Below are 144179 nucleotides of genomic sequence, written 5' to 3'. Positions count from 1 at the left end.
TAATGATTGGATAAAGGGTACTTAAGTGTAAGAAAGCATTGGAATTATATGTTGTAGATTAGGGAGTAAACTGAAATTGAAGAAGAAGCATCATTTTCGCTGGTGTAAATGGGGGTAAATATGTATAAGGAAACATATAAAAGACAGAAAAGTATATTTTAGACTTAACATCTTAAAAAAATCTATGGCCATGTTCATGTAATTGGGTTTAATGCCTTGCTTGTTTGTTGACTATTTGTCTTTATTGTCTTGCTTGTTCCTTGACTATTTGCATCTATTATATTGCTAGACCCTCAACCTAGAACTGATCTTAATACATGCATGTAATTAAAATGGTATAAAAGCAAAAAGGAGGGGGGATGGGATGGGGGTTCTGGGGAGGGGAAATGGGGAAGGAGGATTACATCTGTATTGTAAATAAATAAAATATCCAATAAAAATTAAAAATTAAAAACGAATCAATGGACAAGTGTTTCTGCTTCTTTCTTCTTGAGACTTATAGCACTCTTTATTTTATGTTTATTTTTTTCTTCTGCAATTTTCTTTATATTCTGCTTTTTTTATTTGGTTGATTTATTTCTTCATCTTTTTGTGTCCTCTCTTAACAAGCTATATATAAATAAACCATATAGATTTATTTTGATTTATCACATGTCTTACAGATTTTGTGATGTCCACTCATGGCTCAAAATTTGTCTTATGATATTTCCATTAAAATAATTTCTAATGGCTTTCTGTTTAACTCATGCCAGACTGAAATCTTAAAGCTATTTTTATGAGAATAAAATATTTGAAATATTAAAACATTTAATTCTTTTGTTCTTGATGGAGAAGTCATTGAAGTATACATAAATTTACATTACAGGTTTCTAGTAACTACAAAATAATATAGATGCTGGACTTCAGGTAATGTTCTGTCTTCATAGTATAAGGAGCTACAGTTAGGCTAACTTCATATTGGACACAGGCAAAAGCATATGAAGCAATCATAATGATACAAGAAGCTAATTTTGTGCAGCAAAGAATCTCTAAAAATAGTAAAAGACAAAAGAAATGCCTTGATGCTTTATATTTTCAGTGATGCATATATATTTGTATTTTTATGTCTTGTAAAAATGCTCTCTGTGGAGAAAAAAAAACCCTTGGTCATCTTATTGTCAAGTTGATCTATAGGCTGTCCACTGTTGACTTAACATACAATGTGATATTCAAAGGTAGAACAATCAAGTAATTAATTACTTAGAAAACCACCAATATCTAGGTTTCGAGCCCTATGTACAAAACCCACTTATATTCAATTTTTATTTAAATGCCTTACTCAAATATTGGATTCCTGTGGCTCCTGCAATTGTCTTTTAATCTTCTGTGTCTCAGAACCTAATTCTATTAACAAGCAATTTTCATTTCACTTTTCATGAAGAAGCACTACACATATTTCCCCCTTACTTTCCCCTGGTCACCTTGACATTAAGTCACAACTAATTATGTTCCAGGACTTGCAAAGTTGTTGACATATGTTGGCTCAGGTCATTCCACTCATTCTGTAAAGTATTCATGAGAGAAATGAGTATACTGTAGTACTTTGAATGAGCAATGCTTCCATAGTCTCAGGCTTTTGAATACATGGTCCCTGGTAGATGGCACTCTGAAGAGGTTTAGATGGTACAACCATTCTGGAGGAACTGTATCACTGAGGGTTGACTTTGAGATTAAAAGCTTTAGACAGTAGCATTTGAGGTTGTGAGTTCTCTTTCTGCTCTGGGCACCAGGCCTGCTGCTTGCTACCAGGATGAACTCTAGAACTCTAGGCCCAAATAAACTCTTTCTTCTATAAGTTGTTTTGGTCATAGCATTTTAGCACAGAAATAGAAAAGTCACCAGCACATAGGGCAATGGTATCTATGAACACACAGGGTTCTGCAGCTCAGGGTCCACAGCCTTCTTCTCACCAGCCTAACCCACGTTTCTGCACACCTGAGCTCCAGGACCTGAGCAGATACTTTCTGTCTGGAACTGCCCTAGCCTTAAACCAACAGATTCCCTATCTTAGATGCTACTTTTAGTCAACCTATTATAACACTTAATATTATTATAATTAGTTAATAATATTATAATTATAATATATTATTATTATTATAATATTATAATTAGTTAATAATATTATAATATTATTATAATTAGTTAATAATATTATAACTATTATAACTCGACTCTCCTCTTTGTAACCATTTTCAATGACTCTTCAGATACACATAGAGTTCCAAGAGATACTTGACTTGGAAGAATAAAAGGAGAGAAAACATTTTATAGTGTATTTTTCTGAATTAGGTTGCCTAAGCCCTCATTTCAATCTATGCAGGTATGCTTTGTTATCTAGGATGTGACCAACATGTGCAAATATTTTATAAATATTGTACTTTAATAATGTGCACATGAACATATATGACTGTGTTTCACATATCTAATATAATAAAATAAGCCTATAAAACAGAAGGTTTCAGCTATGCGGTCTCAGTCTACTAGATTAATTTTCTGGTTGTTCTCCTCCTCCTAAAGAAGTCTTGACTTTATTTACTACTATTATATATCCAAATTAATACTGCCCATTCTCATCCTTTAAACCCTGTCTTTATGGATGCAGACTATAATGTCAGGTTAAGCCTGTCTTTTAGAGAGACTAAGAAGTCTACAAGTCATGTATCCACTTAGCTGTTGACTTGTCTTCGTTCTTCTTCATCTAGGCTAGTACAGTTTTTATGGCTATACACAGGCAAGTTGGTAGCAATTTACTTTAGCCTTTAATGAATGTGAGATGAATAATAGATTATCTGACCTCCAGAGGTCTTGGTAGTCTTTGGACTATTCCTGAAAACCTGCAAGCTCCTGAAGAGTGATCAGGTCTATATCAGGCCTCTAGTCTCTTCTAAACAAGAAAAAGTAGTGTGCTCACTGAATTTTCTCAGAAAATTGTCCTTTATTTTTATTTCTGGTGTATGAAGATGTAGGGCAGTAGGCTGGGAGAAGCAGCTGGGTGCTTGGTCAAGAACGAGCTTGGAACCCCGGACCATTATTGGACGGCAGGAGTTCCCTCTGCTCCCAAGCCCTGGTTCTTTGCACTTAGCGTCAGCTGTGCAACAACCCCTCCCACAGAGAGGTTGCTGACCATCAGTCATGAGGACGAGTGCCTCAGGCTCTCCCACATGCAGATGAGGTATCTCCAAGCTCTCAGGTCAAGCCAATAGACATCTGCTGCCAGAGCCTAACCCACCCCCAAACTGTATATAAGGGCTCTATTTAGGGGAAGTAAAGCACACGCTCAAGAATCATCCTGGTTTCCCAGAGTTTTTGTCACAAGAGCTGTAACACTTGGGGAGAGGGAACCTGGCTGGGACACCAAGCTGCCTCCTTGCCAGCTGGCCGGCTTCTTATCGTCCCAGCCCGGGCCTGGACAGGCTCAACATGGAGAGACAGGTGCAGCACCTGGGAGAGACACTGGTCAGCGACAGCGGCTTGACGGGCAGAGGCAGCAGCAGGGGCAGGCAATCTCCCCTCCTACTCGCATTCTGTCCTTTGGTCTCGACCTCCCGCATCAGACAGTGGAGACGCAGGCCTGAGGCAGCGCGGAGACAGTAGCGAGCCTTCCCTGCTCTCATCCTGTCCCCAGCTGGGAGACCATCATGGGACACCGTTCAGAACAAGGAACCCACATGAAGACATTACTACTTTTGTAATCTTGACTATAATGCTTTAATTTCTTATTGTACCCCATCCTTAGTGCTGGTTTTGAGCAAATGGATTGCATAAAAATGTACCTCCTATCCTCACTAGACATTGTATATCCTGTTTATGGTGCTATTCTATATTCACTGAGGTTTCATTTGACCACTAAGTGCAATTATCCATATGAGCACATCAGGAAAGGAGTCCCATTTCCTGTTGACTGAAATAGAAGCTGACTTCTAACACAAGTAAGACATATAGGTGAAGGTCAGGGCGTTTAGACATTAGCAGCAAAATCCAACTGGCTTTTTCTTCCATGCATCCTATTTGTGGTTTCTGAGATGGTTTCCTCCCTAGATGTGCACAGTCACTTAGAACACAGCCCTTCTAGTCCCAGAATGGGACAGTAGAAGTGCTAGGCATGAATCTAGGTGACCTTCATAGAACTCTGGATCCTTTGAGCTTCTCCCAGGTCTACAATATTACATACTTAACATTAAGGAACAAAACATAGATGGACAACATGGGATATCCATTTCTCTGAAACTACATTCAACCACTCAGAGGCAAGAATGTGCTCCAGGGAGATGTACATCTGAAAGGCTGCCATGGACAAGAACAACAAGTAAAGATCACAATCAGCTGCGTGGAACCCGGAGCATCTGCCAGGGGCTCAGTGCTCGGGCCAAGTTGCTTAAACCTTTAAAAATAAATACAGCAAATCAATACAGCGAGGAGCAGATGGTTTCCTTAAAGCCCTAAGTCTCTGTTTCAATCTCCTGATGTCTCAGCTTCTCAGATTAACCCGTTTTCTAAAGGGAGATCAAGTTTGATAATATCTAGAATCCTGAAATCCGTTTTCCTAAAATATAACTTCAGTGTAAGCACAGGCAAAAGTGTGAGGAAGAATTTTGTAAATAAGCTGTATTTTACCACTACTTGATAGGCATCTAGTAGATAAAGGCTTCAGCAGTAAAAGTAAAAGATATTCTGTACTAGTAACATCTGAGTGAGGAGTAAAAATGATCTTATAAAAGCAATTTTGGAAAGTAACTGAGGGAAGTGTCTGTAAGGAAAAAAAGCCAAAGGAAATAAAGTTACTATGAAAATTTTATAAGTGCATATAACTTTATATATCCTGGCATGACAAAATGCTCATAAAAATAGCCTCTCTTATTCCTAACATGCCTATTAGAAAAAGTCTGTACTGATACAATCATCCACAGGCAAACTCACCACTGACCTTTTAAATTATTTTAGACCTAATTGTTATTAAAATAAATAAGATGCATTTATTTTTAACACATTCTAGCTAATTGTGTACAAAATATACTTAGGAACTCAGCATCTGGATGCCCATATTACATGCCTGGTTTATACTTCATCAGAAGGACAGCCAGCTATCCTGGTTTCTGAAGTATAATTTTGTTTAATTTATATAACACCAACATTTGTCCTAAGTATCTAGTGTATAAGGCTTTCTTTCTTGACCTGAATATTCTTTTAACCTGAGACTTTCAGTGTATTTTCTTTTCCTCTTGTTTAAATATTTTTGATTGTGTGTGTGTTTGTGTATGTGTGTGTTCGCATATGTTTGGCACACAGGTGTGTTTGCATGTATATGGGTATGTATGTGTGTGTGATTGTGTCTGTGTTTGCCTATGTGTCAGTGTGTGGTGGGTGCTCATGTACGCAGATGTATACACCAGTGTGTTAAATCCTGAGGTTGACATGGTCTTCTTTGATTGTTGCCCACCTTACATAGTGAGATAGGAACACTCACTTTACTCATAGCTCGTGGATTTGTCTTACTTACTTGATCCATAGTTTGCTCCAAGGGTCCACCTGTCTCTTCCTACTATGGGATTGCAGGTGGGACACAATACATTATGTATTACAATGATGCATTATGCATGTTATATAATGAATATTATGATAATGCTAGAGGTTTTACTGAGCAAGAGCTGTGAATTTCTAGTCAGGTTCTTATGTTGCACAGCAAGTGTTTTATCCACTGATACTTCTCCTTGGCTCTAAATCTTCACTTATTTTAGGCACAGGTGACATAATCACAAACTTGCTAGGACAAATCCTCTTTTGAAGTTTCACCATGCGCATTATAAGTGGAGTGCACAATGTTACAGATGTGATGGCATCTGTACAAACAAGATTAATTAATTAATCTCTAATTTTAAATGATCATCCAGATCTGCCTATTCTACTCTGAACAGAACTGACACTATTTTGGATTAATGGAGAACAGATTATTTCCTGCAAGTTAGCTTAAATATACTGTCCTGTTGCCAGGCTTATTGGTTTCCTTCATCAAAACAAACAAACATAAAAAACCTCCTAGATCATTTTGTCCCCAAAATTGTATTAGTGTGTTCCAGCTAACCAAAATGTCAATAAATATTATGAAAATGCTAGAGGTTTTACTGAAGAGCTGCAAGATATTCAGAGTGTTCTGTGCCTGAGTGCTTGCAGGCCCACAGGGATGATGAATGAGTGCTGGGTGACGATCTTTCAACCTGAATCCCACCTCTCATTACCTGAGCAGAAAAAGTGGATCACATTTAATGGCCTGCACTACCCAGTTCATTGGGTCCACTGCTCTATTTGTATAAGGATATAGGGTGGGCAGAATAGCCCCTAAAGATGTTAGCATCTTGTGCTTGATGCTCGTGAGTATATTATTTCATGGTAAAAATTTAAAATTTTAACTGTAATGAAATTAAGGTAGCTAATATATTGACCATGGAATAATAAATTATGCTGGGTTATTAATGTGGGCCCATCATAAGCACACACTCCCCAAACACACTAGCAGTAGACAAATTAAGGAATGGGGTGACAAATCAAAGAATGTGAAAAAATTTTAGAAGCTTCAAAAGGGAACAGAATTGATTTTCCTTTTTAAAATAGTGTTTTTATTGATTATTTGAGGATATTTACAATATATTTTTATCATTCTCCCCACCCCCGATTAACTCCTCTGATTCCCACTTTCTCCACCCACACCTCTACTTCGAGGTCTTTTTTTGTTTGTTTGTTGTTTGTTTCCTCCCAATAGGTCCCATTTTTTGTTGATCAGTTACTTTTATGAATAGAGCTAACCCTGGAGTATGGTGGCCCTAGCAGAGATCATGTCATTAAAGAAAAATGACTCTCCTTTTAAACTTCAGAGCATCCTTATGATGCCTGGACTTCAGCATGGTCTTACTCATTCCTGATTTCTGGACTGCAAGGTTAGGACACGTAAGTTTGTGGTAAGACTGTGAAAACTTGCAATGAAATAAGTCACCAAGAAAGCCACTTGGGAAGCAAGTGTGCTTCCATCGACACCTGCTGTCATGCAAATATTAAACATGCCTCTCAGCCCAGTGACTCACTCGTGTTTAATCCTCGAGGTCCATATAAAGATGGAAAGAAAGAACTGATCCCGTGAAATTGTTCCCTGACCTCCACTAGTATGCCACAGTTCATGTGCCTATATATACTCATCATTGCGCACAGTGTACGAATATAACAACAGTAATAATCCTAACAGTACTGCTAAAACTAATTTTAAGGTTTTGTAAAACAATACAAAGTAGAATATATGTGATACAGACAATATCAGGATCAAAAGAGCTCTCTATCAGTGAGTCTGGAGTGAACAAAACCTACATTATTGTTTGCTATATTAATAATAAAATAAAAAATATTTAATATGTAAATATTTGGAGCCAAAATTTGTTCTAAGGCTGAAAACAGTATTCAGCAAGAATCGTATGCCTCATCCCTTTTAAGTATGTCATACTGGCCCACTGTTATTTTCTACACTAACTTCATATTCTTGCTAATCCTACTGTCTGTGTAGATGGATGTTTTCTTGACCTCATCTTTGACTTTGTCTTCTCCAAAAGATCTTTTAGCTTACACATCACTCAATCATGCTCCAAAGTTGTACTCTTTCTTATTCATTCATTTATACTTAATCATCCCTTTACACACTCATTTCTTATAACCTCAATTTTGTGTGCCCTACTTTATGGCATTTCATCCCAAGACTTAATTAACGTCTACTCTTCATGGTACAAAGTTGTCAGTATTGGAAGGTAACTTTAATTTTTTTTCAAACCTTAATTTTAATTATGGTTCTCAAATGCTTTGTCCTCTCTTGCAGTCCACCACCCACCAGAGGTAGCAGAAAAGAAAAGATAAGGAGGAACTGGACCTGTTTAGAAAGGTTCTTTGAGCAACTCCTGTCTGTGTTTTCTGGAAATTGGCAGTTCGGTTCACAGGTTACCAGTGACATATCAATCCACTTACAAACAATTTATGGATACACCAACAGTTCAGTTCGGTAGAGTCAGGATAGTAAACAGGAATCAGCAGCAGTGGTACTACCTAGCAGCTATAGCCAGGCCTCAACCTTGGCTCAAGTCAGCAGGAGGTACCAGGAAGAACACCAGGAGAAGTTCTCAGTTATGCCTATCTCATGGAAGCTAAGATCAGCGAAGATTTGAGACCCACAACTGTTGCAAAGCTAGCTCTATAAGCAAGCCTAGCTCAGCCTCTGTCACTGTTTGTTGATTCCTATTTATACCCTACAAATGTTGCATGTCGTCCACAGGTCTTGCCTCAACATGTGCACCTGTCTCAGTTGATATCACTCTTCCAATCAGCCTCAGTCCATGGAATCTGCAATAAACTATAGCACACCACCAGAAGTTTTTTGGTGCATTTCTCTCTGTAGAGTCCCGACAAATGCAGCTCAATTACTCAATGCAAGGGAGAGCAATACACTCCTGTCACTAGTGAAAAATCTTTCATTACATATCCATTCATATGCTTGCTTTAATAGAACATTCTTTCTCCTGTGTCTACTTCAGCTAAACATTCCTTCATGAGTCTACCTTAGTCTTTCACCTGAGTTCACTTCAGGAAAACACTCATTCACATGTTTGCCCCAGCAAAACACTATCAAACACAACTGACTTGCTAAAGAATCCTTAAGTTTCCACTTCATAGTACCTTGGTCCCTGGGTGTTCTCAGTATTACAGCACTTGTCTAGCATATCCTAGGTCCTTAGTTCAAAGCAGATGTTTGAGGACTGCTTTTGAACAAAGTAGTTACCCTCTCATGATGAGCTCTTTCTAGGAGCATCCTGAGATCAATAGCTGATGATAGAGTAAGATCTGTTGCTCTAATCTCAAGAATCTTCAAAGGGATATCCCAACACAGAGCTGCCTAATAGATCAACCAAAGCCATGGCAGAGCTCACCAGTATTGCCTGCCCAGTGCTCCTCTGCTTCCTGCAATTCATGTCATTCAAAACCTTTCCCTGCCAATCTGAGACTTTGCAAAGAAACTCAGAAGTCTGAGTGACCTTTATTTCTAAATCTCATATTTTATGAATAAAACATTCAGGTTAATAATGCCATTAATGGCTAAAAGTCAATGATATATTGAATAATTAATTGTATTAGAGCTCAGAGGCTGTAATGTCAAAGATATTTACCAGAAGATGAAAATTAAGATGAAAATTACTTATTCGAATAAATAAAGAGATGGCAGAGATAAATGGTCTTGTTAAGCACTACCAGGGCTGCAAAGGTAAATTACTTGTATAAGATGTTTCACAGTGGCAGAAATATATACAAGATAATTTTATCAATAAGATCTTTTAATCAATTAATATCAACTGTATGGAAATAAGATTTTAAAATATGTATCTATGCTGTTATCAGTTTTGAAGCTTACCTTTCTTCTTAGCCTTTGACTAAGGACAAGTGTCATTTTATAGCTTGGATGTGTTTGCAAAATCGCTTTTATTCTAAACAGGGCAAACCTCACTTCTGCTTCCTCTGGCACAAAGCATTTTTCAAATGTCCAAGTCTTTCTTTCTCACCATGAGTCATGTAGCTCTAGTGCAAGGCTCTATCGACTGCTTCTATATTGAAATTTTTCATTCATTGGGCTTTTATTAAGAACTCTGTCTTTGTCAGAAAGACACTTTAAAAACATCACTAATGGGCAAGGAATCTATATCTAGACTTTTAAAACCAGGCCAAGAAATTTCATAAATGTCAACAAAAGGCATAAAATTGGGCTCTCATACAGATTCAATTTTATTGTCCATTCAACTAGAGCTTTTTATCACAGCTGGGTGTTCATCTGGGCTCAAGAATCTCCAGATACTTCTTTCAGGTCATTGTCCAGTGTCTCTACATTTTTATTTAGTGCTAAGTATTCTCCTGTGGATTCCATTGACTTAGATACAGTGTTTTCTTACAGTTATTTCTGAGAGGTTCATTCCTCTCCACTCACAGTTTTTAAGATTTCAAGGCAATGTTGTGGTTTTGTTGTTTTTGTTGATGGTGATGATCATGGTCTCTCTATACACTTAATAATTTCAGTGGCCTGTCCTTGTTAATCTTAATACTATGAACATAATATACTCAGAATAATGATTAATATTGATGTGTGAAAAGATAAGACTGTATTTATAGTTCATAGTTATGTGTAATTGTGTTTAATTAGCATATAGTTGAAAACTGTGGTTTTGGGGTTTCACGAGAAACCAAAAAATAATCTGATTAGGTTTTTAGCTCAAAGACTTGGAACTTAGATATCCTAAAGAAATACAGTAGATAATATCTAAGGTCATTAGCTATTTGAATTATTGTAATTATTTTGGTTTTTGTATGACAATATCTGGAAAAAATAACTCTAGAAAATTAACAGACTGTTGCTAAAGAAATTCTCTAAAAATATCCACTTTGGAAATATTCTTCCTTGGTTACAGAGTTAACCCAAATCCACACAATGAATGCAGGGATTCACTAAAGCATCAGAAGGCTGCAACTTAATCCAGAAGACAGTAAGAGAGAACTCTTTAACTTATCACACGGAGAAAGCCAATATATGACTTTATTTGACCACCTGAAACAAACAAACAAAAAAATAGCACAAAGTCCCATAGTTAGCATTGCTTCTATTGAGGTGGAAAGAATGAATTTTATAAAAAAATAAAAAAAAAAAAGAGAGAGAGAGAGAGAGAAAAAATTTTAACTCCAAACTAAATGGACAAGAAAATCCAATTTAATAGCTTATGAGGTTTATCCTAGCATTCAGAAGATAGAAGGAAATTTCTTGACTAGGAAATCATTAAGTGAAGGCTATAGGGTATCAATAGTTAAAGCTTCAGATCCCCCTCAAAAATGGACTAGGCAAGCCCTGACTATCTAGTATTATATTTTCTAATTACTCAAATCAAGAAAAGTTAAATATTTCTTGTCCAAATGTCAAAGGTCAAATATTTGATGGTAATGTAGATTTAATTCTATATCAAATGACATGGAGTCATTCACATGTAATCTTTGAGTTTAGTCGTCTAGACAGTAAGCACAATTTATTGGAGCAGCAAAACCATGTGTTCTTAATTCATTTAGGGTAGTTTGATTTCCTAAAATTAAAGACACACACACACACACACACACACACACACACACACACACATATATATATATATATATATATATATATATATATATATATATATATACATACACATACACATATGTGTGTGTGTGCGTGTGCATGCGTCCTAAACAATAAGAAATTTGGGTAGAAGCTTAGGCTACAGGAATTCTGGGAAGATAATAAGTATTGTCCAACAAGCTGCTCATTCCGTCATACAACTTTCACATTAATTATAACTGAGCATCATTTATAGAGTCATCGAATCCATCATTAATGCTATAGGGAATAATCTGTATTATGAAGAGATGTGGGGACTTGGGAACAGTATTAACATGCAAAAAATAAAAATGCCTTTATTATTATTTCAGCATAAACTATTTAAATAATTTGTTTTAAAGGAAATTTTTCATCATAAATTTGACAATATTTTTTTTCAGTTGTGCATTGAGAATAATGAATCAATCAACAAAACAGTTCACCATTGCTAATCACTGACAGAATGACATATTGGGCTGTATTTAAAGCACAATGTACCATTTATAAAACAGGATTTATGTAGAGTTTGTTATGTTCTGACAAAACAAATGCCAGTAGAATACATGAGGAAATAATTTCTGCCATCCTTTGGGATCAGTTATCTCAAGAAAGAAACTATTCATGGTGCATAGATGCAGCTGGCCTGCTCTAATTATGTTTTTAGAATGTCACCAAACCATAGGCTGTGAGCAACTGCCTTGCCAGGAATCAGATTAAACTGCAGTATCATTGGCAAACTTGGCTTTAAATTTCTTCATTTGTAATGTCAGTGTCTCTGTTCTTTTATATAAATAACAAAAGTCCCATTAGCTCTGTGGTTTAAAAAGCAACATAAGAATACTCAGAAATGAAATAATAAATATACTATTTCTGGGTAGAGACACTAAGAGAGTGATATAATTCTATATAACAATGTGATGAAAGAGTAAAAATATTCAAGAAATGAGAACAAAGTCTATTATATATCCTGAAATGGAGAATATCTTGTTTCTCTATGTGAAAAGTTAACATCATTGAAACTGATGAGTAATGTTATATAGTACACACATCAACAATTCTGTCCACATATGATCACTAAGCAGCACAGGAGTGGGCACAACAGGAACATAGTTACAGACATTGCTGAATATGCCTGCCATTCACTCAGTGCTAAGTAAGTAGAGCATAAGGTTGATAATATTAAGTACAGAAAGCTAGAGGCGATGGGTAGCATCAGTAGGCAATATGATGTATCAAGACCAGTAGCAATTTGCCAATGGCTGAGGGCATTTTATTTATTTTGAATCATGAACCTTCACTGATTCATTGTGTCTGAACTTTAACCCTGATACAAGGTGTGGATACCGATTAGAAGGTACCAGTTCCTATGGAACTGGAAAAGGATTGGTGCTACAACTGTGGTAATGTATATAAGAAATATCATTGGAAGTTATCAGTTTAAGTATAGAGCTCGTATTTCATGGTTTCACCAATCACTTGCTACCCGTGAGAGCAGCTCCTATATCTGGCAAAACTACAAAGGATCAGAGAATCCCTCACAATTAGTCTGACCTGAGAGGAGAACATTAGGAAACATCAGTGACTGCAGTATGGTTCACATGGAGTAATACAAATTCCACACATCAGGGAATCAGATAACTGCTGGATGAAATAAAGATGCCCTGTTTGTTGATTTAGGAATCTAAGTTAAGTTAGAGGCCTCAAAATGACACCAATTTACACATGACTGTGAGGTTAAGGAAGGAAGGTACTGACAAATGACTTGAGAAATCTCTTAGTCTTTGCAAAAACTATATGTGTCTTTCTCAACACAAAGCATCTGTAGTATCTGTTCCCTTCCAAATGAAATAATTTAATAATATGCACAATAGAGGATAATTGTTAGTCTCAATTGAAGTAATTATGAAAATTTTAGGCCTCTACATAGCAAATGTTTAGTAACTATTATTTAATGTAGAAATAAATATACATTTTATCTAAATGACTAGTAAGGTAATTATGTATGTGTATACTACTTGGAAAGCATATTTATCACAGAAAACTTCTATGCCTATGTAGTTGATTGAGCTCAAATGGAAAATTCATGAGGAGGAAGAAGAGATAAAATACTTGAAATATGCATATATTGGAAACGTGGTAGACTCTAATTGAGCAATTCGTAGGCTGTATGCCTTGGCGTTATGCTGTCTACATACATTAAACATGACAAAACTGTCGGTATCACTAATCCCAGAGATAATGTGTGCAGTGTTGCATGTCATTCAACTGAAGAACAATTGGCAGGTAGCTTTTATAATAGCAAGATGGTTTCTTGCATGGGATGTGTTGATTGCTTATGTCAGTCCCTTTTGAAATTTAACAGCAGTCATAATTGGAGCTGTAAATCTCTTCGAACTATAATTAGATTACTATTTATACCCATTGTCATTTTTAAAACAGCTTGAGACTCCACTGTAGAGTAAGGAAGACGGGAGTACAGTAGAGTAGGCTCAAAGCAATAAATGTTGGTAAAATTTATCTGTATGTAAGTTTGAGATTTTAAATACCAAGCCCCAAGGAAATTATTTTAGAAAAAGATGGTTCCAAGAATCTTTATCTTTTGTGAAGAGCGTGTAGTCTCCAAAGGAACAAATCTTGTTTTGACTTAAACTTCTACAGTAAACCACATACTCAATGATTCTGCCTACATACATGGGTAAACAGTACAAGACTGGAAAACACATCATGAAAACTGAGCTATAACTTTAGCATCTCATTAGTTCTCCACTTTTCCTTAAATGGAGCTTTTGCCAACTTTGTAATCCAGTGAGAATATATTATGTAACAGAAAGAAATTTCTCACTTAAGGTGCTATAAGTTGCTTGAGGCAGGAAGGGACTTTTCAACTGTTTACTTTTTTGCCCTCACCATTCCTACAAAGGTTAAATCAATAAAGCCAGTGGCACCCAGGTTGCTTTCCCATGCAGTAACTTTAAAATGCCCAATGGCATTCTAAATCTAGATGAGAAAAAAATCAGTGCAATCTGACACTAGAGAGGTTTTGTTAACCATTCACCTTGCCTCCTTGCTTAGAGCCTCGAATACAGTGGAGTCCACTTTATCCTCTTAAGCACTGGATCAGGAAGCAAGGCCAAGTAGAATCATATGCTGATCCATCCAGGATCCAGCTTTACTCAGTAAGGAACAGAAAAAACAGAGAAATGACTACACTGAAGGAGAACCTGGTAAGCATGGGATGAGGACTCCATCCTCAGGAATCCGCAAGAGCTGGGTGCTCAGGGAAAGCACACTGTTCACTATTTTATCATTCTTTGGCACTCATTGCATTTTCCTATGAGAAAACTATGATAGATAATCTTAAAAAGTATATTCTATCTATAAAACCTGATTATTATCTATAAAACTGATTAGCTCCCATGTCCATATTTAATATACTATGTATTCTACAATACACTATAAAATTATTTCAGATGGCTTTTATTTTTTAAGTATGCTAGCTACTGACAATGCTCCCACATACTCAAGCAGAATAGAGTTTCCAAATATAGAATTAAAAACAGTGAGTCATAACATTATTAGAAAAGAAGTAGTTATAAAAATATGATCTCATAAAGTGAATATTTTTCTTTGTTCATTTTTATATATTATCTATTTATCATCTGTCTTGAATATCAAATTTTGGTTTTGATAATAGGTCCACAACGTAGTCCTGCTTGACCTATAACCCACTGTGTAGACCAGGCTGGCCTCAAACTCACAGAGATAGGCCTGCCTCTACATCTTAAGAGTTTAGATTAAGAGTGTGTGACACACATCTGGATATCACCTATCAACTTTAGATATCCTGCCAAAATGAAAACTACAACAGTTACTAGAAAATACCAGTTTGTGTTCACATGCAAATGTCTCATAAGTAAAAAGAAATCAACACCAAAACTGATACAAATATGATTAAGCACACTGAACATCACAATAAACAGAAAGAGCCAAGGAAAGGGGCAAAAATATAATACAATTCACTTATGATTAAAGTAATGAAGATTTAAGTCATTATATCAGGGTATCATAATCTATTATATTTCAAATGTCTTCAATATTATTTTTAATGAGAGTGTAAAGTTGATTATCTTGTACTCTTACTAAACATATTATGTTAAAATTCTTAGAAATATCACTAATTAATATTTCTCAGAATTACAAATAAATCTACTGGGTAGAAATTCTACATTTTGCAAAGTAGTGTTCTACATGCATGCCCTTAAATCATTACATTAATGAGGATATACTCAGGAACACTGATAACAAATTTGGCACTTAGAGATGTCCTCTAATCCATGTGCCACCAGAAATGTATAGCTATTAGAAAACCAGTACAACAGGAAAGTGAAATGCTCTGATGTTTTAAATAACATAGAGGTAGTGTTTGGTATATAGTTCCCAGTTAACTTAATTCAGCATTAGTGAAACTCTTGATAAATCCCCATCATTGTGGGGAGAAAAAAAATGGAGTAGAGTCTCTGACATCCAGTGATGCAGATAACATGAGATATTGTTGAATAAAGGAATATTGCATAACATTGTGTATCCAAGGCATTAATGTTATAATCTCATATAAGAGCATATTTTATAAGAAAAACAAAATACATGTTTATTTAGATAAAATTGTTATCTGTGGTGAGAGAAAATTTTATGAAATTGTTGTATACTTTTCTGTATTGGTTTAAGCTTGTGCTTATAGTGAATTGCCTTACATGTATAGTGGATGCTGAGCTTAAAGGAATTATGGCAGAAGATTCACTGAGCTAGAGAGTATTGGTAAGCTAAGAAGAAAATCTGTAAATGAAAGAAAAGGTAGCCTTACATTTGTTTTTTCTCTTTTCTTTTCTTTTCTTTCTTTTTTTTTTTTTTTTTTTACAAATTATGATTTTCTATTAGAGAGCTCAAATTTATTTGAAAAAAAGAAAAACTGAAATCTACACTTCTTAAGACACATACAGACACATATGCATACCCCTATACTTGAATTCATGACAATATTAGCTGTTGAGAGTCAGTAGGTCCTTTCCAATATTCTAAGATCTTATTTCAAGTCCTTTCAGGGGTTCATAACATAGGATACTCCATGATCTCTTTGTACCAACTTTGATTAGAAGATAAATATTGACCATGAAGCAATTTTTAAAATTTCTTTGGAAAGATCAAATTCAACCAGGTTGTTTCAGAATTTGATATGGTTAAAATTACTCTCCAAGAATCAAACCACCAAGGTAAATAATTCATCTACTCAGCAAACACTTTGTCCTTCTCTTTGATCTGTAGTATAAAGTTAGACTCATGGTTATGAGCACTGTACCCAGCACACAGAGGGTTTTTACCTGTTATAGGAGAGGAAGAATCTTAAATTTATAAACCAAACGACTGGATTTCAAATTTTGTTTTTGTTTATGTTGCTTAATCAAATCATCCCATCTCTGTAAACCACAGCTCTTCTTATAAACATTAGGAATGATTTTTTTCAGTTGATTAGCTCCGTTTCAAAGCATCCAGGCTCAAAAGATTGCTTTAAATATTCAATTTTTTCATTTTTTGATTGACTAAGTTACCTTAGGAAATAAAAAAGTAAGAGCCCAAGAAAAAAATGTCCTTATAATACTTATCATGTAATGGAGGCTTTGTGTTCAAATAGCTACTTCTTTAGTTCACAATAAAATATTTACATTAAATAATAAGTCAATTATATTAATCAACATTTGATAAATATAAGCTGAAGCTGAAGTATCTTAAAAGAAAATCATACCTATAAGAAAATTATTATAAGTACAGCATATGTATATGTATGTATAAAATAAAACAACTTGGGATATCTGGACTAAACAAAATTTGATTGATGTGATAATTTTAATTAATTAGTTTATTTATTCATTTATTTGCTTTACATCCCAATTTCACCACTCTCCCTATGCCTCCAGTTCTACGCTCATACATGTTCCCTCCCCCCCTATTAATCCCACTCCTTCTTCCAAGAGAAGAAGAAGTCCCCTGTATTACCATTCCATTCCAGACATCTAGTCAAAGTAAGCCTAAGTGCATTCCCTTCCACTGAGTCCCAACCAAGCAGTAGAGTTAAGGAAAGGGGATCTAATGACAGGCAACTGAGGCAGAGATAACCTCTACTTCAACTGTCATAGGACCCACATGAACTGTTGAGGCCCGAGCTGTCCCACTTTGGGAGGCCAAAAATGTTGCGGCCCTCTCCACTCCACACTTGGCAGCCACTGTTTCCCGGCCCAAGCTACCGCTCCGGTCTGTGGGTCAGGGTTCAGCAAGAGAGAGAGTGAAGACGGACACTCAAAGAATGGAGACCAGACAGAGTGTGATTCAATCCCATTTATTCTTTAGTCTCTCTTCCTAGTCCAAGTCCCAAGTCTTGAGTTCCTAGTTCCTAGTTCCTAGTTGTACTCCTTCTAGTTCCTAGTTGAACTCCTTATTTTTTCTGTCTGTCTCTGCCTTTTATATGTCTCACTTCTAAGCCATGCCTTTATGTCACGCCTTTAATCATGCCCTTAGGTCTTGTCTCTAATTCTGATCTCTAAGTCACACTCTTAAGTCACACACCTTTAATCTCACACACCTTTAATCTCACACACCTTTAATCTCACACACCCAAGGAAAGTCCTGGGTATCTAAAGCAAGATGTTATCAGAGTGTGCTCAGCTGTTGTAGGCTATTGTAATCCAAGTCTCCTGTCAGGGTATATGGCTCAAGATGGCTGCAAAGCTGATAGCTGCTTTCTGCTAAAAGTCGGCTCCCAACAGTGAACCAAACTGCACATCTGCTACAAATACGTAGGGGGCCTAGATCTAGCCCCTGCATGCTTTATGGTTTGTGTCTCAGTCTCTGTGAGCTCCCATTGGACCAGGTTAGTTGACTCTATAGGTCATTTTGTGGATGGCACACATTTTAGATACATGAATTCTAGAATACCATCTTCTGAAAGTTCTGGAGCAGAAGAGATGACTCAGTAATATAAGCCTTTGGTACACAGATTAAGAACCTGAGTAAGAATCCCCAGAACTCATATAAAGCTGGGCATGGCAATGTGAATTTGTAATCTCACTGTTCCTACAGGAAGATGAGAGGTGGAGACAAGAAAAGCATCAGAAGCCAGTAGAGTCTTGTCACAGTGCAGCAGCAAACAGCAAAGGGACACTGCTTCAAACAAAGTGCAATAGGAAGTTCTCCCTCAATATACATACATATATATATTATATAATCATTGTACAACATATTATATTGATTATATATAATCAGTTATATATATTATATATATATATATATATATATATATATATATATATATATATATATATATGCTATGTTGCTTACATGTGCTAGCAATCACATAAAACACCTCTCTTTTCCTGTTTGTTTCTCTTTCTGTCTCACACACACACACACACACACACGAACAAAAGTAGTGGTATTTTCATTCCACTTAGTCTATGTCACTTGAAGTTTTTAAATAATAATCAGAAATTCAAGATTCAATACCATGTACAGATGCAAAGCAATAAAGATTTATTCAAATAAATTATAGATCTCACACCTCAAGATAAAGCATATACTTGCCTCCTAGAGAGAGCATACATGATTCTGTCTCAGAACTGTTGATTCTAAATAGGTGTCACACTGATAACTAAAGTGTTTGTCTTTGTTATATGTAGATTTCAGAAGATTGCCACAAATACATCCTTTAACTGTGAGCTGTATTCACTAAAATTAGTTATTCCTAGAAAATATTCAAATTTTGAGAATGGGGTGATTATTGCAATATAATCTACAGCAATTATAAGAACAGCCATATAATATATTCATGCCCATGCACTTTGCAGTCTTATATATATATATATATATATATATATATATATATATAATTTTTAATGAGTAGGTAAAGTGTGAGAATCTCAGCAACCACATTAGAAAATTCACTCACCAAAGTTGCACAAATAAATATTATTCAACTTGTGTATCACAACCAAAGGAAAACATAGGTTAAGTGTTACTGACTTAATATATTATCTTGCCTGAATAGCTACAACACAGCCTGAGAATTAATCAATAATTTCTCAAGTTGACTCTATGAGCCTCCTTGTCAGGTCTACTTATTCTGTCTTGTTCATTGGAGGTGCACTCAACTCAGGAGACGTGCAAATGAGTGAGTACTCCATTTTGCATGAAGAGCCTTTTTTGGAATCAGTATCATTCTCTTATTCTTTTTGGGATGCTTTGAAAAAAATCCACTAACTGAGAGAACTTATAAACAACAATATATCATTCCTCATAGATCAGAAGCTGTGAAGTCCAAGAGAGTGGCATTGGGTGATTGACTGTGGTAAAGTTCCAAATCCTGGTTGTTTGATGAAGTGTTATACTGCGCCATCATACAGTGGAAGCAGAAAAACCCGAATCTCAATGACAAGGTTCTACATTCATGATACAATTCCCTTCTGAAGGTTAAACCTCCAGATTCTGTCATGTTTGTGTTTATGTATTAACATTTGAATTGAGGCGTGGTATAGAGATGTTGCACAAAGATTTTGAACTTAGCACTTCAGCACTTGTCTTAGGTAGGATTGCATTGTTATAAAACACCACTACCGAAAGAAAAGATTTTGTTCTCTGGTTTACTCTCATGAAGAGCATTTTGATCAAGTGTAGCAAGCTTAGAAAGGAAATACAAAATATATGGTTCAAGTAACAAAGGGGCACTAGGAAGCAAGATGGAGCTAAATCCTATTCTCAAGGAGATAAATTAAGGAAGTGGTGACCTCAGGGCAAGATCTCATCCAGCAAAATTTATACATTTGCAGTAATATGAGGGAGAGTTATATCCTGTTATATTATCATGACCTGGTCTAAACTAGTTCTCTTTCTCAGTAAGATTCAATCAACCCCCATGTACCCAGCTTCTTTGGGTCTGTGGTTTATAATGTGGTTATCCAGCATTTTATGACTAATATCCACTTCTAAGTGAGTATATACCATGTTGGTCTTTCCAGTTCTGTGTTATCTAAACTCATTCTAGTTCCATCTACCTACCTGCAAATTTCATGATGTCATTGAATTTAATGGTTGAGTAATAAATACTTGATTGAATAAATGTACCATATTTACTTTATCCAATCTTTAGTTGAGGGATATCTAGGTTGTTTCCAGTTTCTGAGTATTATGAATAAAAATGCTGAGATCTTCTTCGATTTCTTTCTTCAGAGACTTGAAGTTCTTGTCATACAGATCTTTCACTTGCTTGGTTAAATTCACTCCAAGATATTTTACATTGTTTGTGCCTCTTGTGAAGGGTGTCATTTTCTCAATTTCTTTCTCGGCCTGTTTATCCTTTGAGTAGAGGAAGGCTACTGATTTGTTTGAGTTGATTTTATATCCAGCCACTTTGCTGAAGTTATTTATCAGGTTTAGGAGTTCTCTGGTGGAAGTTTTAGGGTCACTTAAGTATACTATCATATCATCTGCAAATAGTGAAATTTTGACTTCTTCCTTTCCTATTTGTATCTCGTTGACTTCATTTTGTTGTCTAATTGCTCTGGCTAGGACTTCCAGTACTATATTGAATAGGTAGGAAGAGAGTGGGCATCCTTGTCTAGTCTCTGATCTTAGTGGGATTGCTTCCAGTTTCTCTCCATTTAGTTTGATGTTGGCTACTGGCTTGCTGTATATTTCTTTTAGTATGTTTATGTATGGGCCTTGAATTCCTGATCTTTCCAAGACTTTTCACATGAAGGGATGTTGAATTTTGTCAAATGCTTTCTTGGTGTCTAGTGAGATGATCATGTGGTTTTTTTTTTTTTCTTTGAGTTTGTTTATATAGTGGACTTCATTGATCAATTTCTGAATATTGAACCATTCCTGCATTCTATGATCATAGTTGAGCAAATGTCCTTGTGGTATGATAAAGTTAATTTGGGGTATATGCCCAGGAGTAATATCTCTGGATCTTGAGGTAGAACTATTACCAATTTTCTGAAAAAAATTCCACATTGATTTCCAAAGTGGTTTTATAAGTTTGTACTCCCAGCTGCAATAGAGGAGTGTTCTCCTTGCTCCAAATTCTCTCTAGCATGTATTTTATCTTAGCCATCTTGATAGATCTTAAGATGGAATCTCAGAATTCCTTGACTTGTAGTTCCCTGATGACTAAGGATACTGAACATTTCTCTACTTACTTCTCAACCATTAGAGACTCCTCTGTTAACAATTCTTTGCTTAAATATGTATCCTATTAATTAACTAATTAATTAATTAATTCATTTTACATCCAACTCATTGCCCCTGCTAGTCTTTCCCTCCCATAATCCTATTTCTATTCCCCTCCCTTTTCTCCTCTGAGAGGGTGGGCACCCTGTAGGCATATCCTTACCCTGGCAGATCAAGTCTCCGCAGAGCTAGGCACATCCTCTCCCACTAAATCTAGACAAGGCATCCCAGTTTGTAGAACATATCTCACAGACTGGCAATAGGTTTGGTGATATCACCCATTCCAGTTGTTCAGGACTCACAGGAAGACCAGGCTGCACATCTGCTATATATTTGCAGGGAGGCCTAGGTCCATACTATGTATGATCTTTGGTTGGTAGTTCAGTCTCTGAGAGCCCCAATAGTACAGGACAGCTGACTTTGTTGGTCTTTCTATGGAGATCCTATCACCTTCAGGACCTACAATCCTTTCCCTTACTCTCCATAAGAGTCCCCAAGCTCCATCCACTATTTGGCTATTGCTTCCTGCATCAGTATGAGTCTGATACTGGGTGAAGCCTCTCAGAGGATAACCATGTTAGACTTCTGTCTGGAAGCATATCAGAGTATCATTAACAGTGCCTAGGATTGGTGTTTACCCATGGGATGGGTCTCAAGTTGGGTTGGCTATTCCCTCAGTTTCTGCTCCATCTCCCATGTCTACATTTCTTGTTGACAGGATATATTTTGGGTTGAATGTTTTGTGGGTGTGTTTGTGTTCCTATTACTCTACCGGTGTTCCTGCCCTGCTATGGGAGGTAACCTCTTTAGATTCTATATCCCCAATGCTGTGAGCCACTGCTAAGTTCAGCCCACTGATTCTTGTGTGCTTCCCTTATCTCAGGTCTCTGTCATAACCTGGAGATGCCCCTTACGTCACCACCCCTGCCAGTAGCAGATTTCCATTCATTCTTAGAACCATCTGGCCATTGTTTAATATTTTCTTTGACCTTCTATGCCTGAGAGTTTTTCTCCCATTTCTTATATTATGTTGGTGATGCTGTGTCTGTAGTTTTTGTTTTCTTAGCTAGGTTTTCCATCTGTAGCATTCCCTCAATTCATGATTTCTTTATTGTTTCTATTCCCATTTAAACTGTTTTTTCATCTCCTTTACTTTTTGATTGAATTTTCATACACACACAATATATATATATATATATATATATATATATATATATATATATTTCAAGGTTTATTTGGTGTTTTCATTGACATTTGAGTTGTTGGTTCCATCATTCATATGCAGATCTTACATTTCACATAATATTGCAATGTACACTACAGACACATATAATACATAAAATATCCTGTAGAACACTTATGCACAAGATATACATAATGGACTTACACACTGGAGCCAGGTTATGGCTAACTAGGAACTCATTGGCCTAGGCATGTTTGGTGAGGGTGTACAGGGCAGCAATGCAGCAGGCTCACAGAATAATCAAAGCCTGCACACAGTTGGCAGTGTGTCTTGGAGACAGTAGGACTGTCACACTAACCAGGTTACCACTACACAAGTACCACATGGCAGCAGGGTAGAGCTGTGGGAACTGAGATTTTTTTCTCCAGACCACCACAACACAATTTTACTAAACACAGCTCAGATGAGAAGTGTGTGGTCTCCATAGAAACCCTGCTGCAGCCTGGACAGTGAAGTACTAGGACACTGGTAAGACTTTAGAACTGTAGCTCCTTCTGGATTCCCCAGAAGATGTCTGCTCTCTTCTTCAGGCAGGCCTTTTCCTTAGGAGTCAGTGTCACCTTCACAATATCCAAGATTCCATTGTGTCCCATGATACATGGGGCACTGAGGAAGACATCATAATTCATTCCATAGAGACCCGTAATCATGGTAGAAATGGGATGCACCCACCTAAGGTTCTTCATTATGCTCTCAGCCAAGTCTGCTGCAGAGAGGCCAGTGGCCCAGGATGTGTAACCGTTCAGATCACCTCATTCATACCATATGCATTGTCAACCACCTGCTTATGAACATTCTTCCACTGCTCCTTATCTGCATCAGTGCCCAGTTCTGGGTTCAGAGATTTCTGGGATATGCCAGCAATGTTCACACCACTCCACACAGGCACACTGGAGTTGCCATGCTCTCCCAGGACCCACCCATGACTGCTCAGTGGGTGAACTCCCAGACTTTCTCCCATCAGGTAACAGAACCGAGCTGAATCCACATTGCAACCATTTCCAATAACTCGGCTTTTGGGAAAGCCACTGATTTTCAAGCCATGTAGGCCAAGATATCCATGGGATTTGAGACGATAAGCAGCTTGCAGTGTGGACTGTACTTCACAATGTTGGGAATGATGAACTTGAAGATGTTCACGTTTTGCTGGGTCAAATTGAGCCGGCTCTCTCCCTCTTGCTGACGGCCCCCACTGGGATAATGACCAGCTTGGAGTTCGCAGTTACAGAATAGTCTTTGCTGGAGACAATTTTTGGTGTTTTAAGGAAAAGGCTGCCATGCTGGAGATCCATCATCTCTTCCTTTAGCTTGTCTTCTATGACATAAACAAGGGCAAGCTCATCTGCCAAGTCCTTCATTAAGATACTGATGCCACAATCCATGCCAACAGTACCAAACCCAACAACTGTAATCTTGTTCTGGAGGGCCTGTTCTTCCTTAAGAAGATTTACAATCAGCTGGTCCCTGAGAGTTGCTATCTTGGACTTTGAATGTTTTGAGAACACTAGTGCACAATGTGGGGCGATGGGCTAGCAGCAGTAGTGTGGCCATGGCTTGGTGACAGTGGCTACAATACCTTTCTTATATTTTTAAGGGATTCATTCATTCTTCCTAAAGGCTTCTATCTTCTTCATAAAATTGGATGTAAGGCTGCTTTCTTGTGCTTCAGCTATGTTAGTATATCCAGGGCTTGCTATGATAGAATATCTGGGCTCTGGTGGTATCATATTGTCTGGGCTCTTATTGGCTGTTTTAGACCGGTCTTTAGCCATCTGGGTTTTGCAGTTATTACAGGTTTAGATCATGATTTTTGGGTTTATTTTTTGGTGAATGGGTGTGTTTAGGATGTCTTTTCTCCTTAGTTTCTGTTCCCTCTTTGACTTTTCGCTTAAGCAGCCTCGTGGACTGCAATAAGCTATCTTCCTGAGGTTTTTGTGGCCGGCATGGCCTCTGGAGTTTTGGGTGCTAATCTTTCCTCGGGTGTCCCTAGTTTGACCTCTGGGAAAACAGATGGAATTGGGGGTCAGGAAACAGAAACCAGAGGTTAGAGTGTAGTTTAAGACTGTTGGGTGGGTATTAAAGGAACTTGTCAGGGAAGGGCTTGGGTTGTGGTTTTACCTGGTTGTTCCCAGTGATGGCAGGCATCCAGGAAAGCAGGTTGAATTGTGCACTGGAAAATGAACCAAAGGGGACAGGGTGTAGATTCCTGCTGTTGGTTTTTGGGTCTGCTTTAAGAGGACTTCAAGAATTAATTTTTAAAAAAAGTGTCTGTACTACTCTTTCCAATTTGCCAATGCATGTAGTTACTGAGGCTTCTCCTAGAAGCTAGGAGAGTACAGAAAGGCCATGGTGTGGACTATTTTCAAACACAAGAAGAAAAAATGTGTTTGATTTTCCTTAATCACCAGTCATGAGAGGCAACAGAATTGGTGACTCTGTATATAAAACTTTTGACAATATGTGGAAAAATAAGGCAAATGATGATGCTGATTGTTTGCTGCTCCTCGCATTTCTAGATAAACTGACAAAGAAAAAGAAGCCACTCTGTGATAAAAGTCTCGAACTTCTAGCATCTCTGAATATGATAAAGCACAACAATATACCCAGAGATGAGAATGTCCAGCTCCAGATGCACCTCAACATTTTGTAAGTTTCTAAGTGTGTTTCGAAGGATATTTTTCTCTCTATCAGCCTCAGAGTTCAAGTTTTTGAAAATTAAACCAAAGCCCTCATTGTAATAGTGAAAGCCCATATTATAAAGCTGTCTAACTTACAAAGAGTATTAAAGTTCATGTCTTAGATGGTGTTGGTATTTAAAGTAAGGGCGCTACTTAGTAAAGAATGGGATACTGTAACTTGGGACAGAGATGTGTGTAAGGACCCAACTCTGGCTCACAACTGTACATCCTCATAGTCTTAAGGAAGTAAAATTTCTACACTTAGCAGATGTACCCCAATTCCTACTCCCTAAAATATTGCCTTTTCTGCCTCTGACTGGGGAAATTAATCCATTAATGTCTGCTAAACTAATAGTGAATTTTTTTTCCTGATGATGTCGCATAAGACAATACCAATGTCTCTTTGGGCTCACTGGGTTTCTAGAGGTGCAACCAGACATAAGGCTAAGTAGTATGCTACTAGAGAAGAGATAGAAAGTGTAGTCCATGAGGAGTATGCTGCAATACTGAAGAGTTTAATAAGTTTACTAATTCTTTTAAGCAGCAGTCTGGAGAATGAATACAAAGAAGAATTTATTTAAGGGTTTAAGGGTGTGGAATAATGGTAGAACTAGATCAGGCTGGGTTTATTGAAAAGGACCCATTGAGTAAAGATACTTGGTTTAATATGAAAGCTTAAACACTTTAAAATGATGTCAGAAATTTGTTTGAACAGTTGGCTGAAGTATTTGCTAAAAGATGTCCTACTGAATAAAAGAGTAGAAAATACCTGATATCTCTTAATTATGTAAAACACAATCCTTCATAACAAAAAGGCCCAGAAGACTTGGCCTTCACTAATTCTGTAAGACACAAAATAGTAAGATGCACACATTTGAAGAGCTTTGTTGTTGCTCTTTTCCATGTGTCAGACTTTTGCTTTGGAGAAACTGTTGTTCAGTTGGATGAATTTAATGCAGTCAGTTTAATGGGTCTAAAATTAGTAGAGGCCAGGTGGCAGCACTGAATCACCAAAGGCAAGATTATTATAGTTATCAAACTAGGCTATAAAGACAAAGCAATGTCTGTACTGGCCTGACCCATAATAGACAACACAGGCAATGTATTTTTATGGTGGCATGACTCAAAGGAACCTTTGGTATTGGTAATCAATGTTTTTTATACATGAAATAGAAAAAAGGCCTACTGATTTTTTGTTTGATTTGTTTAAACAGAAAAATTCTCAAACAAATAAAAGGAAACCTACATTGAATAATGACAAAAAAAGACTACCAGCCCATGAACCAATTTTCAGACTTGAGCCAGTTTGCAGCTACTGAACCTCTTGAGATGACCATGCTGCCCAAAGGAAGGCTTGATAAAATACCTAAAAGTTTTATGGTTAGCCTTTCTTCATTTTTTCCCTAGTGGCCTTTTAGCTACCTAATGGTAACCTTACAGTAAAGGAAAGGAAATAATCATACTTTCTGAGGTCTATTGAATACTAGTTTTTACTCGATGCTAATTCTCCAGACATTCTCCAGAGATTCTCCAGAAAACATTGTGACCCTCTAATTAAAGCAGGTGTTCATGAAGATCAGGTGATTAACAGTTTTGGCTGAAGTCCAACTTATAGCAGGTCCAGTGGGTCCCCAAAATCCATCTTGTAGTTATTTATCAAGTCCTAGAATGGCTAGTTGGGAAAGACATACTTAGAATTTGGCAGAATTCTCACGTTGGCTCCTTGGCCTATAGAATGAGGGTTGTTATGGTTGGAAAAGCTAAATGGAAGCCTTTAGAGTTTCCTCTGCCAGAGAAAATAGGGAATTAGAAACAGTGCCACATCCCTGGAGAAACTGTAGAAATCAGTGCTCCCATCAAGGATTTAATAGGTGCAATGGTGTTTTTTTCCCCAGTACATTTTACTTTAACTCTTATCAGACCAGTGCAGAAAACAAATAGATTGTGGAGAATGATAGTTGTCCATTAAAAAAAAAAATCATTCAAGTAGTGCCCTTAATTGCAGCTGCTGTACCAGATGTAGTGTCCTTACATGAGCAAATTAACACAAATTGTAATGGTATGCAGCTATTTATCTAGCAAATGCCCTTTTCTGAGTACCTGTCTATAAGGACCACCAGAAGAAATTTGCTTTCATTCAGCAAGTCCAACTGTATACCTTTATAGTTTTATCTTAGGGATATATCAACTCTCCAGCCCAGTGTCACAATGTAGTTTAAGAGAAACTTGGTTTTTTGCCCCTTTCTCAAAATACCCTATTGATATAGTGATATTGATGGCAATATGCTGATTGGACTAAAGAAGCAATCAGTAATGCCCACTTTGTACTTAGTGGTAGCACAGATCATTAAAGAATGGGAATTCTTTAATTCCAAGCAAAATTCAAGTGCCTTCTATCTCAGCGAAATTCTTAGGAGTCCAGTGATGGTAGATACGCTGATATATTCCTTCTAATGTGGAGGATACGTTTTTACACCTGGCCCCTTCTACCACAAATAAATAAGTACAATGTTTAATGAGCATATTTGGATTCTGGAGACAGCACATTTCCCACCAAGGTGTGCTACTCCAGCCCATATACTAAGTTACTGAGAAAATTGCACACCTTGAGTGGGACCGTTTGTAGAAATGAGGATTATAATTGACATGAGTGTGTCTGTCATTTCTGTTAATAATGTGATTTTACAAATATTTGTGTTTTTTCCTTCATTTCTTTACAATAGATATAATATCAGTTAAGGAAATATTAGTGGTATTCATATTTGCATTTTGGGTTTTTTATTGGATATTTTATTTATTTACAATATAGATATCATCCCCTTTCCCCATTTCTCCTCCCTAGAACTCCCTATCTTATGCCCCCTCCTTCTTTATGCTTTTATACCATTTTAATTACATGCATGTATTAAGATCAGTTCTAGATTGAGGGTCTAGCAGTACAATAGATGCAAATAGTCAAGGAACTAACAAGGCATTAAACCCAATTACTTGAATACTCCCATGATAACTGTTTCTAAAGGTTTATCAGGATGACCAAAGTATCTGAGCTTACTTCCCTGTCCTAGCACAAGGTCATTTTTATGTCTGAAGCTTACTTCCTTGTTCTAGCCTAAAATTTAGAATCCTGTCTGAAATTACTTCTTTGTTCTAACCTGATATTTAGATTCCTGCCTGAAATTACTTCTGTGTTCTAACCTAATATCAGATTCCTGCCTGAAGACTACTTCCTTGTCCTTGGCCAATGTCATATTCCTGTCAAGCAGCCCATTTTCTTGTTATTGGCACATGTCAGATTCTTGCTAAGAAGCCCCAAAGGCTCTCTGCCTCTCCCGCTTTTTTAAATTTCATTAAGAAGACTGAGCCTGCCTTAGGTTGTTCTGACAAGAATGCCTTTCATACCTCTGGGGCAATGGGCTGTGAGTGGCAGCTGGGCACCTGGTCGAGCACAGGCCTCAACCCCTGGACTCTAATGGGACAGAAGTTGTTCAGCTTTGCTCCTGGCTCCTGGTTTCTTTCACTCAGCTTCATCCCTCCATGGCGTCTCCCACAGAGAGGTCTATGTCCATCAGTCACAGAGGAATAGTGTCTCAGGCTCTCCCACATGTAGATGAGGTATCTCCAAGCTCTCAGACCAAGCCAATAGGGGTTATCTGCTGCCAGACCCTAACCCACCCCAAAAACTGTATATAAGAGCCTTATTCGGGAGAATTAAAGGTATGCAAGAATCATCTTGTTGTCTGAGAGTTTCTGTTGAAAGAACTGTAACACTTGAAAAGATATCTGTTCTCCCTAAGCGACTTCAGGAACTTCCCCTCCTTGATAGCTAGCTGGCTTATCACTGGCCCAGCCTGGGCTAGCTCAGCAGAGACAGACATGTGTAGCACCTGGAAGTAACTGGGTCGTGACAGAGGAGATGTGGGTGGAGGCAGCAGTGTGATTCCCCCTCCCTGCTAGCACTCTATCCCCTTGGCCTGGACCCCTGCACCTGGCCAGGGTGGAGATCTTCATGGGACAGGAAGCCATACTTACTCATCATGAAATATGCATTATCAAAAGCAATACACTTCTGTCTTAGGTTGGTAAGGCTGTGTGCAGAATCTTACCCATCCTTGGCTTGCCAGCCTGTTAATTTAATAGTTTTGTCTGGGGGTTTATTTTCAGGTTCAAGCCATGTACTTTGGCTGCCAACACATTGATATTATTAAAGAAAAGCTTTAACACGATGGGCAGGAATAAAAGTATTCCCAGGACAAAAAGGACTAGCATGATCAAGCTATATATGCCATTTTGAAGCTTGACCACAATAGAAATATTGACCTCCTGCCATGGGTAATTTTATCTGTAGTATTTACCACATCAATGTTCAGCAGAGCAGCATTCTTGAAATTCATAAGCTCCCTATGTATCATTTACACATCCCAAGAGGTGTTAGAATTATGCCAAATATACTGCATGTGTCATGAAACTTCTTCTTAATTATAATGACTACCACTGTAAATTGTTGAACTAACCTGTTCTTAAAATTTAATGTGTTTGCAATTGTACTTGAAATAGTTATATTGTTACCTACAATTCTAACCTGAGTATTGCTTTCCTTTGGAAATTAAATATGATATAAAGTGATATGATTGTGCGTCAAGTTGATAAAGGGTGAAATTATGATGACTAGTATTAGTTGCCATTTTGACTGCAACTAGAATGAATTAAAATCCAGTTGGCTTGGTAGGACTTATGAGAACATTTTTTCTTAAGTAAGTCATTTTAAATGGTATTTCACACATTTCCCCCTTTAAAAAAAAAAAACACATTTTACCATAGCATATATCTTCATTCTTTACTCCTTCCTGTTCCACCTCATCTATTCTACCATTCTGATCCATCCCATTTCTGTCTCTCATTAAAATACAAACAACCTTCTAAGAGATAATAATAAATTAAAATAAAACCTAACACATAGGATTAAGACAAAATAAGCAGAAACTAAAGAGCCCAATAAATGCACAAGAAACAGATATAGAAAGAAAATTACTTGTTTGTACACTCAAGAATTCCATAAAAATCATTAGAAGCCATGATTATATAATATATGAAAATTTAAAATAAGATTTAAAAACAAAGATCCAGAGTTGACATTATGAGAGAAAAAAACCCCTAAGAATGTCCTTTATTTTGTTTTCGGTTGGGTATCTGGCTTACAACTTACCCTTAAGAGTACTTGGATTCTCCAGTGAAACTGCCTTGGAGAAAACTAAATTGGCATTTGTAAGTGACTATGGGGACATTTTTTCAGTTTTCCTTTTAGATGGAGGGTACCATCTGTTTTAGACCTATGCTAACACCATCTTGGTCTCTGTGACTTCAGGTATGCATAGATTGTATTGATTTAGATGATTCTATTTTGTTTTTTATTTGCTCTGTTTGTTTGTTGTCTTTCATCTCCTCTGCTTTTATATTCTTTCTTCCTCCTTTTCTTCACAGTTCCCTGATCCATGAAGGGAGGGATTTGAAAAAAAAAAAAAAAACAAACCTTCCTTTATAAGTCTAAATGTAAATGTTCCAAGTTCTCTTACTCTCTGTTCATTGTGAGTTTCTGTTCCCATCTGCTGCAGGAGGAAGCCTTTCTGATGATGGCTGAGAAAGGCACTGATCTATGGATATAGCAGAATGTCATTAAGAGTCATCTTATTGTTATGTTGTTAAGTATGACAGCAGTATTTAATTTTGCAGTATAACTCAAGGCTATCTAGTCTCAGTTTTTTTAGTCCCCTCAGCAGTGTGGTATTTCTATTCTATCTCATGGAGTGAGTCTTAAATCAAACCAGACATTGGTTGGTTATTCCCAGAAGCATTGTTCAACCATTGAACTGGCATATCTTTCCAGAAGAAACCCAAATTTAAACCAGGTCCTTGGAGGTTCTTTCTGGTAACTCTATTACTTCACTGTCATAACAGTCTACGTTTGTAGAATTTCCACATATTTTGAAGACTACCTTCCTGGAGTTTACAACTGGATTCTTGAACTTCCCATTGGTAGGCAGCCATTGATAGACTAGGTAGACCACAACCTGTAACTCATTCTAATAAACTCTCTTTCTGCATATATGGAGAGATTCCATTTTTTTCTCTAGAGTAGTTGTTATCAGTCTGTGGGTTTTAATCACTTTAGTGGTAGAATGGTCTTTTCACAAGAGTTGGATATCAGCAAAATTAAAGTTATAAAGTAACAATTTTATGCTTGAGGGTCACATGAATAACTGTATAAAAGGGTCATAGCATTAGGAAGATTGAGAGCCACTGCTCTAGAAAATCCTGTGAAAAGCAAAGTGACCAAAAGTAACTTGGGGAAGGCAAAGTTTATTTCAGCTTACAGCTTACAGCTTGTCATGAAAGTCCTGTGGATTCAGTCTTTAAGATGTCACATGAACTTGTTCTTCTTCTTTTTCCATTACCATATGCTGATCCAGTCACCTCTTCTGTGGATGGTATAGTACCTCTTAACCTGACCCTGCATGCATACCATTAAATTGTAATTCTTAATTGGATTCATTCTCTGAGTAGTTCCTTTGACCATGGTATACATAATACATCACATTATATCATGTTCTTTTTCAAAGCCCAAAAAACCTTTTTATCATAGATGAAAATGATCTTTTTACAGTGGCCTAGGCATCCCTTCACAAATGGAATCCTGCCTGCTATCTCTTTTTGACCTCATCGTACAACATTTCTACCAACTCCTGTTGAAGTACAACAGTAAAATTTGAACTTTAGATCCCTAAGAATTTTTTTTCTGAAATTTATACACAATTTAAAGGGAAATTTGCTAGAAATTAAAGAATTTCACTAGTATATTTTCCAAAATTTCAAGTATGTTGAGAGAGAGAAAGAGTGAAATTGGGGAAGGGGGGGAGAGGGAGTTTTCCCAGAGCTCCACTTAATTTATTATTATTTTCAACTTTTTTTTAAAGACAAGATCTTATGTAGCCTAGAGTGGCCTTAAAATTTCTGTAGGTGATGGTGATATTGAACTTCTCATCTTCCCTTCTCTATCTTTCCAAGTCAGCAATTACAGATGTGTCCCACCACCCGTGGGTTTCTACATTTTGTTTTCAAAGGTCCATTCAGAAATATCTTGTCTGTGTTGCACTGTCCAGACTCTTTGTAAAAGCATGTCTTCATTTTTTCTACAGTATGTTATATTTTAACATGTTTTTAAGCCTTAAAGGTGTAACGGATTATAATGGCAGACTTGTTTCTATGTTTTGGTCACCCAATATTCCATACAGCATGTACAAATTATTCAGCAAGTAAAAATGTTTTAGTCTTACTAGAAACTCACTGCTTAGAACTTAATTATTTCTTTTATAATCTTAGACTTAGGAAATTCGTTATTTAATGAGAAACTGGAAAATTCTCACATCTTGCAAATTATAAGGTTTTCAAAAATAAAATTAAAAATAACTTCAGCAACTTAACCAAAGGGAAAAATATTTTCAAGATCCATAGATCAAAACCTCATTTGTCTACCTAATATCTCTTAACTAAATTTATTTGATGAGCTAAGTAACCATGGATCATAAACACATGAACTGAATTTCTCTCAAATAACATGTTTTCTACTGCAGTAAAAATACCCGCAAAAATATAGTCTAGTGTCAATCACTACCATAACCCAGGCATTTAACACACTAGCTTGAGTTCTTTCAGAATCTTTAAATATATCTGGATTTGTTCAATAATGTGAACATTTTTTTCATTAATTTTTCCTTTAAATCACAAAATAGCTTAGTATGAAAAACATCTTTAATTTTATTATCAATCTGCTAATCTGAAAATACTGGACAAAAAATAAAACATCATGGGGAGAAAAATAAAGATAACCTTACTTAAGAGTTCCAGTAGTCATTTTAGGATATGAAATAATTATAAATGTTGACTGTGTATCGTAAGTTGTTAAAAAATCAAAATGTCAGGTTTGGGAGCTTAGATTCTGCAGCACAAGACTGTGAGCTGACTCTTCCCTTCAGTCTGTAGTTCTCCGCATGCCTTTATGACTTTAGGATCCTATTCCACATTTCTCAACATTGGGTTAAATTTGGGAGCTTTTTTTTACACTGAGATTTGTTTCCTTTGAAATGGAGTCAAGAACAGAAAATACTGTCATCTGAGCTCATCCGTTCAACCATTATAGAGTCAATCTTGCCACATCTTTATGTTCATTTTCCCCATTCTTTATTTATAACCATTTTCAGCCATTTTTATGTCAGGTTCAAGTGATAGTGATTTTGTTCCTTGAAACATGAAAACAGTAAAAGACTTAATCATCTATGTCCATATTGATCTCCCATGTAACAAAATTTGAGAAAAGCTGAAAGTCATTCATGGCTGCTGACTTATCACCTGTTTGCCTGTCCCTTTAGCAGTAGAAATTAACCACTTGTTTCATTGTGGATGGTCATATAAAGAATGACACAAATACACTGCTTTTACCCTCCTCCACCCTGTTTTTTTCTTCATTGATTGTCCTTATCAGAGGCATTATATAGACACTGTATTTTCCTATAAATCCTTAAATGTTACAGATTTATTCATGCATCCAGCAAGAGCTTAAAACCCGACTGTCAGTATAATTTCATTCTCATCTGTCATATGGACTTTGAAACATCTATTTTAATAAATTCATTGTCTTGACAGAGAAACTTACAGTTAATCCTACTTAAAGTGTTATCTAGTAGGATTTTATTCAGTAGGTCTCAACAGTGTCAAATTAAAGACTATACTTTGGATTTTTTTTCATCTTAAATGTAAGATCAAAAACAAGAAACAAGTCTCCTTTTAGTGTCAAAGAAAGCATATTGAATTTCATAGAAGAAAAAATCTATTTTCCAGACGTTCCAGTGTTATAGGTGGAAATTAAACCAGCAGAGGCATGCGGATATTTAAGACTAAATATTCACATTTCAGTTGTGCTTTAAAGGAAAAAGCTGAACCTGAATAGTCCTATAATCACAGGAGGAGGGGCTTCAGAAGAGAAAGGGAAGGTAGAACTTTGAGAGGACTTCCATGAAGGGGTACTAGAGAGGAGGCCTGATATTACTATATAAAATGAATAAGTGAATGAATTAATTAAAAACAGAAAGAACTAAATTTCAAAATTATGAAGCATGTGAGCAGAAGAAGATCTATTTGTCAGGCTAAACTGTATCCTCCTCAGACTCATGCTGAAACTTTAGCAATTACTAGCAGAAATTAATCCCTTTTAAAAATAAAATCCAATGCAAACTTTTCTCACACAAATTTTTAAATTGATTATGGCCACATGATTTTGTCTACATAGTTTCTATAACATATGGATATTCTATTTCATGTACAAGAACAAATTCTCCATTCTTGATACTGTCTTTAGAACTGCTGGACTATTAGAAAATGCAAATTTTAGTCTTTAACTCTAATCAATCTTTTTATAACAGTATGTTTTAGCAGAGAAATTACTTTAAAGTAGCAATAGGTTAATTAGTTAATTAGGAAAATCTCTATGGGTAACCCTTAAGGGTGATAGGTAGCAGTAGCAAATATTGTTTAGCATCAAGAATTTATTTATTTATTTATTTACTTATTTTTATTTTATTAAAACATTTTTTCATATACAATATTCAGATTATTATTTCCCCTCCCTCTACTTCTCTTCACTCCTCCCCATTTTCCTTTCTATCTTCACCCCACCCCACTACTGTCTTATTATAAAACAAACTGGATTCTAAGGGATAAGAGTAAAATAAAATAAAATATGAAATATAATAATTTAAAATAAAACCTAATACATTGGAATAGGACAAAACAAAGTAGCAAAAGGAAAATAGCCCAAGGCACAGGAAACAGATATAGACACATAGATATATTTTGTTCACACACTCAGGAATCCAATAAAAGCACTTGAAGCCATAACATATACCCAATAAAAATAAAAATAATATAAAATTTAAAATAAAAATAAACAAAAAATCTGACTTGCCACCATGAGACAAGGAACTTTCAAGGACACTACTGAGTTCATTTTCTTCTGACTATGTATTGGTGGGAATGCCACCCTACTCTTAAGAATACTTTGCCTAGTTAGATTCCCTTGGAAAAAGCTAAATTTTCACTTACAAATAGTTATCAATTGGAGATAGTTTATGGGTTAGGGATGGTGACATGGGTCATTTGTTCTCTTCTCTTTATAGCTTTAGAGCCCCATCTGTTCCACACCACTTCAAAAGCTGTGCATGCTGCCTTGGTCTCTGTAAGTTCATATGTGTATCAATTCTGTTGCTATAGAAAGCCTCATTTACTCCTTCTAAGTAGAACCAAGGCATCCACACTTGGTTTTCCTTCTTCATGAGCTTCATGTGGTCTGTGAGTTGAGTCTTGGCTATTCCAAACTTTTGGGCTAACATTTGCTTATCAGTGAGTAAATACCATGTGTGTTCTTTTGTGATTGGGTTAACTCACTCAGGATGATATTTTCTAGTTCCATCCATTTACCTACTTAGAAGGAATAACAAAAATACTCAGGGGAGCAAATATGGAGACAAAGTGTGGGACAGAAACTGAAGGAGAGGCTATCTGGAGACCATTCCACCTGGGTATAGACATTGATGTGAATGGCAGGAAGTGCATGCTGAGCCTAATATAGCTGTCTCCTTAGAGGTCTGCCAGAGGCTGACACATTCAGAGGCTGATGCTCACAGCTAACCACTGATCTGATCAAGGGTTTCCCAATGGAGAAGTTAGAGAAAAGACTAAAGGAGCTGAAAGTTTGTGGCCCCATGAGGAGAGCAACAATATCAACCAACCAGAGCTCCCCAGGGTCTAAACCACCAACCTGGTAGCTCATAGGGAGGGACCCATGACTCCATATGTACATGAAGGGGAGGATGGCCTTGTCTGGCATAGGTGGGAGAGGAGATTCTTGGTCCCACGAAGGATGAACACCGAATGGGGGGGGAATTTGAGGGTGGGGAGGTGGGAGTGGGGGGTAGGTGGGGGCACATCCTCATAGGAGCATGAGGAGGGGGGATGGGATAGGAGGTTCCTGGGTGGTGGGAAGAATGGGGATAAGGGGATAAAATCTGAAATATAAATATAATATCCAATAAAAAATATTAAAAAAAAAAACTAGAAAAACAAAAAGAAACACTTGTTGATCTGTTTCAGGGTGAAATGTTATGATGTCCACAACTTATTGTCAAAAGTTTGGGAATATATACATAGTAGTAACTTTGAATCAGGGAATTGCATATATGTTAATTATAATAGTATTGCAATACGTATTTGATGCTTTATATAATAAAAAGATTTCAAAATATATTTTGAAATGCAAAAAGAAAGAAAGAAAGAAAGAAAGAAAGAAAGAAAGAAAGAAAGAAAGAAAGAAAGAAAGAAGGAAAGCCTCGTTTATCCTCTATCTGTTTGGTTCTTACACTGTTTCTATCTCTTCTTCTGCAGGGTTCTCTAAACACCGAGGTGAAGGATTTGATGGAGATATCCCATTTAATATTGAATATCCCATGGTCTCTCATTCTTTTCATATTGTTTGGCTCTAGATCTGTGCATTTTTTTTCAATCTTCTACTGGAAGAAGTGTCTCCTATGATTGTGAAGCAAGGCACTGATATATTAGTATAGGAGAATGTCACCGGGAGTCATTTTACTGCTTCTTTTTTCTTTTTTATTAGAATCATTTTAAGGCCAAACTTTTAGTACTTCTGTTGGTGAATTTAACACTCGTTATCAATAACTGAGCTGTTTTTAGCTACTAGAATTCAAATTAATGTTGTTAATAATAATTGAAATTGTTCATGTAATTCAAAATATAATAGAACAGTATGGTATATGAAGTGCAATCAAATGGGAAAAAAATCTCACTCTTTTTCATGAAGCAAAATCAGTGTTTATAATGACACAGTTTTGATGTAGAATTTACACATAATCATCAAGAGAGCGGGGGAAATATGTGAGAAGATAGCAAGTGGTAAGCATTCTACAGCAGTGTGCCCATCAAGGGACAGCATCTGCACATTTGGTTGTACATCATCAGTTAATGGAGTGTTTAATTTTCATGGTATATACTATTTTACTTATTAGCAGGTAAACTCATTAAAACATTAATTTTATATTCTTAATCTGACTGTAATCTTCTAGAGTTTCGTGACTGATACTTGTGTGGTGGTTTTTACTAGACTACTTTGAAGTGATTGTTTTCAGAATTCAGAGAGATTGGCATTGATCTTTGACACTTCTGAGAAGTAAAAGCATATTATATTTGCATTTTATATCCTTTCTGTCTGGTTTTATTCACTTACACTTTGTCTTCTTGCATTCTTTCTTCTTCTCTTTCCTTGATGTTTCCATTTCTCCTGTATCTTTTCTCTTTCTTTTGTCAATTGGTGGCTTTCTAGGGACCTGTATTTTAAGCCACAACAGATAAATTTAGTAATATCTTTACATCCAAGAGAAATTACTTCTAGATATTTCAAATGAGATAAAAGTCTACAATTGATCTTGAACTTGGAGACTAGGTACACTAATTTCCCAATATGCCTCATAAATTTATTTCTTTTTTAGATCTTAAAAAGTTTTTTAGGTGGATATGGTGTCACCCACCTGTAGTTCAGCACTCAGGTAGACTGATGTAAGAGGGCAGCTGCAAGTTGAGAGCAGTCTCGGCTACACCCAATCATAAGGTAGGCTGGATCACAGTCAGACCATGTTCAAAATTAAATACATAAATAAACAAACACATAGGCACACACAGAGAGATCTTGACTTTTCACTTTTTTGAAAGTTTGTTAGCTATTAGGATTGACCTATGACTTCCTAAATCCTCTTTCCAATGAATTTTTTATTCTGATTATCATTTAGAAGGTTTAGAAAGACATAGATCTACCTTGTAATATATAAGCCTTTTAAAACTAAACATAACACATGTTTATGTTTGCCTAATCCAATACATTATCCTTTCATTATTATGTATCCCAAATATTTAGAGAGTTCTATAAGATTCTACAAAAAATGGACATCAAAACGAGCTTTTGTTTTGTGTTGGTAAATGAAAAAATATGAAAAAGAAACTTCGCTGCTCCACTGGGGAACATCATTTGGGAATGTCACCATATGTTAACACCCAAGCCACTTATGAGCCTTTCTGTTTAGTGAAATGTCAGCTGTTGATTGGCTATGAAGATGTCATATAAAGATTCATCTATTTATAAATCTCTGACTCTCATGCCTAGGGGATAAATAAAAGCTTCTAAGTAAATCCATTGTTCTGTTCCCAGACCATACTGAGGAAAATAAAGTAACTTGTCCAGTTATAATACATAATATTTTGAAGATCTGTAGGACATTAGCTCTTTTCAAAATTATATTTGATTCCTTGAGTGAATTTCTAACCTTGGAACTTAGTTTTCTATGGCCTCTAGATGATGTGAGGATATTTTGAGCCAGGTGGAAGTTAGGAGTATATTATATTAAAAAAGCCTTGGACCAGATCAGATGTACTAAGTTAGATTTAAAATGTCTGTCATGATGAGCTGAAGAGATGGCTCAGAAGGTAAAGAGTTTTCTATATAAGCATGATGTTTTAGTTTGCTTTATACTGCTGTAATAAAACACCGTGGCCAAAGCAATGTGGGGGGAAGCATTATTTCATCTTATAGCTCACAGTCTTTTATGAGGTGAAGTCAGAGCAGGAAGTCCAGGCAGCTTGGAGGCAGGAGCTAAAATAGAGACTATGCAAACCTGATGCTTACTGGCTTGCTCCTCATAGCCAGCCCAGCCTATTTCATTTACAGCCCAGAACCATATGACCAGGGGTAGCAAGACTCAGGCTGAACTGAATCCTCCCATATCAATCATTAATCTTGCTTAATCGAGAAAATGACCTAAAGACTTGTGTACAGGCAACCCAATGGATACATTTTCTTTTTCTCAGCTAAGTTTCCTTTTACCAGAATACCATGTCGTATGTCAGACTGACAAAGCTTGAGCAGTACACATGATGATTTAGTTTCACTCCTCAAACATTTGGAAAGTGACAGGAATAACAGCACTTTCTTATAATCCCAGTACCAGAGAGGTAGAGAAAGGTGAATTCTTGGGGTTCACTGGCAAGCCAACCTAGTATATTTTTCAAGCTCCAAGTAAGAGACCCTGTTTCAAATTAAAATGTGAGAATCCTCCAAGAACTACATGTAAGTTTGAACTCTGATTTCACATGCATGTATACCTGTGTGTATATATGTGCATGTGTACACACACATACACACACACACATATATATGAACACACAAACAAACCACTCAGGCCTCTAGTAGGGTTGAAAATTCATAACTTTTTAATTCAAAAGTTCTAATGTCTAAAATACACCCCCTTAAGTATGTGTCTGTGTGTGTGTGTGTGTGTGTGTGTGTGTATGTCTGTCTGTCCTGATTGATACTGAAGAAATGAGGCTGTCCATTTAAATCAGTTACTTAAATTATAACATTTAGAAGTTGTTCTGGAATCAAAAGAATAAATAGTTCCTGAAGTAAGGATGGTTTGATATAAGAACCTTTGAGTTTACAGTGATGTGAACAAAATATGCATTTTGTTTAAATTGTGTTTAGGTTTTGAGTTCCAACAATCCTGCAAGGTGGGAATCTGGGCAGCCATAGTTCCTAGTGAGCTCCTTGACTTCAAAAAGATACAACTGAAATTCTAGATTGTAGACAGCAAGTTAAATGCATTAAAAGTATTTTTCACTCAGCAACTCTTCCTATTTGCCATGATTTATTATGATGCAACTCTCCATTTCTCCTTCATAGAGAGTCCATCAAATGTTAAAGAACAGCTGTAGATGTGCCTTTTCCTGCTTCAGTCCTCACAAAGCAGAGTTAAACTTCTGCCTAGTGAGCAGCAACCTAAAAATAGTAAGTGATGGTATGGGTAAGCATAAGGCAGAGCATAACAGCGACCTTCTCCTCCAACGAAAGGCAGCTACATAGGGGCACAGATCTTCTGGTGGCTCATGCTATTCCACCTTGCTGAAAGCACATGCAACTGCATTAGAATACATCAGTTCTAGAGAGTCACAGGCCATTTGGAAGGAATACTGTGCCCTTATTTACATTGTTGTCCTAGGTAACTATAAGTTAATCATTTCTTTTTTTTTCTTTGCTAAGCATTCAACATGTTGCAATTTTAAATCTTGCTGAATGGTAATACTAAATCTAATTTCCAATTTTACTATGTTTAATGAGCAAGATTTATGGGCAAGGGAAATAGAAAATAACAGATGGCCTTCCCTTTGTAGATTATGGGATATCCTCAAAGTAAACTCTAAGACTCTGAGTGTCTTGATTCTCCAACTTTGACAGAGGACAGAGGACAGAGAACAGTAAGCAGTGAGATATGCTGCACATCAACTATAAATAAGAAGAAGAACAATTTGCCTCCATTAATAATATTTTACTGCCCAGAATAATGAGACCTATATGATTGGGTTTTTAAAATCAATTTCTTCAAAAAAGTTGTTATTAATTTGTAGGTCTTATATTAAAAATATTCGAGAATATTAACTAAACTAATACTATTAAACATTGAGAATATAGCCTCTTCTGGCACACAGTGAAGTCTGAATACCATATATATATATATATATATATATATATATATTGCTGTGATTATATATATATATATATATTAAACTAATTTCATAGTATTTGTGTTGCTGTGATTATATATATATATTATATATATATATTTATATAATATATATATATATATTTATATAATATATATATATATAATCACAGCAACACAAATACTATGAAATTAGTTTAGTAAGATTAATTTAGATTTGCAATAAAGGCCAGACTGGTTCCACAAAACAAAAATGTAGGAGGAATACTCATGAGTTTTATTGAAACTCTGTAAATATACATCTCTCTCGGGAGGTTAAGTTAGTAAATACAAGGACAAAAGTTTGTCTCTTAATGCCACTAAAGTCACTCATAAAACATTATTTTCATTTCACTCTTGTGTAGAGACTCTTGTCCCCAGAGAACAAGAGACTGATAGTGTAGTAGGAAGAAATGATACCCTGTTGACCCTCTACTGCGAAACAATTCAGCATGTGCCAGAGAGAAATTTTTATGCAGACTTTATTAAGTGAACTTATCTGGAATACTTAGAAATTTCAGAATTTCATTTCAAGAAATTATAGCATCATCTCAGCAGCTCAAAATTTTTTATTAACAACTGAACTCATGGTCTCCCTTTAGAGCAGTTATTTGGTGTTCTATTTATAACAATTAACTGTCATTTGGAATGTCCACCAATGGAACTGGTTGACTTTAATTTAAAAACCAAAACCCAGGGATGCCTGGGAGACCTTCCCCAGGGCTCAGTTCTGCGGTACAATTGCTTTGACTTTAAGTTCAGGAACTGTGGCTAAAGCAACAACATATTTATGCTAGAACTATGAAGTAAAAGATCCCCACTTGACTTTGGACCTACAGTCTTACTTCTGAGTCAGCTCAAAATATATTTTACCATATTATATATTTTTTCTTTTTATTAAGATTTATTTTATTTATATGAGTACACTGTAGCTGTCTTCATACATACCAGAAGAAGAGGTATCAGATCTTATTACATATGGTTGTGAGCCACCATGTAGTTGCTGGGAATTGAACTCAGAACCTCTGGAAGAGCAGTCAGTGCCCTTAACCACTGAGCCATCTCTCAAGCACCATATTATAATTTTCAGTTTAACAGTTGCTATTCCAAATGTTAAATACAACTAAACAAATATTCTAGTTTTCACAAAGAAAATGACAGAAAGTGGTATGCCACAATCATGTAGAGAAGCAAGAAGAGGAGGAAGAGGAAAAGAAGAAGGAAAAGGAGGAGGAGGAGAAGGAGGATGGGGAGAAAGAGAGAGAGACAGAGAGAGAGAAAGAGAGAGAGAGAGAGAGAGAGAGAGAGAGAGAGAGAGAGAGAGAGAGAGAGAGAGAGAGATTAGGCTTGGAAATCGTTCAATGGATAAAGTATATGCAATGCAAAGTTTAAGGACCTATGTTCAAATTTCTAGAACCTATGTGAAACCAGACATGGGAGCACATGTCTGTAAATCAGTGTTAGTGTAAAAACATGGAAGGTTGAGACAGGAGAATCCCCTACAGTCAATTGGCTTTTGTAGCAATTAGAAATAAATTGTCCTATCACAAATAAGCCAAAAAAAAAGCATGAATAACTGAAGCTGTTCTCTGGCTGTGACAATTGTGCATCTGCACTCATGCACACAAATGTTCATGTGCACAACAACAACAACAACAAATTCCCGAAGAAAGAGAAAAACATTTGAAAAACATCTATTTTTTTTTGTTTTGTTTCTTAGATGTCCCTTAAAAGTGTGCATGTTTATGGGTTGGTAGTCAGCCAGAGCCTCTTCTTGGAGGTGTGAGAAATCTTCTGGACATAAAGCCAGATTGGAGGGAATAATTCCTCAGGTTATACCTCTGAAGGCATACAGAATCCTGGCTGCTCTCTTTCCCTCTGTTTACTGGCCTCCGATGATTGAATAACATCACTACTCTACATGCTCTGCACAGTGTTTTGCTTTACCAAGCCATGAAGCAACAGAGGCCAGTGACCATAGCCTGAACCCTCCAGAACTCTGGGATAAAATGAATCAGACTTTCTGAGGTAAAATGAATCAGACTTTCTTATATTAACGTTTTCTCAGTAAGCTGATAAAAGCTGACTAAACTATCTATCATCTATAGAAAAGACACAGGCATGTGCAAATATTATCACATGCAACTCTCCAAAATAATCTGTTAAAAAACAACATCATGATATTTGTCTTTGGAATTAGAAAACTCCAATGCAAAAAGATTAGGTAATCCAGATACTTTCACAAGACCAGTGTTTGGCTCATATCTTGTGTCTTGAATCGAGATAAAAATGTGGGGCATCTCTTTCTCCTTCCCTCATGGAGCAGCTGTCTTTGGAAAGCATTACATTCCTTTGGCTAATTGCCTCACTTTTAGAATCATAATACTGAAACAAAAACAAAACAAAAAAATCTGAGGCAGTCTTCACAGTCTTCATCATCATGCCCTGTGTCTCTCCTTCCCCTGAACAATGAGTAAGACTTATATCCAGAGAGATCCGCAAATACAATATGTGCCTTGGTAACTTTTCCTAAAATGTTAAAATCTGTGATGTTTGGTATTAAATGGATGGCTTTGGTGTTGAAGGATCAAAGGTTAGCTGTTTATAGGAAAAGTTATACAGGAAGGTGTTGAGATGCCTGGTGGCCAAATACAGGCAAAACAAAATAAAAACTCTGACTTGGGCCCAGTGAGGTTGGGACTGGATTCTTCCCCAGCTTCAATGATGTTATAGTTTTGCAGTTCTGGAGGTAGGTCAGTGGTAAACTTCAGTACACACAGAGTCTTGGGGGTGGCCCTTAGCATTAAAACAAACAACAAACACACATGCAAGCAAATTAATTCATTTACAGCCTTTTGGAGGATTTAGATAAGCCACACCGAAGTATTATGTTGGTGAAAATTCTGATTCTTTTACATTTTAAAAATAATATAACTCAGTGTTTCCCATTATAAAATGGGAAGGTATTAGGTTTATTTTAAGGGTTAGCAGTTCAACTTCTATTTCTGGCAATTATTTCTTCTCAAATCCTCTAGTGGTTCACAAAACAGCTGTATCAGTTTCATAGTTAATATCTGAATGTAGGAAAGACAACAGCAAAAGAAGGGGTTCTTCTTGCTTGTATTCCCTTTAAGAGTAAAGATTCTCAAATTACTTTTAGAGGATGCTCTCTCGTTTGGACTTTTTAGGCAGAATGAGGCTATATGCTCACCTTCAGAGCTTTTATGGTCAAGAGAGTTACGCTAACTTGCCATGATTTGATCACTCCATCTGGGACAGGAGACCACATTACACTTAGGAAAGGGAAAAATTGGCATGCCATCCTTGGGTGTTAGTCCTACAGAGAGAAGAAGAAAGTAAAAAGTGATTGAAAGTTGGCAAAACTGGGTTCTAGGTAATAGCACTCTAACTGATCAATACAGAAACCTAATCACCTAATGTTCTTGGAGCTTTCCTTTATGGACTCTGAAGCATACAGCAGTAAATGGCATATACCATTGGCATCCTCATTAAATTGTATGTCCTTTTATTTAGAGGTACACAATTTATAGAGTTGTATTGGTGTGTACCTAAGACTTCTTGAAGATGACATTGGTAGTGCTGAGTATGGCTTCCCAGACACCATGGAAACTAGATAAAATGCTTGCATGTACCTGACACCCTAAAACTGCCTTGTAAAATATGCAACTCATAGCATATATGGTTACTTCAATTTAAATACAAATAATTTATTATAATTCAATGGAAAATATAATCTTCACCCATTCAGGCTACATTTTTAAATGCACAGTAAGTAAGCCAAACAAAGACAGAGAACATCTTTCAGTCTCTTCCACCTTGGGATTCATCCCATATACAGTCACCAAACCCAGAAGTTACTGTGAACACTGGAAAGTGCTTGTTGACAGGAGCCTGATATGGCTGTCTCTTGAGAGGCTTTTTTGGAGTCTGACAAATACAGAGGTGTATGCTCACAGCCAACCATTGGACTGAGCCAGGGGTCCCTGATGGAAGAGTTGGAGAAGGGACCGAAGGAGCTGAGGGTTTTGCAGCCCCAGGGAGGGAACAACAGTGTCAACAGACCAGACCCCCTCCTCCCGGAGCTCCCAGGGACTGGACCACCAACCAAAGAGTAATACATGGGGGGACCCATGGCTCAGGCCGCATATGTGGCAGAATAAGGCCTTGCTGGACATCAGTGGGAGGAGAGTCCCTTGGGCCTGAGGGTGTTCTAGGCCCCAGTGTAGGGGAATGCTAAGATAGGAAGATGGGAGTGAGTAGGTAGCTGGTGGAGCACCCTCATAGAGGCAGGGGGAGGGGAAATGGGATGGGGGTTTCAGAAGGGGAGACCTAGAAAGGGGAAAATATTTGAAATGTAATAAAAGGAAAAACAAAGAAAGAAAAAAGAAAGAAAGAAACAAACAAACAAAGAAACAAACAAAGAAAGAAGCAAACAAACAAACTTTAACCAATTGAAAAAAAAAGATAAAGAGCATCTCTCACTGCAGGAAGTTCTTTGCAGGGTGTAAATCCTGTATCTACATGGGCCCCCAAGTAGCTATAAATATAGAGAGCATAGTATAAACCCAAGAAAGTTTAAAATATGAGAATTTTTGGCAATCTTTTTGTGACTTAATTGCATAGTTCTCAGGCATCAACTTCTTAGTCACATATGTTGTACTTTCAAAAGATGATGACACTGGGTGGTATTAGAAGCCTCAGGATCTCCAGAATGTTATGAAAATTTAACAGGATTTCAACACCACAACTCATAGGCACACACACTCCCATTCTAACTCTTAATACACTGTGTTCTAACTTCTAATATTCTGCCTCCCTCCTTTACTAGCACATGCATGCATATCTTATAGCAGGGCCCTTCTGGCCTGTTTGGCTTATTTTGCTACTAGACAGAAGCTGACAAAACAAAATAGTCTTCCAAGAGAATCTCGAAGAACAGTAATGTCCTAGAACAATGTAGCTAAGAGCAGAGAGTGAGACACATGAATTCTCAGCAGATTTCTACTGTACACCTGCTCTGGAGATTTCCCTGGCTCCTTGTGTACGTGGACGACTACAGCAGGAGCTAGGTGTCGCTCTCTGACTGACAGTAACTGGTAACTAGAAAACATTCGCAGGCAGCTTCATCATTTCTACACTTGGATATGCACATCAATTACTGGCGACCATGGCTTTGGACTAACCTACCTCACTCTTCCCTAGATGATTAGACCAAGCAGGAGTCTGTGACATGAAATGCAAAACAAAACTGACCTCAAAAATGGAATTCTTTTTAAAAAGTTTATTAAATCACCTACCTTAATAAAGCAGCAGACTCATGGCAACTGCTTAAAAGTTGCCTCATTTACCTGAGCTGGTAGAAAAAGGAAAATTCCTCTGCCATAATCCACTAAGGACAAAGACCTTGAAATGACCAGTTTCCTTAGAAATCCCTACTTCTGCCTCCCTCCTCCCTTACTACATAGACAGCCAGTGTCCTCTGCCCTGTTCACTATGATACGCATTTGTATTTTACAGGGAGAATGTTGCCTGCTTTGAGAATCACAGATGTAAACCAAATAAGCAGATTTGTTCAGATAAATGTGTTATAATGTTATCTTTAGACAGATGAACTATCTAACAGGTATGCTGACGGTGAGGTAGTGTATGATATGAGGTAATTAAAGGGGGAGGAGATCTGACTTTGGAGCTCAGGGCCTTGGGAATTAACTACTTGCTAGCTCCTGTCTCCAGTGTTTTAATCATGGTTCTATGTGAGATACGGTGAACCTGGCCTGTTCTTTTCACATCTGGAAAAAATGGTAGAGGCATATTATCACATTGTCTCCTCATTTCTTTCAGTCTCTTCTCATGTTCCTTAGTTCAGAGTGATGTGCCAGTTTGAATGAAGATACAAATGCAGGAGATTAAAAGGTGACAACACCTTTTGGTCTGAGCAGTGTCTTCTTTTGTTTGTTTGTTTGTTTGTTTGATGTTATTTATTAACAACACAAACTCTTTATATATCTTTTGATGCTAGTGATGATATTTTAGTGAGACAATGATTCTGACCTGATAGTCTTTGAGGACTAGCTTCCATAGTACCAGAAGATGTTCTGCATTTTTTTTATACATTCCTTTTTGAAAATTTATTTTTTATTGGATATTTTATTTATATTTCAAATGCCATTCCCTTTCCCCATTTTCCCTTTCTAGAGAACCCCTATTCCACCCCCTTCTCCTTTTGCTTTTATACAATTTTTAATGTTAATAAAAGGCTTTATAAGTTTGGTAATGCTCAATAACAAGATGCCCATACAATCAGAAATGTCTTCTTAACAACCAACCCCAGGCAGTGACAAGTGTCATATGAAGGCTTTGAAAATGCAGCTGGAGACAAATAGTGAGGGATTAGTGCTGTGCTGCTCTAGACTAGGACACTATGGCCTTGCCCTCATGGAATTTTACTGAATCTACTCATTTGCTAAACTTCTGGTCTGGAGAAGCCTGGGAAATGTTGAGAGGATTTCAGAGCACTGAAGAGAAAGCCTTCAGCAGACACTAAGCCTTCAGCAGACACTAAGCCTTCAGCAGACACTAAGAGGGTTTGCTTTCCTCCTTAGCTATCCATCCCCCCAGTCCTGTTTAATGAACAGGAATGTCAAAACAAAATAATAGTGCAAATGATAAGAAAATAATTTAAAAAATGAAATGAACCCATATGTAGTGTATTAATTTTGTTTAACTTTGCAGGGCTATAATTAAAACCAGGTGGGGAAAATCACCAGTAGATTTTGAGTCATGTTGGTGTATGTCACACTCATGGGATCATGAAGTCCAAACAACCTGAATAACAATGCAGGCAGCCAGACAGGGGAAAGGTGACCTAGCAGGACATGGGCTCCTGCCATTATAAAGAGCTATGCTTCAGGCAATATTACACCACATATTCCATTTTATTTTCTGCCCCTAAAATTAATTAACCCCCTGTCCTATCTTGAAATATATATCTTCATAAGAACTTATTTTCAAAAGTTTAACAATAAATTGAAATAACAAATATAATTATCCTGAAGGCTGCCAGGGCTCATAGTCAAAAACTCCAAACATCTGAGGGTAGTAGGAGCCAAAGGGCAGGTTTGTCTTGGCTCATGATCTTGCTGCAGGCTTCTCGAGGTCGCCAAATACATTTCTGTCAACAAGGAGAAACTATTATAACAAAATTCATGTTGGTTAGGAAGTGTGACGACCAGAGTGAGACCCAGAGGAAGTGCTCTCTTTGCAGTGCATTCTGAAAATGTTTCCTGAACCTCTTTGTGATGCTAGCAAAATCTCCACTCCATCCTTGGACTCAGCTTTAAGGCTCTGAGCTGGATAAAGTGGGAACTGAGTATGCTCGGAACCCATGGAGAGATTAGATGTGGGCGATGTACCTTTTTCTGATTTTGTTGCTCTTTGTCTCTTGAGTAGTAAGTCTTTTATTGCTGACCTTGATTTGCAGTGGACAAGTCCCCTGATTAGGTAAGAGATTCATGAAGATCCACATAAGTTAATGTTCCAATAAATCTGAGAGAAGCAAGTCACCCTGAGCTCTGGCTACCTTCCTGCATCTCTTAGGAGCTTCTTTGACATCAGATTTCAAAGCCTGTGACCTTAAGCAATGCTTGGCTCTTACGTTTACCATCTGTATTACTAACCACACCACACTGCCCATGTGAAGTTTATTGTCAAAATCAAACTGGTAAAGCTGCAAATGAGTAGAATGTCTGGTATGGAAAATGAACTTTTGTCTCTGTAAGTCTTGCTCTCTTTTATACAGCTGGCACTTGACAGCACCAGGGTTTGGGTCCTTGGATCATGCTTTCTATTCTGTAAAACCTTCTCCCATTATGCCAAATAGAGGAGGACCCTGCTCATGGATTGAACATTGACTCTGTAAGTCAGAGTCGTTAGGTCTGTGTGAGGCCAGGACTGTGTTTCTACAATGTGATCCCAGGAAATGGTTGTATGACCCTGGTACTACAGTTTTAATGCTCAAACTTTAAAGAGCTGTATAAAAGCTGAGTAACATGTGGCTAAGACCTGTGCAGCAATGACTTGAGAATGTTTATTTATAGGAAATACTGCTGTAAGTTGGGAAAGCTTGTTTCTCCCAAGACTTTCATTGCACAAAGCCAAAGAAGAATGATGTGCCCTTCTATTCATGTTAATACCCAAACTCATTCTCAGGAAAAGACTATGGTAGGAACCTAACAACAATGATTCCCACCCACAGTTGACAGAAGCAAACAAAAACCAAAAAAAAAAAAAAATCCTTAATTATTAGCAGTCAATTATCATTGACTCTGTCTATAACCCTTGCCAACTGATAATATACTTTCAATCTCTATACGTTTAAGTATTTTAGATATATAGAATATTGCAATAAGTAGCCTTTGTTGATATATTTGAGGCTTATCCCGATAATATGTATTGGTGTAACAGTCATTTTTACCAGTGAATTATATGTAGCTGTAATATATTTTGATTATATACTCTTCACTCCTACTATCCTGGAAACAAACTACAAAGAGAACTTAAGACAAATTGAAATAATGTACATTGCTTTTGTCTTCATTATTTTTTTCTGCAGACTTAATAAATTACCCTGACAAAATCAACTTGGAGGAGCCAAGGCATGTTTTGCCTCTTTACTCACGATTAGTGATAGAGAAGTCAGAACAGCAAAGGCTTGAGTGACGGAGTCACATTGCATTGACAGTCATACAGACAGAACAATGGATCCCGTGCTCAGCTTATTTGCTTCTTTTCTATACAGTTCAGGATCCTGTCCCAGAGAATGAAGCCTCTAACAGTGACAAAGTCTTCACACCTAGATTAACCTAATTACCACCATCAGTCACAGTCATGTAAAGAGGCCCTACTCTCAGATTATGCTAGAGTTCAGAAATTGATAATTGAGCAATTGAGTTTGACCATCACAGCTAGCTATTACCAAGGTCAGTAAGTAGTCTCTTAAAAAATCTTAAGAGACTACTTGGTTTATAAATAATCAATATAATTTTGAACACATTAATATATTTAACATAAGGTGTGTATGTGTGTGTGTGTGTGTGTGTGTGTGTGTGTGTGTGTGTAGTGTGCTTTATAAAGCAGAGGAGGACCCTTGAACTTTTGATCTTCTTGCCTGTACTTCTCAAATCTGTGAGTTATAGGAAAGTGCCACCATGACCTAATTATAGGTGGCTAGTGACTAAATCATGCCTCCATCATGCCAATCGACCTATATCCTATCCTCTAAAGTTTATTAAAGTTATATTGCTTAGGTCAGATTCATCGTCGAGTGATTAACTGGTTTACTTGTCTCTCCCATATGTTCCATTGAATGGTACCATATTGGCAAACTAGTTAATTTTTTTTTTTTTTACAATTTTTATTTTCTCATCTACAAATACCAGCATTTGCTTTAGGAGTTGTTGTATTTGAAGTACTTAAATATACCAACTAGTATTTTATCTATTTTAATCCATGATAAACTATCAAAATACCAGATTCCATATGGAGCAAAGGAATGAAGGAACAAAGTAAAATAAAGAGACTTTATTTTACTTAGAGTTGAGACTTTCACACAAACCATTGTCACTGTTGGTTTTAGGCACTATATTCTCCTTGCACTGAATGTACTCTTTACCTAATCAAAAAAGGTAGAATAAGATGGCTATTCTACACAGAGAGACTGTATTTCTTTCCTAATAAAAGGTCAGTCCTTTCTCTCTGAGTTCTATTAATTGGGAACCAAAACTAAAATCTTACATAAACAAACATAGCCAACTTCTTCTGTAGTTCCCATTTTGGTTTGAATGAGAAATGTTCCTCACAGGCTCATGTTTTTGAATACTTGCTTTCCAGCTAGTGGCACTGTTGGAAAAGTTGTTGAACCTTTGTGAGGTAGAGCTTTGTTGCAAGGTGTATGTCCCTGAGGGTAGACTCTGAGGTTTTATAGCCTGACTTCATATTCTGTCCTCTTTCTGTTTTCTATGAGTGAATGAAATGTGATCAGTCAACTTCTTGACTGTCAAGAGAACCTCATGCCTCTGTTTTCATGTCTTCCTGTTGTAATGGGCTATATCCATTCTGCAATAGTATGCCAAAATAAACTTTCTTAACTTGTTCTTTGCCAACATAGTTAATCAGATCATAAGTGGCCCATTAACTATTGGCTATTAGTAAATCACCAAGACTGAATTCAGGCCATCATCATATTTTCATGGCAAGTATTTAATTATGAACACCTCTCTCTCTCTCTCTGTTCCATACTATTTTTAGTAGAAAGGGCCTGATTAAATTGCTAAAATTTGGAATTAAAGAATGTATTCTGATGGGAAGGGAAGGAAATACAAATAACACTTTTAAAGTCAGATGGTGTTGTTAGCTCCTGTTATTCCAGATCTATGGAGGCAAAGCCAGGAGGCTTGTTGGGAGTTACTTCCCATTCACTCTAGCTAACTAGTAAGCTTCAGGTTCAGCTTAAGGACCCTGTTTTTAAAAATAAACTTGGATAAGCGACTTATGAGGACACACAAATACACTTACACTCTCACACAAGTGCACAGAGAAAAGAACAGAAGAAAGACGGTAGGCTCAGGTAATATAAATAAATGTTTTGAACCAAAGAAAGCTTTGAAAGTGTATTTATTTTCTTCGATGAAATTTAAAATGCCTAATGGATGTAAAACATATCCATTTACTCATTTTTCTTGATTTTTTTTTCCTGGAAAGGATACATTAAGAAAAATGTATGTGATATCTACAGAAAATGGTCGTTACAAAGGAAATTCCTAAACTAAAAAAGAAGAGATAAAAGTATTTGTTGCCATGCTGCTTAGTGTTACTGAAATGAGATTCCTGTAGTGAGGAGAGATGCTGTCTTAATGCATTCAGCCAAAGAAGCTGATCAAGGATGGTTGGGAGTTTTGCATTGCTCCTCTTTAAACAGTCTTGTCAGTCTCACAGCCTCAAGGGATGTATAAAATGTAATTACTAAGGCATATGATAAGACAGAAATGAAACCCATAAGCAGAAAGGAATTTTAAAATGCCAGCCAGTTTCCAATGTCTCTATGCAAAATGTTTCCCATGAACTCCAATCTTGATTTGCAGTGAAAGTATCCTTGCCATTTCTATTGGTGTCTTAACTAGCTTGGGTTTTCTATAGGATGTAAAGTTATGATGGAGCAAGAAAGTAAGTTATTGTAAGGGATTGATAGGGATATCTACTGAATTTCCCTCAAGTCTTAAACAAACACCTCTGATGAGAGTTTTTTGAAGTACCCTGAACTGTTCCAGCCAGGGGTTGGTCCCAAAATGAGTTGAGAAGATAAAAATGGAGGCATGCTTTATTCAGTTCCTTTGAAGTTACAGTTTTGTGGCCAATTATGTTGGCCAGCACAGAAGGACTGGTGGTTTTCAGCATCAAGTTTGATATCTTTGTGTTGGCCAGCTGGACATGAGTGGTGTTGAGTAAAGTGGTGTGCTGGCCTGAAGACAGAGGAGTTTGTTAACAAGCTCCACAAGCACTGTTGGCTTAATCTGAATCATTTAGTCAGTTGTTAAAGCATTTTAATTTTAGAAAGGCAATATCTATAATGTTGTACATTTTTCTAAGTTTTTCTTTTAATTTTGAAGGCAGAGAGAGAGAGAGAGAGAGAGAGAATAATTCCATTAAAGCTGAAACTCAGTTTCTTCTTTCTCAGCACTCTCTAGAATGTTTCTACTTTCAAGTTCAGTTTAATTGAGTTTTGGGGCTCTGAGTGTCACCTACTCCAAACCAAACAAAAACTCAAGGAAAACAAACAAACAAACCCTCAAAACACAGAAAATAGAATATTAACTCAAAATCTTGAACATTAGGAAAGCTATAATAAAACTATGTCTTTCATGCAGCATATGAAAACATAGTCCATCGGATTTGGATTCCATCTGATTTTGGATTGACTAGAATGGAATGTGAATTTCTATCACAAGATAAGATCATAATTCCTACCTCTTCTTCATTGCTCTCTCATATTCTACATATTACTGATCTGGGAATATCTGGTAGGCCCTGAACAATGACAGTGTTAGGCATCATTTATTAGCTCATAAGAGTATCTGGAAGTGGGAAGAATTACCAATATGAACTCTTGAAAATCACCAAGATATCCCAAGGAAGAGTAATAAACAGAAGCACAAGCTTGAATGAGCACAAGCAAGCCCTGATCTAATGACTCTCAAGTCTTGGGGGAGGGAGATTAAAATCCACAGGCAAGTGACTGAAGGCAAAGAACCTAACAAAATGAATCAAATTCCTTATTGCCTATTTACACAAAGCTCCCAACGGACTTTACTGAAAGGCTACGAAAACCACCCAATTGTAATGCATTTGCTGGTATAGCTGGTATGCACTGACAAGCCTCAGTACACAGTCATACACATTCAAGAATTCTGACAGGGTACTCTTTCACTGTTAACTCAAATTTTAGTTGAGCAAGGATAGTAAGTTCACATTGAGAGAAAGAAGGAAAATCTCAGTTGTGAATGTGTTTTCTTCAGGCTATTTCTTCAGAAGCCTTCTTGTTCATGTTTCCTACCAGCAATGCCGTTCCCATATTCTGTTTAAGCAATAAGGGAGCTGAGTAAGAACACGGAGATACAGTTTGGTTTACCTTTTGCTCTGTTACAGGATAGGTTATGCCCTAGAAAGTTTCATTGTATTCACACTTAGAAACATCAGAAATACAAAGAGAAGGAAGGACTTGGGACAGACTCTTCCTAGACTGGTGCTTGCCACTTTGGGCTCTGATAGCCCTACTAGTTGATTGAGTGGACCATGTTCTCATGGTGTCATCCATCCTCTTTGACTCCTGCTAACTTTCTGCCTCAACTTTCACAGGATTCCTAGAGTCCTAGCAGGAGCTCAAAGTGAGAAACCTGATGAAGAACTCCAATTTAGATTTTTTTTCTCTGGATATTGTCTGGCTGTGGATTTCTACATCTGTTCCCATATACTGCCAAAGGAAGCCTCTCTGAAGATTGTACTGATCTATGAGTATAGTAGAATATCATTAGGAATATTGTGATCATTCCACTGACTTTTTTTTTTTAAGACCAGGTGTGTTTGGATAAACCTACATCTCTGGTCTGTCTATTCAGTCTCCACTTCCTGGCCATCCAAGTAATGCCTGTCATGGGCACCCTCTCATCCCATGGGCCTCAAATTAAACCAGAGACTGGTTGGCCATACTCATAAGTTCTGTGCCACCATTATTATAGCATATCTAGCAAGCAAGAAAGATTGTAGGTTAAAGGTTTTGTGGCTGTGTAATTGTCTACATTTCTTTTTCTGTAGCCTATAGAGTACCTTCCATACCAAAAATTAGATCATGAGGCACAGGTTTAATGCAGGCATAACCTGAATCTTTTCATGTCCAATAAACTTTGTGGATGTTGTTCTCAGCAATGGGGTCTAGCTATTGGTTTGCAGAGAAGAAGTCTCTGTCATAGCACCAGCGAGGGTTGTTCAGAGATCTCTCTGCCCCCCCCCCCCAACCAACAACTTAAACAAATGCAATCCCGTTCTAAAAGTTGGAGCTTTGCCTAGCTATAATAGACGACCAGTTCAGACTCTACATCCTCCAGTTCTAGGAGTTCTCACTAGAATCACTCGTATAATTCTGGGAAGTTTCCACTTTACTAGGTTTCCACATTGTACACTAAATAGTACCCCAATTCCAGCCATTCCTCCCTGAACTTACTCCTTCCATCCTAACCCCTAATCTAATCCCTTTCACTCCTGTTCCCACCTGCCCTCAGTCCACCCACAAACCTGTTATATTTCCCATTCCATGGGAGATTCATGCATCCTCCAAGAGCACTCATTTATATATATTCTCTGAGAATACTTATTGTAACTTGATTACATTTCTTAACAACTAATATCCACTTATAAATGAATGCATACTGCATATGACTTTCTCAATCTTGCTCACCTCAAGATGAATATTTTGTAGTTCCATTCATTTTCCTGCAAGTTTCATAATGCCATTTTATTTTAAAACAGCTGAGCAATACTCATTATGTAATGTATGTAACACAACTACTTTAGACAACCTTCAGTTGAGGAACATTTAGAGTGTTTCTACTTTCTGGCTATTATAAATAAAATGGCAATAAACAGGGTTGAACACGTGTCATTATGGAAGTGTCATGGTGTCTTTTTTGGATATATGTCCAAGAGTGGTATAGTTAGGTCTTTAAGTAGATGGATTTCCAATTTTTTGAGGAATAGCCATATTGATTTCCATAGTAGCTATACAACTTTGTACTCCAACCAGTAATGGAGGATAGTTTCCCTGTCTCCATATCCTCACCAGCATGAGCTATCACTTGTGTTACTGATCTTAGCCATTCTAATAGGTATAAGATGAAGTCTCAAAGTAGTTTTGATTTTCATTTCCCTGATGGCTAAGGATATTGAACATTTATTTTACTGTTTCTCAACCGATAGAGTATCCTTTATTAAGAATTCTATATTTAGATCTATAGCCCATGTTTAATTTGATATTTTGATGTCTAGTTTCTTGAGTTTTTTATATATTTTGGATATTACTTCTCTATCAGATGTCAAGTTGACAAATATATTTTCCTGATCTGTATACTGACATTTTTGTCCAATTTGTGTTGTATTTTGACCTACAGAAGCTTTTCAGTTTCATGAAGTCCCATTTATTAGTTGTTGATCTTAAGGATTAGGCTACCAAGATTCTGTTTAAAAGTTTGTCTCCCATGCCAATGTGCTCAAGGCTATTTTCTCTTCTACCAAGTTTAGTGTATCTGGTTTTATGGTGAGGTCTTTGATCCAGTTGAACTTGTTTTGTGCAGGGTGATAAGTATGGATCTATTTGCATTCTTCTACTTGCAGAGATACAGTTAGGCCAGTATCATTTGTTGAAGATTCTTTTTATTCTGTTATGCATTTCTTGCTTCTTTATAAAAATTCAGATGTCCATAGGTGTGTGGGTTGATATCTGGGTCTTCAAGTCCATTTCATTGATCATGTCTATTTCTATGCCAATACCATGAGATTTCTAGTACAAATTGATATCAAAGACACTGATACTTTCAGAAGTTCTTTTATTGGTCAATATTGTAATATCTATCCTAGAATTTTTGTTTTTCCACATGAAATTGAGAACTGTCATTTCAAGACATGAAAATAATTGTGTTGGAATTTTGATGGAGATTTCATTGAATCTGTGGATTGCTTTTGGTAAGATGGCCATTTTACTATGTTAATTCTACTGATCTATAAACATAGATCTTTCCATCCTTTGATAGCATATTAAACATTTTTATTCAAAGACTTGCATCTGTATCTTTCAGTTTGTTTATACGGTGGATTACATTGACAGGATGTTTGTATGTTGAACCAGTTTCCTTTCCCTCCTTTCTTCCCAACCCCCATCCCATTCTCCTCTGTACCCTCACCCACTCCATCTCCATTACTATTGAGAAAGGGGTGGCTCTCCATGTATAGCAACCTAACATTGCATATCAAATTGCATTATTCTTTATTTAAGGCAGGACAAGGCAGCCTAGTATGAAGAAAAGGGTTCCAAAATCCAGCAAAAGAGTTAGAGACAGGCCCTGTTCCACTGTTAGGAGTCCCACAAGAAGACCACTCTACACAACTCTATGATACACACAGAGGACCTAGGTCAGTTCCATGTAGGCTCCCTAGAGGTCAATTCAGTCTTTATGAGCCCTACAAGTCTAGGTTAGTTGATTCTTTGGGTGACCTTGACCCTGTGTCTTCTCTAATTCTTTCTCTCATTCCACAGGATTTCCTGAGCTAAGCCTAATGTTCAGCTGTGGGTCTCTGCATCTATATCCATCAGTTGCCAGATTAGTTCTCTGGAGCATCTTGGGGACAAGTTAGAAATAAGAATGTAGTGCAATGTGACTTCCAGGAATCAATGTAGGTGACCCCAGCTAAGACCTCTAGCATTCTGTCATATAGAGCCTCAACTGACCATCTCCTGTAATCAGGCAAGACCTCCAATGGAGATATTAGGACACCAACCCTATCACATAACCATTAACTAACAATTTATCCTGTCTATAAAATGTACCAAAGCAAAGTTGGCACAGAAATTGAGGGAGTGGTCAATCAATGTGCTGGTCCGTCTGTTTCTATTTTTGGAATAATTCTAGGAGTATTGGCATGAAATCTTTGAAAGTCTGGGAGAATTCTATACTAAATCATCAGGACCTGGACTTTTTTTATTTTTAATGGTCAGGATTTTAATGATTACTTCTATTTTCCTAGGGGTTATAGGTTTATTTAAATGTTTTACCTAGTCTGAATTTAACTTTTGAAAGTGGCACTTATACAAAAAATTATTTCCTTTTCATATTTTCCAGTTTGGTAGATTTTAAAACATGTCCTAAGGATTTTTTGGATTTCCTTTATATCTATTATTATGTACCCTTTTTCCTTTCTGATTTTTGTTAATACAGATAATCTGTCACCATCTTTTAATTAGTTTGGTTTATCTATCTTATTGATTTTCTCAAATACCAATGCCTTTGTTTCAAAGATTCTTTGTATTGTTTTGTTTGTTACTTCTTGTTCTATTGATTTTAGCCTGCAGTTTTATTATTTACTGCTATGTACTTCTCTTGGGTTGTTTGCTTCTTTTTCTACTAGAGCTTTCAGGTGTGCTGTTAAGTTGATAGTATGAGAGCTCCACAATTTATAGTTTTTTATAAAACAGCACTTTGTGCAGTGAAGTTAGTAAAGCTTTCATCATGTCTTATGGGAGAATTGAGACCACTGACATTGAAATATATCAGTGTTCAATGATTGTTGATTTCTGTCATTTTGTTATTGGTGGTGGTGGTCGTGGGAGTGTGTGTGTGTGTGTGTGTGTGTGTGTGTGTGTGTGTGTGTGTACTTGCTTTCCTTTGTTTGGTTTTGCTCATTTGAGATTATTTATTACTTGTGTTTTTGAGGTATAATTAACCTCCTTGGGTTTGAGTTTTCCATCTACCAGGTTCTGTGGGGTTGTACTTGTAGATACGTGTTGTTTAAATTAAACTTTATTATGAAATATCTTATATTTTCCATGTATGGTTACTGAAAGTTTTGTGCATATTATAATCTTGGCTTTCATCTGTGGTTTCTTATAGTTTGCAGCACCTCTGCCCAAGATTACTTTTCTTAGAGCCTCCATTGAGAAGTCAGGTGTAATTCTAGTATATGTGCCTTTGTATGTTAGTTGGTCTTCTCCTTACAACTTTTAATAATCTTTGTTTTGTATGTCTAGTGTTTTGATTATTATGTGGTATGGGATCTTTCTTTCCTGATATAATTTATTTGAAGTTCTGTGTGATGTTTGTGCATATGGGCATCTTATTACTTAGGTTAGAAGAATATTTTCCTATGATATGTTTTTTGAAGACATTTTTCTGGCCCTTGAGCTGATATTCTTTTCCTTCCTATATTCCTTTTTTTGGGGAGAGGGCTTGGTCTTTTCATAGTGTCCCAGATTTTTGGATGTGTTGTATCAGAATTTTTTTGATTTAATATTTTCTTTGACCAATGTATCCATATCTTTTACTTTTTTCTCAGTGACTGAGATTCTCTCTTCTATCTCCTGTATGTAGTTGGTACAGCTTGCCTTTGTAGTTCCTGTTCGAGTTCCTAAATGTTTCTTTTCCAGAATTCCTTCTCTTTATATTTCCTTAATTGCCTCTATTTCCATTTTTAGGTCTTAAATAGCTTTATTTACTTCCTTCAACTGTGTGTTTTCTTCTTACATCCTTAAGGGATTTATTAATTTTCTTCAATTGTTAGCTTACTTTTTTATGGATTTATATAAAGGATTTATTCATTTTCTTTGTAAGGACCTCTGTCATCTTTATATAGTTGGTTTTAAGGTCATTTTCTTGTGCAAATATCCTGGGCCTGATATGATAGGCTTGCTGCCTGTTTTCCTATTATGTTCTTTTATTTGCATCTAGGCTTCTGTTTTGGGGGCGATTACAGTTCTAGGTTCTGACTTTCAGGTTTGTCACCATTGAGTTTTGTCGCATGGTTTCTGTTTTCTCTTCTATTTTTAGAGAGTATAGTTACTGTGTGTTATCTGTTTTACTGCCTGCTGTTGTGTTCACAGGGAAAGCCTGCTGGGGATGGAGGGCAGGATGTTAGGATGTTAGGATGTTAGGAGGGGATAGTCTATGGGATCCAAGAGGCATGGAGAAGAATGAGGAAAGCTGCAGCTGCTCTTCTGTTGCAGTGCTAGTGACAAGCCTGAGGATAGGGTATGTAGGTGAAAAGAGAGAGTAGAGAAATCTATGGGTAGACCAGCTGGTCTTTTAGCATTTAAGCAAAGGGTGTTCACCTAAATTAGGATGTGGCACACAGAGATAAGTTGAAGGTAGAAAGGATAGGGCAAGGATGGTCTGTGAGATCCACAGGAGATGTTGAGAAGAAGGAAGAGAGGCTGCACTAGAGCCTAAGGGATTGAATCTGCTGTGGAACAGAGAGCTGGTGTTTTACTTTCATGATGTCAGTGATCATCTATGCCTAATATCTATACCTGAAGAGTCCAACAGAGTTCTGATCTATGATTGCATTTTCATCTTCAATTTTTATGATATAGTTTAAGGAAAAGCCATTGCCAGAAGTGTTTTTATATCTTGAAAACATACATAAAACCAAAAATTTTTATATCAAATTCATAATTGTACTTCTAATTTCTAAATATTGCAAGATCTCTGGCCAACTCCCAAGAAATCCCCCAGTTATATGAGTGTGGTCACAGGAAGCTCGCAGCACAACCAGGACAAGATTGTACCTGATTATAAAAGAAGAAACAAAATCTACTCTCTTCACCAAAGTCTTTCATTCCTATTGTCCCTGGAGAGTGTAAGGATGCCACCATTCTTTTCTGCAGCATTTATACTATCCACAGAAACACTTCCATACATTTCTGGCGAAGCAACTCTCTTTAACACAAAACTCTCCTCAAATGAGTGGAAATCATTGTATCCTCTTAAATTGGCCACAGTGCCATAAAAACTACAGGTTGGGGGCTTCCAGGCTATCATGATTCTCCAGTGCAATTCCATACATAATTCTCTCCATGGAATCAGCTCTTCTTTCAGGGAGCAAGCACAGTTTCTGAAACTCAATGCTCTGGTTCAAAACCCCTTTGCAGAGTTTGTAAAATACCTTTACTTCTGTGGCCTCTGATGATGAAAATGACCCTGTTAAATGTGCGGGCTTAGGATTGAACATAAAATCTTGCTCATGGCAAGAAGTAGTTAGCAGATTTCACTCATTCACTGTAATTCCATACATTCTTCTAACACAAACAATACAAAAATACACAACGATCCCAGAACCGGTGATCTGAACAAGGATGATTCAACTCAAACTTTTTATTCTGTCTATTCTGTCGATATTGGTAAGTGAAATATTGGGCAGTGGTGTAAGATAGATGTGTGCAGAAAGAGCACTCACTGCATGGTGATTGTAACTTCCATTCAAGAGGATCTGATATCCTCTTCTGGCCTCCAAAAACACCTGTACACATGTGATTCAAATATATACACTCAGGTACACTTAAGCACACACTTAAAACAAGACCTTTTGTAAAAATCTTTTCAAACAAAAATAAAAAGAATCAGAATTTAGGGCATTTTTTGAAGAAATAAGTTTAATTATCAATTAAGTGAAATGAACAATATTATATTTTCAGAAACAAAGAGGCCATGTAAAATACAGAATAATTAATCAAGATTTAATACCACTCTAATTTACAGAATACATAAAAATAAAAAAAATACAGTAAAGACACATGCCTACTATTGGTTATATCACTATCAGAAGCAAAACCCACTCTTGGGTATACAGAAGTTTTAAGGTCTCCTGTGATTACATCTTAGGTGTGGGGCTAGCTGTGGACTTTTGACTTCTGATGTCCTCACCCAGAAAATGCAGTGAATGCTGGATAAAGCAGAAACTAATGCATTCATTCTGCAGCAGACCTTAATAACCCTGGAGACCTTAGAGCAAATTAACAATTTGTACAATTGTCAAATTGTGAATTATTTTACAGTGAGATTATAGAAATCACACAATTTCACTGATTAAAGAAATTTGTTTTAGAAGCGTAATGACTTCTTTTGCTTCGGAGTGATATTTTGCTTAAAGACCTCTAGTTACTTGTAATTGACAATTTTTAAATTCAGGCACTGTTTCAATCAACGTGCATTTCTTTAACACCTATCTGTGATAAAGATTATTTTTCCGTTTTCATTCTGGTTGGGTTTCACACGCGCCACACTTCGAAAACAGTTTACCTAATGTATCTAAAGGCTAGGGCTTGAGATGAACTTGAAGACTTAGAATCACATTTGATTAGTATAAAAATTAGGAACTGTGTAGCAATACTAATTTTCAGATCTGCAAATAAGTAAATATGTGTTATGAATGACTAATTCTGTCTCTGAATGTAATCTTTTATTGTGTCCTTAAACACTCAGCTCATTCTAGTGTATTCTATTTGTCCACTGTAGTATTTAATTCTCCTTTCTTTATTATTTAGTCACATAAATGCAGGGTCAGCATTTATAATATCCATTTCTATTTTGTAAACCAGTGACAACCGTATCCCATGGGAAGTTTATTGATGAAAAGAAACAACACTTCTTTATATTGTGTATAACATTTCTAATCTATTTAAATGAAAAGAGGCTGAATTATTCACTTTAGGTAATCACAAATAACAGTAAAAATATCTCCTCCTGGGCTGTTATGGAAAACCTCCAGCCACTAACTCTTTTACCTACTGAACTCTTACAGTTACTTGCTGTTGTAAACCCAGTGCCCAAGACTGCTGCTTAAAGCTAGATTTTATAAAAGAAGGATGTGTAGTGTGTCTGAGTGACTTGGAGTGTAAACAGGCTTAGGAAGGGCAAACACAGAATCCAGAGGCAACACAATAGACTGACCTTCTCATCAACCCCTCTCCCTCCTCTTCCCTTGGCTAAGTCAAGTCAGGAAAAGCCAGAGCAGCAGCAGAACAATGAGTGAAAAATGACCCTGCTAGCTGCGGATTTGCAATGCCTTATTACTTAGCCATCCCATCTTATGCATCAAAGAACACAGAGTAAGGGAGACTGTTGCAGCATTGAAGAAGAAAGGGAAGAAGGTGATTTATTGGCAGTTTGAGATCTGGTTACCAGCCTGGAAAACAAGAGCAGATGCATTTGCGTGATTACAAAATGAAATGCCTTTCAAATAACTTAATCTCCAGGAATATTCTAGTATATACATTTGCTTTTAATTCCTCAGGGATAGGCAGCAGAGCGTGAGGTCCTTTGTTTACACACCATATAAGGATAGAAGACATGGATCTGCAAGTGCACACGTGTGGGAGCCAAGAGGATTATGGTATTATCCCACTATTGTTTTCTGCACTACAACTACTTCAATCTACAGGAAAATGAAAACAGAAATGGGGCCCAGGAGATTTTTAAGGAACAGGCTGCTCCCATCAAGGTTGGCATTTCTGATGGTGATGAAGCCCAGAAAGCAGTATCCTTTCTTTAGGTTCAATTCCAAACCTCCTCTAAGCACAAAAAGATTTTTGTGGAGGTGAAATCACCCAAAACACAGCCATGCCTTTTTTTCTCTCAGAAAACTAGAATCCAGCCAAGCAGACATAAAAATATAAAGTTTCCATTACAGTTCAACTGTTCAAAGCCAAGCAGCCTTGGAAGTGTTTACGGTTTATGCTGAATAATAAAGCCTTTAAATGCAGCTGTTCAGACTAAATATGAACTTAGGGAAAGATAGGAAAACTGCTCATTTTTCCTGCACGCTGAGCTTCCCTGGGCCTGGGACAGCGGAGATTGAATTTCTCCATCTGGCATAAAAGAAAGCTGGACCTGCCCCAGATGAATTAGTCAAAATGCCTCCAATGTGTCATGTCTACAGGGCCCACTTTTGTGCTGCATGGAATAACCCTGGGCCAGTTGTCAAAAGGCTGAGTTTCATCAGGTAGCAGAGGCCATGAAGGTCAGACATGAAAGCCAGGAGACTGGCTTGTAGGGTTACAGTAGGGTCAGGCGAGGTCGGATCATCTTTCCATTTCAAGTGCTGGGCAGTAGGAGTGAGACAGGATTATTAACAAGAGGGATGACTATTGGCTTTAGAGAAAGGTTTCAAAACTCTTGCCCAAGAAAAGATGGCTATTAGTATCTCCCTGATGGCAGATGAGGACAGTCATGCAGAGAGGAGAATGATTAGGCTAAGAGTGCAGGTGTAATGTGGAAAAAAAATGAATTCCACCCTGGATCAGGTTATGGCCCTTAGCATGTTTTTCAAGCCTTCTGGGCCTGCCCTCTAAAGGACTGCCCACTTTCTCTTAGACACCTGAAAGATCAAGTGAGGAGCATTATTTATATAGTGTGTGAAAGTTCTCATATCTTCTGAACTTCCTTTCTATTTTAAATAAATAAAGGTGGACTTTACTATTTTTGTTGTATTCTTTGTGTGTATTGAAAACTGTTGAATAAGAGCCAAAACAAATAACTAAGAAAAAATGAGCAGAAATGACTATTCCCTCACTGTACAAGAAAGTCTATTCATATATACCCAAATTTAAAGTTATATACCCTCACACATCCCCAAGGATAATTTTAAAAATAAATAAAATTTAATGAGCTAATATATTAGAGATATCTAGGATAGCACTGTGTGTGCATGTGTGTGTGTGCACGTGTGTAAAACAAAGATGATTAATTAAATTGGTTTACATGGTTTAGTCTAAGTAGTCAAACTATGACTGTCTCATATTGGAAAGGTCAGGAATGCAGTACAGTAGTTTCTCAGTTTGTGAAGCTGTGTGCCTTAGCAGTACCAATCTGGTACTAAGGCCTGCAGAGTTCCCAGAGAGTCACTGGTCTTCTGTCCAGTGGAATCACTGGATTCAGGTATCAGTGAGTAAATGCAGTAATATCAGGGTAGAGGAACTTGCCATCAATGTGAAGGCAAAGAAGCAACCTCTCCCCCTCCCCCCCAAAAAATACCCACCAACAACAATAACAACAAAACAATCTTTCTTCTTCCTTGGATCTAGGTTGCCACTGAAAAGATACATAACTCATTGAAGATGAGTTAACAGACTTCAAATAATCTGAAGAAGAAAGTCCCTCACAAAAGCGTCCCATGTCTATCCTTTAGTTGATTCCAGATCCAGTCAAATGGATCAAAGAGATTGCCTATCATTGCTGGGGGCTTATTTAAGACTACAGTAAACTTTCATACTTTCCAAGAAAATGTGTTAGAAATAAAACACCTTTTCTCTGTGGATTGTCTGATGATTTAGAAATCACCAAACTATCTGAGCCTTCATTTAAAGCAATTTTAATGGAATACTTCCTTAATCTATTGAAGATTCTATATAAGACTAATTAAATCTAGCAAAATTGTTTATATATAAAATGTCCCTTGTGTGTTTGATCACATGGTCTCCTGCTTGTGGTTCTTTTTCAGAGGAGTTAGAACATTTGGGAGGGAAGGTAAAACCTTGATGGAAGAAGGAAACCACAAGGGGGAGGCCTTAAAATTTGATAGGCACAATTTTCTATCTACCCTCTCCTTCTTGAAAGTCTGTATTGCAATGCTATGCAATATGGTGATTATAAAAAGGCACCTCATATACCTGTTCCCATGCTCTTCCTGTCCTGATTGACTGTATTTCTTTTCATGCTGTATTTGTATTTGTTTGAAAGATGTAAGTAATATAGTTTCTAATGGTACACTTTCTTTTATCTATTTTGCATTGTCAAGATATTTAATTCCCAGTCCAGTTTTGCCTTCTGTAAAGTGGGAATGAAGTAAGCCAACATCAAACTTTGTTCCACAATAGTCCCTTGCACCCTATCAGGTCACAATGGTCTAAGGCTGGTCTTTAATAATGACAAAAACAATGGAAAGCCCACATACACGTGGAAATTGAACAACGCTCTACTCAGTGATGACTTGGTCAAGGAAAGAATAAAGAAAGAAATTAAAGACTTTTTAGAATTTAATGAAAATGAGGACACATCATACCATAACTTGTAGGACTCGATGAAAGCAGTACTAAGAGAAAAACTCAAAGCTCTAAGTGCCTACAAAAAGAAACTAGAGAGAGTATACACTAACAACTTGACAACACACTGAAAAGCTTTAGAACAAAAAGAAGCAAAAAGGAGGAGTAGATGGCAAGAAATAATCAAACTCAAGGCTGAAATCAACCAAGTAGAAATAGAAAGAACTATACAAAATATCAACAAGACCAGGAGCTGGTTCTTTGAGAAAATCAACAAGATAGATAAACCCTTAGCTAGACTAACCAAAGGGCACAGAGACAGTATCCAAATTAAAAAAAAAAAAAAAAATCAGAACTGAAAAGGGAGACATAACAACAGAAACTGAGAAAATTTTAAAAAATCATCAGATCTTACTACAAAGGCCTATACTCAACAAAATTGGAAAATCTGGGTGAAATGGAGAATTTTCTAGAAAGATACCAGGTACGAAAATTAAATCAGGAGCAGATAAATCATCTTAGCAGTCCCACTATCACTAAAGAAATAGGTGCAGTCATTAAAAGTCACCCAAAGAAAAAAAGTCCAGGACCAGATAGTTTTAGTGCAGAATTCTATCAGACTTCAAGGAAAACCTAGTACCAATTCTCTTCAAACTACTCCACAGAATAGAAAGAAAAGGAACACTACCCAATTTATTCTATGAAGCAACAATTATGCTCATACCTAAACCTCACAGAGACGCAACAAAGAGAGCTTCAGACCACTCTCTATTATAAATATTGATGCAAAAATACTCAATAAAATTCTCGCAAACCAAATCCAAGGACACATCAAAACAATCATCCATCATGATCAAGTAGGCTTTATCCCAGGAATGAAGGGATGGTTCAATATTCTGAAATCCATCAATATAATCTACTATATAAACAAACTCAAAGAAAAAAACCACATGATCATCTCACTAGATGCCGAGAAAGCATTTGACAAAATTCAACATCCCTTCATGTTAAAAGTCTTGGAAAGATCAGGAATTCAAGGCCCATACCTAAATATTGTAAAAGCAATATACAGCAAGCCAATAGCCAACATCAAACTAAATGGAGAGAAACTTGAAGCAATCCCACTAAGATCAGGGACTAGACAAGGCTGCCCACTCTCACCTTACTTATTCAATATGGTACTGGAAGTCCTAGCTAGAGCAATTAGACAACAAAAGGAAGTCAAAGGGATACAGATAGGAAAGGAAGAAGTCAAAATTTCACTATTTGCAGATGATATGATAGTATACTTAAGTGACCCTAAAACTTCCACCAGAGAACTCCTAAACCTGATAAACAACTTAAGCAAAGTGGCTGAATATAAAATCAACTCAAACAAATCAGTAGCCTTCCTCTACTCAAGAGATAAACAGGCTAAGAAAGAAATTAGAGAAATGACACCCTTCACAACAGTCACAAATAATATAAAATATCAAATCTAATTAAGCAAGTGAAAGATCTATATGGCAAGAACTTCAAATCTCTGAAGAAAGAAATCGAAGAAGATCTCAGAAGATGGAAAGATCTCCCATGCTCATGGATTGGCAGGATTAATTTAGTAAAAATGGCCATTTTGCCAAAAGCAATCTACAGATTCAATGCAATCCCCATCAAAATTGTAAATCATTTCTTCATAGAGATAGAAAGAGCAATTTGCAAATTCATTTGGAATAACAAAAAAAACCCAGAATAGTAAAAACTATTTTCAACAATAAAAGAACTTCTGGGGGAATCACCATTCCTGACCTCAAACTCTACTACAAAACAATAGTGGTTAAAACTGCATGGTATTGGTACAGAGACAGGCAGGAAGACCAATGGAATAGAATTGAAGATCCAGAAATGAACTCGCACACCTATGGTCACTTGATCTTTGACAAAGGAGCTAAAACCATCCAGTGGCAAAAGGACAGCATTTTCAACAAGTGGTGCTGGCTCAACTGGAAGTCAGCGTGTAGAAGAATACAAATCAATCCATTCTTATCCCCTTGTACAAAGCTCAAGTCCATGTAGATAAAGGACCTTCACATAAAACCAGATACACTGAAACTAATAGTAGAGAAGGTGGGGAAGACCCTGGAATACTTAGGCACAGGGGAAAAGTTCCTTAACAGAACACCAATGGCTTATGCTCTAAGATCAAGAATTGATAAATGGGATCTCATAAAATTGCAAAGATTCTGTAAGGCAAAGGACACTGTCAATAGGACAAACCAGCAACCAACAGATTGGGAAAAGATCTTTACCAATTCCACATCCGAGAGAGGGCTAATATCCAATATATACAAACAACTCAAGAAATTAGAATCCAGACAAGCAAATAACCCTATTTAAAAATGGCGTATAGAGGTAAACAAAGAATTCTCAACTGAGGAAACTTGAATGGCCGGTGAAGCTCCTAAAGAAATGTTCAACATCCTTATTCATCAGTGAAATGCAAATCAAAACAACCCTGAGATACCACCTCACACCAGTCAGAATGGCTAAGATCAAAAACCCAGGTGATAGTAGATGATGGTGAGGATGTGGAGAAAGAGGAACACTCCTCCATTGTTACTGGGATTGCAAGCTGGTACAACCACTCTGGAAATCAGTCTGGTGGTTCCTCAGAAAATTGGACATAGCATTACCTGAGGACCCAGCTATACCACTCCTAGGCATATACCCCGAAGATGCTCCAACATATAACAAGGACATATGTTCCACTATGTTCATAGCAGCCTTATTTATAATAGCCAGAAGCTGGGAAGAACCCAGATGTTCTTCAACAGAGGAATGCATACAAAAAATGTGGTACATTTACACAATGGGGTATTACTCAGCTATTAAAATCAATGAATTCAAGAAATTCTTACGTAAATGGATGGAACTAGAAAATATCATCCTGAGTGTGGTAACCCAATCACAAAAGAACAGACATGATATTTACTCACTGATAAGTGGATATTATCCCAAAAGCTTAAAATAGCCAAGATTCAACTCACAGACCACATGAAGCTCAAGAAGAATGAAGATCAAGTGTGGATGCCTAGCTCCTACTTAGAAGGAGTAACAAAATACTCCAGGGAGTAAATATGGAGACAAAGTGTGGGACAGAAACTGAAAAAGGGGCCATCTGGAGACCATTCTACCTGGGTATCCATCCCAAGCACTGTCACAGAAGGTAGACGCTGATGTGGATGTCAGGAAGAGCATGCTGATAGGAGCCTGATATAGCTGTCTCCTTAGAGGTCTACCAGATTCAGACATATTCAGATGCTCACAGCTAACCATTGAACTGATCACAGGGTTCTCAATGGAGGAGTTAGAGAAGACTGAAGGAGCTGAAAAGGTTTGTGTCCCCATGAGGAGAGCAACAATACCAACCAACCAGAGCTCCCCAGGGTCTAAACCACCAGCCTGGGAGCACATAGGGAGGGACCCATGACTCCATCTGTATATCTAGGGGAGGATGACCTTGTGGGGCATAGGTGGGAGAGGACATCCTTGGTCCCATGAAGGCTTAACATGTGTAGGGGGGTGGAATTCGAGGGTGGGGGGTGGTAGTGGAGGGTGTAGGTGGGGCACATTCTCATAGAAACAGGAGGAGGGAAGATAGAATTGAGGATTACTGGGTGGTGGGGGGAATGGGGTAAGAGGATAAAATCTGAAATGTAAATATATCCAATAAAAAAACTTTGTTCCACATAGTAAACTATTTCATGAACACTAGTATACCTTTGAGCTTTATTATGGAAAAGTTTCAAGCCTTTTACTGCTAACTGTGACTGCCAAACCCAAGTCAAGAAGTAGAAACACAATATTGTATTGTCACAGCATTTGACTGAAAGATAATGTCATAAAGATAGTCCTAATGTCATAAATTAATATTCCAAGTAGAATGTCAATTATGGTAGCTAGGGAACACTTTCTAGATATTTACAAATTTGTCATGAAAATAAGAATGCCTGCTCCCTGTGTTGTGTGTGTCAAAGTCTTTCTTCCAAAACACACTCATTGGAGTCCAGTTATTATTTGTGAGAGTTACAAATAATTTAATGAAGTTTAAAATTGTTTGTGGTGTGGAAAAGGGGAACCTACTGTGTGGAAGCTACCTGATGAAAAATGTTCCCTTGAACTAAGGTACTCTTACTCTCCTTAACATAAGAATGAGTGTAGTTCTTAAAGGATAGGCTCCTGCTTCTGTAAACTGCATTGTCAGTATAATTACATTTTTTTTCTGGCTTTTCAACTAGGGTCTTTAGCCTATTGAATCTTTGCTTCAGTAACTCAAGGTATTTTAATTAATATGTTAATTTTTAATTTATAAATGCTTATGTACTCATTTATTTTTAATCTAAAATGCATGAAAAAGTATATAGGGTATATAAAATGGATAATATATGGTGTTACAGTAATTAATAATAAGAACTGATCTAATGTTATTTAAAAAGAAATAATAAGTATTTAAACATAAAATGAACAATATAAATAAAGACAAACAATATAAACAATGAATAATATAAAGCATATGATTATCATAAATTCATTACATACAGATAGACTTTCTTCTGGTTGTTTTCATAGGAAATAAAAAGCATGCAGTATATTCATGAGTTTATGACTAAGGCCCTTTTGCTCTAACCTGTAAGAAATTGTGGACGGAATGAAGAAGTTTTTGAGAATGGACCTCTGGCAGTTTTTAAATCCCTCTGCAGCAGCAGGGAACTGAAAATAGCAAGCAGGCAGATTCCTGTCATGTTAAAACTCTTCGCTCTTCCATAAGCCTTGGGCCTTTAACCATACTCCTTGTGTAGGCTTGGGAAATTGGGAGTCCTCATGCTCCTGGGCGTGTTTTATGAGGAGGAGTCATAATGGCCCAAAAGCAGCCAAAGTTTAGACTCCTAGGCCTGTGGCATCAGATGCTCTTGGTCCTAAAGTTATCGCAGATCTCTGAAGTTCTATGGACAATAGTCTACAGTTTCTCTTTATTGGTCTTTATAGACTTCTATCTTTTTTTGAGCCTCAGTTCTCTATCCATTGTTCCTGCCCTTTGCCAATCTTTAACTGTCCCACTGCATCGTCTACAGATGTCCGACAGCTACCCTGTCACATCTGTAGCACTAATGTTCTCTTGCTTCTAACACTGTTACCACTTGGCTATCCCTTCTACTTCATTCTCTTGTTACCAGTTCAGTCTAAGCTATAAAAGTTACCAAGAAAAGAACACCTGAGATAAGTATTTCACTGGGTTCTACACTTCAAAACCAGTGGAAGCAGAACAAGAGCACACTTCCCCGTTTATTCACCAAGAAAGAGTGAATAACAGATTATATAAGGAGAGGGGGGCATTTACACCAATCCCAGGAATGCATGCACTCAGGTGAGGGTTCATATTTGTAGCAATCACAGATAACTTTGTGTGCCAAGGAAGGTTTGTATTTTTACAAACCACAGAAGCCTTAGGTAATTGAAGGTTTGCGTGTGCAACAATCTTAACAATGTCCCTTTAGCACTAGACAAAACAGTCGTTAGACTTCTGGATGGAGTGCACCTTCTGTCCTTTATGAAAATGGTTTCAGGGTCATTTAGAGTTCATTGAGGCCTGTGATTGTCAGAAGTCTGCTATAAACTGTTTGAGCAGTCTCATTTATGACACCACCTTTGGAGTCAAAACGATCAGTTGTGAGTTTTCTCAAAGCATCCGTGGGTGTTCAAAATGGTCAGTGTTCAGGAGAGTTTGTTGTTCTGCTTGGTGAACAGTTTTTTTTTGTTTTTGTTTTGTTTTGTTTTTTTTTTTTTTTTTTTTTTTTGTTTTTTTTTTTTTTTTTTTTTTTTTTTTTTTTTGCTCAAAAGAGTCAAAGAAGTAAAAGAAAAAGTCTAGTCAGGAAATCAAATTCCCCTTGACCCACCTTCTTTGCCCATTAATTGGAGAATCAGCATCAAAAGCCATGCTTCCAAAATGACAACTTCTGTCTACACACCACCCAAAATGATAATACCATAGACAGGAAGCCATTGAAGAGAATTCTTAAAAATTGTGCTAAGGATGCTGAAGTGTGGCTCCCTTTAACTGATGGCTTCTGGCTAGGGTGTAAGTGAGGAAGAACTCAGTCTTCTTTAAGGGGACTGGCCACTGAGAGGTTGACCGAATTCCACTGAGTATGTGGGCAACAAAAAAGAACTTGTGTTTTTTTTTTTTTCTGGGGGAGAAGGGTGTCACAAGGTTAGGGGACTCAGACCTTGGATGCCTGGAAAGTGAGTATGACTGGGGTACATTATGTAAAATTCCCCCCCCCAAAATTAATAAAAGCATTATGTTGGGAAAAATTGAGCAGCTTAAAGAGCAGTATGCTTAAGAGTAGCAGATCTTATTAAATGTAGAGAGGTTTAAGAATGCTTAACATCTGCCCTGTTTCCTAGAGAGAGATGACTCCCCTTCGTCTATCTCATGTACATGCAAGTGCAATTTTGTGCTGGCCCTTTTTATGCATACAGTAAAACATTTAGCATTGCTTTAAGTGTGTATTTTATCACGTGGATAGTATCTGTGAAATAAACACTTCAAAATTATGTAAACATAAAAAGTGAATTATTGACTAACCAAAAATTTTTACCTTGTTTCCATAGGGAAGGTGATTCTGGGAAACAAGTTCCTCTGTATGATTGCGCGCTATATAATCTGCATAGCTTGTGCTATGTGACAAAGAGGCTCTAAAGCAGACTGTAGAGTAGCCATGTTCTTTCACATATTCTGTGGCTCCTGTCCTATCCCTCTTATTTTCTTTCCTGGAAAGGTAACAGACTTTCCTGGCTTGGTGATTGCTCATCCTCCTGGTAATTTTGACAGAAAGCCAAATATATGTGACTAACCATGAATAAGAATTGAAATTAAAACTGAAGTCGTCTTAATAACTTCATGCCTTTTCTCAAAATAAGCTACTTAAAGATACAATAAACACACACACATAAATAAGCTCTGCTTCTTGCCGTGTTCCATCCATTTGCTTTTGAATGTAACTTTCTTCCAAAGACATGGAAATAAGTGGTCTGTCTTAAAGTCACTAGAGTCACCTTTCCATGCCTAAAAGTGTGCCATTGTGATCTGTGTACGGACACACCCCATCCGGTGTAATATTGCTGTAAAGGAGAGTGCATTTAACAAGCTTTGAGAGCCAACAGTGGCCAGATACCATTCTCCTACATTGCTACCTAAGATTTTAATTATTCTTTTTAAATCTGTGCAAGAAAAAGAACTTCCCTGTAGGGTTTTCGTCATGTCCAGGTGGTCCCTGCTTGGAATGACTCTTACTGGAGTGACCTCAAAGATGCAAATCTAGAATGGTATGTTCTTTTCTTGAGCAGAATTCTTCCTGTTATACAGTCATTCTGTGTCCTGTGTCATCTAGAACCCCTAGAGTGACATTCCGATCCTTATCTAAGAATTCCCAGATGTCACATCTCTTTGCAGAGCCAGAGGATATGACTCAGATCCCACTCTTCTGCCCAGAAGCTGAATTCCAGGTGTCCCAGGCATTTCCTCTGTTGGTTGCAGACTATGAAGCAGGATTCCATTAACAATTTCTCTAAGCCTAGTAATATTTAACTAGCTACCTTACAAAAGCACACATACTTTAGAAAACTAGAAGACTAGACATATGAGGTACTTTCTGTTCTGCTAACAAAATTCATATGAGTTCATATGCAGTGAAATTTCAAACTAGCATGGATTCATGCACCTCTCATAAAAAACCCTTTAAAAAAACTCTGATATTTTCATTTATAATACAGAATAATATAGTGACATAAATTTCTACATAAATAAAGAAAAATATTGTGAACAATTGACCACTGTTTTATACCTGTGGAAAAGAATGGAAGCTTTCCGTAACATTTCAGTGTCCCTCTATAATATACCTCATTTCACGAACAACAAAGTCTCCTGAAAATTTCCGCATAGTCAAACATGTGTTCCACAGTTTTTATTTTTATTTTCTTTGAAAAATAAAGTTTGGAATACTAACGAAATGCTAAAACTACCTGGAAAAATTTACCCTTATAATCATTTCTTTTAATTGCTACAATACTATATGACAAATCACCTTAAAGTCTGTGGTTTTAAAGAGTAAGGGTTAGGTTTTGATCATGTCACCAGGTCAGTGACAGATTTTGATGGGCTCGGATGGGCTTGGCTATACAGTCCTGGACTTAGCTAGGTTCACTTACCTTCTTGAGATTTACCCAACAGTGCCTAAGGAAGACAGCATAAGCCAGGACAACTGAGGCCTTTTGACTTCTAGGCATTTGGCTTTCTTCAGCAGGCTAAGTTGACTTTGCTATCTTGACCTTTTCAGTGAAACAAAAGACAACCAGAAACAACTGAGGTTGTCTTTGTTTGACTGACAGATTGTTTATTTTGTAGGTTGTTTTTATGCTCAACTGCTAACAGATATTTGCTAGAACAATTTTGAGTGAATCTCAGATTATTGGGGACAGAAGGCAAACGTTGAAGTCTTGTGGCTGGTAGGCTTCAAAGAAGAAAGGACAGAACCACAGTTATTAATATGCTTATTTTAATGCAGTATCAGATTTCCATGTGGCAATATCAGCAGCAATAATCCAGATGAACAAGACGATTCCTGTTTCAAGTTGTAATTGGGTTTAGATCTCTAAAATACCTCAGAAGATAAAACAATTATTTTTCCTTGACTATTAACAAAATTCTTAACTGGGGCCCTTATCACATAAGGCAGATTATAAAGAGCTAAGCATGCAAAATGCATTGATATACATTGCACATAACTTAGGAATACTTATAAGAAAAACTTAAACACAAAGAAAGGAGAATGTGTACATGTTTCATGCTAGGGATGCTAGCCATGTGGACAATTTGGTCAAGGGACCTGAGCTATGGAGCCATGATTCTGTTCTGTAGAGAGGGAGGTAGTCAAAAGAGAGAGACACAGAGACTAATGCCCCTTTCTTTGGCTAAACATTGAAAGAGAGATCCTAAGATAATAGATCCCACAACCAAGCAGATGATATACAGCTTTTGGGAGGCACAGGTGGCAGGGGTGAGTCAAATGTGTGAGTCAGGTCCAATCCCAAATTCCAGGTCAGAGTCCCAAGCAAAAGTGGAGGGGGACTCCTAAGAACACCCCACTGGAAGAAGGGAAAGACTGAACAGAGCCAGCCAAAGGATGGTCTTGCCTCCCAGGAAGAGACTTCACAGTCCTGAAAGCTTATCTCATTGGTAATTTTACATGCCTATTTCTAGGCTTTGTTTCATTCTTGTCTATAAAAGGGTAACGGCTGTGGGGGTAGGGGATCGGGGAGAGAAGCTGGGGCTTTTTGTTCCCATTTAGCTAAATTGTAAATAAATCCATCTTCTTTCACTAATTCTGAGTCTTAATTTTCTTTTAATAGGAAGCTGAGGCAGAAGATTTCTGGACCTAACAGCCTGTTTTGATTAGACAACGGAATATAAGCTGAGGGTTTCCTACAAACCAGGGGAAAAAGACCTCAGGCTGAAGTTCATTTCCTCTATGCACAAGTCTTCACGAGATGGCTTCTGCCTTTGATCACAGTGTAGGCGTCACAGAATGAGGAGCTTATGACCCCTGATGAGCAAGCAGGGACAAAAGTGCGCTGTAAGTCTGGCTGTTTCTCTCAGGCCAAGCTGCTGTATTTAAGAAAAACATGACCCAAATCCATCAATAACACAGTAAAGAATGAATCAACAGCACATTAATAGAGCAGGTTCATGTGGAAAAATTAAGAGGCTTTCCTTCACAGCCTGAGGCAGAATACCTTCATTTGTTGGCCCCCACCTTTCCAGTTTTCTCCTCCCTCCCCAGAGCGTGTGTATGCATGTGTGCATGCAAGCGTGCATTTGTGTTATTGAGGCAGAATACCTTCATTTGTTGGCCCCCACCTTTCCAGTTTTCTCCTCCCTCCCCAGAGCGTGTGTATGCATGTGTGCATGCATGCGTGCATTTGTGTTATGTTTATTGGATGTTGAACAGAAGCCCCTTGTCTTGTGAAGTAAGTATTCAACCCATGAGATATATCCCCAATCATTTTGCTACCTTATTCTGACTCACTCCGTTCATATAGGTCTTGAATATTCCCAGTCATCTTGCTGGGTGCTTGTTTATTTGTCTGGTGGTTTTCTTGTTGTTATTGTTTTCTTTCCACACAGTCTCACTAAGTTACTTAGGCTGACCTTGAACTCAGATTGGTTTAAAATCTGTGTTCCCTCTGCCTCAGTCTCTTGAGTAACTGGAATTGTATTCCCAGCTCTCTGTACCAGGTTCCTATTAGCTAAGGGTAAAGGCTTATACTTGAAAAGATAACTGTGGGGAAGTTAAAAAAAAAAAAAAAGGAGACGAAGAAGTCAGTCAGAGAGTGCTATCAGCTTACTGTAGGCATGAAGCTAAACTCACAGTGAGGCTTGATAACCAGGGCAAGCGAGAATATTTCCAAAGGCAACTTGGACCAGTGTGCTGCTATTAAAATCAAAATTAAGAACCTGAAACCAAATGTTCCCTTCATGTAGAGTTCTTCTGGACTAGGAGTTAGTGAGGACTTAGACATTGGTCATTGTTATATAACTGTAAGATTGAGTCCCCAGAATGCATGTAAAGTAGGCACAATGCTTTGTGTCTAAAATACCAGCCCTCTTTTGGCAAGATGGAAAGTGTAGATAGTGGAACCACTGAAGGCTCATAGGTTGCTCAGTGGGACTTATACAGTAGAAAAAGCAACAGAGTGAACAAGTGTCATACGAGGCAGATGAGGCACTGACACCCAAAGTTGTTTTCTGAAACACACACACACACACACACACACACACACACACACACACACACACACACTTATTCTTTTTTTATTTGTTCAGTTCAAAGTTTTCTCTTTAAGGCCACTTCATGAAGTTATTAACTTCTTGCACAAGCCTCTGTCATTTAGTCGTTCCAACAAAAGTCCCATTGTTTTCTTCCTTTATGATATATATGTGTATTTATCACTTCCTCTGGAATGTTTGATGCTTGAGAAGAGATCCCAAGTTCAGTTTTGTTCTGTGTTTACACCCTGTCAAGTTTCTGGCTCTCAATAAATACATAAGAAATAAAAGGAATATGTAGGCGAACACTTTAGTGGGAAAATGTGTGTTAACATCAGAGGTAAAAAAAAAAAAATACAAGGCATTTCAAACTCAAAACCTTCTTCATTGAGAAGTTTTAGAAAATCCATCTTTAAACATGACAGACAATATAAACTATATGTTTTTATGTCCCCATCTTGGGTATTCAATGCACGAATGTTTCAGAACACAGATACAAACACATTTCATGTTTTTATTAGTAAGAACTAGAGAAAATCAATGTCGGGAACTTATCAAACAAATGCAGGTTCTCCCCCAGGATAAGCTGCTTTCCACCGAATTTTCAATTAGAGAAGAGGATGAAAGGGAAGATATACATTACATACCCAATCCAAGTCAGCTGATCCAAAAATCAAAGGCTTCACTAGGCATGCTGCAAGTGTTTAATATTTTCTGGAGCCAATTTAGACATGCATACATTCCCTCCTAAGTGCCTACATGCTGGTGTTATGGTACCTTCTGGAATGCACAAAATAAACCCACTGCCATCTTGCTTACTAATGAATTTATTCTGTTTTAGTTATAACTTCAAAACATAAAAGGGTCTTCGTTCATTTCTGTTAATTGGATGTATATGCAATGTGGGAGTTATCTTCTTAAATTCATAATAGAATTGAAAGTTGCTGGAGGAAAGAAGCTGTGATGATTTCTTGTCAAGGCTATTCACAAAAGGACATATTCCATAGCCCCAGATGAAGGGTTTAATTATCGGGCTGTGTTCCACACACTAACTGTATTCAGCCCAGTGAGGCAGGGCTGTCAATACCTAATGGATAATTCTCCAAGTGTTAAATGTCAGTCTAAATGCTATCATTCTCAAAGAAACACACTCAGCTGGGAAAGGAAAAGCTTTCTCATGGTAGAACCCGAAATATCATGGTGCCACCAGGAATGCCACCAATAGAGAAATCAGGGTGATGTTGAGATGTGCAGGATATGTAGCAATTATTTACTTGGATTGCAGTGTTATTGCATTTAATGTGAAAATAGGTCCAAAAGGGTAATTAATGTGACCTGAAAGCAGGCAATGAGAGTAAAACTGGAGGGTAATGGGCAGACTGAAGGATTTGGAGTAAGGACATCATATATCCAACGTAGTGACCAGAAGAGCATCAATGATTGATTCAGTATCAGTGGGAACAAATGGGTTCGTGATTATATCCAGGTTTTGGATGTGTATATAACATAAAAGCAAGGGCAGATGTAGGGGGGAAAAGTCAGTGATGATTTTTTCAGTGCATTAGATTTTTCATGTGGAAGATTCTGATAGTAGAGAGATAGTAGAAAGAAAGAAAAAAAGAAACACTCCAAAAGCTAAGGCAATAATTGTGCAATGAAGATAATGGATTGGCCTCTAGGGAACTAAAGATGAATTAAGGACTGACAATGTTGCCATGGTAGTGCATGGGACTGGAGAGTGCATGGGTAACTAAGTCTAAATACATCAAAGTACCAACATTGAATGAGTAAATGAAGGAAGAAGGGTTATGAGATAATGGAGAAAGTGTGGCTGAGAGTCACAAATGTGCCCGGTAACAATTATGTCGTACAGGTTTGGGCAAGATAGATTTTTATAGAAAGTACTTCTCACAAACGATGCCATGGAATTTCAGAGAGTGGTTGTAGAATTCAGAGTGTCAGACATCATTGTGCATTTGTCCTTGAATTGTTATTTGTAAATAACAACTCATTAAATGAATTTAATTGCCTTAGTACTTTGGTTTACTTACATATAAAAGTTTAGTCTGCTGGCCATTTACATTTAGGATACCTCAAATTAAATATTTTGAACATGAGGACAGTTTCTTGTCTTTCTATATTTAATAGCACTTAACACATAACAAAAATGATAGAAACCATATAACGTTTAACCATGACAATTCCTATAGAAGTAAATTTAGAGAACCTTAGGTGTCAGAAACCTTGTGTCTTCATTAGATGACAAGGAATTCTTAAGTTATATAAGATTTTAGTATTTGTTAATTGCTAGAGATATGGCTGTGGGTGTGTATACATGCACACATATGCATATACTCATATGCTTACATACATGAAAGAGAAAAGGGTTCTAGGTTCATTTATCCATTCATTCTACATTAACTGTTGTCCATCCTCTCTATCAGGCAAAAGTACATCTGGTAGGTCTGGACAAGCTGAACTTGCCTACCTTCCACTTCACTATCAGTTTACTTCAAGTGATCTATATTTTTGCCACTCCAAGTCTTATGGCCTTGCAGCTTGGGTAACAAATGTGTCACCGGGAAGGTGAAAAGCAGAGGACATTAGACTGCATTTACCCTGTGTCACTGCAGTCAGGTACTGGGCCTTAGGGAAGCATGGCTACACCATTCAGGAAGTGGGAAAATACAGCCAAGGCTGAAGCTAGGGTGCCCAAGCTGGCAGGCATCTAGTCACTGCTGGATTACTGCACAGAGGAGTTCAGAATGGAGGATGGGGGATGGTCAACAGGCCCTCAAAGAGGCCAAGACTGGGGACTCCCAAACTCCTAGACATCCGGGCTCCACTGGGTTACAAGAAGTTGGAATCGAAGTTGGGCAGGGGACCTGCAGGGCTTGGGCTGAGGATGAGCCCATGCTGGTGGAATGGAAGCTCTGGCTTAGCTCATCAGTTAAAGTCTTTAGCTTGGCTAGCTATGATTGTCATGGAGCACAGAGGGGCCCTCTCACGAGATTTAGACTGAGGCTTGGTAGTCAAAGTCTCTCTTCATGTTCCTCATGGTAGTTCTTGATGAAAGAGACAGTCCATGTTTATCCATATTATTTATTGACTATTCGATGTTGAAAATGGGTGCATACCACATTCTCAGAGTGGACTAGAGATTAAGTACCTTTTGCAGGGAGGAACGCCTGGAAAGAGAAGCTCATTGGCTAAACCCTCAGGGCCTTTAGATACCTCATTAACATGGAGCACTCTGTTCTGGGCTACATGATCATGATCACAGGTCATGTTTTCTATATGGGAAATGTGGCATGTGTTCCAAGCCAGGAATCTGGCAAGGAGCAGGGAGCAGGTGGGTAAGTAGGTTCAGGGAACTCTGGACCTCTCAGCCTTACCAAGTTTTGTTGCACAGTCCACTATCCCACAAAGTCTGCCTCCATCCTTTATTAATTTTAGATGTATTTCCAGTCTCTAATGGGCTACTTTGGCAGAGTAGCAGAGATTCCAAATTAGGTGTTTACATATTTTTTAAAATCACCTTCAATAATAAGTAGTCATTATTTTTTCATTTATATTTCCATTAGTTAGCCATCAGTCTCTATGAATGAGATAGGGAAATGTTTCAGTCTTACTAGACAGGGTAGATGTTTGTTTCTTTGTGTCCCTGTCTCACCAAACTTCTGGCTGTTTTGAAACTACTAAGTACTAAGGCCTTAAGTCAGGTTACTATTCATTGAAAAGTTAAATCAGAGTGGTCTTTTAAAAGCTTCTTTATGAGTACAGACAACACTGGCTCCCTAAAGTCTATCACACACATGGTTTTGTGGTTTTATTGCATTTTCTTTTTAATTTGTGAGGACCCAATGTGAATATTAGTATTGAGACTTGTGGTCTCCAAGGATCAATTAGTCTCCTGGGGTTCATTCATCAAGAAGGAAATCTTATACAGCCTTTGACAAATAAGCTCACTTTTTCTTCTGCTTTCCACTATTGTCACTCAAACCTTACCTGCCAAATAACATCTGCTATAGGTCCTGAATGTAACATAAACTGGCCTATACATTAAAGATAATAATATTGTTAGTTGAAACCTTTAAAAAGTGGACTCTTCGGTCTCTGGAGGGTTTTCCTAGAAGGGAGTTGTGGGACCCAAGATTTTGTCTTTGTTTTTTGCTTCAGGGTCATGAGCTGAATGGCTATGTACCACTCCACTCTATTCACCATTGCTATTTGTCATCTGCTCCAATGATCTAGAACAAATGGATGGATGAAATATCCAAGTCCATGAATCAAAACAACCAGTCTCTCTTTATAATTATAATAGAAATTTTCATGGACCTATGTTGGGTGCTGGTCTGATGCTGCTTGTATTCATATGCTAAATTCTGTATCCCAAGACAGAGTTGCCTCAAGATGAGCAAATTACCACTTATACCGTTTTTTCTTGTGCAAACCTCACACCTCAATTTAAAACATTTGCTTGAATAAAAATAGCTGCTATCAATTACTGAAGAGGATCAAAAGAGGCGGAGTTTGAGTTACTGGGCTGAAGATACCATCTAGGGACCGCAAGGAGAAGGGGTAGGGTGAGAGAGGAGGAGTGAGGAGGAGGAAAAGACAGAGAGAACAGAAGGTCTCCAATAGTCAGGATGGACCAGGAGCACTTGCCAAAGGGAAATGCCTGCCTAGAACACCAGATTGCTGAAGCAGAAATGACTCAGGAAGATTCAGACAAGTATTTGGTGAGCATGTTTGGGGAAGTAGCCAGTCTCTGGTTAGAGAATTAGATGGGAGTAATCCCCCAGTAATTGTTCAGAGCCTAATAAATAAATCGTAGTTTGATTCTCTTTCATGTGAAGCTAAATGGGAATAAACGTAAGTCATATTATTTTCCAGACCCTCCTTGATACCTTAAACACAGCTTACTTAAGAACAAAAGAATAGGACTAAGGGACAACCAGACCAAGGACCTCTACCCACTACTGGAATTGGGCAAGTTAAGGGGCCAAAAGAGGGAAAGTATAAAACAAAACCAACCAGCCAAACAAACAAACAATAAAATAGTGTTATATGATAGCCAACATGTGACAACATAATCAAGCATTTAGTGATAAGAAGTCAAGTAGATCTCTATAGAAACCTGCCGCTGAGATTAAGAATCTGATAATCCTTAAACAAGTATCTTTAATTTTTTTGGAAAATATTTAGGTAGGGCTGGAGAGATGGCTCAGTGGAGGCTCATGTTTGAGTGTCCTGAGCTCCATTCCAGTTCGCACTTGGCAGAGGAAGAGAGCCATCTTTTATAAATTGTCAAATGACCTTTAGAAGCACTCCCTGGAATGTTCTGTAAGAATCTAATTTTTTTTTTTTTATTAAAAAGCAGTCAGTTCTCAAAATAAGCAAGCTAGCAGGACATGCACTTTATACAAAATAACAATTCCTTAGAAATTGCACTAAATTATGATTTTATTCAATAGGCAAACATCACAAAGCACCATAAAATGGCTTAAAACAAGTATTCATGAAAATTGCATTAAGTGGAGGACTGTTGAGTTTGGTGTTTTACTTGAGGTTAGATGTCAGTTAGGAGGTTGTTTTGGGAGCAGGTGGTTTTACCACTTTCACCTCTTACTTGTAACTTGAGAATGTGTTTGAGACATCGAGATCTGGACAGATGAAAAGCTTGTTAAATTTTCAATATATATATATATATATATATATATATATATATATATATATATATATATGTATATATATATCCAGATCTTCTCTAGGTTACTTTTCCTGTTACGGTACCTTATTATTTTTGATGTCATTAGATATAAAAAGAATGGTATACAGTAATCATTATACTACATTTTCCTGAAAGAGCTTCATTAACTGGAAGAGAAGTATTACTTGACCATATTTGTGGTGGGAGCCACAGAGAACAAGCATTAGAAAGAGCAAAGACAACCCTTGGTTATTTCACAAATTTAATGGCTTTGCCCCTCAAATTAAAATTGCTATCTGTGGAGGGAGTTGGGATGACATTAAAATGATATCTTCCATTTTTCAGTCTTAGTCCTACAGGCAAATTTCTGGAACTTTCTAAGTCCCATCTTTCAGGAAGAAGAAAGGTAATCGCTTCTCCTTATAGCTGTGGCACCAAGAAAGAAGAAGAAGGTAACAATGTGATTTAAATAGTCTCCTTTGTAGCATAAAATCTAAGAGGGAATTCTGAAAACTCAGAAGCGCCGATGGATAAGGAAATGTGTTGACTTGCATTGTGTAAATGTCAGTCCTGGTTTTGTGGTTTATTTGGTCTGCGACATTTTGTTAGCTACTTAACCATCCAAAGAGCCATTGATTTGTCCAAAAAGGCAAGAAAATAACACCTCCTTCATTATACTGTGAAGGCTTCAAATGAAACACTATATTAAAGTACTCCCACTTTTACTAAAGCAGGGGATTTCAGTGCTGGTTCATCATATTGCTCAGCTTTAGAGTTGTATAATATTTTTCCAGTTGAGCAGCATAACACCCCATATGCCCTTTTATATATACTTCATTGTTTTTTATAGTTATAGCTATAACGGTGGATAGGTTATAACACTATAATATTGCATTCCTTCCTGAATCATGGTTCCCAGGACAAACCATTTCAATGAATATTTGCTGAAATGAATTGGCCCCAGCTTGGCAGACTGATGAAGAATTTTTTGAAGCACAAATCAAGTCTCTTTACAATACTTAATGATGTCCTTACATCAAATGTGTATGATGACACATATTTCAGTTGATGTGAAGCTATCTTTTAGGCTGATATGAAATACAGTTAAATATTATAATAATGTTTGCTTTATATAACATAAGAAACAAAAGACTACATATAACTGCTTCCCAAGAATTGCCTTTCTAGTCCTATAAATTTTTCTCTATTTTACCATGTACAATGGGTATGAGTATGAAAGATGTCTATGATATAAAAATGATTTATGTTAGATAGCCACATCATAGCTATAATTAAGAAATATAAGATAGGGTTTTAAATAATCTATAATTTAGCAATATATGATCAGTTTTTATATAATGTAAAATTTTTTTGAAGGTCCTACAAGAACTTTGTGGAAAATTCGCTAAGATAATAAGCTATTTGGCCAGCTAAAATAATACATGCATTGCTAAAAGAGTATGTAAAGTGATATATATATATATATATATATATATCTTCAGCAAATGTGACTTTTATATATGTATACACACACACACACACACACACATATATATATATATATATATATATATATATATCTTCAGCAAAAATATGACTTAAATATACTACATTCAGAAGATCATCTCTTCTTTTCTAATGGTTCTATCTGAAAGAATATTCCTTAACAACATAACTTATTTCTTAAATGTTTTCACATGTATAATATATAATAGATAATTTTCTGTGGGATGTTGTTTTAAAAGTTTAGAGAGTCCAGGATACAAAAGCCCATTATTGCTAGTAATCATTAAAGAATGATGCTAACTGACACAACATACTCTAAGCTTTTTACAAATATAAACTCACTTAATCAAAACATGATTATCTTACTGAATCGTTCTTGTGATGTTTAGTTAACATGTCAAAAGAAAGAAGAACCCCAATATAGAAAATGTCTCTTTATGAAAAGCCTGTATGCACATCTCTAGGACATTTTCTTGATTGATGTGAAAGGGCACAGAACACTGTAAGTGACCTGGGTAGATACCCTGAGAAGTAAAATAAAGATACCTGAAAATGAGTCTGGAGAAAAAAAAAGTCCCATTTATCCATGGCCTCTGCTTCAGTTCCAATTTCCAGGTCCTTGCCTTGAGTTCTTACTCTGGTTCCTGCTAATAATGGACTGTGATCAGAACAGGCAAGCTCACTAAATACTTTCCATTCCAACATCTAGTCATGGTGCTTTATCACAAAAATAGAAAACAGACTAGGGCAGCTGTTAATTTGGTACTGCTTTAAATTTGAATAACCGTGAGCAAAAGCATGTGAAGTAACTTGTCCTAGGCCACACAGATTATTGGTAGCAAAGGCAGGTTAAGTGGCCTTACATAGAATGTCTCAATCATTGGATTTTAATTCACTCTCAGTATAGGAATGCCACTATGCTGAGAATTGAGAGTCATTAAGATTAAATGAGCTCATCTTAAATGAGTTAGATGAAACTTTATTACTTCTTACAGTTTACTTTAGAAATAACAGTACCCTTACTATTTTACAGAGAATATTACATAAATATGTCCAAATTATTCTGTATTCTAATAGTTTATAGATCCTATATAGGTGCTAGCCCATAATAGTCATTTAATGAATATTATTTGTGACCAAATTTAATTACTTTTGACTCTCTGTAATATTTCTTTACAAGATTCAAGTCAGTCATTTGGATATATAATATTTTTAGCTACAATCCCTCTGGGGATGCATATAATTTACCTTAACAGATTCATTATTCTAAGAACAGAGTCTTGAGAGAAGCAAAGAAAGAAGCAAGCAAACAAAAAAATAAAACAAAGACAGGTTTATTTGAATGTACTGTGTGGTGTGTATGAAGCCAATTTGAAGAAGGGCACTGATGTAAAGGGAAATTATAGGCTGGGAAGAATGGAGGTATTTAAGGATGGGCAGCTACAGATCATTGTGAGTGAAACAGTGAATGATTTGATAGAAGTGAGGAAGAAGGAAATACCAAGACTTACCAGCACATTGCTTCAGAAAGCTGTTTCTTCAATGTCAATGACGTATACAATGGTTCCATACTACATTTGAGCTGAAAGCAGACAAGGTCATGCCAGTACAGACTACAAGTATCTCTTATTTCTTTCTTACCATCAACCACAGTGATGGTATATTGAAAATATTTTAGTTTTATTCCTAATTTTCCATATCAGTATATCAAAAACAAGCTGAACATGATTGTTCAAACTGATTTTTCTAAGAAAGTGCTTTACCAGTGCAGGGGATGTAAACATGTACAGAGATGATTCTACCTGCATTTATTATGCTGGGTCAGCCCTGCTTTTGCATAGTTAGGAATTTCATTATGTTATATTATGGAGCTGGGTATCCTTAAGAGAACTCAGATCACATGCTATTCTATCTAAGTTTAGTAAGACTTGATGAGAAAAGGAAGAACTATGGGACTGAGTTTACTCTTCATGCATCAGATTTTATAAGGAACCTGTTCATATTTCTTGCCCTTCCAAATAGAATTGAAAAAGGCTTTCTCAGCCATTTTTGTGCAGGGTCAATACTATGCTACATGATGCTCAATTCCCAGCTACAAAAGAAGCATGGACTGTATTAGCTACAGAAGAAATGAATACAAATGAATGTGTGGATTCATTCATTCATAGATGCTGTGCAAGCTAACTCACTGTAGTCACAGCTAGATATAACAAAAATCTCTGTATTATAACTAAGAAAGATGATGCCCAGACACATTAAGGAACTATCAGAATATTGTACCACAAACAAGAAGCAAAGTCAAGATTTGAACTTAAAGCATCTTCTGTCAAGAGCTGTGTGCTTTGCAGTATTCCACTCTGCTGGTCTTCCAGCTTAGTTCTTCTGGCTCTTCTCACTCAGAGTGATCTGCAAATTTGTCTCAGAGCTACAGTGAACATGCACAATGACATTTTTATATTGTACCATATTTGCCTAATATGTGTGTGCCCCATCAAAAGCCATTTCTTTGAGAGCTGGAATCTGTTTCTGACTTTGCATAGGTCGATGTTCTATGTGCCTGTTGGTTAACACTAATTGAATTAACAGATTCCAGTTATTTTTTTGATAGGATGATAACATTCTGCTAAACAAGCTTTTGGATAGTTTAGAGTGAAAAATATTTCTGAGTCAAGAACACTCTCAGAATATTGTGAGGCTAAGTCCAAAGGGTAGAATTTAATGTAGGTAACTGAATGTGAGATGAATATACTCATCATTGCCCAACTTGATAAAAAACTAAGGATATTCTTAAGTCATAGTCGAGATTTGATGATGGAATAATTAATGCAAGCCTTGAAAGAACTTCAGTACTGAGGAAAACGTAGGAATATTTAGGAGTGCAGGCAATAGAGAGAGATTTTATAAGAAGCCTTATGCAGCCTATTTCTAGAACTTAGACAATAAACATGGACTAAGAGAAAAGCCCAGACAAGACTTCAGAGAGAGAAGCAGAGAGTAGATAGAGAGGAGAAAGATGCCAGACCACAGCAATTTTAGTACAATTTGGGGCTATTAGAAACCATGTTGCAATACCTAAAGACGGTCTTAACACAACATGAGGTTTAAATCAGTTGGGGTGCCAATGCTTAGTTTAAAATTAGAAATTTGGATAGGAGGTTTGTAAAGGAAGAAACATTATGATATATTTTTTTTTTTGAAAATAGCTTGAAACCCAAGGAAACCAAGACACACAGCCAGATATCCCAATATGGGCATTCCACATCCATAACTCACATTATCTCTAATTTGATTATATTTGAGGAAAATGCACTGATTTTGAACATATGCAGACTTTCTGTTCAGAATTCTCTTAGCAACATTATGTGCTAGGTATTTCCTATAGTGTTATATGGTTGGATATGAACTGTCCCCATCAGGCTTTGTGTTTGAACATTTAGTCCCCAGGTGATGCTGTTGTTTTAGGAGGAGATGCAGAGACACAGAGAGACAGAGAGAGCTTATTTCATGAAGTAAGGTGGAAAGCAGCTCCTGGATAACAACATTTGAAGTTAAAGTCTCACCTTCACACACATGCACACATGTACACATGCACATACACACACACACACACATATATATATATATTCATATATATGAAGAATTACATTTTAATTAAAATATATTAAATAATATATTAAATAATACATTAAAATATGTATCTGGATGATTTATTTGTATGTATACCTGTGTATCATGTGTGAATCTAGTGCCTAGGGATGCTAGAATTGAGTATTAGATCCTATGGTACTGTAGGTTCAATGAAGTTACAGATTATTGTAAATTCCTTTGTGGTGCTAGGAATCAAACCAAGGACCACTGGAAGAGTAGCCAGGGCTCTTAGCTGCTGAGTCTTCTCTTACAGCCCATTAGCTCAATTTTAAATGCAAGTGAACTTTATTCACTAGTGGCTTCTTTGCCACTGAAGAACAACTTGTGTCAGGAGATTATGACCTTTGAAGGCATCAGGTTAATATCCAATTTATGGAAAACTATTTTGACTTTCTATAACATAACACATACCAAATGGCTCATCTGAGGTCCCACTGTATATTTAACATTCTTGACATTGTATCTTAAGTTAATCTTTGTTCATTGTTTCTTACTATAATTACATCTTAGATAAAAGTCCATTATTGCCCTGTCAGAGTTGTTTGTGTTCTGTATAGTCTTTAGGATAATAGTCTAGTTTCTCAAAGATTTTTGATATTGTGCCTTAGAAGATTAAAAATTTAAATATGCAATACATATGAAGTAATATTGAATATTGGTGGGAGTTAAGTATTAGTATTTCAAAATACTAGCATTTGAATATCTTTCCAATAAAATTTGCCTTCAATCTGTCACTGCAAACTCATTGACATGATTGCTGTACTTGGGGTCTAATTCGTATTTTTTTCATATTCTTATTTCATGTCTTTGTAGATTGTATAAATTAGAGATTGTATAAATATCGAAATGTTTCCTTACTGAGCCTTAACACAACCAATAAATTCTCCATAAACAATATAAGGTTTAGTGCATATGTTTATTCAAGTAAAAAAAAGAAAAAAATATATATTTATACATATATAGTTACATAGGATCAAAAAGGAGAATCTATACATTTGAATATCAGGAAAATTTTGCTTATATTGAAAGATAACCAGGGGAAGAAAAGGGTATAATAGCCTGCTTGTGATATTCAACTGAACAAACAGCTAAAAGATCCATGGCTGACAATCATCCTTCATATAAAGAGACACAAACCAGCAACCTATGATGAATAACAGTGCTGCACATTGGCTATTTCAAACCAGTCAGCAAAGACAAATGCTTTAGTCTCACTTTGACATAAATGTGGAACTAACATAACCCCCAAAGCAGAACACATGGTATTCTGTATTTTGATTGTCACCTTTCTATTAATTCAAACCATACTTTTAGAATCAAAATCTTAAAAAACAAAAAGGTACTGGTTTCTATCAAGGTAACAAATTAACTCTTTTTTTTTTTTCAAGGAGCAAACTTTAAGTATAGTTTCAAGAGACCAATATTTCCTCCATCCTGACTGTGAACTGAAATTCTTTTTCACTAAATAATTGGTTAACATTTGTATGATTTGTTTTTCTTTTCTCTTATAATCAACCACTAGTCCTCTTTTCTAAAGATGGATTCATAAAAGTAACAGTAACAATGCAAGGCATATGGTAATCAGTATATAGGTCTTTTTGATATATTCATCTTCTACCAAGAACCTGATAACTATTAGTTCATGCTCAACTCAGTAAAGAGTGTATCACTGTGCCTAGTATAAAGAAACTGAATTTATATTTCTCCCAGCAATTCCAGAGCACTGCTTGTCTGTAATGTTCTGTCCTTATGACATAAGAAAGGTATAGGTATATTTTCAGACCCAATTGCCTCAGAAAAAGTGGGCCAGGCACAAAACCACCCTCATTAGCCACAAAGAGGAGTAGTTTTTTGTTTGTTTGTTTTTAGTTTTTCTTGTCAAATCCAGTAAATACATATTTATAAACTTTAATATAATTTTTAAACAATTTTGCCAAAATCATTGCTTATTATGTGATTACATTTATGCCTGTTCCAATGTCATCTTTTTACATATGAAAATGCTATACTGATTTGCAAACCACATCCATCCTGTGTCCAGAAATTCAAAGTTCTTGCTGTTGTATAGGAGTAAACGAACTGCATGAAATCAATTAAATTAGCCACATAATGCACAGGTTTTCTCCACTGATGTAAGCTGACATATCACCAAAGCTAAAAGATTTTGGCAGAACCTACCTGATGTCAATTGTATTGATAGAATTGATGGCATCCAACACTTGCTAAGTGGTTACTATGAGTCAGGGGCCATGCTAAGGATCTTCAATATTGTCTCATGTAATCCCCAAATAGTGAGTGGTTTACAATTGAAGAAAATACAGTACTATGGATTCAACCTGGATTATCTCCAATAAAGAGCTTCAGGGACTAAACCACCAACCAAAGAGTATACATGTATGGGTCCACGGTTTTAGCTACATATGTAGCAGAGGACTGCCTTATCTGGCATCAGTGGGAGGGGAGGTCCTTGGTCCTGTGGAGGCTTGTTACCCCACATAGGCATAGGGGGGATGCTAGAGAGGGGTAAGCCGGGAGTGGGTGGGTGGGTGGGCGAGCAACCTTTTAGAAGCAAAGGGATGGGGATGGAATGGGTGGTTGTGGAAAAGAGACCGGAAAGGGGGACAACATTTGAAATGTAAATAAATAAAATAACCAATTGATAAACAAAGAAAGAAATTGGATAGCTCATAGAATTTACAGTAGGAGTTAAAGTGGCTTGAGGAAGAATAAGGAGGATCAAACCCAGGCTAGATGGTGCCCCTGAGCAGGGGCTGGCTGTAGCTTTGCAATATTCAATCGCAAAATTTCCAGGTCCTCCCAAAAACAAAATAATTTGCCATTGAGCTTCCCACCATTCCTTTGAGTATCTCAGTCCTGAGCAGGAATCATGTCTGTGTTGTGTGTTTCTATGGTAGTTGGCTAGGGAGTGGAAAAAGATAAATATATTCCTCTACTCTCTAGTTTTGGCTTCTTCTGTGGGAAACAAAATGTTTCCCATTGTCCATGGAGAAACATTTCAGACTCAAACCACAGATAAACTAAAACCCTATGTGTACTTCACTGTTTTATGTCCAAGTATAAATTCTAATGGTAAAATAGGCATAAGAAGTATTAACAGCATCATATAATGCAATAGAACAACATACACTATTAGGTGCTATTTAGAAGTTATGCATCATTTATTTCTGGAGTTTCTATTTAATAGCGTTTGGAACATGGTTGGTTGTAAGTAATTGAACTCTAAGAGCAGTGCATGGACACACATGCCTGCTATCACAGCATTTGGGAAATTGAGGCATTAGGAGCAGAAGCACAAAGACAAACTTGTCTACTTAGAAAGTGTTACATCTGGTCTGGGATACATGGATCCCTGCCTCACAGAAGAGTAAACAAACAAGCAAAGTAGAAAAGGCAAAGTAAATAAAGTGAGAACACATAGAAAATGAAGGCTACTTTCATAGGAATAACCACTGAATTTCCACTAAATAAAGAAGCAGTCTGCGATGTCAAAATGCTACCTACATCTTCTACAGAATTTGTAGGCAGAGTTATTTTTGTACTGTACTTTCTTGGTCCTAAAACCAGAAATGGCCAGTGAAGAGGATCTGTGAGAAAGAGCACTTAACAGACAAATCTAATGACCTCAGTTCAGATCCTCGGAACTCGTGGAAAATTTCAGACATGTGGTACATGTCTGTATTTCCATCACTCTTACTGAGAAATGAGAGGCAGAGACAGAAGAATCCAAATTCTAGGACATTTGTCCTAGGATACTCAGAAGAATGACAACAATAAAAGAAACACAGACTAATTCAAGAGGGAAGGTAAGAATTGACAGTAGATATTACCTATTGACCTCCACACACTCATGGTAACATGTGAACATTTTCTCATAGTAAAACATAGATGTAAACACACATCATAAACACACACACACACACACACACATACACACTCAGAAAATTAAGGAAGATTTTCATTAAATCACACCCTCCCCAAATGGCTAATTTAGTGGTACTTCAGTCTTTATATTATGTGGCTTCTTATTAATTTTAATTTTTTATTTTTTAATAAAAGATAATGTTTACTTGGGCTTATGTTTCCAGAATGTTATGCTCCATGATAATGAAACAAAGGCACAGTGGGAGGAACTACTCAGAGCTTATATCTTGAAACATAAGTAGGAGGCAGAAAGCACATTGGTAATGATGGTAGGCCTTTTAAACATTAAAGCCTGATTGCAGTTATACACCTTCTCCAAAAAAGTCCCACCACCTAATCCTTCCTAAACAGTTCTAACAATTGAAGAATAAGTATATAAAAATATGAGCCTACAAGAGCCATTTTTCAATTAAACCACCATAAAAATTGTCTACTCAGCTTGGAAAATGAAGGACGAGGACAAGGATGAAGAGGAGTAATGGGAGGAAGAGGAGAAAGAGAAGAAGGAAGAGGAGGAGGAGGAAGAGAAGGAAAAAGAAAAGGGGGGGAAATAGATTCACTGTAATGAAGAATAAGGTAGATTCACTCTAATGTCAACAACCTCATTGTAACACTGTGGTTATATATAAGCACTATCTTATTTCTGGAATAAAATGTTTTTATGATTTGATTTGGCTCACCTGATATAAAATTGTAAAATATTTTATTTTTTCATTTTTATACATGGAAGACATGTCAATGAAAGCTAATTGTTAGGCATCCTATGCTACTACACTCAAAAGAAATAATTATCTGTAGTTTACCATGACTAATTCTCCAAAAAAATTTACTGAAAATAATAAAAAATAAAATAAAATATAACTACCAATACAGCTTAACAGTGAGACACCTAATTTTTCTTTCTTTTAAAGCATTCAAATTTCAATAAAATATCTTTATTAAATTTGACTTCAAATGAAGTGGTAGTCTTGTGTCTCTGTCCATGTATTCCTTGCTTGATAGCATTGCCTTTTTTACTAGAGCAAGATTATATATCTATATCTAAATATATATATATATATATATATATATATATATATATAGAGAGAGAGAGAGAGAGAGAGAGAGAGAGAGAGAGAGAGAAAGAGAGGGGTAGGCTGAATACCTTCAACTTTTCCAGTTTTTTATTAAGGAAATAATTATTACCTGAATAGGCTTGATGGTTCATTGACACCTATAATTTCAGCAGACAGGAGGCTGAAGATTATGAGTTTAGGGTTAGCCTGGACTACATGACATAACCCAGGCATAACCCATTTTAAACAAACAAACAAACAAACAAAAACAGTCTTTACCAGAAATGAATATTCACTTTAGATTTTTAGCTAATCATTTCATTTTGTATGTTTAGATGTTTGTTTGTTTTATGTATTTTTAGGTAAGATGGAAGTAATATGTCTCCTTAGCCCAGGCTAGTCTTGAACTTATTGTGTTACTGACAATGCTATAATCCTGATTTTCATGACTCTGATTCCAAAATTCTGGAATTATAGGCATGTGCCATTGGTCAGTACAAAACATTTTTTTTTATTTTATACTTACATGTTTTGTTACAATGATTTAATTAAGGTTAATAATCTTTGTATCTTTCTGTATTGAGCCAAGTGTTAATTTCGCAGAAAAGACTGAGAATACTGTTTCTCCTTCCTCATTTACATGTTGTTAAATTGCTTCTAACCTTAATGGATGGTTTTCTACCACATTGGTTGTTCATTTTTAAGTATCCTAAGTATTTCTACAAATTCAGTATTAGCTCTTGGAACGTATAAATGTTGACATGGAATACCCTATTTACCAACACTATATAAAATGAGTTTTTTAGTTTTGAATGATTTGGGGTGCCATTGAATTCAAATGGGTTTGATCTGAAGGACCCCTCAAACTTTCTCTTAATATGGATATAAGTAATGATTCATCTCAAAAAGAAAAACATGTGAATATACACATATGAGCATATACTAGTGGTTTTGATGGAATGGGGATAGTGTCTGTAGGTTAAATACAGCTCAGTATACAGCTTAGTACACAGCTCAGTTTACAGCTCATACACAGCTCAGTATACATCTGTCTATTCTTATAGGAAGCAGAAGAGGGTGATCTGTAAATAGTACCTGAAAGATATCATAATATTTAATTACCACGGTGAGCAGTTAGCAACACTGATAGAAAATGTAAACACCAAGTCTCACCAGGACATTGTTTCTAACTCATTATAACGCTCTACAAAAATGAATTCACATAGCAATTCAGGCCTGAGAAAGGAACTGTCACAGGGGAACAAGGCACAAAAACACCGAAGTCTCTCTCTGACAAGTGTTGTGAAATAAAGAATATTATGAAGTCCCTCTTTCTAAGTAGGTAATGAAAAGTGTTCATGTCTGTAGAAAAGACAACCTTTGCTACAGGTTAAATCTGGAACGTTCTTTGGAGGCCGTATGTTAAAAGCTTTGCCCAAGACACAGTGAGGAGTAGTGGTAGTAAATTAAAATTAGCAAGAAAAATATCCTATTGGACATAGGTCCTAGTGGGGCATCCTCTGGTCACATGGGTAGGCTCTGCTATAGAAGACTTGATGGTGTACATTATGATGGTGTCTCTCACAACAAGCTCAGTGCAACATGCAATGGAGCTACTGATTTTGGGAATGCAACTCTAAAGTTATGAGCCAAGTCAAAGCTCTTATGTTATTTGTGAACTTCTCTTCAATGTTTGTGAAGCTTTCTAACATGGTCCCATTCGTCAGTTCATCAGCTATTTCACTGAGGCAATCATCATGAAGCCCACGTTCAGTTTTACCTTTTGATCCATTTTACTTTTATTGCAACTTTTGATAAAGAGATCAAGTATCCAATTAAAATTAGCAAGCAAAAGATCTTTTCCCTTTCTCAGGAAGTAGTAAACAATTAGGGAACACATCTATCTGAAGTGTCTCATGTAAACCAACAGAGACTATCTGTATGCAGTCGTAGTGCTCACCTTTGATTAGAGGAAATCAAATATGTGAACAAGAATATGCATAGTAAAAATACAACAGACTCATTAAGATTCTGGTAAAGTCCTAAGAAGCTTAGAGAAGGCAAGATCTTAATTCCAAACAGAGTTTCCATTTCAATTTTTAAATTAAAGTCAAACTCCATACTGTCTTGTGAATTGATATTTGCTCTCCTATGGCAGCCATCTGGGTCTGGGTTATGAATTAGCTTATAGCGATAAAGCACCAGAAATGATGGATCTGGGGAGATGGGGAAAAAAATCACGTAAATTCTAAGAGTCTTAAAAACAATTCTCAAGGGGAACATCTTGTCCTACAAACCTGATATTATAACTTCACACTACCATTTTATGGCATGTAAATCTTAGGAACTATAAGAGAAGGTTATAAATTGCTTGATCCTATAAGATAATCAGGTGTCCTTGGGCAGACCTTCCCGTGTCTCAGTTTCTCAACTGTAACATGACGGGGTTAGAGCTCAGAACATCTGATCATTTCAAGGTCTAATATCCTGAGACTCTAAGACTTCGCACATGGGCCATTTTTCATATGACCAATTTTCATTCCATGAATAAATGTTGCCAGGTTTCCTGTTCCACATAAGGAGACTCTACAGAAGTAATTAGATCCCCATGGAAAAGTAATGCCCTATATATGTCCCACACCTCATAAATAGTCTATGGTGAGCATTTGTGCATCCTTTGCAAAGTAATAAAAAATTGACATCTCCTGGTTTGCTCAGAACAATCTTTTTCTTATTAGAGATTCAGGGATTATGCTCATTTGCAAGTTGTTGACACAGAATACACAACTTGGTTCTAAAAACACACCAGTTATTGGTGAAAATAGCACTTCTGTGTCAAGACTGGATGGGTCCCTACACAGGAGGCTAGTCAAATAAGTTTTAATAAGAGCAGATGTAATAGGAAATACAGGCTTTTATTTGTATTTGTGAAATAATTTTCTCACCATCTTCAATAAATCCTCAAGCTAACTGAAAATCCTGTGTATTTTTCCCACTGCTATTTGTTGTCTCGCTGGTATAGAAAGCATAGCAAGAGTCAAATCATGTACTAATTTGAAGATACAGATATGAATATGGATAAAGCAATAACAGCACACCATGTGGCTGTTTTACAAGTGACTCTGACTAGCACACATGCATTATACTTTCTTTGTTAGGTACTGTCTCATCCTCTTACACTGCAAACACTAGAGGAAGGAATCCATGCCTGACATTCTCCATCTATCATGATGTCTCTAATTCTGAAAGTCTTCAGACAGTAGTTGTTTGGTGATTACTTTCTGAATGGTTCATTGTCAACAGATGTGCCTAAGTGAAAGAGAAACCATGAATACCCAGGTAAAAGTCAAGTATAAATACACAACTATCCTTAGTCTAATCTTAGACGTTTTCATCATTGTGGAAGCCTTTGAGGTATTTTTTTGAGGTGGTTTTGAAACCATTCTGTATATATCTTATTACTTGTTAACATACATTGCCTATGAAAAATGGCAACTTCTAAGACTTGGAAGTTTCTTCTATTTAACTTCATGTAGGAGACTGACAACTAGCAGAAGAGCTTTGGGTGTGGACACAATGCCAGAGATTTTCATACTAATCCTGCCTCTCCTTGGATCAATTGATATAATGTCATTATGTATCCTCTGTTGTCCTTCTAATGATACAGAAAACATACCTTTCTCTAGAAGGAGTTGAAAGTTAGACAAATTAAATTTAATTTATAACAGCTTAATTAAACTTTTAAAAAACTGTTAAATACATACCAAAGCTCCCTTGATGGTTTGGTAAGATGGCTAAGAAATTCTGAACCATGTCTCCAACTATTCTGCTCTCCACATTGATAGTAATTTACGATAAAGAAAACGAAAAAAAAATAAAACACAACAGCACATGTTCCTCCTACTTTATATTAGATATCCCAGGAACACATCTGAAAATCTCATCATGCTTTCTCGGGAGACAGAAACCAAGCATCATATATTCATTCTGATTCCTCTACAGCATAATGAAGTTACTCTTCTTCTTCTAAATTAGTCAGTTTACCCGTGCTCCCCAGGGTCTCCAGGCAAGCATTTCATGGAGAACTGCTTTTTATTTCTCTCAGGTCTCAAGATGATCGGATCACTGGTTGAGAACATTATTGGCAGTGAAGTTAGAGAGTCTGGCTTCATAATCAACTGAGTAATGACTCTCTCTTGCTTTATCTGTGTAATGAGAAAAGAGGCAGAAATGCCACTGGGAGCATTTGAGCAGTATAAGAACAATAAGATAATAAATGCTTCTCTTTTCCACAAGTATAGGACAATTAGCTAATATGGGAGATGGAGACCTGCCTGAGAACTTAATTTAGAGGAGGTTTATAAGGGTCATGCTATAAAGTTCCAACTAATTCCATGTGGATTGGAGCAGAGATCTTGGTAGATGACTTTTCTTTAGGAAAATGTCTTAAGAAGTGTTTCCACGGGGGTTTGGAGGCTTGGAGAGAACAGGTTTATTTCTGTGAAATAAATGGGTGTCTTCCAACTTTCTGGTGGCAATTTCCTTTCTAAAGTTCCCGATTCTGTAACCTCGCTAGTTTTGATACTGAATATATATTACAAGGATCTCTATGTATGGAGTGAGGATAAAGATATCAGGAAGAAAGTGCACAAATGAGGCCAGCTAAACAGGTATGAGGAGACAGAAGACAAGCTGCTTAGTAGCTGTAATCTGTACTCCCCCAAGAAATTTTGTGGCCACTCAAACAATTAAAAAGGCAGGACCACACAGAAGAATCTGTAACCAGCATGACAGAATGAAATTACCATGCCAGCCTCTGGTGTTCTTTCTAACTACAAATGCTTTGAGTCTTTACTTTTAAATTTTTTTTTAAGATTTATTGTTATTTCTCTCTCTCTCTCTCTCTCTCTCTCTCTCTCTCTCTCTCTCTCTCTCTCTCTCTCTGTGTGTGTGTGTGTGTGTGTATGTGTGTGTGCTTGTCAGGACTGTGTGTGGAAGGTAGGGGTACTGGACTCCTGGGTGGTAGTTACAGGCAGTTGTAAATGAGCTGATATAGATGATATGAACTTAACTTGGATCCTCTTCAAGAGCTCTCTATATGCACTCTTAACCAACAAACTTCATCTTCACTTGTTTATCATGGTAGCTCTCTGTCATTATAACAATGCTGCCTGTCCTCACCATGGGCCTGAAAGGCAGAATACTGGAATAAACCCAAATTTGTGAAATCCTTAACCTATTTCTAGAATAGCCTGCATCCTCCTTCCCCCACCATGCCAAAACTAATGAACAATTACCCCGTCGATTAAAATATTTTTATAAAAAAATCCAAAATTTCAGTGATATGATTTTGTGATCCCTTAGAAAATCTACACTTTATCTTGAGTGTGGATTTTTACATATATGTGTCCTTTCAATTCCATACTTTAATCTCATATGAATGCTTCTTTTTTAGGTACCTAAAAACACTGGCCAAAGGTCTCCACATAGTCTGTCTCTGAAACCTTCCCAATCCTTCACCACAGTGACATTCGGAGCTATAATCCCAAATGTAGCATAAAGGGGCACATGTCCCTTCAGATAGGTAATAGGTTGTATATAACTAAAACATTCTGCAACTAAAAGTCCTAATAAGAGTTGCACTGAATAAAAAATAAAAAGAAAGTCTTCTGAAGCTATATATATTTTTAAAAATCTTAAGAAAATATGCTCAGAAAGAGAATTCTAGGTCCTTCCCAAGATTGAGAGTAGGCAATCAGCTACAAAGGACTGCATTAAAAACAAGTCAAGACATGAGGTGAAACTAATATATGCCAAGTGCTCAAGGCTATAAAAGATTTAAGTTCAGAATCATAAAAACATGTTAAATACAATTTCAACAATAGGATTAAACAAATATAAGAGGCCTCAGAGTATCATAGTTCTGAAAACTGTAATATAATATGTATTTTATATATATTATATACCACAAATATATTTTATATATGTATGCATAATATACTTTTAAATACATTATTCATATATATTTAATTATGTACATTTATATATTTTATTATATTAAATATATAAATGATATATGTATATAAACATATATACATATAAATTATATTCACATACAAATTAGGGACTAGTAAGATGGCTTCGTGGGTAAAATGTTTGCTGCAAGATTCTGGGGACCTCAGCTGGATTGCTAGAACCTATGTGATGGTAGAAGGAGAGAACAAATATTACCAAATTAATCTCAGAACTCTACAACTGTACCCTTCACAATCAAGAATTCACACACAAAGATGGCTTGAATGGCAACTGTATCCCTTAGGCTTGTATATTTCAACACTTCATCCCCGCTAGATGAGGTTCTATGTCTTTCCAACATGATAAAACTTGTGTCTTTCTAGAACTCTAGGCTCAAATACATTCTTTCTTCTATAAATTTTCTTGATCATGTTATTTTGTCACAGCAACAGAAAGTCATCAGAAAAAATAATAATGAATAAAGTATAAAAATAATAATAAATTATTTATTGGTCATTTGGTAATCTATGGAAAAATGTCTACTCACATCCTTCATATATTTCAAATTTATTTGTTATGTAGTTTTAGTGAGTTTCATATATGTATATATCTATAATTTAATCAGTTATAATTTTACAATATAAATATGCTTATATGAATTCTATATCAATATATATACATATGTGCATGAATCATTCATACTTGCATAAATGTACACATATAATATATAATTCATATATGTGTGGATATATGGTTATATAATTCATATGCATATATGTATTTAATGTTTTCTGATAAATAACTCCTAAAATTACTCTTTCTGTTTAAAATAGAAATAAATTCTATTTTTGGATATATATCATTATACATATTTTAATTCTCTTCCCATTTCAATTCCTGTTCTGTGTATATTTCTTGATGCTTCTCTTCCTCACCCAAAGTAGTCTTCCTTTCTGCTCTCATGGCAGGTTCTCTATTGCCCTCTCTTCTTCTCACTTTTCTGTATACTTCATCTTCTCCACACAAAGTGCCCTCTTTGGACATCCAATTATCCATCATCCTACACAGGAAGGAAAAAAAGGCAGGAAATATGAAGCAGCTAACAGCAACCCATAAACAAAGCAAACAATCAACCTGTTCTTTACTATACTTGAAATGGGGGATAGAAGTGTTTATAACATAGGGTTATTATTTATTTTTCTTATGATTTATATTATTTTCAATTATAAAGCCATGAAAAACACACAAGTGTAAAAGGCCAAAGTGAAAAGATCCAAAAGATGTGTGAATTGCAATTGAAATTCATGACACAAAACACTGAGATGAGGTTACCTGGATAAAATTGTGGATTCAAATTCCCTAAGAAACTGTAGAATGCCTTAATCTATGAGATACTCACTTGCTAACCTGAAGACCATAATGCTCCCTTGTATATGTAGAGAGGGTTCTTATTTCTCACATTGTCTCACTTGATCAGAAGTACAGGGAGAGAAGAGACTTCTGTTCACCAAAAGAGAACAGGCTGAGCATCAGAATGACATTGCATAGGTCACAGGGTTTTCAAATTCCAGGGTAAAAACAGCATGTGGGATTTTTTTGGACTTTACTGTACCACTGACTACTCATGTTTCTCTTTATTAATAAAAAAAGGCTTTAAGGCTACTCTAATGGTGACTATAACTTAAACACTGGATTCATAAAAGTTATGAAATCTCTTTTCTGGGTGATTTGTTAAATACTGAACTAAATGATTTTATGTCCCTTTTTGTGTTATGAGTATATTATACTTGACAATTACTGAAATCTATCTATTCTGATTGTTACCAACTTCTTTGGAAGTAGTTGTTTATTACTGAAATGATTATCTACTGACTTACAAATTAAAATATATACATATACATATAAATACACATATACATACACAGAACATGACAAACATTAATTCCAGGTAAAATAATAATTGTTGTTTTATATCAGGTTTTATGGGGAGATGATTCTTTATTGCTTGCCATTTTATAATAGTGCTGAAATATGACATAAAATGTCATTTTTTCAGCATGAAAAACATTGCATAGGTGTTAGTCTTCAGCTCTTCAGGCTGACTGACATCTCTGTAGGACAGGTGGTAGACTGATGGACCAGCTTCATTAATTCTCACATCTAATGACCATTGGGAACGTCTACTAACCTTTCTCATATGACTAAGAATTATTTTATTTTACTGTTTAAACATCAAAAAATCAGTAACATATTGGATGAAGTTTTACTATTAATTAGAAAATTTGTTTTGTCGCATATATTTCTAATTGTTTTTCACACATGTATACACTAAATTCAATTTAATTTGGAAGAATTGTTGTCTACTTTCACCGTTCATTATATATTTTAGAAAGCAAGCCTGAATGGCCTTGTCAATGTCCACAAGTTCCTTCCAAAATCTTTTTTTAAATTTCTTCCTTGTGTTTTATTATTACTTAAAATTCATCTCTGAAAGTTATCTACACATATGTGTTAAATTCTGATTACTCCCAATTCCTTTCTATTTTGGGGGGGATATTTTATTTACATTTCAGATGCCATCCCTTTTCCCCATTCCCCCTTCCCCCCAAAAAAACCCTATCCCATGCCCCCTTTTCCTTTTTGCATTTATATACTTTTTAAAAATGTTAATCAAAGGCTTTATAAGTTTGGTAATGCTCAATCAGAAGTGTAACCCAATACCCAACCTAGATATATCAACTATCTTTGACTGGTGGAGACACGTGAACATCTGCCTCCCTGTCTCCCTCCTCTTTCTCTCTTTCATCACCTAGCTTCTCCTCTCCTTCTTCTCCTCCTCTCCTTACTCCTTTTCTTTCTCTCAGTACTCCTCCCACCTTAGCTCCTCCTACATATCACCCTTCCTGTTAAAATAAAACTTTTCTCTCAAAACACAATTAGAACATAATTATGCCAATTTGTACCAGTGAGGTACAAGATAGTTCAAAAACCCAGTCCATCATTTTTCTGACAGAACCTCTGTCATCTCTCCTAACTAAAACACTTAGTTCTGAACCTGGATTTTTCCTTGGCTTTAGAATGAATGTCAGGCTGAAAACCATCCACTCAAATCTTTCCAAAATCTTGTGGTGAAGAATCCTTAATGGCAGTGTCGACTATGTCAGACCCAGTCCGAACCCTCTGAGGCTTTGGGCAGGAAGCTCTAGTGTTTTCTTTCATTAGAGAAATTTGTTAGAAATCAATGTTTTGTATCAATTTTCTAGTACTTAGTATGTATTCCTCTTCAACAATAAGATGTTTAAATGATGTAGATGATGGGTTGTAGGGAAGAGATTGCAAAGTACTGATACCCAAGAAACCTGTGGGCTTAAAAAGCCTCCTTTATCCACAGAATTCCATGAATCCACAACAGGAAGGAAGGGACAGCATGTCTGGATAGTAGCTTTTCAACAAGAATCAGGAAGTATGCCATGTGTGACTTCTGTAACCAACTCCACCTCAACTTCCTTCAATTGTAAGAAAGGTCCAGAACTCTTAGTTTTTCCAGAGCCTAATCACACTAAGCTCTTAACTCTTCAGGCTTTCATTGATGTGATGCCACTTTTCTCTGTACTCATCTGCTCTCAGAGTATAGATTCAAACTCTAACTAATTCATAAATATTTCCTAGAAGAATAACTCCTCTGCTCAAATAATTCCTGGTTATACACACGAGAGGATTGGGAGACATTTCATGTTAATTATTTAATTTTTATTGTGGTTATTGAATCTTTACAATAGATGTTCTATTTCTTTAGATGGTTTAGATTTATAGTAGATGTTTGATATATGCAATGAATAATCTATTTTCCTCTAATAACATGACAATTATACTGAATTGCAATTATTTTTTAAAATACATACTTTTTCTATCTACTGTATGATTCTTGAAAGTGATCCCAATCAATTGTTATTTAATCCTCATGTAGAAGTGTTACACTAAAGTTGGACCTCTCCATACGAATAAGGAAACGAATGAACAAAGTAAGCAAATTAAGCATTACATCTTTAGAATCTTATGTATTTCAGGTTAAAGAGTACAGAAATGTTTTATCCCTGGAATTCATTAACCATGTCAAGAAGAATCCAGTCTAAGAAAATGAGTATGAACACACGATTGGCAGATACTGAATTTTCCCACCCCTTCCATGGATAAGAACTATTAAGTCATTCTGTGAGTGGGACAAAAAGATAAGAGTTTATATAAAACCCCTCTTGTATTCTACTTTGGATGAAGTCATTTTCCAAAACCAATTGAAAAGCAGCTGAAAGGGGGCCTGGTATGATTTGGCTGCCAGTGGTATTAAATAATGTCTAGACCCCATGTGGTTTTCTGTACTGTACAATTCAGCACATTAAAAAAAGAGCTAAGCAAATCTTCAGTTAAGCTGTATGATCATAATGGAACTTTGGTTAGAAACTTGAGCACCTTCCCATGAATTCACAAAGAGTTAACATTCTATAAATTAGCTTTTCCTTAGTATACCTGCTAATGTGGCAATATGAAAAAAATCGTAACTGAACCATTTTCAAAATTCAAATCTCATTTTTCAACTGTTGAAACACATGGCCCCAGAGATATTTATTTCCAAATTAAGTGTTATTGGTATTTTTGACTCTCTATGTAGATTAACTAGATGCTACTGAATATTTGAATTTTAGACTTGATAGCATGGAAATCACTCTCCTATATGAGAAATGTGAGACCTGGGGCTGGTGGTGATGATTGAATCCACATCAGCAAGGGACTGGCATGAAGACACTTTTCTCTTGTCACACTTAGCCTTTTTCACGCTTTCCAATATATTGTAACACTTTAAGTTTTCACTTTAATATAATTTTCCTATTAAAATTTCTTCTTAAAGAAGTAACAAGTTGAATCTGTATATGATGTTTGTGATTTTTACTCTAATATGGTTAATTTGTTAACAAAGAAGCCAATTTTCTTCTTATATGCATTATATAAAACGTGAAATGTGCTTTCCCCCACTGATTTTTTTTTTAAATATTTTACATTGGAGATATCTAAAGGACACTCAGTATCCTTCCTCAGATCAACAAGATATTCCATAGGTAATAAAGAGATGGTGTGGCAAGCTGAGTGGATTGGATATTATTAGAACAGGGCATGAAAATGATTGGCACTCAGATACAAAATACAGTTAATTTCCAGTCTAAAGGCCTGGTGGTGTTATGTTGTATGTAGATTCATTGAATCTCCACTGGTTTATGTAAAGTGAGAACTCTGTGTAGGTTATGGCAGTGAACCTCACGAGAAAAAGAGACTCTTCCCTGAGTTAGCAGTGGGTCTGCTGGTCTCATCCACAGTGTCTAAAGAGGGGGAAGCAGTAGATGCTTGGAGAGACCTAACATCAGAAAGGAAATAAAATAGGCAGTTACTAGACATGCTACCAAGGAAACGCAAACGCCAGTCAAAATATTCCTGAGAACTGCTGTCTCAAAAAGAAAGAACAACAGATCTACACAGCCCAATTCAGCACTGGCATCCAGACATATTGTTATCCCATGGTGCCAGATTGAACACTGCAGAAATCTGTCAAATTTCTGTAACAATGTAATTATCAATCAGTATTTTTAAAATTATTACTAACTTGTTTGCATGGTTGCATAGAAAATGTCTTTAAAACTTTTACTGTGAGCTTATTCTTTCCAGATGTTTAGATAATACAATTAAAATTGATGACTGTGTTTATAACTCTTATCAATATCTCAGCAGTGTTACTTGTCCAGTAGTCAAAGTCCCTGAGTTTCTCTATAGGGAAAGAAAACTGTGTCTAATTCTTAAAAAAAAAAAAAACAAAACTTAAATATGAACAATTCTTGTCTTTTGGACCAATGTATACACAAAGAAATTGACTTTCTTAGAGTCATATTATACCAAGAACTACAGAGCAATTCATAAACCTGTAGAAGCATCAGATACTGCAGTTACAACTTAATATGCAATTTTAGGGAGAAAACCTCTTCAGTGCTCATATATTCATTAAAGATAAACACACAATGCAGTAATGGACTTTGAACAGGGTCATGGTGATATTCCTGTGATCTGATGTCCTCTTCCAATGATGTTTTGGCCAAAGGAAAGTCAGACCTCCTGAAAACTTCTGAGAAAGGACAAGTGGCAGAAAGCCAGTCACTGTGATCATCACATCCATCTCTACCTCACTCTAAGAGAAGAACCTCATAAGAATGTGGGTAGCATCTGGGGCCAGGTAACAGCCTTGGTTGAAACACTGCCTTTCTCCTTATCTACCACACACCAATGCTTCCACTTATGCATATAAGAAAGGGCCTAGGCTTTAAGTAGGCTTAAGTTGGTAGACATGTGTGACTGAGTTTGAAAGTATTGGCATGGGCTGATTTTTTTCTATACCACTTAGTGATTTTCCTGAATCAGCACCATCACCAAGACTTAAGGGATAAAAAAAATTTAAAAAACAATAAGGCTTATATTATGAAATTAACTAAAAGCAAGTGAACATGCATCCCCAATGTCAATTTCTGTGTGAGACTTGAAGCCTGGAATAGATTCATTGGTTACAAGGGGCTTATCATGACTGCCCTCCAAAAGGCCCAACAAGCAGCTCAGAGTCAGATGCAGACATTTCCATCCAACCAATGGACAGAAGCTGATGACCCCTGTGGTTGAATTAGGGGGAAAACTGGAAGAAGCTGAGGAGGAGGGTAACCCTATAGAAAGACCAGCAGTCTCAACTAACCTGGTCTCCGAGATTTCTCAGACACTGAGCCATCAACCAGGCAGCATACACCAGCTAATATGAGGCCCCCAACATGTATACAGCAGAGGATTGCCGGACATGGACTTGGTCAACAAAGATGCACCTTACTCTCGAGAGACTTGGGGCCCTGATTGGGGGGAGGGGGGCATCCTCTTGGAGACATGGGTGGGGGAGGTGTGGGATGTGGAACTGTAAGAGGGTGGACTTGGAGGAAATAAAGTCTGGACTGTAAAATATGATTAAAGAATTAAAAAATATTAAAGAACCTTTTTTCCTAGATCACAGTGTCCTCTGTCCAGTCTCCTTTAAATGATGTTTCATTATAAATTCATTGCCACTTCTACCAGTTCTCTATTTCTAATCCTGACCCAAGAGATGCATTAAAAACTGACCTTCCTGAAAGCAGTGAATCCATTAACATGAAATCTAATTCAAGAAATGTCAGACTTCCCTAACAACAACATACCAAGGTTGATCTTTTTGTGATTTTGTTTTTACACATTTGCTCCTCTCTAAACTGAAAACTGATTTCTCTATCACTGGGTAATAGCAGCACAGTAATAGTTATACATTTAGTTGCATAATGTGAAAAGCCCCTTGTCATATACCTAGCAGTTGTTAATGTGAACATTAATAAATCCACGGAAGTTTCTTGTTATATCATCAGAGAACCAGGTTTGAGGCATTCAGTTAGTTACCCATGCTTAAAAGTACAGTTAATAGGTACAATGAATAAAATAGAAATACACTCCAGAATATTAAATGATGACTTATATTGTGTAAAGTGCTGATGATCTATGGGGGTATCAGAGAGATGGCTCAGCTGGTAAGTATAGTTATTGATCTGCAGAGAACCATTGTTTGGTTTAGAGCACCCTACTGGGTGGATCAAAAACACCTGTAACTCCATTAGCTGGCAATCGAGCAACCTATTCTGGCCTCTGAGGACTCAATACATGCATGTTGTAAACATACATATATGTAGAGACTCACATAAGAGCATAAAAATAAATGTCAATAAATCTCTTAAAATACCTATTTTGTTTCAATGAACAAAGGTGAATATTTGATAGGATTGGATAACTGGACACTTTTTCCTAATTTTTGGTATGATGCTGAAATTGTTGAACATTTTAAGAAATTTTAAAACTAATTTATAATTCTACATAATGTTTATAACCAAGTTGCCTATGAACATAAAAAATATGAGTGTATAATGTATGATTTTGTTGGATTTCTTACTTTATGTGCTGCTCCTACTAACTCCTGGGTATAATTCAGCCACCAGTAACAGATTCAAACTCTGACAAAGACCAGTATCTATACTTTGAATACAGGTTCACAGAAGTATAATACATTTCTCAACACTATCATACATGTAAGAAATGATTAAATTAGCTATAGACGATAGTGAATTCTTCAGAGAAGTGTAAAAATAAAAATAATGGATGTTGTAAATAGTGGTTGATTCATTATTTTTTCATTTTTACCTTATAATTTTTGAGTTTGGATGTTTGCTTGGATACTTACCTGTGAACCACTTGCATCCTTGATGGCCATGCAGGCCAGAAGAGAATACTTGTTTCCTTTGAAGTGAAGTCAAGACAACTGTGAGCTGTCATGAGGATGCTGGGAATTTAAGCTGTGTCTTCTGGAACAGTAGCCAGTGTCGTTTTCTGCTGAGCTGTCTCTTCAGTCCCCTCATGACCAGTGAGATAACAGACTAAATGTGTTACTGTTGTGTAGCAGTATCTATATGAACATTTGTATGTGGAAGGAAGTGTGGTTATTTATGTAGGTGATCACACAGAGTGAAAAGGTATTGCACGTTTATTTTTCATCTATACTTACTATTCATGATATGTCCGATATTTGTAGTAACTTTTCAGAGTGAAGAAATATATACACTGATACTTGTCTATTCTATCAATAGTCTTGTAGAAATGTTGCTCCATTACAGATTATTGATCTAGTGTTTGTGTGCTGAATTCATGCCAATGCAAGAAACTGTATAAAAATTGGTGCCTGGTGCTGGCGAGACTGCTCAGCACATGCAAGCACTTGTCAACTTGAGTTTAATTCCTGAGACTTATATGGGAGGAGAAACAGACTCCTACAACTCGTCCTTTACACATAAGCTAAAGTACTCGTACACATAGACACACACACACACACACACACACACACACACACTCTAAATGGAATGAAATACAAGCTAAAAGAATATTAGGGTCTATTTGAATACACTTCACATAGACAGCTAGACATGCTGAACACAATGAGATTATTAGCATATTTTAGTTTATGTATCTTTCATTTGATGATTTTCCTAAAGTCTATATTCATCATTCACCTTTATGTAGAAATCATCTGTATATATTATGAATATTAACATTTTTTTGCAAAAGGTGTGTTTCAGAAAGATATTTCCATTTGCCTTGCAGCATGTTTTTTTCCACATGGATGGCTGCAGCTCTCAGTCCTGATATCTGTAATTTCAAAGAAAATCTTTAATTTCAAAAAGCCATGTCATCTGCGTTCTAGCAGCTATTATAGTGGCTGTCTTCAGAACAACATGTCAGTCATACTTGTGTGATCGAGACTAGACATTCCTTACAGCCAAAGTGTATTGTTTCAGAAGAAACTTTAAAATAGCTTAGAATCGAAGTCTTATAAAATCAGGTTGAGTGAAAATTGTAAAATGTGAGAAGGAAAGCAAAAATAGTCTGTTTTGTGTATCAATGATATTCTTATTGAGTGACCATTATTTGCGATCTAAGTTACCTTGCAAATTTTCAAAGCAAAATAGTGTGTTTTCTGCTATGTGTGTTCAAACAGAACATATGTAACTTCTGTATGTAAAGACTTTCTTAGAACTTAATTGGGAATGGCCATATGCAGTTTGGTGGTAGCGAAAGTTGAATGTATGTTTCCTCAATTCATTGATTAATCCTGTATTCAACTTATATGCTTGATGACTTAACGTATTTCACAGTGAATTGTAGCTTTAGCTTTGAGACTATAGTTCTGGGGGTTCAATGTATGACTCTGTCCTTTATTCTTATACCCTGCCTCAACCTATTTATTCATCTTCCTTATTTAAACTAGAAAACTAAGAGAAAATGGACTATTTCTATAAGATTTATGGTTCTTTTGAAAATAATAATCATGTTTCAAATTAAAATATAATTATAGCTCTTCCCTCTCCCTGTTTTCCCTCCAGTCTCTTCCCTCTTTGTTCCCTTCCTCAATACTTCTCGTGTGTCCCTTTCCTTACTCTCACATTGATAGCCTCTCTTGGAATATTGTTGATATATATACCACTCTATGCATCTATTTAATCTGGCTTGCATGAATATGATTTCAGAGTTGTTGAGCACTTTTGATATCAAAATAGTTAAATAGAAATTGTTTAAATGTAATATGTTATGGGGTCCTCACTATTAAATAGCAAAAGGAAGCTCTAAATGCCTCAGAAATAAAAGGATTTCAAAATAGTTATTTCCTGGAATTTGTGTGTCTTCCATCTGGAGCAGTATATCGGGTCTAGATTATATATGTGAATCACCAAGTGAGACATTTTTCCAAAGTATGACAGAGAAGTCTAACTTAACACAATCAAATCAGTCTCTGGAGCCAACAGCTCACCCCTACTAATGTTTGTTAGTCCCTGGTTTTCATGTGAATCATACTGAAGAAAGGCCTGCAGAGAACACACAGCCACAGGGAAGTCATGTGTCTCTGTATCTCACATTCCATCATGAAGAATCCTGAGACTAAAGGCTGTGCCTGTCACAAAGTTTATGCTAGCAGCAAAGGATGCTGTGTTATGGCTCAAGGGAGGTTCCTAACCTCACTATCAAATGAGGGGACTTTGGGTGTTGCTACAGAGACTATCTCAGTTGAGGCAGACTCTGAATTATATCCATGAGACAGGATAACAGAGGGACCTAATAACCAATCAATATGTCATATTCATCATCGCAGACCCCATACATAACATCTGTAGTATTTCAAAACTGATTTCTGGAAAATTGAGTCAGACATATTATTCAGCAGTTCCACATCAAATTAATTCATAAATTATCCAATTTTAACATAGCATGCTTCAGAGAACATATGAAAATGAGAAAAAAATGTGATTTTGCTTATGAATCTCTTTTATAAATTTAATATGGTGACTTCCAAAAGAGTTTAAATTAGTATATAATGAGTAAAATAATCTTTCCCTATAAATCCTATATCAATTTGTTTAAAGTCTTTAAATCTATTGATTTCATAACTAAACTAGAAACATTGCAAGGGTAGAAACATGAACTGTCTAAAATGTTATTTCTGACAGCCAAATCCCAATCCTTTTTAGGCTTTAAAATGAAAAAACGCTGGAAAGGTAGCTCAGTGCTTAATCTCATTCTTCTGGCAAGGGACCTGAATTCTACTTCCAGCACCCACTTTCTCAGTGGATCACAACCAGCTGTACATCCAACTCTCTAGGATCCAGCACCCTATTCTCTCCTCCCCAAGCATCTGTGCATACATGGCAGGCATGTACGCAAACACACACACACACACACACACACACTCATGCACACATACTCACATGATTAAAAACAATACAGTAAATATTTAAAAAATAAAAATCTTGTCAAAAGTAGGCCATTTTATCTTCAGAATGGCATGCTACGTCCAGTACCCCTTTCTGCTTTGCTAGGCACACTCATTACTATATTCTAAACTGTTTTTTTTTTTTCATTTTTATTGGTTATTTTTATTTACATTTCAAATGTTATTTCCTTTCCCTGTAGTCAAATGACTCTTTGGCCACAAGGCCAAATAGAGAGACAGCAGTGTTCACATGGGAGAATATTCTGACTCAAAAAATGTGCCAGGAAAATGAATCATAGTGACACCGGAAATGATATACTCTGTGAAGAATGGGAACCAGCTAGCACCTACTGAGCTTTTCACAGACTGAGGATCCAATGGTACATTCTGTAGGGGAAAGAATCAAGATTTGGAGGTCCCGAGAAATCCAAAGCACAAGATGTAATTTGTCATATACAAAGCTGCTGTTTAAGTTGAAAGTTTCCCCCAGCAACAAGAAGCAGAGATGGATTTAGCACTGAAAGTTTAACTCTCACTCCAAATACAAAAGAAAAGCCAGTGTCCTTGGAGTATAAAGGGAAAAATTAATCAATATAATCTAGAACCATCTTAACAACAAATGCCATCCCACTGACAGGATCTGCAGCTACAAAACTCCCTGTTGAAACACGTACAAATTACTGCCTGTGGTCTATGTTTCTATACCCACATTTTAAGAAATAATTCTGCTGCATGATTCTGAAAGTCAGCAAGGCTCAAAATGTTGAGTCTCCAAGCAAAACAATGTGAACAATAACTATAAAAGTCTCAAAAAGCTAATTTCAAATTGTCAAAAGCAAGGGCTGAAGTCACTGGGCAAGAGTACTTTCTCTGTGGACATCACGACCCGAGACTGAATCACAGCACCTATGTAAAAGTGAGATGTGGATACCCAAGCCTGGAACTCTAGCATTATGGGAAGAGCCAGACAATCCCAGTAGCTTGCTAATCAGCCAGCCTAGCCTAAACAGTGAGGTTCAGGTAAGAAGAGACCACATCTCAGGCAATAATGTGGACAATAGAGAAGGATACCCGATGTCTTTTTCTGGCATCTACATACATGTAATAATTGTTTTATAGACTAAAATGAGCTTGGTTAACAGGGAGAAGGGAAGAGAAACTTAACTCAGATTATATATAAACTATAATAAACTGAAAATAAGTATATAGTTTAAATTTTACCATGAAAATTCTGGTATTTTTCACTTTTCAAGTGTAGCATTTATTCTTTATACTGTATTCGTCCCTAGGAGTCCCAGGCAGCTGTCAAAGCACTTCACAAAGATAATAAGAGGTCCAGATTACACAAGAAATCACAGAGCATCATCAAAATAATTTTCTTTGTCGCAGCTTAGATAAGCCATTTTTGGCCAGGACTGCTGAATGTTCATCCTGTTCATTCAGAGTCTTGTTTTTGCTTTCTAACCTCTGAATAAGTAGTTTTTTTTCATTGTAGTCACCTCAATTTCCTGTTTGGGAGTTCTCTTCCTTTTTCATCATTTTCCTTTCTAACCATAGAGTAGGAAAATCTACCTTACTAAATCTATGTCCCATACTTCAAACAATGGAATTTATAGATGTAGAAGGAGTAACAAAATACTCAAGAGAGCAAATATGGAGACAAAGTGTGGGACAGAAACTGAAGAAGGGGCCTCCTGGAGACCATTCCACCTGGGTATCCATCCCATGTACAGTCACCAAAGGTAGACGCTGATGTGCTGATGTGGATGTCAGGAAGTGCATGCTGACAGGAGCCTGATATAGCTGTCTCCTTAGAGGTCTGCCAGAGTCTGGCATATTCAGAGGCAGATACAGCTAACCATTGAACTGATCAAGGGGTTCCCAGTGGAGGAGTTAGAAGACTGAATGAGCTGAAAGGGTTTGCAGCCCTATTAGGAGTGTAACAATGCCAATCAACCAAAGCTTCCAGAGTCTAAACCACCAGCCTGGGAGCACATAGGGTGGGACCCATGGCTCCAGCTGTATATGTAGGGGAGAATGGCCTTGTTGGGCATCAGTGGGAGAGGAAATCCTTGGTCCCATGAAGGATTCCAAGTGTGGGGGAATTCGAGGGAGGGGAGGTGGGAGGGAGTGTAGGTGGGGGCACATCTTTATAGAAGCAGAAGGGGGGGTGGGATAAGGGGTTTCTGGGCGGGAGGTGGGGAGAGAAATGGGGTAAGGGAATAACATCGAAAATGTAAATAAAATATCCAATAAAAAATTTTAAAATTTAAAAAAGGTATCTCATCCAAACATATCTATCCTCTGAGTAGCATGTGATTATTTGAACAGGTGACCAATGTTCAAAGCTTCTATCATCTCTACAAAGGCTGTAAAGACCATATTTCTGAATATGAATTCTGCTTCCTTGTTCTTTTGTGCTTTAGCATAAGATGGCAAGTGATCTTCTCAAATACCTCTTCTCTCAGTGTGAGTATGCTGCAAGCTCAATCTGCCCATGTCTTAGTTCAGGAAGTTTAATCTGAAATCTCCTGGGGTTTTGTTGTTGTTGTTGTTTTGGTTTTTCCCCCAGAAACCTCTGCCTTTCCCCAGAGGACAGGAACCCAAAGGATTCCTGAGTCTCAAACTGAGAACCAGAACTGCGAACAAAATTAATTTCACTTATAAACATGTATCATTGGGTCAAAAAAAGGGAATTGTTTAAAACAATTAGAACATCTCTTGAGTGTAAAATGCCTGTATTTATTGAATTTTATTGCAAACAGTCACAGACTAAGATCTCAGAAGTGGGGCAGATGACATCAATGAAATCACATGTCCTTGGTTTACTTTTTGTTTCTTTTTTAAAAAGAAACTTGATAATGGCATAAGTTTAAGTGATATATAATTTTGAATGATAAAAAGGGTGTGGCTCCTATGATGACCTGTGTAAAATCCAAGGGACAAGGCCATTATGGAGGCCTCTTTGTCCTTCTCTGTCCCTGTCTGAAGACACACCAAGTGATCTCAGTAGTAGATACTCAGAGAAGTACCCTCAGTCTAAAGCATTCTGTTCCTGACACTTTGAAGAAGCAGCACTGATGGCCTTGTGAAAGGGATGATTCTCAAGAGGTATTTAAATCAAAGATTCCAGTCAGATCAAAATTCCAAAGTTCTTTAATGTCCACTCAAACAATAACCCAATAACATACAGAAAAGAAAGGTAAAGCAACTTTGAGAGTACACAGCTCTCACAGTACACAGGTTGTGGGTCTGCTCTTATTCACACAGACAATTAAGGGGAAGGCATCTAGAAAAACAACAACATAAAAGTTCAACTTATTCATAGATCTTTCCTTCAAAGAACCAGAAACAAACCAACCTACATTTAGAAAATGTAAATCCTAGAAAGAAGAAATTGAAGTCTATTCATTAAATCCACATGCTTGTGAAGACACATTGGGATTATCGTTATTGATTACATTTTCATAATCTGTTTATATAGGATTGCTAAAAAAATGTCTGGCTATGTAAGTGTGCTAGAGAACGTCTTCATAAGTCTACATCAAACACCTATTGAGGGGATAAAAATCTTGTTTGCAATATACTTGAAAATATTTTTAAAGTGTAATATGGCCTAGGACTGTTCTGTTTACTTTAACAAGGGGATCAGGAAAACAGCTGTTTTTAGAATGATGAAATTAAATAGGGACCATTATGAGGGAAATTCAAGGATTAGAAGGGAATTAATTATTTTCGAATAATCCGAAAGCTATATCTTGGGATCACAGGTCAGTATGACCCTCCCTGTCCTTTAACTAAATGCCTAGGGACAAGACCTTTAGAAGCAGCAGGAAATTCCTTGCTGCTCAACTGAGAGCTGACTCACTCAGTAAGCAAGGAAAGGCTTAGTTGCCACAGCTCTCTGACATAAGCAAGAAGACTTTGGGTGAAACTGGACAGATGGACTGGTCCCATCTGCTCACATCTTATTTCATGGACTTTGCGTGTCCACTTGAGAAAGCCAAAGACTCCCCAAGAAAACGCTGGAACAAGGACAAGAAAACATTAATAAACTTGAGTTTTCCATGACAAAACTTTAAACTTCAGTGATGGTGAGGTCGCACAGTGGGTAGAAGCAGTTTTGTACAGGTTTAAGAAATCTAAGGTTCATTCTCAGAGTATCTAATAGCAGGAATGACTGACTCCTTAGACATAGGCTTGTCCTTCAACATCCACATGAGAATCATGTCTCTGAATGCCTACACACATGTACAAACACACACACACACACACACACACACGGAGAGAGATACATGCACATATACATACTTTATATGTGTACGTATATATTAAAAATAAAAAGTAATTTTAAGTCTAATTTGGGTCAAGTACTAATATAATTCCCCAGTTTCTTTTAAAATTGACCTTTTTGTTGTATGACAGGGAAAATCCCAATAAAGATGCCAAAAACAAAACAAATAACAAACCAAAACCAAAACCAAATCAAACCAAAACCAAAAAGATTGCTCCTTTTGAATTCAGTCTCACTAACATCATGTTCTTAGCTGTTTTTAAAACTGAGTTTGTCTCACAAATTTTGAAGAAATAACCGTTGTACCCATATGAAGTTCAACTGCAAGGAACAGTGTTAGTGCATGAAGTAAGAAGCACTCTGTGGCTTTTAGATCACATCCAGGCTGACAGCTACATAGGGCAGTAACCATACTGTGCATACCTGAGAAAAACTCAAACACTAAAGCTGTGATTTCCTGTACAGAACTTACTGGAACAGAGCCCTCTGTCAACACTTGGCATGGAAGGGAAAGATCCTCAATCTATGCATCTCCACAGGGATTCGCATTGTGCTGAACTCTGTAAGAAAATTCAAAAAATTTGCCACCTCATCTTTGAGGTGTGAATATGTCCAATCATTATCTATTAGTTACTGTGTACTGGCAGGGCAGCTGCTGCTTCAGAGGCACGGGGAACTGTCATAGCAATTCCAAATGTAATGAGCTCTTCTACCACCTCAGCCCACAAGGGACAGAAGAGACACAGGTGCCAACATTTGTTGAAAAAGTTATTAGAATTCTGCCTTCAACCCATCACATACTTTCTGGTAGGAAACAACCTTTGTTGTTCTTTACAAAATAAAAAAAACTTTACTAGACACAATACCCAGGTTTAAATATTTTTCATCTACAGAGTTGTATTTCCAATGCTGTTATGAGAACTGTATCCTTTAAAATAAAATAAATACAGTATGTCTGTTAGCAGCAAATACAATGAAGACACTTTAACCTTTTCTTACTCTTTAGATCACAAATCAAAATGATGAGCAATAGTAATTTTTTGATTTGGGGAGGGTGTGTTAAATAATGATCAGTGATGGTGTGACCACTAACAATATAAACACAATTTACTTTTCTTCTTAGCTACCTCATGGTGCCAGATTGCTGAGATTGGCATTTGGCTAAATGCTTAGAACAACTGAACAAATCTATCAGCTTTAGCATTCTGAACCCAAATTTACCTCACTAAGTTCGATGGACATACATGTGTAAGTATGTGTCTGAATGTTTATGAAGAAACATATATATGTATGTATATTTTATTTATGAACATTGATACATAAATATTAAAGATTAAAATACATTAATAAGCTCGGCATTGTGGCCATGTCTGTAACAGGAGCTTTCGGTAGGGAGGGCTGGGGCAGGAAGGATCATGAATTCTAGATTAGTCTGAGCTACAAACAAGACCCTCCTTTTTAAAAAGCAAACATAAAACAGAACAATCTAATCTAAAATTAGGATATATTATTAATTAAAAGAGGTTTTTCAATATTTTCCTAGAAACGATAAAAAATGCATTAAGAGAACACAAAGGCACCTTCAAAATTACCAGAGATCAACTGACATTGAAAATGACAAACTCATTTGTACTATAGGTCTTAGTATGAACCTAATTCCTGATGAAACACATTTTAAATTATTTTATGGTTAAAATTATTTTAATAATACCTTACCTTGTTACCACTTTATTCCTGATTCACTTATAAGAATGGAGGTGTGCAGAAGCAAAATAATATAAAAAATCAAACAATATTCACCAATATTGAAGAAGTTTAAGAACCACATAATATTAATATTCTTGGCATCTTAGTTTAATATCTTAGCTGACTGAAAACCTATATGTAATAGATAAATGGGGCAATTTGTAAATGACAGGAGTTTATTTCTCACACTTCTGGGATCTTGGAACTCCAGGATCTCTTTTCTGTCTCTCATAACAGCCATTAGGAAGAGAGCTCTCTGACATATTTGTGATATCACTAATCTCATTGATGACTTTCAAGACTCATTCACTAACCAAATATGTCAAATTCTAATGCTGCCACATTGCCCAATAGTATTCCAATAAATTTTAGTTTAAAATATTTTTTGAGACAAGGATCTCTCTATGAAGCCCTAGGATGTCCTGACACTACGTAGGCCGTGCTATCCTCAGAATTACTAAGATCTGCCTACCTCTGACTCACAGTGCTGGTGGGATTAAAGGCATGTGCTATCATACCTGGCTTGACAGAAGTATTCATCCAAAATCATCTACTACTTTTTAAAATGCACTTAATTGTAATGCTACTTAGTCTGTCACATGACCTAGAAATGGAAGAAAGGCCTGGGCACTCTGGTTATTGGAGCAAATAAAGACATAAGAAAGGAGTTTTAGACCACACTCTCCTGTTAATATGACGGGAGTAAGTCAAAGTAATTACTTCTGAAGTCAGACAGATTTGATGGGGATTTGATCCAGGTGAAGACAACCATTACAAAAGTGACTAGAAGCTATAATTAAGTGCACACCAAGTGGGTAGTCCTTCAGGGTACTTATTAAAAGACTGAGTTTTATGAGTGATCAATGTTTCACAGAAGTCATTCTCCAACTATCCACGCGTTGTCAAGCTGGTCAATGGTGATGCAGTTTACAGTTAGTTCAAAATTTCATCAGAGCATGGAATTAGAATTGTTGATAGGGGAACCCAGAAGCCCGACTTCTAACAAGTGTCCCATCATTCATTTATTCAATGAAAAGGAAAATTTATAGTAACTGCTTCTTATCATTATTTTTCTATTTGCTGCATTCATTTTACTTTTTCATATAATTGTAAAAATTTTAATGCAAATTGTATGTTTTTAAATGGTGGGAGAATGATCCTTTATCTATTTTTAATGTTTTGGCTTAAATTAGTTATAGCCATATTAGTTGAAATCTAATTAGCTGGAAACCTGCAGGAAAGAAGTTCAAGGTCATTGGTTATAAAGAAGTGTTCTGACATGCTGTTGGGTGTATTGTACTTAAGAAGTCATAATTGTATACATTTCAGTGGCTTGGTTTTGCATATAAATATAATATTTGCAATTGATATGACTCATAAGCTTTTTCACATATAAGTTTTTAATATTTTTATTGAAAATACATTCACAGAATCAATTATTCAATTTTCCCATATAATGGTCCAGTTATTCAGAGTGACAATGTGATAGAAGTGTTAACCTCAAGTGACTTATGTTAATTTACTTAATGATTATTGAAAGTGGAAATACTGCTAGTAAATGTATTGCCAAGATTTAACAACTAAATGTTGATAACGTGGCTAAAAATACTATCTGATCTTTGTTGCGATCACAATAAGTTGGAAGCAACAAAAATGTTGTTTCTTGTTCGTTTGACTTAAATTGGAAAGAGAAATTGTGACCCTGATCTTGCCATGCTTTATGAATGCTGACTACAGTGTTTCTTTCATCACTTCCTCATCCATATCTTCTGAAAAGCTCTCTACACTAGTTCCATACATGCATACATCACTCATTCCTGAAGCCATCAAAAACCCAGTCCAGGTCTAATAGCATCCTGAAAATAGCATTGGAAAGACAGTGCCCATCCCCATAGTCCCTGTTTCTTTGAAACATTAGTCTTTCCAAATTCAAAGTTCTGTACAGTAATGAAAAAAAATTTTTTAAAAAGAATAACATCTATAGTGAAGGTGAGAGAAAATATCACAGAATCAAACTAAACTATCCATTAAATTTCACTCTCAGTGGAGTTTAGTTATGGACCTTCCCAACCCATATCCTAACCATGTTCCCAATCCAAAACCCTAATTATTGTATGAAACCTTTCCCAAATTCAAACTGACATTTCAGTATATAGATTTATATTTTTACTATATTTAATACTTCAGTGTTTTATATTGTTCTCTCAATGTTAAGAATTATTAAAAGTATATGTTCAGGAGAACTATATTTAGTGCTGTATAATATATAAATTTCTACACTTATCAATTCATATAATATTATTTTATATATTCATGATGATAATGATAAAATTTATATCAAAATATTACCATTTGTCACATTTTGATTGCTAGATTTAGAGTATTTGTATTTTCTTTAGCAATATTTCCCAGTTTTCTATAAAAAATGAATTTTTATTAAATGAACATGTAGCATTTTTATTGATGGTAGCATATGTCTTCAACAATATCTCAAGGTTCAGAAGACAGTGTATATTACCTAAGTCTGTAGCTCTGTGAAGACTCCTTATAAAAGGAGTCCTAAGGGTTTAAGTGTTTAGTAAGATCTTTGTGCTGTCATATGGAAAGACACATGACTCCAGCTGTATATGTAGGGGAGGATGGCTGTGTTGGGCATAGGTGGGAGACAAGGTCATTGGTACCTTGAAGGCTGAGCACTGAATGGGGGGGGACCTGAGGGTGGGGAGAGAGATTGGGGGGTAGGTGGGTGAACACCCTCATAGGAGCAGGAGGAGGGGGATGGGATAAGGGGTTCCTGGGTGGCGGGGGGAAATGCGGTAAGGAAATAAAATTTGAAATGTAAATATTATATCTAATAAAAGAGGGAAAAAAGAAAAACAGTTAGGTCCTACATCCTCAATAAAATGTCAGCCCTCTTAAAAAAAAAAAAAACTATCGTGATACTAAAATTTGTTTTGAGAATTGTATATTGCAGAATGATCAGCCTTGGTGTATCTACTCAACAAGCAAGCTGGGCAGACCTGCTCAAATCTCTGAGGTCCGGGAATTCCATCTGGAGGCAGTGAAGACACAGCATCAGAGACTTGTCAATTTGCTCTCCCCACGCCCCCACGCCTCTTCTAATATATCAACGCCCATAATCAGCTTGAAGAAGCTAATGAAGAGTCAGCGCCCCTATTCCCTGGGCTTGGGGACTAAGGTGGTAAATGTTGGGCTGTCTTCCTAGGGAAAAGTAGTGGTTTTGTGGGAATAGAGAGGATTAGCTAGGGGTTAATTGCATAGCCATAACCTATTAGTTGAAATCGGTATAATTAGTATCAAGATGAAGATATAAATTCTTAAATGGCACCAATTTACTTTGATTACAAATTTTAAGGTTTTCATTGGCATGAGCTTCTTATTGATATAAGAGTGAGATGAACATTGTTACTCTCATAGGCATTGTACCAGTATAACACATTTAGGAATACAAGGCTTAGACCCAGTCCTTCTTTAACATTTTTTAACTGATTTGAGATGGTCAGCCTGTGAGTTAAGGGACTATAGCAAATTCATGGCTTGGAGTTTATTATAAGGGTGTTTTCTATGTTTTATTTAGAAATAGCTGAGTGGAGTTAACAGGCAACAGTCCAGATTACCTTACCATGGATAGTTGGTTTTCAAAACATCAGAAATCCATAGAATTGACATGACAAACATTTCTGTATTAATGTTCATTTTTATTAGAGACCTGTCTGCTCCGGACAGCTTCCTGTCTTGGATTCTAAGAAGAAATTGAGCATCCTTGGAGTTACTCCAGTTGTGGTGAGACAGCCACTAGGCAAGAATTGCCTCTTTCCTTCTACAGACAAATTACTGTCCATAAAAGGACACACTTGCAGAATAGTCGACTGATTATATCTGCCTAAACAGAGTAATCAGCCCTTAATAATTCTGCAGCACTAAGGTCTGTCAGATGATCCTGGGCCAGAAGGAGGAAGAACAGATGCTCCAACGTTTTGAAGTAGAACGAGTGTCCAGGTGTTCAGAGGTCTCTATAAATTGGCTAAGTTTTAGAAGCTATGCTTTGTGCTTCCCACAATTATAGTTAACTCAGTCATTCTGGATTTCTGATGGGGTTGAAAACTTATAGCCTCATAGCCAATCCTGACTATCTACTTTGAGAGAAAAGATTTGAGTGGATGGTCGTCAGCTGACATTCATTCTAAAGCCAGGTTCAGAACTAAATGTTTCAGTTAGGATAGATGACAGAGGTGCTGGTTAGTCAACAAAAGGATGGACTGGGTATTAGGACTATCTTGTACCTCACAGGTACAAATTGGCATAATTATGCTCTAATTGTATTTTGAGAGAAAAGTTTCATTTTAACAGGAAGGGTGATATGTAGGAGGAGCTAAGTTGGGAGTAGTACTGAGAGGAAGAGATGGAGTAAGAAGAGGAGGAGAAGAAGGCAAGTACAAGCTAGGTGATGAAAGAGAGAAAGATGGGGAAGACAGGGAGGCAGATGTTCATGTATCTCCACCAGTCAAAGATAGTGGTTATATCTAGGTTGGGTAGTGGGTTACACCTCTGATTGAACAATACCAAACTTATAAAGCCTATGATTAACATTTTAAAAAATGTATAAATGCAAAAAGGAAAAACGGGCATGGGATAGGGGTTTTATAAGGGGGGGCATGGGGAAAGGGGATTTTATTTACATCTGAAGTGTAAATAAAATATCTAATTAAAAAAAGAATAAGAAAAAAAAGATCTTTGTGCTGTGTAGAATAGAACAGAAAAAAAAAAGAGTCTTCATCAATGGAAAATTAATAGTGACCTGTCTAGACCGCACTTGAATATCAACCATTTCAAGATATCAAGCCAGAGGTCTTCACCAAGGATTCATACTGTCCAATTCACTAGGGTGCAACTTAGGCTTTCAAAACAAACTGAAAATGGTTTAAATATCAAATTCTGTCCAACAATGAGTGAAGACATAAATGACAGAGAGTGTGTGCTGACTAAGGATGCTGGATACCCCACAATCTTAAATAACTGTATACACATACAAAAATGCATCAATGGAAACTCTAATGTCTCACTTATGGAAAGTTTTGTTAGATTAACTGTTTGTTTCCTATTTATAAAGGCTATATCAGGGAAGGAGAAATATATGTGCATATACACTAATAAATAACTGCAATAAACCACTGAAAGTATAAAATAAAGAATAAATGAAGTAAGTGAAAAGGCAGTGAGCTGGAGCAGCTGAGAAAAAAGGCCTATAGTATAGTATGCAGTAGAAAAGGTAGGTGAAGGAGTTCCAAGAAGCAGAGCAAATCTGCAGAGTGAACTACTGTAGGCACAGATCATGCATTTAATGTGAAGACAAAATAGCACTGAAATCAGAATGTGAAAGGGCCAGATTGTTCCATGAGGCAATGAGGATCCTTTTTTGTAATTAGTTGTATAGAGAAATAATAAAACCAGATATCTCTGCTTTGAGACTCTTCATTAGCAGCTGTTTATTGTACTGTGAATTATTATAGGATAATGTATGCAAGATATTAGCTTGATATTTCAGCTTGCATGTCTGAAATGAACTCAACTGTCAACAACCACAGGCAAGCCAGGGATGGGGAAAGCTATGTCAAAAGAGGTAAGGGAGTGTGCTCTCCCCATCTTGGACTGCTAATGTGTATGGTGTCTGTGTGTTCAGAGAAAATAGATTAAGTTGTTTTTCTAGTACATCACCAGTAAAGACACACTGCTACATATTGGACAGGCTTTCCTGAAAATTACAGGAAAGCCTAGATTACTTTAAAAATAAAAATTATACTCAAAAATATTTGTGCCTTAATAAATGTAGACAATGATGACAACATGCATTTCTCCACGCAGAGGATGGAATGAAATTTAGTGCCTGACTTTAAACCTACTGAGTAATAGTACTGAAGCTCTTCAAAGTGCAAAACACACAAATAAAAACAATAAATAAGCTCTGCTTCTGTCTGTCGCCTTGGGAAGCATGCCTGCTTATGACTCTGTTAAGGGAATTTATACCCAGTTCTACAGACACTCTTTAAAGACCACACCCTAATGAACCTGGTCAAGACACACACATGGCAGGAAACATCAGTTTCTTAACATTTAGTATTTATTAGGCATCCACAGTCTTTAATCATTATCAGAGCCTCAAAAGTAGGAACTGTTGTGTTTATAAAGCAGGCAGTGATGCTGTAGGAGGGAGTACCTCAGCAGGCCTGTACTGAGGCACCTGCCTGAGGAGTCAGCTTCATGGCAGGTTAGTATAAAATGGAATTTATTTGCAACCTGAAAAGTGGTAGAGGCAGGAAAAGGAGAGGGATGAGAAGAAGAGAAAGAAAGAGGAGAGAGAAAGAGAGAAGAGGGAAAGAAGCCAACCAAGGACATGTGGAAAAAGAGAGAGTAGAGAGAGAGAAAGAGGAGACAAAGAGAGAGAAAAGAAAGAGAGAAAAAGAGAGGGGGAGAGAGAGAGAGAGAGAGAGAGAGAGAGAGAGAGAGAGAGAGAGAGAGAGAGAAAAGAGGCTTGCACTTGGCTATAGCTAGGTAACTTGGGCAGAGCCTGCAGGTAGTGCTAACAGATACTGCTTCTACCTTTAAACATAAAGAAATTCATTAGCCGTGTAGAGGATCAGCAGTTTGGAAAATGTTTGCCAACTGAGTTCAAATCTCTAGCCCACATATAAAACTGGGTAGGTGCATCAGTTTTTAAAGTCCCAGTAATCCTAGTGTTCAATAGATAGAAACTTGAGGATCCTTCAGCACTTACTGTTAGACCCAGATCCAAGGGTCCCCAGAGACCAACAGTAGTCAACTCACATGCAAGAGCAGTCTTCACTCAAGCTTGAGTCAGACCCTCAGGGTTTCCGGCACAGAAGGTCCCAAGGACCTTCAGACATTTTATTGCAATTAAGGCAGGGTGAGGGGCTTATCTACTTGACAGTTACTCACAATGATTTCACTTGGCTTAAGCAATCTACCTAAAGCCTCTGGAATGTCAGGTATTTCCTGCAGGTGACCTATGGCTAGGGTGGTTGCTTCTTGGAAAAGTTTGTTGTTTTTCTAGTAATTAGAGTTTAACCTGAAGACAGGGCCTAGTGTATAAAATGGAGGCCAAGTTACAAAATGGAGTGTGTCTCGTCAAGTTGGGGCCCTTCACTTACTTGGGACCATCTAGACAAACCAATGATCTGCAAGCCAGTGGCAAACACTTGTTTCAAAAAATAGTTCATTGGTGAAGACACCTAATGTTGACCTCTAGCCAGAAAATATATGCCCACACATATATACAATTTCAGGTACATGGGCACACATACATACATATATATATTCACACATTCTCACACTCACGTATGTCCATCAAGAAATACATTCTTACAAAACTTCAGATGTCTTTTTCATGGACATATAATTTATAAGGGAGGTAAACTCAAACAGATGGCTTACTATGAATAAATCAGATGCAAATAAATCCTCTCATCTATTCTCCAAAGAGCATATTATTAGCCTCATGTGAATTATGGGCTAATTGAGACTCAAAAAGCAGAGTGAGGAACACAAGTTGAGAGGCAATAAACAGCAGGCTCCAAACCTACCTAGGGATGCCTATGTCAACACATTGATCTTTCCTACCATGGTGTTTGGTCCTTATTATATACATTTTCCCCACTATTTAAACATTTAAAAGTGAGGGTCCTAGCAGGCTCAGACCTGGCAAGTATGGTGCCTACATGATTTGCCCTTTCCCCTTCCCTCTCCCTTATAAAACATATATCACATCTCTACAGCAAACTCCCTAAGCTTTCTTCCCTTATTTGGCCAGTTCCTCCTCCTCAGCCTGACTACCAAGCTCTAGCTATCAAAGAATTGAAGTCAAGGAATCAAAGGCACCCTTTTATTAACCTAATTCTTGTTCCCAATCAAAATCTAACACTGTATCCTAGCCCACTCTAATGGAAACCTACCCTTTTTCTCTTCTTAAAAGTTACGCCTTCAGAGTCCATTAGCTGTTGGTTTTCTTTCTTTGTTGTATTTTCCTTCCAAGTCAGAAAGCAGCCACTTTAGCTTTTCTTTTCTGCTTAAAAAATGCACTTTCTGTGAAAATAGGCATTTGAGGGTAGTGTCTAATCCGGTGTCCAGGAGGGAGGCCCCTGGCTGTATGGGAGTGTTGTCAGATGGCACAAGACTGGCACATATATGGAAGGAGCTGCTGTACAAAGCATCCAAAGTCCCTAGTAATACAACAGGAATTGATCTTAAGAAATAGAAGGATGGCTGCCTCTGATTCTTTCACAAGCAGTCAGAACAGGCTGCAATTGTGTTGTGTAGCAGTTTCCATCTGAAGAGAAATCTTAAGACACAGGGTGTTTAAGGGAAAGTGATGTTCTTAAGATGTTCCTAAGAACAACAGGCTGTTCTTAGGGGAGGTGAAACATGCCATTCTGCAGGAACTATGATAAATTTGGGAAAGTAACAATTCTGAATAGCTTCAGGGAACCCCTGAAATTGACCAGATTCTCTAGGATTCTCTTTCTCAAAAAAAATACATAAGCTATAAGAACTGTTGAGAGACAATATTCAGACAAGTTCAACTGCTATGAGATTCAGCTCCAGAGAGCCACCTTGAAGAAATGGACATCAATCAAGCTGCCTAGACCACTTAGAGCCAAGCTAAGCTTCCTAGAAGCAACAAGAATAGCCAAGCTGCCTGGAAGAGGTCCAGACAAGTGGAAGGATCTGAAAATGACGTTCTTCAACCTGTTGAACTCTCTGCAGCAAGTATATCTTTTGTGAGCTGTCACTGGAACTGGGGTGGGCTTTGGTGATATAGCTGTCCTTGAGTCATTTCTGCTCCTGTGAGTCACCCAACAACCATATACCTGTAAGTAACCCCTCATTCATATTCCTGTCAATAACGCCTCACCCTTAATTCCTGTAATATCTGAACATGGTCTGTGAAAAAAAGGTATGTGAGATTTCTGAGACCATGTGAGAGGAGACAAGTAATCTTGTAATCCCTGTTTCTCCATTACATGGGTTGACCTTGGAATGTGCTTTTGTGCCCCTTCCAGTTATAATAATAGGAGTTGGTTTTATTTTGGATTACCATCATCTTACATTTTTATTCAGAATGATGTTTCCCAGCACAAGTGAGTTGTCCTCATGACTATATACAGTTTGAATTAAAGTGACCTTGTCCTAGTGAGGGTATAAGCCTAAATTCTTGTGACCATGCCATCATGACTCTATACAATATAAACTCATGTTACCTTGCCTTTGTAACTGTGTACAATTTGAACTCAAATGAACTTTGCTTACATGACCTTGCTTAAATCTCAGAATGCCCTCAGAATATAAATTGACTGATTGATATCCTGAATAAAAATGACCATTGTATAAAACTGAGTCCACCTCATGTTTAGGATCTACTCTTCCAGGTTCATACCACCAAATAGAGCAGTAACATTGTAAGTAAACTCAATCCAACTCATTGTTTCGACCAGTTAGACTTCAGTGCTATCCATGCTTTGGCATATTACTGGTTCCCTATTTGAGGAAAATAGACATTTATTCCTGACTCCACAGAATTTGTGTTGTAAAACAGTTGTCTGTCAAAAAACCTGGAAGAGATTCCAGATTAGGCATTTCACTCTCCATGACAGGATAGTACAAGTAGCGTTGGTGCTGAAGTATTTGTGCCTCAGTTTGATGCCTCAGCATCTTCTCTATGAGAAGAAAGTGACACATCCTGAAGAGGTCCCCCCACCCCATTATATGCTTGGAATTGTCATGTGTTCTTTCCTAGGTACCTTTTTTTCATTGCTGTAACAAGAAGCTCATGGCATGGTAACATTTAGAGATAGTTTACTCTGTTTATAATTCTAGAGGTATGGCATCCTCTGGGCATATGGCAAGCATCTTCCAGCTGTACAACATATGGTGTGTGATGGTGAGATGCACTACCTTGCCATTGTGTAGGCCTCACATCATGACATCAAATAATCAGAATTCCTTCCTTAAGTGTCCCACCCCACATATTATTAGCATCTAACTTTGAGCTGTATCTCAGTCGTAGAGCATCAGTTTAGCAGGTATGAGGGGTCAAACAATATTCAGTACTGAAATTTAGACACGCCGCAGTACTTCAGTTCTCATTTCTGTATCATAAACCTCTAGCTAATTCAGAATGCTCAGAAGCATAATTTCCCAGGGATACTAAGAGGGAGAAAACAAAGAAGAGTAAAGGAACTCATAACCTTTTCTCTGCTACATATTCCTACTAAGTAGATTATGGCATGCACAAGAGTAAAAACCAAAGTTTAAGAATGAATAAGGCCACATATTGAAAAGTGGAATTAAAAAAAACTTTTATTGGTTATTTTATTTATCTCCATTTCAAATGTCAGGTTTCCCCTCTGAAAACACTCTATCCCACCCCCTCCCCACTGTTTCGATGAAGGTGTTCCCCAACTTACCCATTCCCCTCCTCACCTCACCTCTTTAGCATTCTCCTAAGGTGGGGGCATCAAGCCTTCACAGGACCAAGGGCCTCCCCTCCCATTGATGCCAGATAAGACCATCTTCTGTTACATATGAAACTGGAGTCATAGCTCCCTCCATATGTATTCCTTGGTTGGTAGTTTAATCCCTGGGAACTCAAGGGAATCTGGTTGGTGATATTGTTGTTCTTCCTATGGGGTTGCAACCTCCTACAATTCTTTCAGTCCTTTCTTTAACTACTCCATTAGGGACACAATGCTCAGTCCAAAGGTTGGTTGCAAGCATCTGCCTCTGTATTTGTATTTGACAGAGTCTGCTCTGTCAGAGCCTCTCAGGAGACAGCTCTATCAGGCTCCTATCAACAAGCACTTCTTGGTGTCAGCAGTAGTGTCTGGGTTTGGTGTCTGAAAATGGAATAGAGAGCCCCAGATGGGATAGTCTTTGGATGGTCTTTCTTTCAGTCTGTGCTCCACACTTTGTCTCTGTATTTTCTCCCCTGAGTATTTTGTTCCCCCTTCTAAGAAGGACTGAAGCATCCACACTTTGGTCTTCCTTCTTCTCGAGCTTCATGTGGCTCTCTAGTAAGACTGAAGTGGGGCTTGATGTTCTAAAACATTATATGATTCTGGGGTGATATAAACATAGCCCAAGCAAGCCAGAGAGCTATGAAAGACAACCCAAAGAAAATAGGCCATCTGAGTTCATCTTGGTGAGGTGGGGCTGCTGAAAGGAACATGAGGAATTTGAACAACTGCATTGGGGAAAAGTTCATTCAAGTACGGGTGACAACTCATAAGAACTGTGTCTCTGGAGTTCTACTTTCAATCAACATTTTTATCTCCTATCTGATCTAGATCTGTGTACAACTGGGGCAAGATTACATGCAGTGGGATACAGGGCAGAAGGAAGTAAGGAGCTGAACTCTCAGGTGAGATTTTGATGTTCCACATATACCTTTTAGGGAAAAATGTTAGTGGGGTTTGTGAAGGTCTCCTGAATAATCACAGCTGTTCTGACATCACAATGGTTGGGTTATGATACAATCCTGGAGAAAGTAATTCTATAAAGGGATATGCTTGAAACAAGACCAAAGTCATTTGTCATAAATTCTCAGCGTAGGCTATGAAACCATATGGCCTAAGAAGAATCATTAGGGTGACCCTTCGAGAGTCTATAACTTCCAGGGTTTGTATAGTGACCAGTACTTGTTACAAGCCCCCTCCTGTTCCCATAAATTTCTGGTGGTGTGATTAACTCCTCTGTCTCTCTCTAGCTTGTGTGTAATGTTCCAGGGATGAACAACCCAGAAAGAGGCTGGAGGATTACAGACTATCATTTTCACTTGCACATCAAGCTGTGCTGATCCTTCTTGTTTTCCACCTACACTTGGAACAAACAAGCAGCCTACATCCACCCCCATGGTCCAAACTCTTGAATGTGAAACACAAGGGCAGAAAAGAGACAGAAAGTCTCTGGTTCATTTTCCTAACCTTTTCAGAAATCACAGTTCATAGTGGCAAAGTGACTTTCAGCTGACTTTACTTTCTTAGTGGAAAATTGTGAGTAGTGAAGTTTTCTGCATTTCCACAGAAGAAATGGTTTCCATCTGTAAAATTTTGGGAACAAGTGGTTTCCTCGAATCTCAGTTCCTGAAAGACACCACAGCCATTCCAATTGATGTATTTTACCATAGGTATGTGGTTCATTTGCTTTAAACAGTTTGCTTTCTTCTGTAAAGAACTGAGAGAGAAATTATAAGTAAAGTAGGGTAGGGATAACTCTTTCCTTTGGCTTCCCAATCAATAGTCTTGGGGGATGGGGGATGAATGTTCTCTCTTAATTATGTATCAGACTACCATATATAGTGTCATTCAGGAGGAATGGGAAGTACTTCAAGTTTGAAGCTATTAATTCATGAGTTTGACAAACAAATTGAGTTATTTGGAGTGTTTCTTGGTTCTTTAAATGCTCTATTTTCTAATGAAAATAAAAACTGAAGGTGGACCATTTAGAAGGTTTCATCCTGTTGGGTTAGAATCAGTTTAAGAGAAAATTCTCTATTCCTGCACAAAACATTATGGCCGAGAAGCAAGTTGGGGAGGAAAGGGTTTATTCAGCTTACACTTCCGCATTGTTGTTCATCTCCAAAGAAAGTCAGGACTGGAACTCAAGTAGGTCAGGAAGAAGAAGCTGATGCAGAGGTCATGGAGGGATGTTACTTACTGCTTGCTTCCTCTGGCTTGCTCAGCTAGCTTTCTTATAAAACCCAGGACTATCAGCTCAGAGATGGTACCACTCACAATGGGCTTGGCACTTCCACCTTGATCTCTAATTGAGAAAATGCCTTACAGCTGGATCTTATGGAGGCATTTCCTCAAGGGAGGCTTCTTTCTCTGTGGTAACCCCAGCTGTGTTAAGTTGGCACACAAAACCAGCCAGTACAAGACAGTAACTGTCCTGAGGACCTGACCACTCAGTGTAGCCATCAAAGCTTACACTTCAGCACTCCTTTAGACCTGAGCTTTTCTGACACATTAAACCATGACAACTTGGACATCTCAAGAGAAGCAACAATTCCCTGAGGGCCTGGGACTGAGTAATTAAATAAGTGCTGTCAGAAGAGAACTTCACTACCCAGCTCTTTGCTCACTTTCAGTGTAGGTTGTACTAGCGAGTCCACATAATCTATAGGAATGATCTCATCCCATTCAACTTTATGTAAAATATCCAAAGTAAAAAAAATTCTGAATTTTGTGGATGATGTTTTATGCCCATTCCTGCATTTTCTTCCTATTCATAGTACCCAATAACTCTAGTCCTGGAAAAATCTTTTTATTATTACTGTAAAATGCCAAAGATATGAGAACATATAAATCCATACTTACTAAGGGAGCTTGCTTTCCTTTTCAAGCCTTCCAAAGGCCCTCCCTGGGAGATATTAAATAAAGTCTGTGCTTTCCCGCTTCCCCAGTCTATCTCCACATCAAACAAACAGAATTCTGTCCAAAGCTCATCTCCCTTCAAGCCCACACTCAGCTATGCTCTTTTATGTGAGTTGACCAACCCTTTTTCTGATATTTTCCCCTCTCCATCTGTTCATTGAATAAATGTGTATCCTAAAGAGCAGGAGGATTTAAAGGATCATCTTTGGGTTTTGTATTTGGCAGTATTTTCAAAAGCCCACACCACACTAGGTTATTTTGTTAAGCAAAGTTCCATTTTATTTCTAATAGTCCACAATCACCGCACCCCTACCTCTCCTACTCTTTCACAACATGGATAGTAAGAAGTGAAACAAAAGTCTTAAACTAGGTGTGAGCACTGACAGAACTGGAAACCTATGTGTTTAGTTGTATCTTCCAGCAGCCCAATGTCACAGATATTCCAAGCACTAAGGTGGCTCTCCCAGGCATCTGGAATTGAGCAAGGCCAAACAATGGGAGACACAATCAGTTGAGTATTTTCTTTACTTGTTTGATTTTTAAATAAGGTACATTGTGCCTCAATATCCTTCTTTAGTAAATGAGTTAACATCTTGAAGTTAAGATTTTCTAATTCCGATTAGCTTCAGGTTTATATTATAGTCATCCCAGTTTGATGTCTAACTTGCCGAGAACTTACTACAGTGGGAAGTTCTTGGCAAGTTTGACATCAGAATGGGTTAACAGTGAATTCCAGGCCATTAGAGGCTATGTAATAACATTTTTGGAATGGAAGAGAGAGAGAGAGAGAGAGAGAGAGAGAGAGAGAGAGAGAGAGAGAGAGAGAGAATATCAGATTTAAGAACTTCAGTGCTATAAAGTCATTTAAATCACCCATTCAATAGGAAATATTTATAAATAGTGGGGATGACAGTGGGCTTTTCACACCACCTTTCTCTCGGTCATCTTCTAGATCCAAGTGGGTGAGCAGTCCTGAGATATTATTTACAGGTACCAGGATACGCTTAGGGTCAGTGAGCAGTATATCAGTCCTTCCATTTGCAAGCATGAGAAATGACAATCTTCTTGGAAGGATGCATATACCCTCTAAGCTCACCTCACCCCCATTCACTGGTCTAGCTGGACCACGGTACTAGAGGAAATGAACAAGGGATACATCTGACATTTTATTTCCTCAGAGCCATAGGAGCATCACATCTGTGCTAGCACATTGTAGTGAACATGTCACTTACCTGGACCAGAAAGCAAGATAGTATGCTTGCAGGCAGGCAAAAATCCATCAAATCACATTCGGGATGTGATTGTGGATACATCCTCAAAATTATCACACACACAAAAAAATGTTTTCATGTGTTCAGAACTGCCTGGCCCATCTCTGGTCCTCATCTTCTTCCCCTGACTCTAGGCTATTCCACCATGGAGCTTAGATATGCTGCCTGTCTTCCTGCTCTTATGAGGAACAATTTTTGGGGAAAAAAAAAGCCAAAAGAAAAGGAAAATAGTCAACAAAATCAAAAACAGCTACCATGGTTTACTTCCGTTCTGTACTTTTCCCTTGTCTATTTTTCTCTTCCTCTCTTCAGTCCCTTTATCTATCTACAACATCTTCAGTGTTGAGGTCAAGGATGGGAATTCAGTGCCTACCTCTGTACATCCTCTGTGATTCTGAAAGGACAGAGGAATCCCCCCAAAAGAAGAAGTCTTGGGAAGCAGAAATAAAGGGGAAGAATTGTGTCTCTTGCTGCCAAACATGGGTGCAAAGATAAAACATAAGTCAAAAAAGAACATTCAAAATAAAGGACCTAGGAAACTCCCAAATGTTCTCTTCAGTTGCTGCTGTTGGCAGTGTGGTACTGGAGAGGCTACGGAAGTTCTCTCCCCATTCATGTCTTTACATTTCTCTCTAAATGGGAACAGGCTCCGATTATTTGGTGGACTTCTACTCACAGCCCTGTTACTCAGTACTCTCTACTCCAATACACAGGCATGAAAAGTGGTGCCTAAACGTGTCTGGGGAGAGTTACTGTGTTAGAGAAGGAAGACTCACAGACCTAGGAAAGGAAGAATAGCCAGTTATGTCAACAAACCATTTTATGACTACAGACTGCTAGCTTGGGGAGGCTTACTGTCTCTGCAATGCACAGAGATCCATAATGAATTCCCTAGAATCCCATGTCACTAGTACAGTTTCAGATTAAATGCTTTCACTGCAGGCAGCAACTCCTAGGAGTTGTGAGAACCTTTGTTGCTGTGTGATGTTATGCTAACTATCTTCTAGGTGCTTCTTTTCTTTATCCATGTTCTGTGACAGGACCCAACCTGAAGCTGAACTAGGTCTGAAATAAGGATTACTAAGAGCTCTCAAAAAACTCTCTTATGGTAGCACAACCTTGTTCTTCAGACATATCTCTAGTCTACTATTAATAATAGTACCTGCTTAATGCTATATCTTTAAAGGGCTGAGCAAACATTCGTTATCTATGTGAGGATCACATTCACATAGCTTACACTAAAGTATGTTTTAATAAGTTTACCTTATGTTCAGTTATTACTATCAATATTTTGTTTTGTATAATTTATAAATTAAACTTTATTATAGGTATGCTGCTATAGAAAAAAGCACTATATGTATAGAGTTCCTTAATATTCACTGTTGCAAATATCTATTGGAGTCTACATGTTCCTGATGGATAAGGGCAGGCTGCTCATATTGGTAGCACTGATTCTAAAGCTCTGTGTCTACATCTGTATCGCAAGCAGAAAGAACACAAAGGATCCCTTAGAGTGGCTCTGGCTGAGGTTTGAATACAAGGTAAGTCATCTTTGTTCCCATGTCACTGACTAACTAAATCACATGGCCACCTTAATGTCCATGTGACTGGGAAATATACTCACAGAAGAAGGAGCATCTCAGACACAGGAGAAACATTGGCTTCGGTTAGATTCCCACTCCACTTGTGTCAAGATTCTCTTCACATTGCACCAACTCTCCTGGGGAGCTGGATCAATTATCCTTAGCCTCATTTTATAAATGAAGAAACTAGGGCTCCAAATGGTTAAGTGACTTGCCCAAGGTCACAAAGTTAGTAATTTGATAGTTAGACTATAATCTCAGCGCTTTCCCCCCAAAGTCTTGCCCTACTTATAATCTAATTAACCTTTCATTTTCCAAGGTTTCCTCCATTCAGGAAGTGAAATTAATTTTCATTTGCCTACTCTATGGCTACTGTATTGCACCTTTTCCCCCAAGTACAAAATGAGTAGTACATGGAGCCAACCTTTGTGTCTCCTAGCTTTGAGTTTCTACATACAGTCTCTTGTCCTTGCCAGGTCCTTACTTTATGGTCAAAGGCAGTGTACTCACACAGCATTCATTATTAAATCATGATTCAGTGACAAAGTGAACACAGTCTGATGAGCCTGTTTGGATGTTTACAAATAACTCAAGATTGTGGCCCTCCTTTTTTGGTAATGTGTTTCTTCTTTTAATTCCCTCAATTCCATGCATTGCTGAATTTCTAGTAATTGTGGTTGGTTCTTTAGAATCAACTTAGCTAATTAATCTTTCTCTAACCTATATTTATGTTGAGAATATGGAAACTGTTCCTGTCAAAATTAGCATTTTCTATAAAGACACAAATGAAATGTCATTTTAAAGAATCTTTAGTTAATTCCCAGGCTGATGGAGATATGTTCCGTAGTGTGTAGCTCTGTTCTGATTCACAATACTGACCATCTTGTCTTGGTGGTGAACTAACATCTTTAAAGCATGCCTGTGGCATGCTTTTTCTTTATTCCCTTTATGTTCTCATATTTAGATAATGACCTTCATATGTCTTATGCCATCACCTAAAATCTTCTCTGCCTTCACTTGCTTCACTTCCTAGACAGTTTTCAGATTTCAGTAAAAATCTTTTCTTGATCTCTTCCCTGATCCTGAGGACCCAATGCTTCCTGTTAGGTTTGTATATAACATCTTGAAGTTTTCTTCTGAATGCTCACAACTGTTGGTCAGTATTTACCTATGAAATAAATTTTATTTACATTAATCTAGTCAAAATAAATGTCTTATGCTTATAAAACTTACAGTGTTCTCTTTACTATGATGTATTTATTGAGTCTAGCAATGTTAGATGCTTACTGATAAAACAATTTTATTATTGAAGACTAAAGTCTCAGTGAATCTGTGAATGTTATCCTATGCAGACTTTGAATAAGCCAAAGCCACAAAGTAGGAGTTTTTCATTTTCAGCTTAATGTCTTAGTCAGCATAACCTTAAGACTATAAAATCATCCTTTCACCTACCATCTTATTAGATTTAACTCTGGGCTGGTTGGATGGCTGAATGGTTAAGAACATCTGTTTTTGCAGGACACCAGGCTTTTGCTCCTACATTATGTCTCACAATCTTTAATAATTTCAAACCTTGGGGAGCTTTTATTCCCTTGGCTCCTGCACACATGTGATAAGGACACACGCATGTATATATGCAGTCACATAATGAAGAAGAAGAAGAAGATGATGATGATAATAATAATAATAATAATAAAGAAATAATTTATTTGTATTTTGTATGTTTGGGTGTTGTACCTACACACATGCACACCACAATCATATCAGAACTAGCTGATGCCAAAAAAGAACATTAGATCCCAGGAACTGGAGTTAGAGTGGTCAGCCATCATGTGGGTACTAGAAATGGATTCAACATATTCCAAAAGAGCAGCCAGCATTTGTAACCAATGAGCCATCTCTTCTACTTCTAAACACATATTTTTCAAACTAGATTATCCTCTATATTCTTTGTACTGTTGTTTCTATTTTATTAGTTTCTGCCTTGAGTTTATTTATTCCCATCAAGTCTTTTCGTCTGCTTTTAATTTTCTTCTTCTCCTCCTCCTCCTCCTCCTCCTCCCCTTCCCCTTCCCCTTCTTCCCCTTCCCCTTCCCCTTCTTCCCCTTCCCCTTCCCCTTCCCCTTCCCCTTCCCCTTCCCCTTCCCCTTCCCCTTCCCGTTCCCCTTCCCCTTCCCCTTCCCCTTCCCCTTCCCCTTCCCCTTCCCCTTCCCCTTCCCCTTCTTCCCCTTCCCTTTCCCCTTCCCCTCCTCCTCCTCCTCCTCCTCCTCCTCCTCCTCCTCCTCCTCCTCCTCCTCCTCCTCCTCCTTCTTCTTCTTCTTCTTCTTCTTCTTCTTCTTCTTCTTCTTCTTCCTCTTCTCCTCCACCTCCTTCTCCTTTTTCTTCTTCTTTCTCCTTCTCTTCCTACTACTACTACTACTATTACCACCACTACTACTGCAGACCTTTCAGGTGTGTTGTTAAGTTACTGATATGAGATCACTCTATTTTCATAATGAAGGAACTTAGTGCTATGAACTCATCCTTTGGCTTTCTAGAATTTCAATCAAAGGCTTTCCCTCCATCTTTAAGACATCTGTTTATGTAATGGAGTCCAAAGGTTACATATGGTACAGCTAGAGAGAAGCTTAGAAACTCTCCCCTTGAAATGGCTTCAGACTGGGACTGGGACTGGGACTTTTAAGCATTTAACTTCTCTAGTAATATTATCCTGACCACAGCTGCCACTTCAGAACATCTGGAAATCATAATCCTCACAGTGTATATCAAAACCTCAAAACAGAACCTCAACTTTAAGGCTTAAACAAGTGTTAACTTGGGAAAATTTTTTTTTTACCATTTTCTCTGAATAAAAGAGTAGTCATTCCATTTTCTCCACTTTTATTCATTTCAGTGCATGGACCACATGTAGCCTCTATGGCAGTCTGATGTTTAGATGCCATCAATTCCCAGTACTTTTGGCCCCAAGAGCAGCTCTTTCTGAAGGGTATCTCCATGATACCCTGTTCCATCTTTAAGGACATTATCTCATTGAAGTCTTTGTGATAGATTTTTAACTATCAGTTCAGAGTTGAGGAAATTGGTCTTTATGATTTTTGTCTTCATACCTTGCACATAGTTTTGGTCCTTCTATCACAGCATTTAAATGAATGATCACCAAATTGATGTTGGCACCCCACCACATTCCTAGCAACCATACTCATAAAACTCTATCAGTGTCTATAGTCAGATGGCTAGACTAGATCTGAACTGCTATTCTAAACCATTAAGTGCCCAATAAGGTGTTCATTTCTCTCTGCTAAAGCAAATACAGACTCATAATAATAAGTAATAGTTATGGGTAAATAGGAACAGATCAAACATGTTATTTATAAAGACTTTCTGATAAGGGAGAAGACCCTTATCAGGGATTTTGTTTGTATTTCAGGGCTCATTTTATAAATTGGTAAACATTTTAAGGTGACATACTGAAACAATTTCTTTTAATAATGTTTGTTAACACAATGCTGGAGGTCACATTTAACATTGAGATTTGCACAATCATGGAAAAAAAGGTATAATCTAATCCTATCTCCTTGTACAGGCAAGAAAATTTTAACCTAGAAAAATAAAAATGACCTTCCTATAAATTTAAGAGCAAATCTGTGAGACCATGGATGACACCAAGTAGCAGGGCTTTACAGTGGCTTTGGAGTCTCTGCATCTGTACCCCTTTTGCTTGTTCTTCTAAATAAGAACCACAATCAAGATATAAAAACTGATCTCAGAAAGGAGACATAAACTTCTTGCTACTCACATCCTCTTGACCTGCACTATAGTTAACTTTCTGAGAACACTCATGTTCTACTTATCAAGATTAGGCCTGCCAGATTTCCTACTAATGACGTCTGCAAGCACTCAACCCATGCCTGAAGGAACTATACATCTGACCTATCCATTTCTAAGCCCTAATAAACTCCAATTGTTTTTAAAGGAAAAACTTCCTTAAGGTAATAATTATATTTACCCATATGTATCTCTGGCATAAAGCAGGTCTAATCACTCTTCCTCCAGGAAGTACTGACAAGGAAGAATTGATTAGCAGAGATAACACATACTGGAATTATATATCCAAGCGGTCAGTTCTGCTTTTCCATATTTCTTTAGCATTCTGAATCTCAATTTCCTTACCTTTAAAATGGAGTCAGTTTAGCTGCTGTTCAGCATTGCCATGAGGGTGAAATGCAGCAAGGTATGAGTATTTATGCCATGTGAGGTATCACAGTTTTCAGGTTAAATGTCTTCCATTGGCTCAGGGATTTCAGTGCTTGGTTCCTACCTCAGGATGCCCTTTCTGCATGTTGTGAAATTTTTACAATGAGGGGCCTAGTAACATAAAGTGAACATCTGAATAGATATGCTTTGAGGCTTATGCCTTAGCTCCAGTCACTTTTTTTTTGCTCCAGGAGCCATATTCTGCCATTAACATGGCTATGTCTTCATTCTACCATGATTTCTTTCCCACTATGATGGGCTATAACCCCTAAAATAGTCAAAGGAACCCACTCCCTTTCATTGCTTTCTTTTATTCCACCTCAAGAAAAAGTCAACAAGTAGGTCTAGGTAAGAGACTTCAGGGAGAACAGAAGAGCAATGTCATCATGCATATCATCAACACACAGAAAGCTCTATTTTACTTTTGTTGTTCCAAAAATCTAGGTGTAGCTCTCATTCTGACAACTTTGTCTTATTGTTGTCAGCTTCCATCTCTCAGTATTCATTCTTAGGAGAAACAGAACAACTGGATGTGCATAGAAATGATATAGAAACAATGAATATATAGGAATATAGACAGTAATATAGGTATAAGTATAGACACAGAAAGAGGTACTATAAATATATAAAAAGAAAGAAAATTTTTGAATGAAATACGCTCACATGGTTTAGAGAATAGAATGAAAACTCAGCTCAAAATCCAGAGGTGAAAAAGTCAGACAGAGTTTACATAATATTCTTTTGAAGCAGACTCTTTTTATTTCAGGCAGTAGTTTTTGCTTTTGAAGGCTTGAGCTGATTAGGTGATCTCCATATACATCATAGCAGTCATCCCCTTTGCTAAAATTTTGTTAATTTACATTTTAATCAAATCTAAAAAGAAATATAACTTCAAAACAAAATCTAGACTATCATTTATTTATTTTAATTACTGAACACCCAGAGCCTACCCAAGGTAAACATAAATGTACCATCACATGCCACAATGTCAAGCAAAGGTAAGTAAGAGGGGACAATTTTGCATTTGTCTATTCCATGAAAAGCGCTTGACACAAATTTGTAAATCATGGCAAGCAAACTACTTCTTGGTCTACATTTCTTTCCATATGCTTATTTAATTAAAAACTTCATACTTGTGTTTTCAAGATTACTTCAGATTTGATCATTTGCTATAAAAATTCACAGAACTCACTAGGGGCCAATTCCTGGGTATACTTTTTATGGCATCTGGAAGATGGCAGTCAAAGTTAACCATGGAATAAGCACATAGACTATGGCAAAGCATCAAATGCAGTGCTCCTACTTGTTTTCTGATGGAATCACAGACATTGTCCCCTTCCTGTCTGGATGTATGACAGTGCATACATACATAGTATTTCCAAATAAGGGAGCCACCAGAGTCTTAGTGATTAGCGATCTTGTCAGGGCCAGTCTCTTTCTTGTGAGTCGCAGCACCAGGGCAGATCATTCTTCAGCAATTACAGAGGCTCAGATGACACTACTACTTATTCCAGATGAATGTTACTGTCTGGATGACGCAGTCTCCAGGTGACGAAGCTATGTTATCAGACTCAACTATGGACAACAGACCCCTCAGGGGACAAAGGCAAAGACAGCTTTCGTTGGGAAAGTTGAGTTTCTTACCATGCTTCTGGAGCCTGGATTTTATTGAGGATGCTCTCTTGTTAACGCTTTATACAAAAGAGAGTTTTGGTAGAGTTGTATAAGAAAGCAAAGGAGCTTTAAGATTGCTCTGAAATTGGCTATGATCTGATTGAACTTTATCTGAAATTTTTACCATTGTTGTCTTCATCAAACCTCCCTTGTGAGATAAGCACCATAGTTATTGGCACTTCACAGATTAAGAATTGAAGCTTTCCTAAATTTAAAGAGGTATCAGAAAAGTCTTCACCATTTTCAGAATGGAAAGCCCTCAAACTATCAGAACCATCAACAATCAGAAACAGCTACAATGTAGAGAAAAATAAGACTCAAATCAAGACTGGACTCAGCATTTTTCACAAAAGGAAGGAAGTTCATACCCAGCTTCTTTTCTTTTGGCATTTGTAGTAAACCTTTCTTTCTGATACATTGCAGGTGAGTTTCTCACTGCACCGTTTTGTGTTTTGTGTTCCCTGCAGATTGTACTCTCGCAATTGCCCAGGAGCTATCTTAGGATATGCAAATGAAAGACACACACACATACACACACACATTAGCTTATTTTTAAAAAATGCCTTGACTACCTCAAAGATTCAGCACTCCTAAACTTTCCGCTGCTACCCCGGCCCAATGGGGAAGTGGCCAGTGGCTATGAATTCCTAGCCCATGCAAACCTAAGGGTCCTACCCTGTGTCCCTTTGCCCAGCCATTGGTCGCTGGCATGTTTATTGATCGATCAAACACCAATTAGGGACAAGGATTTTTAGCATTTGAACACACAGAGTCCCAATTGAATCTAAAGTTATCTCCAACAATATATGGCTGGTGGAACACTGTCTTCCTTCACAACATGTAGCTGGTGAAACACTGTCTTCAGCATAACCACCACCATCTTGAAATCAGAGCAGCTGTGTTTCCACTCAAGCGATCCTAACAAGATCAGCCCATTAGTATTTCATCATGTGAGTGTCAGGTGGGCAGGTCATTAGACCTAGGATATGAAAATGCCATCCATTACTTTCTTAGTCCATCACCGAGCTAGCTGCAGAAACTTGGGAGTGCAGAGCGGTGGTAGCACCTGGCTGTGGGGACCAAGAGAGGGATTTTGGAGCTCTGGAAAGGCAAAACCAGCGTTTCTGGGAGAGGCGCTGGCTAGGAGAGAAATGTGGTCTCAGTCTCAAGCTATATACCGGGCTTGGAACAAACCCGAGATTACGGGTGCGGGGCCCAACCGGTCATAGCGTAGATTTTTTTTTAATAATTACATGCTACGGACTTTATTATTCAATCAGATAATTAGTGGGGAAATTCTGCTATAGCCCCCTTTAACCACACATAGCTTAAAGAAAAGACAGCAGTTTAAAATTAAACAGAAAGATGCAAGCAAGCAGGATGATTTTGTTTCTGTAGTGCAATGAACCGAGCATGTGTATCTGCTGAATACTGGATATTGATGTCTTGATCCCTATCTAACGTTTACTTCTCCCTCTAGATTTTTCCCTCATAGGTCATTATGAATTATTCTTCAGACCTGAATTTAAAAAAAAACAGCCAACTTACCCTGACAACTGATTGTTTGAGGCCATTCCTCCCTCCAAATAAAATCTTAGCTTTTGCCAAATAGCATTATTGGACCCCATAACTATTGATAATAAAATGTAACAAAAATACAGTAAAATATTGAAGAAATTTCCCAAAAGGTGAGTAGTACTAGGAAGTTGATTCCTACATTCCACCACACTGGGATACTGCATAAAGTGTACAGGTTCCCTGAACATCTAAAACAAACACAGAATAAAATCACTCACTTATAAGCATGTCTAAACTACCTTTTAGGGTACAACCAATTGTAGAAATAAACTTTGAAATGAAAACTGAAAAAATAGGTTTCACTGCTTCGGTTATTTTACTCAACACTATAGGCTTGAATGGGAAAGTACAGATTACAAATATGGCAAGATATTAAATGAATAAATCTGTAGCCAATGGCTCTCTTGCACAACATGGTAGGTTAATTGGAAATCTGAAGTATTTTCATTTTGGTCAAGAATACTTTGAGGAAGAAATCAAATCACTAAAACAAGTACTGAAGTGGTGAGAATATTTTGAAAAAAAAAAAAAAGGTACTGGCATGTGGTTATCTTTAAGTTCCACTGTGTTTTGCAGCCTGCCTGCCTTCCTTCCTTCCTTCCTTCCTTCCTTCCTCCTTTACTCTCCTCTCCTCCCATCCCATCTGTCCTCTCTTCATTTCCCCTCTCCTCTCTCTCTCCTCTCTTCTCTTTCCCTCTTCTCCTCTCTCTCTCTCTCTCTCTCTCTCTCTCTCTCTCTCTCTCTCTCTCTCTCTCTTCTCCAAAGACCAGTCAGCCTTAAACTCACTGCATGCTCTGGCTGACCTAGCTGACCTAGAACTCTCAGCAACACTACTGCTTCATGTGTTCATAGTGAAGTTTTGAGGCAATCCACTTATTTTATTCTATTATTACATTTACTTATTTGTATCCGTGTTTGTGTTTGGGGGGTGAGTGTGCACATGTACATACATGTTTAGGTTAACTTCAGAGTCCTTCTCTACTGTGCATGTCTCAAGGATTGAACTTGGTTCTTCATGCATGATGCCAAATACCCTTATTCACCGAGCCATCTCCATTTTGGCAGCCATGTTTATTTTATTAACAGATACCTTTGCCTTTTATTTTGCTTCATTGCTCATGGCAAGACGTTTAATATTTAGATTATACAAGTAGTATCAATCACTCAGAATATAGATTACTTTTAGAACCTATGAATTATAATAAAGATTACTCACATCGTTGTTGAAAGGCTCATTGAAATTTCTGCTTTAATTTTTTTAAATATTACAAGAATTTAAAGGCCTATTTCTAATTTGTTTCAATCATTATGAAATTTAAAGTGGTACCAACAACCACACTGGAAATGCACACAAAATATTCTCATCAAACACAACAGCCTTTTCCTTAAGCACAGTCCTTTGAATTCTTGAAAATGACTGTGGTGTTTTTTGCCTGTAATTTATTTATCACCATTCCATGGACCAAAAAGTTCACTTTCAAAATAAAACAAAACCACTTTTGATCTTACGTAAGAGTATTATACCAATAAGATAATCTGGAGAACTGGTCATTTCATATTTTAAACATTGTATCGCAGTCTAAGTTTACTATGACGAAGTTCTACTTTGCACATGGAAAGTCTTTGTCAGAGACTTTATATATGAGTTAGTGGAGATTTGAAAAGCCCCTAGTGAATGGAAAGAGACTGTAGGGGTAATAGGAGAAGGCATCTTGCAGAAAACATGAAAAGAAACTGAGATACGGGGAAGCTTCAAGTGAGGGCTGGGGCAGCACTGCACTTAACTTGTGCTGGTTTACACTTTTTGAGAAGTGGAAAATGATCAAGCATCACAATTTGAACTATACTACTATTTTGTTTTCTCAAGAATAATCTTCTTCCACCCTAGTACAACAGAAACTGGACTAATGCACATCCATGAGGCTCACTGTTTTGTCAGCAGAAACATCTTCAAGAAGCTTCTTAAAATTTGAAATCTCAGATACTTACCCACCAAAACCTACCAGCAATTCCAATGCATTTTAATGGCTTTTTAGTCAATCAAATAAAGAAACAAAGAAACAAACAAAAAGAAAAACAAAAAACAGTGGTCTGGATTTTCCTGAAGCTTACCCTAGGGAGTAAGGAGCATATCTACCAACTGTTTTTGTTCACTTTACAAGCACACCGGCAGGTGCACCAGAGTCACATCTAATTTATTTGCAAATATTAACATTGCTCTTTTGCTAACCCAGTAATTAAGTAGGTCTAGCTTTTACTTTCTCTCTCAAGTAATGTTCATTCTGCTTGTAAATTGTAAGGCTATCAGATCAATATAATGGATTCCACATGCTCATGTTGGTGTAGCCCTCCGCACAATACACACTGTGCTGTAACCTTCCTGAATCAATGCAATCATCAATTTCCAAAGGTAATGATTTTATAGTTTCATCCAGTGTCAGTTTTAATTTCTTCCACCTGCTCGAGTTATATCATGTATACTCTTCATCAGAGTAGATGGAGGCTTTCTCTGTTGTGTGTACATGAGTTCCTAGGGTGTGCTTTATGTGAATTTAACAGTAGTAGTGATGACAGACAATTGGGGATAGTGTGAGGACAGAAAGGGAAGATTCCAACCAGAGGAGACATAGAGACCAATAAGACAGGGAAGAAGAAGAGGGGCAGAAAGAGAAGGGAAGGTATGGAGAAAATAATCTTTGTTTTGTTTGAATATGCATAAATTTCAGTCTCAGTGGTTTAATTAAATAGTGTGACCTTCCAAGTCCATTGTCAAGACTCTAGTGCCACAGTATTTTAACTGCAAGTGATCTAAACCTTGCTACCAGTTTTCATCTCTGAGATCATTGTGTGAAGAACACATGGTCTTTTTACTCAATAACCATTGTCTCTTCTAAATTCTTTTGAATGACTGGCCCCTGGGCATACACATGAAAGACACATGCTATTGTGGTGTCCCTTGACTCATAGTTACAACCCAAATCCTAAATAATAATTTATATAAAAAAAAGTCCAAAGAAGAAATTGATCAGAAAAAGTCCATACAGCAAAGTAAATGAAAAATGTGGACTCTAGCTGTGAGATTCAAACATTGTGTCAAATGGTAGAAAACACAAATACACATTGATGAAATAATCCACTTAGTCTAATGACTTATAGAAGTGCCATGGACCATTCATTACAATTCTATTCAAATGAGTGGCTATTCTGCAAGGTTTTGTGACTACTAAAAGACTACATGCTCTCTCATCTGAGATGGAGTCCCTATTGGCAAGCATCGTGTCTACAAAAATACTATGATCAGTCCTTACTAATGGATTAAATTGAAATTATTTCATCATTTTAAGCCAAAGTGGTTAAGAAAGTAATAGTTTCGGTGCTTTCTCTTCTCCTTTGAGTAGAAAGAAGCTGGATGCTAAAGCTAAAGCTTGGATAGAGTCAGAAGACTGAAGGAGCCTGGAACATTATGATATGAACAGCTGAATAGAAGGAAGGGATGTCAGAATTTGAGAAGTAGGAAAATATCAAGACCCCTCAGAGTGTCCTGCACATCATTTGTTACCATATGTAACAAGAATCTGTATAAAAACATTTCTTCCTGGACAACATAACCACAGTGCTACATGGTAAAACTATCTCTCATGAATGAAATATTTCTCCCCCAATCAGAATGGTTTCTGTGGAACTCATGTGGTTAATGAATGAGTATATTTTTATTTAATTATACTTAAGTAAGGCAGAGTTGCACTATGTAGCCATGGCTCTCCTGGAACCCATTATGTAGATCAGGCTGTCCTTGATCCCACAGACATCTGCCTTCCTCAGGTTCTTGAGTGCTGAGATTAAAGGCAAGGACCACCACAACAGGCTAAGGAATTTGAAATAACCAACATGTGCTATAAAATAACAAAAAGTTTGACAAAAGGGGTAAAATTTTGGCCAATTAAATGTGATTATCAAACATTTAAGATATAGTAAACACATGTTCACATCTATTGTTTCTGAAACAAATACTTTTCATTTGGAGGCATGTTTCAAGATAATTTCACAACTGTTCTTTGATCAGGTGGCAAGGGAGTCACCATGAAGTCTGAAAACTTGTGTTTACTGCTACTGAGAATCTTATTTTTTGTCTGATAATTACAACATGTGCTCTATTCCTCCAGTCTAGTCTTGTTTATCTCATAAAAAGAGCATTATATTTATACTGATCCATACTTCTGACTCTTACACTGATCCATATGGGAGAACATGAATATTAATCATCATCGTAACTCATCTGGCCAAGCCTTTCCTTTTTCGATTCTATTTTTGTAACCAGTTCACTGGGAATTCCTATAAAATCCAGAGCTATAAGCCTGGGGGTTCTCTGATTCCTATAAATCCTTCACAGTGAATAAACTGCTGATACTGGCTCATCATGTCCTCCTCACTGATGGCCTAATTGCCTCTATGCCGGTTCCTTTTCTTGTCCCTAGGTTCACTGCAATCATTGGCAACTTCCCAAATAAACAATTGCACTGCACAGCACAGACAACCCCTATAGGGAGCTATTCAGAGTGAAACAAAAAAATGTGTTCTAAGGATCCATGCATAAAATACCAGTATTTGACACAAAATAGTATACAACGGGTGGATTTATTTTTAATGATTCATTATTATTGTCTTGTGACAACTTGAACAGATGTGGAAAATGTTTTCTTTGGAAACTACTATGTATTACTGTTTATAAAAACACAGAAAAAATTATTCCAAGCAGATGTTGTCCAAAAACTCTTTAAGAGATGAGAGCCTTGTCGACTTCTAATTGGCAAAGAAAACAATATCACATCAATAAAATTTAATAAGTTATTAAATATTTAAAATGAATTTCACATTGTAGCTGACTGAATGACTCATTTTT

The 144179-nt window shown here is 37.0% G+C and overlaps 1 pseudogene; it reads right to left on the bottom strand.

Moving 5' to 3' along the window:
* Nucleotides 1-23148: 23148 nt before the first annotated feature.
* Nucleotides 23149-106368, bottom strand: LOC117713364 (L-lactate dehydrogenase A chain pseudogene; annotated as a pseudogene).
* Between the last annotated feature and the right edge of the window lie 37811 nt (nucleotides 106369-144179).

Source organism: Arvicanthis niloticus, chromosome 8 (genome assembly GCF_011762505.2).
Source record: "Arvicanthis niloticus isolate mArvNil1 chromosome 8, mArvNil1.pat.X, whole genome shotgun sequence".
In the NCBI taxonomy this organism is placed as follows: Eukaryota; Metazoa; Chordata; class Mammalia; order Rodentia; family Muridae; genus Arvicanthis; species Arvicanthis niloticus.
Note: the sequence above shows the minus strand (reverse complement) of the source record. Positions and strands in the feature narration are given on the sequence as shown.